General features: G+C 32.8%; 4 protein-coding genes and 1 pseudogene across 10 annotated transcripts in view; 3 read left to right on the forward strand and 2 right to left on the reverse strand.

Moving 5' to 3' along the window:
- LOC145292325 (kinase suppressor of Ras 2-like) overlaps positions 1-3,419 on the forward strand; it is a 169,159-nt gene extending 165,740 nt beyond the window's left edge. For all 5 annotated transcript variants that reach the window (XM_080138660.1, XM_080138671.1, XM_080138654.1 and 2 more), the window contains one exon: positions 2,734-3,419. In XM_080138660.1, the coding sequence (XP_079994786.1) occupies positions 2,734-2,892 (159 nt within the window). In that variant the 3' untranslated portion in view covers positions 2,893-3,419. The remainder of the gene's footprint in view (positions 1-2,733) is intronic.
- Positions 3,420-23,274: 19,855 nt separating this feature from the next.
- Positions 23,275-75,985, reverse strand: LOC145292360 (RUS family member 1-like). Its single transcript, XM_080138692.1, has 14 exons — positions 75,657-75,985; positions 58,446-58,523; positions 58,133-58,247; positions 51,749-51,794; positions 50,765-50,797; positions 48,995-49,100; positions 46,229-46,330; positions 44,266-44,336; positions 41,902-42,086; positions 39,786-39,843; positions 37,152-37,225; positions 33,401-33,516; positions 29,180-29,225; positions 23,275-23,430 (listed from the first exon to the last, which is right to left on the reverse strand). The coding sequence occupies exons 1-14, from the start codon at positions 75,789-75,791 to the stop codon at positions 23,279-23,281; spliced, it is 1,317 nt and encodes a 438-aa protein (XP_079994818.1). The 5' UTR covers positions 75,792-75,985; the 3' UTR covers positions 23,275-23,278.
- Positions 42,905-43,022, reverse strand: LOC145241816 (5S ribosomal RNA; annotated as a pseudogene).
- On the forward strand, positions 75,976-91,954 carry LOC145292306 (uncharacterized). 3 transcript variants are annotated; one of them, XM_080138636.1, is made up of 2 exons: positions 75,976-76,111; positions 88,141-91,954. In XM_080138636.1, the coding sequence occupies exon 2, from the start codon at positions 88,148-88,150 to the stop codon at positions 91,853-91,855; it is 3,708 nt and encodes a 1,235-aa protein (XP_079994762.1). In that variant the 5' UTR covers positions 75,976-76,111; positions 88,141-88,147; the 3' UTR covers positions 91,856-91,954. The 3 variants fall into 3 exon arrangements, with proteins under 3 accessions (XP_079994762.1, XP_079994765.1, XP_079994772.1); XM_080138639.1 differs by lacking the exon at positions 75,976-76,111 and adding an exon at positions 76,121-76,253; XM_080138646.1 differs by lacking the exon at positions 75,976-76,111 and adding an exon at positions 86,931-87,062.
- A 26,719-nt stretch (positions 91,955-118,673) lies between these two features.
- LOC145292378 (DNA oxidative demethylase ALKBH2-like) overlaps positions 118,674-144,179 on the forward strand; it is a 130,885-nt gene continuing 105,379 nt past the window's right edge. The window contains exons 1-4 of the mRNA XM_080138709.1: positions 118,674-118,842; positions 124,198-124,376; positions 128,173-128,315; positions 130,764-131,070. Of these exons, the coding sequence (XP_079994835.1) occupies positions 118,710-118,842; positions 124,198-124,376; positions 128,173-128,315; positions 130,764-131,070 (762 nt within the window). The 5' untranslated portion in view covers positions 118,674-118,709. The remainder of the gene's footprint in view (positions 118,843-124,197; positions 124,377-128,172; positions 128,316-130,763; positions 131,071-144,179) is intronic.

The following is a 144,179-nucleotide window of genomic DNA, read 5'->3' on the forward strand; positions in this document are numbered from 1 at the left end:
TTTGGATCCATATCGTATGGAAATCATATTTGACATTAATATTTTTTTCTACGCTCACCTAAATATTAAACTCAAAATAAATAAGGTTATTATCTCTTTCTCTTCCCTTTTCATGACAGGTGAAAAGTATCGTAATTAAGGTCATGACATACGTCATTTCAAAGTCAAAATATAGAGGTGGGATGTTCACAAAACATTGCATGTGTTATTTTCCTCATAGACTAAAGATTAAAAAAGAGGAAAAAAATAAAATATGACAAAACAATCTCAGCTCATTTGGGATATATTTAATAAAAGTATTCAGTTTATAAAATCCTTTTTACTGACTTGTTCTGTGTGACTGTGTGTATGTATATATATATATATATATATATATATGTAATCCAGTACATGGTTGGGTCACCGGCGACTAAACTGGTTTCCCCACCAGACTTGTTTGGTGAGGAGGGCGGCTAGTCTCCCTGAAGGATTAAAAACAAGACCTTCCAAAGGGCAAATGAACCCTTTTTCGGGATCAACGGCCAACTAGCACCATGTATGTTTGTATGAAGTAGCTCCCGTAAGCCGTGGTGAAGGCAACCTTTCTAGGAGAAGCAAATCTCTGCTTTAAAAAACCATAAAGCAGGAGACTAGTATCCGCATTAAGCTGGTCTGCAGTTTAACTTGTTGCTGGCTATCTTGCTCTTGCTTGTTGCTGGATCTCAACATTTTGAACCGAGAGAGAGACTTAGCTGTCGTACAAAGCTAAAACTCTGTAACATCATCTTTGTATAGATACTCCCTCAGGCATTTGGGCTCATGGACTTTAAGTGCCTGAGGGAGTGGCACTCGTCTGACAAGACGTTGCAATCATCATATATATATATATATATATATATTGATAGTGAACATTCCAAAGCTACAGATGTATTTATTTCATGTTCATATTTTTTATTGATATATTGCATCTTACATGTGTTTCATTGAATGGTAGAAATCTTCAGAGACATACATAAGATCCTCGGAAAAAATAGACGCCCCCCCCCCTCCCTGGATATATATATGCTCTGAAAATGAAAATCCATTTTTATCGAGCTTATTCAATTATAGCAGTTTAGAAAAACAATATTGAATATATACATTACAAGTGTATATTTTTACTAACATACACATATGTATCTTTACATATATGTGTGTGTGTGTGTGTGTGTGTGTGTGTGTTTCCAACGTTTTTTATCAGTATGGCTGTTAAGAATGAGATTACTTCAACTTTTTAATATTTCAATAAGGTTATGAAAGAGCTTCTGACAACTAAATCCATCTTGTCTTATACTAACAATTTTATTTTGCTAAGTGAATAAACTGAATTAAAGACATCTTTTTTATTGCAGTATTATTTGTTTCAGTATTGTTACTATTTGATCTCATAACAAACATTTAGGAGCCCCCTGTAGTTATTTCCCCATTAGAACTCTTTAGGGTCAATTTATTGAAACTGCATTTTTTAACGTTTCTTTAAAATGGCAAATAGTTTCAATGAATCAAAATTAAATCATTTTTGTCCCTTTTTTTTTTCTTAAAATATTAATCTAAATGTTTAAACCTTTTTTGAGTACATTTTTTGCTGAGATATTTTTTGTTTAATTTTTTTTTATGAAAAGAAAATCTATTAAAAAAATTAATTTTGTTTCTTTATGTTCTAATTATATTTTAGTGATTTTACGGACCTAACCAATAATTCTCCCCAGCAATCCCAAATGAAATCAAAGGAGAATTTCAATGATGTCTTTAAATTCCTTGAAAAATTTAACCCTTATTAAAACTCATTTGGATTTTGTAACTGAACATATTGATTTCTATAACACACGAACAAACATTGAATTTATAAATAAACTAGACTACCCGTGACCCGTTGGGTCAGTATGTTATATTAGCTATGGAATTCATGTATGAGCGTGACACTTGTGACATAAAGAAAATTTTTTTTTTTTTTTTTTTTTTTTTTTTTGACATAATAGAAACATTTCTATGAAAGTATATAAAAATGAAAAAAGAATATAGATAGATTTCTATGAGGCGTTCTGTTTATTATAATCGACTATTTTTGAAAAAAAAAATTACAGTTACTGAATTATAAGTGGTTGGCCGTACTTATAGGTAAATGTGCACTGAACAGATACCATAATACTTATAGTTAAATTCAAATTTTGATATATCTGCTTTTTTTTTTTTTTTTTTTTTTTTTTTACATCGTTCATTTCTGTATTAATTACGTTTAAGTTATTTTAAACTCCACTCTTCCCATGTTAAATCATAATTTCGAAATAATAACGTTAATATTTCAGCGTCCCAATTGTTCTTTTGTTTTTGTTTTTTCGCGTTTAAATTATCCAAATAAACAATTGTTAATACTGTCTGCTTTTTTTTTTTTTTTTTTTTTTTACATCGTTCATTTCTGTATTACGTTTTTATTTTAAACCTTACTCTTCCCATGTTAAATAATAATTTCGAAATAATAACGTTAATATTTCAGTGTGCAGGTTATGCGCGCATGCACAACCGGATATTATAAACCGGAAAATGGGTTACATACATTGTTACAAGGTCATTTGAGTTTTATAATTATATAGATAAAATATTAAAATTCATTTTTTTGTGTAGTTTTAAACTTTTAATGTTTTTGCATTTTTACTTTTAAGTCTTCATTTATCATTTCGTTTATTTGTTCCAACTTTTTTTTTTTTCTTCTTTCAGGATATCTTAATGGATTGTTGGGCTTTCAAACCTGACGACCGACCTGAATTTAGCCAAATTCTAAAGGCATTGATGCGATTACCAAGGAAACCCTTGATACGGAGTCCCTCCCACCCTGTCCATCTTTCAAGGAGTGTAGACTCTGTATATGTCGCTTAGAATATCTGTGAATGAAATGGTCCTCCATTCTCTTTCCCCCCTCTCTCTCTCCCTCTCTTTCTCTCTCTTTGTTCTGACTGAAGGAATGAATAAATGGAAAACTTGCTGAACACCTCTTTTTCCCTTCGGTGTGTGATTGAACCATCAGATGAATGCATGTATACAGAGTTTTACTGACTTTCAGCATGCGATCATGCACTCCCCCCTCCCCGTCCATTTGTCCAACTGGTATAGGAGCTGACGTTGTCCATCCTAACACTCTTTCTCTCTCTCTCTCTCTCTCTCTCATCTACTTTGCATCTTGGCACCATTACTTTAGTTTTAATTATTTTTGTTTTCTCCCCCACCCCCACCCTTGCTTAAATCATCACTTCAACTCTCATCACTCCATTCCTTGATTTGTTGCCTTCTTTGCACATGTTGGCTTCATACTTTATATTGCTTTTTCCTGATTCCTAAGAAACTCTATTTTGCAACTTGTCCCTGTAATTTTAATGCAATTAAAGTTAATGTTATCACATTTTCCATTTAGATTCGATCTTTGTTTTCTCTTGACATTAGCAATCCAACAATTGTTTAGGAACTTCTTTAAAAATAAACAAAAAATGGTTTCACCCACACAACTACAATTCTCCGTCCGACACTGATGTGTTTAACACAATCTATGATTACCTACATCAACACCTTGATATCTATCAGCTTCTTAATTACTGAAATAGCTTAATTATTATTATACCAGCATGAATTCATTATTTTTTTTTTTTATCTAGTTGCCTATAATAATAAAAAACACCATTTACAATTAGATTTTATTTATTCTCTTTTACAGTAGAATGTTTGGTTCTTGTCTGGAATTCACCCTATATTAAAAAAACAAAAATAAAGAAAAATCTGTGATGTACATAGCCATGATGAAACGAAAAAAAATCATATTCCAAAAATCACCTGAATTGATTAAGTAGTTTCATTTTTAACTAATGAAATCAAATTCTATGAGTAAAGAAAACAACAATTGTCTTTTGTTGCTAACTGGAAAATAATTTTAAAAAACAAGGGAGACAACTCGGAAATAATTCCAAATTGGGAGATTTTTGTTGTAATTTCTACAAATTTCCATTAATTGCTTAACAATGATTTTCTTTATAAAATTAAAACTACTTGATCAATTCACATAATTTTTGGAATATGATATTTTTGTTTCATTTTGGGTACATACATCATCTGAATTTTTCTTTATTTTTGTTTTTTAATATAGGGAGATTCTGACAAAAAAAAAACCGAATGTTTTTAGGAAGGAGGGCGTAACTGTTAACTAACTTTTGTATAAATTATATTTATGCAAAGAATACCAATATTTAATGCCAAATTCGTTTTTGAATCCGTGAATATTTTTAATTTGGAAAGGGATGGACACCGCCAGGTTGAGATTTTCTCTACTGCCACCAGGAATGGTGGTATAATGAATGGAGATCCATTGGTCAAAACATCTATTTGAGATCCTTGTGTCTCTGTAAATATGTTTTAGTTTCATACACATGAAGCAAGAAGACCTTAACGCACAATGTCCAGTCGGACCCTTCTCCTGTGGAATGAGAGTAGAAGTTATCAACAAACCTAACCTGGCATATGTTCTCCCAGTCCTAACATCTTTTGTTTTCAAAAAAAAGGGCAACAGTTTGAAAAATTGATGTTTCTAATCATGAGGTAAATCACGGAGCAGCTGATCATTGGTAGAACTGTTTAAACTCCGCAATTTCATCTTCAATTATTAGCAAAAAGTGACATTAAATAATCAGATATGTGCATTCACACAAAAACATATCCTTCATTCTTTTATTTCCTAATAATGTCTTTACTATCAGTGGATTCTTTTTGTGTATGATTTTATTTTGTGTGGTCATTGGTCAACTTTGAGCTTTGATTCTTAACTTCAGAGAAAGTGTTAAATTTTAGAAAAAGATCAGAAAATTGCTTCATTTTTTTTTTTCTGTGCTTCTGAATTCACAATGGTACAAGCATCCTTGGCATTTTCACATTCCTGCCTGGTAATTGCTTCAGTTGCTCCTGCAAATTTTTCAGTATTAGACTTTTTTTTTTTTCATTTTCTCTTTAGTGAGATTCTTCCTTTTTACAGCACTATAATTTATGGGAAATTATGGAATTCTGATTCTTGGCTTTTCTCTATGTTTGTGTGTTATGTATGTATGTATGTAGGTAGGTATAATATATATATATATATATATATATATATATTATATAGATATTTTGTTTTTATACATTTAAATGTTTTATATATATTATGTGTTATATATTACATATATAAGAAATATATATAGACATTTTGTTTTTATAAATTTAAGTGTTTTTTGTATATATATTATGTTATATTTTTTATATATGTAATATATATATATATGTTAGTCTTAGACTGTTTCACTGTATTACAGTTCTTCAGTGCAACAACACTAGCACTCCTCCCGAACCAGAGTTTGAACCTACAACCATCAAATTAATAGGTGGCAGTTCTGACCCATGGGATCGGTGACCACAAATGAACTGAAATGTCTATTTATATAAACGTTTGACCACTACTTTTTTTACAGTGTTCAAATTGTTTGTTTATTTACAAACTATATCATGTGTTATATACTAGGAAAAATGTGTCCTGTATGGTCACCAATTGAGCTTTGGTTGAATTGTTTAAATCAGGGAAAAGTGAGTTTTAAAAGCCAGTTAACTGTTTTAAATAAAGATAAATTAATTTTTCTGCTTTGTCTTCAGCTATGAGTTAAATAGTATTAGGAAGATGTTTGAAAGAAATGTGAGAAAAACATAGAATAGCAGTAAATGACACCATTGCTGGTCTCTCATCTGTTTACTGTCTCTATTCATCAATATAGAAAAAAGCTTGAGTGTTTTATTATTTTCATTAATAAATAGGTAGAGAGTGTGATAGACAGCATATAGAATAAGAAGGAAACATACAATAAAAGAGGATGAAAAATACGTGTTAAAATATCCCTCTGATCTGGAATTGGTTAATGTTTGAAAAAGATTCCATTTTAATCATTCTAATAAGTTGTAATTTGCGATTAACTTACCAAGTGATCTATCTCTAACTACATGTCTATCATTATAACAACCCCCTCTCACTGTATGTTGTTTGTCCACTCCTGGCAATTCTATATAGTGTTTATTACTGTCTCTCTCTCTCTCTCTCTCTCTCTCTTTATTACAAAAGGTAATTTAATGATTTGTATAGTTCATCATGAATAAAAGGAAATATCACTAAAAGCAGTAATACTATTTAACCTGTAGCTGGAGTGCAGAAGAGATAGATAGCAAACAGAAAGAGGCTATTTTTTTAATTTTTTTTTTTTTTTTTTTTTTTTTACTTCGCAAACTCCTATTTTTCTGATTCAAACAACGTAATCCAAGCTCAACCAGTGACCTAAAAGATCACATTTATTCTATTATTTTTTTATAATTTACATAAGTTCATTCAATAATTGTTAATACAGCAACCTTCATCAGATTACTCTGAATTCAGACTTGATTTCGAGCAAGGCATCATTACTACTAGCCAGAACGCCCCAGCAGTATCTCATAATACTATTAGACTTTGTTAGACTAAAGTCACTCTGTGGAATCACCATATCTATGCTGATGCGGTAAAAGCTTTATCTTGGATCTGTTTATGCATTTCCTTTTGTCTGGTGAAGAAACCATCAAGAATGTAGAGGTTGAGTTGGCAATGACACCTCAGCATCCGATCTTGATAGGAAATGCATTTTAATTTATTTCTGACACATTTTCAGAGATCTTCATAAATTTTCCAAGTTGCCCTGATGTGCTCAGTCAAAATTTTCCTCAAACAGTACCGTTAACTCAATAATGGAAACACACACATATATATAATTTTTCTATTGAAGGATGAACATATAAGTTCCTTTTTTTCCTTTTTATCCATAGATTTAGTCTTGAACCTAAATTCCCCTTAATGCTACATATTGATTGTTATTTTAGTGTTAGCCATTCTCTTGTGCTGATGAGAGTATATTTAAATAAACATTATATCATCTCTGAAATGACTGTACACTTTCTCTGGTTGATTTTTTTTTTTGTCTTTTTTTTTTTTTTTTGAACATGTAAATGAACTTATACTTATTCATCTACCTCTCATTTAATCTACTATAGCTCTAGATGACTAAATCCCCCTCTCCATTGAGCTGATTTTATATCTGCAGTATTCTTGACGACTTGTTTTAGATTTATGTGGGCTACTCTTCTTTATAAGTGCTAGCTATATAATTAATTACCCTTTGTTGTTCTCCGGCTCTGACTTCAGATCATCATAATATATAGTTTTTCGGTGGGAAGGTATCGAAAAATTTAAAATAATTGAATTTCAACAAGGGTTGTTGATAGTGCTCAATCGTAAGAGAGCAAGTTATATATTTTGTTATTTTTTTATGTAAATACAGTCATATCTTGCTACGATGTACAGACCGTTTCAATCATATTAGATATCATCAGGCAAGAAAAATTAAGGTACAAAAACTGAAAAGGTCTAACACCTTTTCAAATTTTGAAGAGAAAGAATTTGCCATGAACCGTGATGGATGAAATTTGAGTTCTTATGAGGATATGGCAAATTCTGAAGGATCTTACATAAAACATATATGTGTGTGTGTGTTTGTGTATAAGTTTCTCTTCATATATGTCTAAATATAGTTGTCTGTGTGTACATTTTTATCCTTATTTCTAAGCTGTGGATATACGTGAACCCATGACTTTGTAATTGTGTGTGTATTGATATACAAATAAGATTTCTTTGTCTACCTTAGAGAAAACAGAACTTAACGAATGCGTCAGAATTTCCCAAGCATTTAATGTTGCACTCTCCTTTTACTATTTCTTTCTGTTTTTTTTTTTTTTGTTTTTTGTTAGATATTTCATTCATTTTTTTCCCCCCTTTTATTATGAAAAAAAAATAAGATGGTTCTTTAGTAAGATCTTTTACCTTTGTGAACAAATGATATCTTCTATTTACAAAATATGAAAACAGTTGCATGTGTAGATCTTCAAAGCTGAATCTGCCATTTTTAGCTCTTTCTTAGCCACTGTCTTTTTCTTTTTCTTCCCTGCAGGCAACGTGACACCTGCTCTTTTGGACAAAATGGTTTTTTTTTTTTTTTTTTTTTGGTTTTTTTTCCAATTCGCATGATACAATAGTTGAAATGCATTACACATTCTTTTTTTTTTTTTAATGACCTTTCCTTTTTCTTTCTTTGTCCTCCTCCTTCTCCTCTTGGCTTTTTCTTTTTCTTCTTTCACTTGAATTTATTTTTAAAAAACTTTCAAACAAACTGAATTGTCATTTTGTAATAACCAATGCACTCTAGAAACTAATGTGGAAAAAAAAAAAAAAAAAAACTCTTTTCATCTGGTCATGTCACACATTGGATAGTCACCTCGTAACAGTTTTTAGATAAAAAGTCATCAAAGTACAAGAACAAGCAACAGACTCTACTGTTAGTTTTTACAACTTTTATCACCTGTGATTATTTTAATAAGTGCAACTACTATCACCACTACTACTACTGCTGCTGCTGCTACTACTACAACAAAACAACAGTGAGACAGTGTTGAGAAAAAAAAATTAATTTAGGGGAAAGATATTTTTAAAAAGACAAACAGCTTTTAGGGAGGGTTTGTACTTTATTTTATTGGTACTCATACAGTATAATCATCTGAGCAGTTTATGGAAAACGTCAGTTTTTTTTTTTTCTGTCCACAAACACTGGATAATTTTTTTCAATGAAAAATATATTTCTTTCAGTACAAAACTAATTTAATGAAAAAAAACAAAAAAACAATTTCAATGAAAAATTAATTGTAAAATGAAAACTATATTCTTGAATGGGACAATTTTTTATGAAACTTTTAGAAAATTTACATTCAAATCAAGAAAAAAAAAACTCATTGTAAAGTAATGAATAAATATTTATTTTTTTGAATAAGAAACAAATGATAGCAAACGAAAAATGCTTTCTTACATAATTTTTTTTTAATGATTTTTTAGTTCAAATCAAAATAAATATTTAGATTTTTTTTATATAATAGACTAACAAGAGCAAACAAATGTTTTTTTTTGTTTTTTGTATTAAGATTAAGATACTCAGCATTCCGGCGCCTTCCAGTGTTTTCCATAAACTGCCAGGACGATTCCGGACAGTTTTCATAAACTGCACAGTCCTTATACTGCATAAGTATTATTTTTTATATTTTTCAAATGCTTTTTCTTTTTCATTGACTTGAACCTCTCAAAATGAAAAAAAATTTTTATTAAATAATTTCCTCTTTTTTTTGTGGATCAGCTTACTATAAATTAGCAGGATTTTCTGTAAAATAGTTTTTGATACATATCGTTTATAAATTGTAATTTTTTTTTATATTACAGCCTCTCTGAACTTTTTTGTTACGCTGAATAGTTTTTTTTTTCCTTAAAAGTAATAAGCAGAATAGTTTGGGGATTTTGTCCAGAATTCCTCCAATATCAAAAACCAAAAATAGAGAAAAATCTGTATTATGTACAATACCTGTGACAATAAAAATATCATATTCCAAAACTCACATAAATTGGTCAAGTAGTTTTATTTTTATAAAGAAAATCATTTTTAAGTACTCAATGGGAATTTGTATGCATTATGATATAAATCTAGTAAGTGCGAATTATTGTTTAGTTATCTCTCTTGTTTTTTGTGATTTTTTTTTTTCTGGGGGGGGGGGCAAGTCACTTCTTGGATACTCATAAAATTTTCTCTTTTTAAAACTAAAACTACTTAATCAATTGATATGATTTTTTGAATATATTTTAATTTTGTCACATGTACAAACCTCATACTGATTTTTTTTTTTGTTTTTTTTTACATAGTTGGACAAGAACCTAGTTTTGTAAGTACATTTGATAAGACTCTTCGATTCTATGAATAATGATAACTATGAAATTTGAAGATATTTGGTTTTTGCATATAGTTTACAAATTCTTTAGAATTTTTCTTTTTAATTAAAATTGTGCAAGATAAAATAGAATTTTGAATATTTTTTTTTTTTTTTATCTACCAGATATTTCTCCTAAGGAAAATTCTTGCATAAGCCCCTGCTCTTTTCAAAGTAAGAACACAGAAAATATTTTCCAAACTGATTCTTGCCAATATAAAGAGCAAATTTAACCACCTCAAACCAACACTTTTAATTTCTATTAAAAAGGGGGGAAATTAATTTAATTTTGAAAGAATTAAAACAAAAACAAATCCGGTCAAATTACTTACATTTAATTTTTTTTTTTTATTGAAAAATTATATTTTTCATCTACTTTATTTAATGTTGAAATTTTAAAAAATATTTTTTTACATGTACATAAATAGAATTCAATGTAGTAATTCAATAATTCAGGGCAAATATTAGTTTTTACCTTTGTTCTTTTAAAAATTTAATCTATTTTTAATTTATTTTTTCTATTCTTTTCAAAAGCTTTAAAATATTTTAAGCAGTGATTTATTTTAAACTTATTTTTTAAAAAAATTATACTGAAGTGAAAATAAAAATTATTTTATTTTGTATCTTAAAAATGTCTTTTTTTACTTAGTCATACTTACTGAAAAGTCACCTTTTGTGATAATTTTAAACACATTTATTATATAAAGGGCAAATGTCTGTATGATCTGCTATACTTGAAAAATACACAACAAATATCCACAAAGTTGCTACTTTTTTTTTTTTTAATTGGTGTAACACCTAATGTATTATATCTAAAATTAAAACAAAAAAAATTCATTATTTGGGGGGGTCAAGTGGCATTTGTATCATTTAATATTTTCAAAAAGTACATGCATCTTTTAATATAAAGGGAAGAAACTCTGATGTTTTTTTCCCCACAGAGTTGTTTCCCTCATGCCTACTTGAACTGTGTGTATGTCCAAAGAGAGAAATAGGCTGGGTGAAAAATAAAGAGAGGGCGAGAAGTTATGTTACACTTTTGTTCCAGGCAATGTCGAGTTGCCTCACTAATTTATAATCTAAATATCAAATTTTAAGTTATTCACAAATGAAAACTGCCAAATTAATCATAATACTTATTGTTTTAGTTTTTTTTTTTTTTCAACAGAAGTGGGTTAAAACTGGCATCCAGCGAGTTACAGTGCATCTCTAATGGCTGCACTCCAATGTCTCTCATCTGTGGATGCATTGGTGAAAATATGGAGCCAATCCCCTGTCCAACATTGGAGACCGTAGATGTGACAGCCAGTCATATTTCTGTTTGATTTGACCATCATTGACCAGGTTTTCAGCTAACCACCCCCTATGCTTTCGCCATCTTGACATTGGGAAATGTGACCTAGCTAATTAAGATGCCTAGTTGCTAGCAATTGGGAAGCAGGATAGGATGTTTATGGCAACAATGCTGGACTTTTACATCGTCGCTTGATGTGGACCAGTCAATGTAAATGGTTGTGATCGAAGACTTGTAGTCTATGTAGATCCTCCTGTTGCAGTAGCCAAGTATTATCTCTTTAATAAAGTTTGTAGTAATAGGAATTGATAAACTCTGTTAAAATCTCTTAATTCATTTTATTTTGACATGGCTAATCAATTAAAAAAGTATGTATTATAATCTTTACCAATAACTTTTATTTATTGGTGTTGGAAAAACAAAACCAATATATGTATATATATTAAGACACGTTTACAAGAAATAGTTTCTCTGTAGAACATTAATTTGTACATTTTGTAAGCCACAAATCAATGTTGGAACTTACACAAGTTAAATTTAAAATCTTGTCAGCAAAAATGTAAATACGTAATTTCAATATCCTAAAAGCTGTTTCTCATAAGTTTTGAATTGGATTAGTTACAAACCTTCAATGTGTCTTTTCATTAACATTTTTTTAAGGCTTGAATTGCAGATCTCCATAGCCGCAGTCCAAGTTCAAATAAATTATTTTTTTCACTATCATTTTGCATAAATTCCCAACATAAAATCTTTTTGTTTTCGTAAACCTTCTTCCTAAGAAAGAATCTTTTGACTTTTTTTTTAATAGTTTTTTTTATCAACTGAAATTGCTTTGATTCTTATTTTTTCCAGGAATTGCATTGTGCAATACAAATCCTTACTTTTTTTTTTTTTAAGCTGAAAATTATCTTTCCTCAAGCATTCATTTCTTTAAACACCTGATCAAATAATTCATCTTCCTTATGCTATTCTGCTTATAGGCAATGATATTTAAATTATTTGCTTTAGATATGTTTGTGTGTGTAGATGTGTCATCCTCTATTTCATGGTATTACAACTCTTCAGTGTGGCTAGACAGGCGGCTGTTTTAAACTGGGTTCACACCTCAGCTGTTTAGATGGCAGTTGGCGATTGTAACTATTTGACCATCAAGCAGCACCATCAGTAAGTGAAATCTTAATGCTTATATAAACACTGTCAACTACTGAAGCGTGCTTCATTTGTGTTTACCAAGAGCTTTAGCATGTGTGTGCAAAAGTTGCCTGTACTAATTTCTTTTTTTTTCTCAGCAGTATGAATGCAATGATTTTGCTTTTAAGAAAAAATACTAGAAATTGTTGCCAATATTTTATGCACTTTTGTGTTTCGTGTTAGTTTTCTATAAAATAGTTTGTTGGATTGAAATGCATAGAAAAATCTGATTTTATTATTACCTTTTTGTTAACAAATGTCTTTAAAAAATTTTTTAACTTCCCATTCAGAGAGATATTCTCGCATCTCAAACTACTAAAAAGATTATCCCAATGAAAATGAGAAACCTTTCTGGTGCTAGATCATGATCATGGTGGTGGTGGTAGTAGTTGTGGTAAGCTTAACAGTGGAAGTAGGAGAGTTCAATAAAATTGAAAAAAAAAAAAAAACCCTTTATGAGGGTTGTCAGGGCAGAATGTGGCTAAATGTTGTTTGTGAATCGGAAGGGTTTATTGCCTTACCCTCACTCTCATCAGCCACACACACATTGAAACCATTTTTTTTTATGTCATTGCACAAAATAATACAATGATGACTAAAAGAAGACCATGAAAATCTGAATTTAACTTTTTTTTTTTTAATTCCAAGCTCTTTGATTTATTTTATTCTTCTTAGATCTGTCTCTTCTCCACAATCCATTGGTGACATTGACCAGCGATTTTTTTTTTCTTTCCCTCCCCCATGAAAAAATAATGCATTGTTTTTATTTGACATGAGGAAGAATACCAAGTGTTGAAAATAAGCAGCCAAAAAACATTTTCAAACGAATTGGTTTAAAAAAAAAAAAAAATGGTTTAAACCCCCATCTGTGACATACAACACTTGGTTAGCAATTTCTCAGTGAAATTCGATTTGATTACGATAACCGACATGACTACTATGACTTTATTGACAACAACAACATTGACATTTGATCCTGATCCGTATTTTGATCTTGATCCATGAAAACACACACATACGCACACCATGCAAAAAAAAAACTAATCTCTAACTGGCTGGCTGTGAGATCCGGATCAATGCTTGAGTTAGATGCTTGGATCAACATGGACAGTGATTAATCCAACTAAGATGATCCAGAACAATTTAATATCAATTTTCACAAAAAAAAAAAATTAGAAAGAAAATACAAATGATGAAAAAAAAAAAAAACTGTTCAACTACCCCTCCCCCCATCTCTGAACTTTAGACAGCCCATATAAAAACTGCATTTGGTTTGCTGCAAAGATGCTACAAAATGATGGAAGAGTTCATTTAAAAAAAAAAGGGAGAAAAAAAAAAAAAAAACTACTTTCGTTTCTCAATTTGCCTCTGGTTTGACCGCACCCTTCCATCGCTGGGCAGGTGGGGATCAACAATTGTCGGTTGGTTAATTGAGAATGAATGTGTCCAATCAGAAGTCACTCTTAAATTGGCTTTTGGTCTAATGTTATGTATAATTTATGCAAATTTAAAAATAAATATATTTATTTCTAACTGTTGTGCTTGTGTTGAACTTGAATTTCAGTTTTCATTTTCCAAAGTATCTTTTCTACGTGTACAATCTGATTGAAATTAAGGAGAAATAAAAAAGGTAAGGTTCAACTTCCAAAGTGCATTTCCTACACATCTAAACAATTTTTTTTTTTTTTTTTTTATAAATAATGTTATATATATATTCTTATTAAGAGAAAATTTGAGGAAAGAGTTGAGGACATGTGTTGCATGAAGAGAAATGACATAAGCACGATACAGTGGTTGTGTAATTTGGGTGTTCAAATGAAGCTTAGATCTGATGATCTCAGATTAGTTTGGAAGTTAATTTTTATTGCTGGACAGGTCTTTAAGTGCATGTGCGTTATAATTGAATATAAAACATGCATTTTAAGTAAAAAAAAAAGACACTTGTGTAATTATGTGTTGAAATTAGTAGAAATTATGAAAAATGATAGAGTAGATTTGCTAGAACTATTGTTTTTGTTTTTTTTTATTAAAAAAAAACATTGTCTATTCTCAGTCTGCCATTTTCTAATTTAAAATAGTGAAACTGAAAACAAGGGAGATAAATCAGTTTGTCATAACGAATTGTATGCAATTAAATAAATAAAAAATAAAATTCATAAAATAATGCAGTTGATAAAACTGCATTATTTGATGAATTTTATTTTTCTACCCTAACTCTCACTTACCAATTTTCACTTCCACTTCATACACGTGTCTGGTAGAATCTTCCCTTGAAGATTGAGGTGGAAATAGAAGGCAATAAAATCAAAGACTATTCATAAAAATGAGTCTTGGTTATTCATATTATTAAAACTGTTGACAAGACACAAATACACTCTTATACCCAGTGGACAAGTGAACATTTACCAGCATAAAAATGTGAGTGTACATATTTTTTTTTTTAATTATTTTAAATAAATTTAAAATGTGTTTTATGAATTAAAAATACTAACATGTTTTTCAATTTTTTTTTTCATTTTTAAGCTTATACTAATATAGTTTGAATTGTTTTCTTTATAGAAGTTAAATATATTATATAGTAAAATAATAAGGAAGTAAAAAGTTTTTTTGTTTTTTTTACATAGGCATCACTTATCAAGGCCCAGAGGTCGCTCGAGGATAAGGGTTAAAGAGTGTACAGTAGTCAATTGGACAATATAGTAATCATTATTAATGGAAATTAGGTAAATTTGTCAACTTGTTTACGTTAGATTTGAAGACAACCATATTGTAGTCAGCTGGAAAGCAGGCAAATGGAAGAAAGTTCCACAGGCATGCAGTTCTAAGAAAGAAACTTTGTTCATGGAATGTACGTTTAAGTTTAGGTACAGATGAAGAGTGGGGGAAATTATTAATAGTGTTTTCAGCTTGACAAGTGTTTTTCGTGAAAGTTTGGCGAGGTGGGGCCATAGATTGGAGTTCAGACGAGCACTTGCCATGAAAATAACGATAAAGTAATAAATAAAAATCGTTTATTATTATTATCAAACCATCATTATCATTATCTAGATCATATTGATAATGCAAACTAAAATGTATTCAAAAAATAAACATACTGTAAAGAAATCGATTGAAGTTTATGAATCTGGGAAAGTTTCCAATCAACTGGCCATACTTCCTACACTTGAAATGTCTTATGACTTTATAAGTTTATAGGGAATGAACTCCTACACAAGGTTCTTTTTATGTGGTAACTGTATCTAAAAAAAAAAAAAAATTTTTTTAAATGTGACAGACCTAAACTGGGTTTGAATGTTTTACTAATTTCACAGTTTCCACTGCTAATAATACTTCCTCAAAGACTAGTTTTTTAAAAACCTAATTCTGGCCTAAATTGTTTTTCAGTCAATTCCTCACTGTTGGATATCTTGATATAGATTGTAGTGATGTAAAATCAATATGGCATGAAAGATAGAATTTGACATCATCTGTCATCACTGTCAATGTATTATAAGTTCCAGAAGACAACATTAAAAAGTCGACCTGTTTTCTCTTGATAAATAAATAAATAAAACATAACCAATCCAGTTGACCATTGTTTCTCTCTCTCACCCTAATACTCGAAATTTGATGACTCCTAACATCTGCCTTCTAAGAAAAGGAATGCTTGAATTAATCTCTACTACCTAGCAGCCATATCCAAACATGTAAAAAAAAAAAAAAAAAAAAAAAAAAAAACCTTATGGAAATAAACGTAGCTAGAAAAATCTAGAGGGAAATTGCACAGTAATTCATGTTCAAAATTGATCACTTTTCAGCAGTTCTTGCAGCTGCAGCAACCAAATACATTTTGGGGGCTTGTTGAATGTAAGCAGAAAAATTTATGACAGCTAGATTATTCAAAGACCATGTAAAAGGTACTCTTCAAAAACGAAGTATAAAACTCGCTTTTAAACAATTAAAAACTACTTTAAATTCAAATTATAAAATTATATTCAATCATATTGAGAAAGCAAAAGGAAATCAAATATAGTAATTACAATGAATTTTGTGCTCATAAATAGTAATCATTTATGAAATTATATATATATATAAAGGGTGTTCTTTTACAAGCAGTGAACGTTAAAATAAATCACAGAAAGACATTATTATACAAATGTCGTCTATTCCAAAGATTAATTTTTGGCCTTTATAATTTAAATACAATTTCAAACATGTGACCACCGCGGATCACATATATACAGCGTAATTTAGAGGTCCAATTTTCAAAAACTTTATGCATTAAATTAAGATTTATTTCAGAAATAATGTATCAATTGTTGTATTTCGATTGGTCTATTGTGTCTGGTTTATCTGTGTTAATATGGGGCTTTACATATTTCCAAAGAAAATCTATATATCTATAAAAGTGAAATTGTCTGTGTGTGTGTGTGTGTGTACATTTCTCTACCAAACTACTCTGTCAATTTTCAGTCTACAGACTCGAGATTTGACATAAGGGTCGTGAGATTTGGGAAAATCTTTTTAATCAGTTTTCAGCCAGAAATCCGGCTGTCAAAGGGTCAAAGTTCAACGATTTGACCTTTGAAAGCTCTACCAAACTCCTCCGCCAATTTCGAGTGTAAACACTTGAAATTTTAGATGTAGGTTACTTGGACATGGATCAAACTTTTTAATTTGATTTGAGCCTAAAATAATAAATATTAAGAGGTCAAAATTGGGGCCAAAGTTTTTTAAAAATTGACCTCTGCAGTCTCTAAAAAATTACAATCAGCCAATTTTTGGTCTAAACATTTGAAATTTTACGTAAAGTGTATTCAGACATAGGGTAAGCTTTTTAATCGGTTTTTGACTGAAAAATTGGCTGTCAAGGGATCAAAGTTCAAAAGATTTGACCTTCGTGGTCTCTAGTAAACTATTCAACCAATTTTGGGTCTAAACATTTGAAATTTTACATAAAGGGTATTCAGACATGCAGCAAGCTTTGTAATCAGTTTTGGAGAGAAAATCTGGCTGCCAAGAGGTCAAAGTTGAAAGAGTTGACCTTTGCAGACTACCATATTCCTCCGCCAATTTTGGGTCTAAACACTTGAAATTTTAGATGTAGATTACCTGGATAGAAGTCAAACTTTTTAATATATATACATATGCACACGAAGTTATGAACAGTACATAGTGCCTGAGAAAAGCCGGGCTGAACTGCTAGTAATCTAATAGAGTTAAATCGTCCATTTTGTGAAATTATTCATTAAATGTTTCAGTAAATTGGCTGTGTCATTTACAATTTGTAAACTTTGCTCGGGTGTCAGTCTCGTCATGAATTGCCAAATCAAGCTGAACTCAAATAACCAATAGTTGCCAAATCTTCAATTAAAGATAGTTATGAATTTAAAGTTTGCCAGCTCTAAAATTTTTTCCAGTATTTTTGCAGATTAACACCTAAACAAAAATGTTATGTTTTAGGTGATTATATGTGAACATTCTGAAATACTTGTCAGGAAAAAAAAAACAAACAAAAAATCAATTATTTTAGAATTTAGATTGGGGGATCAGTTTCTCATGTAAATTTAATGTAAAATGAGCCCTACTTCCTCACTAAACTAGCATTTTGGGGCAGCTAACAAAAGAATTCCTCTGGGAGATCAACTCTGTGTTTTATTTTGGAAGGAGTACTTTTTTAAGTGATTACATTTGGTTTTATAATTTTACTAATCAGAGTTATTGGTACAAAATTTAATGAACAAAACTAAAAATTTAGAATGGCCTGAAAATGAGAATCATTTTATGCTAAATTTTTATACAAAACTTATTCTCTGCTTTAAATTTCTAAAATGATTGTTTTTGATTTTTCTGCCAAGTTTTTTCAGAGTTTCAAAGAGGCAATCTGGATGGAGACAAATAAGTTTCCTCAGTCTAGAAGGTTTTCCCTTCACTGGCAGAGGACAGAAAAAATAAAGTGTAGCATTGTCGAATTAGGCACAAGGATGTTATTTTTGTTAAAATTTGGTGTAGAAAAGAAATTCTGAGTAAAAACAAAAATGAAAGCAAAGATTCTCTTATTTAATTGATAACATGCTTTCTTCATTTTTAAATTATAATTAATTTTAATTATAATCCCCCCCCCTTCCAACAAAAGAAGGGTGGATCTGTAAATTCATCCTTATCTGTTCGTTTGGCCACACTTTTCTCAATAACTATGCTTTGGAATTTTTTTTAAATTTTGCACAGACATTAAACCTGATATGAGTAAAAAAAAAAAAAAAAAAAAGTAACTGAATAGATTGTTCAGGAAAACTCCGGTTGCCCTCCTAGGAGTGCCTTTCGGGTTAAAATGGCTAAAATTGACACTTTTGTGCTTATTAAAAAGAATTGATGCCTTGAATTTTTATAAAACTTTCTGAAAAGTTGTAACTAACTGATTTCTATATAATTTTGTTTGTCTATACTTCATGATAACTCTTGGGTGCACCCCAGGGGTTTTTAAAGGCTAATAAAAACACTCCATTTTTTTTTTTAACTATTTTACCATATTTGTCCAAAATTTTCTGTGTATGTCTAGCAGTTTTGCATGGTGCTGAACTCAAATTTAAATATGTTAAGACCTTGGGGACTTTTGGGGCTAAATGGGAGAAATGATGGACTTTTTTTGACCTGAATTATGATGTAGATGATTAAAAAATATTAATTTTAGATGGCAGCATACTGAATCTAAACAATGGGCAGTTGCAATTTATGTATTACATACAAGGTGGCAAGGTGTGTTTGAATCAATTCCCATTTGATTTATGCCGTTATATTCATTTACTTACAACTGAACAAATTAGTTCAACCACATGATAAAGGGTTAGAAACAAAATACTTGTTTTTATTATTAATAAATTTAATTTCTTTACCTTTATGATTTGGTATTTTCTCTTCATACATAATTTACATTTTTTACTATTTATGTTGTGATTGAATATAAAATTTCTCGATATGTAGAGCTATTATTTTTATGTTTTGTTTCCACATATATTTAGACAATCGGGCTCTTTTTGTATTTGTCATTCTTGATTATGATACCTGCACTTAAAATTATTTTCTGTGTATATTTTTTTTTTCATTGTTGATATTATTCAATATTGTTTTGCATACAACATTAGCGTTTAATTCATTCATGGACAAAAACTTTTGTAATTGTACAGAGTGTTTTTGGCTTTATTATTTTTTAGACAGCAAACATTAAATTGAGAACTCTATTTTCTTTAATTCCAGATTTGATAGTTATTTTGAGTTCAGCTTGGTTTGCCAATTCTTCATGAAGAGGCTGACACCTGAGCACCGTTTGCAAATGATATGTAGTAGGGTCAATATATGGAAAATACCCCTCAACCCCCCAAAAATTGTAACAAAAGGTTTCTCAACTGATTCTGGTAGGTTTGAACATATTAAAAGTTTACCAAAATATATACCCCCCCCCCCTCCCCGGAAAAGTGTTTTTCTTTTTTTGTTTTTTTTTCCAAGATGGTATCCAAGATGGCCGCCAAAATCTTTGAATGATCATAACTCTATAACTATCAACTCAAAAATCGGGATAATACAAAGCTCAACAAAATTGCATAGCACCCATCATTTGACATTTAACCCCCCCCCATTTACTTATTAACTTCTCTTTAAATACAATGAAAAATATCACTAATAAATCCCCAGATCACCCCTGAAAACATATCCCTCCTCCCGTATCCATTTGAACCTATCCAGCAACCAATTTATCCTCAAACTAATGTAGTTATGCACCACTAACGTAACATCTTTATATATCTGCTCTATATTCTCAGCCATACATTAAATCTCTCACTAATATGGACAACTTCTACTCATAACTATTTACTCTTCTCAAAAAGCCAAAAGTTAAATGTACAAGTAACCACCGTCCCTCTAAGTCCAACCCCAATACCTAAAAATATCATACTGATACCCTCCTATAAAAATCAACCACTCTCCACAATTAGAAGCCTATAATACCTATCTCCTTTAAACTTAAACACTTAGAAATATAAACATTAATTATTATTAGATTTGGCCAACTCTAACTTGAAATATTATTAATGAACTTTAAGGTAACATTCCATGTCTACCAAAGAAGTTTAGCCCTCTCACTAATGCTATTTCTGATAAAAAGAAATAAAACAAAATCTTAAGAACCATCCCCCCTCCAACAAAAACATACCTCAAACTTAAGTCACATCGCCTCCCCCTTCCACTGACCTCTAATGCACATTCTTCACCGATCCCCTAACACTGCTCCAGACCCTACTCTCACCAGATCTTGATCTCATTCGCTCTTTCTGGGACCACAAAACATCTTGCCTTACACCGACCCAACTTTTGTCTGGGGTTTTGTTCCCATTTTCATTTCTCATTGATGACAATATATTTACATTAAAAAATTACTCCTACAAAGAACTACATCTTCTATCGGATCGTTAAATATATTTTGGAGTCAAACTCCATTCTCAGTATTTTGTTTGTTTGTTTTTTTTGTTTTTTTTACTCCAAAATATATTTCAATTACAAATTCGAAATAAGTAAAATATTTGTTTATTTTCATAATATTACGTTGTAATTTGGCTTTTAAGTGCACTTGATGCATATTTTATTCAAATTAAATCAACACTTCTATAATAGAACTCACACCTCTGACATACATATATATATATATATATATATATATATATTCTTTTTTACTGTTATTCATCCCATACAAGACACATTGAAACTTAAGTTTACTATGAAGTTAGTCCCATACCTGCAGCAAGATATTTGTTCACATTACATTAATATGTAGATACAGTCAGGGAAGTGGAAAGAAGGGATAGAATTCCAAAGGCTAGCAGTTGGCGGAAAGAAGCTATTAGACCAGAAGCCTTTTGGCATCTGGTGAGCTTTATGCTAAAGGGGTGGGATTGTTGGGTGTATTTACATCAAGGGAGCACCAGCACATCAAGTTTATTGTCTCACATTTAATCAAAGCACTTGTAAAATGAGCACAATAATGTGGCCAAGGGTTGGAGCTTAGTTTGATTAGAGGGAGAGGCCAGTGGTTGGATCACTAGCCCAGATGTGACAATACTCCATGCATTGGTGAATAGTGGCTTTGTAGATACATAGGATATTGACAGGTATGTAAGAAGTTTTCTAGCATGGTAGGAGCGGACCTTCCTCATCGCATCGTTGGTAATGTCTTCTATGTATTTTATTCCAATTCATGTTGCTTGTGAGTGTTAAGCTGAGGAGTTTAAATGATCGATTCTCTGGTTAAGTGCTAATCGGTTGTTGCAAATGTTCCTTGTTTAACAATTTAAAGGAAAGGAGCTTTAACTTAGTAGCATTATACCCACATCTAACACAATTGTATCGAGTAGCTTGTTTATGAAAATCAGGAACAATAAAGGTTTAAGAATAGACTCCTGGAACACACCCACATTAATGCTATGTTGTTTAGATGTATGGTCATCGAGGACAACTTGAATCTTTGTTTGGTTAAGAAATAAATATTCTGTCCAGTAACACTGTACAAATTTTCCTGAGAAGACCATCATGCCAGACTTCATCAAAAACTTTGGATATATTAAGTATACCACCCTAGCTTCACCAGCCTTGTCCAGTGCATGTTACATACACATTCACAAATGCCTGCTAGAATATCCGCAGTAGAACAGGCTTGTTTAAATCCATACTATTTGTTGCAAATAAATTTAGCATTTTCAGTGTAGTGGAATATCACTAGATTGCTGATTCAAAAACTTTAGCAAAAAGTAGGAGATTGATGAGCAATTATTTTGTGGATCAGTTCTTTCATCAGAATTCTTGAACATAAGTGGAAAATTGCTTTCGTGTTACTAATCATGAAAGCAATATTCAGCAATGCATTTGTTGTAGAGAACTGGAGCCAGCTCAGCAGAGCATTTCTGCATCACTAAAGTAGGGATAATATATATATAATACAGTAAAACCCCGGGATATGTCATTAATCTGTCCGGGTTGGGATTGTAAGGTGAATGGCAGGACCTAAGCAAAATTTTATACAGTACATATTAAAAATTAGTAACAAAATACAGTACAGTATATAATACACATCTATATAATCAAATAACATTGTAAATAACACTGTAAGGCAGGGCAAATACCATAACCAGGGTCAGGAAAAACATTGTATTCCACATCATAGCCTGAAAAATATGTATCCCAGGGTTCTACTGTGTGTGTGTGTGTGTGTGTGTGTGTGTGTATATATATTCTAAACATTGGTAACATCATGAAACTACGATAAAGTTGAATTAAGTATAATATATTATTTACTAGTACTTAATCTGAACATGAAGCCACTTGTTTTAAGATGCTAATTCTAATATAAAGGGTGGTTACTAGAAAAGCAGGAAAATTGTCAAACAGTAATTTATTTTTACAAAGAATAACTTATAAAATTTTTCAAAAACTAATACATTCACTGACATTAAAAATGTCATTTATATAACTCTAAGAAATAAATAAGCCAGATGTAATAAAATTTACAACCTCAAATTTCCTGCTTTTCCAGCAACCATCCTGTCGAAAGGGAGTGAAAGATAGAATCATTTCAAGACGAACTAAGTCTGAAAGAAACCCCACCACTAGTTTAATCCACTAGACACCAAACAGGCTAACCACGAAGTAAACTTTTCAAGAGACTAATAGAGAACGAAAGGATTATAAGGCTAGTTGATAAAACGGTATATCCTTAGACTGGCTAAATGGCTGACCAAAAGCTCATGTTTTTTCTATCATGGTTTGATCACATCTCATGATGCTGATCAACAGATCTCACGGAGACCAATGCTTTTATTTGCGTTTATTTAGTTGTCTCCATGGAAAATAAAGAAAAAAAAGACATAAAATCTGTTATGAATCTTTTTTAATATCTAGTCTCCATTCATCTGCTCCAAGTAGGGCTCGATCTGTGGTCCAACCTTTTGCTTTCAATTTCTTTTTGAAAGTTGGAAATATTTCCCTTGTATACTCAAATGAGATCTGCATCACATTTTCAGCATCGCCTGTCGGAGGAAAACAAAAAGAAATTTATATGTTCCTTTTATTCTCTTCATACAACAAAACATTTAACATTTGAACATAACAGAAATTATTAAAAAACAATTTGATTATTGAATCCATTGTCTCCCCCAAAAAGATTTTTTTTAAATATCATTCAAGTTTATAATAAAATAACCCCATAATGGAACCGGTTCTAATCTTTAGGAATTTAAAAATTTATTTAATTTGTGCAAAATTTCACAATGTAGTCGTAAATCACATTCTCTCATAATATGCCATGTTTCTGAATTTTTTAAATGAGGATTGAGAATTCATATTATTTGAATTATTTGGACTATTGTTCTCAACTTGAATGTTATTTTTATGACAGTGGATAAAGTATTTGGTAAAATTCAGTTGTAAGTTTCACTCTTCTGTAGGTTGAAGGTTAGTGAGAGTGACGCTCAAAATACAGTTGTAAATTAATTAGGACTTCTACCTGGTCATGGCTGATGGAATGAAACCCCTGTGAATTAAATAAAGAATTTTGTTCAAAATTCTGTGTTGATTTCCAAGTTTGACAAGACACACCTGAAGAAGATTGGAGGTGACATTGATTGAAATGTTGTGAAAATAAAATGCAAGATTAGAACCTGAGTGCAAATAAACATAATATGCTGTTTTAAAAACATAAATAGAATGAAATAAAACTTGCATGGCCACAGGTTTGGAAAATTAAATTTAGTGCATCAAATATTTTAGTTGTATAAATAATTCACATATTAGATTAACAAATGTTGGACTTTTTTTTTTCTTTTTTTTTTTAGGCATATGAATTTTATCAAATGATTAGAATTTAATGAACAGTTTTCATATTTTACCAGTGTTATGTTTGATGATTCATTTGGAAGAAATCTCAGTTAACTCCTGAATCTTGACTGGTTTATATAATAGGACTCAATAGCAAATAGAGCTATATATTTAGCATAATTTTTTAAAATTTATATTGGCTACATATGTGCAGACATGTTTCAGCTATAGTCTAATCTAACTTGCCTTTGTTGCACCCAATTTACATGAAAAAAAATGATTTTGTGAGGCTTTTAGGAAAGCTGATGAGCAAGTGACTGTGTGACTACAATTATTTTTGGATTTAAAACCTAGGATTGTGTTAGCTTTTCGTACATGTGAACACGTGTGGGTGTATGCATATTAGTGATGGCACAATTCTAATATTTTTACAGATTCTCTTCTAAATTACCAATTTTAATTCTTTTGAAATCTTTAAATAGAAGCTATAAATAAAGCTATTTTTTTTAATCACACAACCCATGTAATGTGCATATATTTTCGTCAATGTAAAAATACTCTTGTAGGAGTTGATCTATAGATGTTAATTTTACGGGTAGTTTAAAATTAAGTTTATTATTAATGGTACTAATGATGAATAAGTTATAAACAAAAAAATCGTTTTTAGTATTGGAAAATAAGCACAAATTATTCTGATCTTGATACACCAAGAAGTTCTGATTTCTTTGATTCCTGATTAATTATCCCAACGTGTGTGTGTGCGAAAAATATGTATGTGAGCACTCACTAAGGATATTTTTGTGGCTTGACATGTGGGCATATATACAAATATTTTGAAGTAGGCCTGTACTTGTGCATCCTTGTTTTTTTTTTTGTTTTTTTGTCTCTCTTGTAAAAAAAAAAAATCACAAGTCTTAATTGAACTCAACAAGCATTTAATTTTATCACAAGATGGGTCCTAGTCTAGTCTCAAGACATTGCCAGCAGATAAGTTAACTCCCTATAAAAGTTCAAAGCAAATTTAAGGAAAAAGTTAATATGAAAAAGTAAAATTTAAAAAAACTAATAATGCTAGACTCTTAAAAATAATTCTAGTTATATGGTCACTTGTTGCTGTGTTTCTTAAATATCCGTCAAAATCATTTCATCCTAACAATCTGACCTGGTGAAACTTAACTGAAACATATCTGCACATATGAAGCTAAAATGTTTGCATATATACTAATATATTAGACTACACTATAATCCATTCACACTTGGGTTCCACATTTTTCTTTGGATTTCACAGATTACTATTTCATTAATTGATTGATTAACTGATTTTTGATTTGTTATTCTATTGAAACATGACATTAGAAAAGACATAGCAGTCAACACCTCTGCTACAGAAGTATCCCACAGGTGTCTAACATGTAGGAAATACTTCTGAGCTCAAATCGGTCTAACAAGCCATCTCCGAACATACAGAACCATTGCATGGTTAAGTGATGGACAAACATCATCATATTCCTCCCCCCCCATTCCATCTCACCTACTCTTTCTTTATACGTATATATTTTTCTATTTAACAATTGTAGTTAAGGTTTGCTTTTTTCTTTTTTCATTCATATATAGTTGAATTCTGAATTTGGTTTTGTAATTGTAGATTTTTTAGAAGTCGGCTTATGCAAGAGCTAAATCTGCGATAGGTTAAGTTTTTTTTTTCTTCCCAGGAATTTAAACTGCATTCTTTATTTTTACACAAAGCTTCTTTAGACTAATATATATATATATATATATATATATATATATATATATACGGGATGGCATTTGCTTCTTTGTGGACCTCATTGAACTTCATTAATTACTTGAATAATTCACACTTGCATTCTATTTGACAAATTACTATTTCATTCATTGATTAGTTGAATTTTTGATTTGTTATTCTATTGACAAAGCATTTTAGTTCAAAAAAAGTTTTATATATTTTCACTTTTATGCTAACCAGTGGTTCATTTTTAGTAATGTATATCCTCTGATGAAAAGTGTGTATCTTTGAAAATCCATGGGTTAAGGAACTTTTTTTTTATCATTTCTTGTTTGAATTTTTGATTTTAGCTATTTTAACTGAAAATAGTGGTTTGTACAGGTTTCTTGCATCAGTACTCAACACGTTGAAATATTACTGTTTAGAAGGATCTTTTAGGCCTCATGTAATCTACCACCTATCTTATGTGGAACATTTGTAAGAAATGGTAAAACGATTTCTGCTGATCGAAATCTAACTTCTTGTCGCTTTCGAAACACCTAGGTACGGACAAAATGAATGCTGATGCTCAAAATGTATGAACATTTTGACCCCTCCCTTTACTTAAAAATTCACCAAAAATTAAACCAATTTTAATGAACTTTTCAGTATTTATCAAATAATGATCGCGGAATATAATGAATTAATTATTTTTATTTAAATCTGAGTGGAAATGTATTATTTTGTTTAAACAAAAAATATCTTTACTAAACTTATAATTTTCAGTAGTAAATAAAAAACGCAAAAATTTATTTTTGCTTTTTTTATATAAATAAAGCATCGTAATTTTAACAATTAAAAAAAAAAAAATTTTTACAGGAACATTATGAAAAAAACCCTAAAGTCCGTATTAATGAATTCAATATAACTCGAAAAAAAATGAATTTCTCAAACTACCGATATTACCATTGAATTAAGCATTATTTATTTAATATTTTCACACAAAAAAAAATTATAATAGCAAAAATATTTCTACTTTTTTTTTAAATTACAGATTTTGCATAATTTTTATATGCAAGATTTTAATAATTTCCTTGCTCGCAAGAACGTGAGACTTTCGGCGTAACATAATTTTATATAATCTCGAACCAATAATTTAAAAAAAAATAATTTAAAAACAGGAACATAAAAAATAATTGAATTAAAAAATGATAAGAATTGATACAAACGTTCAAAATAGGAATGTATGAATGCACAACTTGGGGAAAAAAAAGAAATTTGACACCCATACCTCCTTTTACTATCATGACTTCATTTTGAAACAGCGTTTTGATTGGCTGAAATTTTGGGCTTCCGTATATCCGTGTTTACATACATTTATCGGTTGCATTTTGCCGAACAGCATAATTACTTGCTTTTTGAGGGCTAATTAAGCTGTATTTTGTATAAACAAGGGTTTTTTTTTTTTATTTAATTCAACATTTTAGGACTTTACTTTACTAATTATCTTTGAAAGAGACCCAGAAAACTAGTATTTATCTTTTAAAGGATTTCTACAATGAATTTATTTAACTTCAGAATTTAGCTGAATTAGTTAGCTCGCCGTGAAAACATTTTCATAACTTTTTTTTCAGTGTACAAATATTTTTTTCCTTTATGAAATTAACTTTAGTCTCTAATCTTTCACATGCAATCAAAAAGTAGTCGGAAACCTACAAAAAAATTATGATAAATCGACTTTCAAAACTAGGTCCACCTTTTGCCCGCCCATTTTTGCCCGTATCTAGAAACACCACTATAGATTAAAAAAAATGAGTTCTGTTAGAAATTTAGAGTTCTACAGGATACACCTGAAGAAGATTGGAGGTTAAATCAACCAAAATGTTGTGAAGAAAACACTAAAGATGAAGAATCCAAATAATGACTCTGAATATCACATTCAGTTGCTCCAGCCGATGAACTGATTCAGATTGCATTGAATTACATGGTATCCTTATGTATTTATACAGTTCAAAACTTGGAAAAAAAAGAGGAATGTACCAAGAATATTTTCAGAAGTATCAACAGAAGTGAAATCATTGTGTGTCCTGTTTTTTGTTTTTTTAAGAACTACACTTTGATCCGTCATTGGCCAATCCTGAAGACAGATCTTACTTCTACGAACAAAATGTGATTTGTTTTCAACTGCAGTTTAAAAACTGCTAACTCAGTCTGAATATGACTCGACTGTTTATTTAGGAATTATAGATGACCTGTTAAACTTGCTGAGGACTCTTTCAGAATTGGTAGATATGAAAAAATACATTTCTGATGGTTTGCTTTGAATCAAAAGTCAAAAAGAACCAATTCTACTTCTTTCTTAGACAGGATACCAACTGCGCGATTTTCAATATTCCATAATTATTTTTAGGTTTACCTCCAGTCTCTTTATTTTGAGTTGCATATTGATATATCATGTGGCCCAATTTCCATTTCACACATGTCAAAAAAATCTATTTTTTTTTTCAACTTGATAATAAAAGAGATGACTCTAGCAAGATTTATAAAGTTATATTCTCTTTCCATGGAATAACTGCATAGGAATGAGTTTCAGATATAGTCTTGTAATTCTAATGGTCTGTCCTTTCTTTAGAGATAGTATGTTAACTTGAGTACTCATGGTAAAGATTAATAGGTATTGGTTTACTGGTATCGTTCTTTCTTGGAGAAAAGTTGTGTTGTCTCCATTGGATGTAATCTCTATACTTTGAGCAAGAAACAAATCGTTTCTGAAGTGACCAAATTGATCAACCCCTTATCTTTTTGCCTTCCAGTAACATTGTGCAGTTGAGCCTTTATTAAGAGAAGCGAGTTGAATGGGTATGTGGGTTCCAGATGAGTTCCAGTCACAATGAAGCATGAAGGATATCTCCAATCTAATCATCATTCAGAAGCAGATTAGAAACTCGTTCCTTTTTTGGGATGCGTCAATAGAAGAAGAGAATGCTTCCTACTCTCGAGCTGTTACTAGTGTGTCTGACTTTTGAGTTAAATACTGAACAGGTACATCCTATAGTATATAATTTAGTTGAGAATAACAGGAAATGGATTAGCAGAGGTCAACTCATTAGACATTGATTAAAAATTACTCAAGCTGTCAGAATGTATTGGACAACTAAAAGGGCCCATTTGATTGGATCAGGAATTTTGAAACTGCACAATCAAGAACTTTTCAAAACAGAAAATATTTTACTCACATTTGTTTGCAGCTTTAGCCAATTTCTGAAGAAGAATATTTTTTTCCTTAAAAATAAAATCAAAGAAAACAAAATTTAGCATATCAAATGATGAAATTTATCGATGTTATTTTTTTTCTTTTTAAATAAAAATAATCCATAGCTCATCTGCCTGAAATGTAAAGAAAACAAAAATTTCAGTCCCCTTTGATATAATACATTGATATATAATATAATACATAGTGTGTGTATACGTGGATGAACTTCACTATGGCAAAATGCTGCATTATCTATATTCAATGTAGAGGTGCCCTATAAACAAGCCAAAATTTTTACCTTCAATTTCAAAAAGAAAAAATATTTTTTTTTAATTAAAAAAAACAAAAAAGTAAATGAGAAAATTAAATGCTTTCAGTATTGCCAAAAAACTTGAAATTTGAAATCATAAGGTATCAAAACCTGAAAATATATAAGGGACGTTCCAAAAGTAATGCCTCCTATTTTTTATTCAGTCCAAATGGATCAGAAGAGATTGCAAATTGCTTTATGATGACTAACCTGAAATTTTCATCTCTCTGTTGCAGATATTGATAGATTCTAAGAAAGCAACCACTGTCATGGGCGTGTGTCAAAAGCAGAGCTGCGTCATTGAATTCTCCCATGCAGAAAAACTGAACCAATCAACATTCATCAGTGCCTGTTGAACATATATGAAGCTGATGCAGTTCATATCAGCTCAGTTAGGGGATGGGTTCATCGATTTCACAGTGATGACAGAGATGTGAGTGACAAAGCATATTCTGGACTTTTATGACCGAGGCATTGTTCATTGCTGGCAAAAGTGCATTGGGAATGGTGGTGACTATGTAGAAAAATAAATTCTTAAGCACAAAAGGTCGCTTGTTTTAATCGTTCCATTCCTGTCTTCATAGCTCTTCAACATTTTAGTTTTTGAGTTAAAAAGTAGGAGGCCTTGCTTTTGGAATGACCCTTGTATTTTGCTGTATTCACAAGAGGGCTTCCTTCATGGTTAATTCTAGTAGATTAAAAAGAAAAAAAAAATGAAATGTATTGTCTCAAAAAAAAAAAATTGTAAATGATTTTATTTATTTAATAAACAAAAAAATTATTTTGCATTATTTGATGTTCTAATTTTTTCAATGATGTGATCAATTTCTTCTATTGAAAATATATTTGTTCTGTACATGCTGGTTTTGTTTTCAACCAAAGAAAGATATCTAATTTCTGAAATGATACATCATGCCAAAACACAAGAGAAAACTTGTTGAAAGAGATTAAAAATGCAAGAATTTCATAGGGTTTTTTTTTTTTTTTTAAACAAAATGTTCTACTTTTTGACAACTTCTCAAACTTTTTGTTTGGCCAATTTTATACGATCTTTGCAAAAAAAAAAAGAATCTCAAATCTATTGGCAAAACTCTGTCCTATCATCGCATCCTTGCGCCTGTTTAACAAATATTTTGATGGAATGTGCGCTGGTGAACTTATAACACCTGTGCCCCCTCCCTTGACGTACATACTCCTGATTAACCTGATGAGGTCCCTACATTCCAGAAAGACTTCTATTCTAATAGTTTCTTTGCTCAGCTTTCAAGACTTTGGAATTCCCTCCCTATTTCTTGCTTCCCTGACAGTACTAACCTGCAAAAGTTTAATGTGATGTGAACAGTCATTTCACTACTCAACTCCCCACAGTCCCTTATTAGACATGATCTCAAATAGTAGACACTTACATTCCAAATAGCAATATGCCTGCTTCAGGGTGAAAAAGAGTAGGGGAAAAAACAAATCTGAAACAGAATCTGAATACCCCTAACCCACAAAACAAATTTTTATACACTTAACTGCTTCAGTTATTTATTTTTGTTGATGTGTCACCACTTATCAAGACTTGGCAGCTACTCAAGGATGAGGGTTAAAAAATTGTCAGTTGGATGACGAATGCCACCATAAGAGGATTAGTGGGCTGGACAGAAGATTATTTTAGAGGAATTTATTATTCAAGAGAATAGGCTCAACAAGTATTTGTTTACATTAGATTTGAAGACAACCATGTTAGTTCGGAAGTAGCCTTGTTGTTCCACAGATGGGATGTTCTGAGAAAGAAACTTTGTTCATGGAAGTTCCATTTAGTTTTTGGTACAAAGAGGAGGAAAGGAAAGTTTTTTATATGATGGTAACTAGAAGAGTTCTTACTGTGAATGTTTTTTTTTTTTTCTAGGAGAGACCAGAGAGAGGAGTTAGCAACATCTCTTCTGTGTGAAAGGAGTTGCAAGGAAGAGAATATATCATTCCCCACTAGATATTTGAATTTAGTTTTATACTCTGTCAAGGCAAGACAGAGCGTTTTGAGCAGTACCTCCCCATAGATGACAGTAGTACTTTGTCTTGGGACATAATTGTCTCTAATCTATAGAGGATTGTATCAGGTACCTTCTGGAGTGGTAGAATGATCCAACAATTTTTCCAGTGACCTTAGCTACAGATTTGATGCAAGTCTTCTATTTCAGGTCTGGAGTGAATGTTTTTTTCAATTCTGAAAAATTGTCTGAATAGATTTTAATCCTCATCAGCAAAAATTAGATACAGTTGGCAAATCGATTTGTTTAAATATATCGTTTTAAGCAAAAAACAATATTACATACTTAATTGTCATGTTAAAAATAGTAATATATCCAAAAATTAGAAAAATTCATCAAATAGAACAATTGCTATTATGTATTATATTATTATTATAGTAAACAAAAAAACATCTATCACTATAGAGAACAAAATATTGCAGCCATGACACATAATCTAAAATATTCCTTTCAGAGTTATGTCCCCTGTTTAGACTCCTACTGTCTACTTTATAACATCTAAGAAAAATGCGATTTTACCCAATTTTCTGTAAAAATGACTTAACTATAACTAACTTTCTCCTCAATGATTTTTCATAAATTTTAGATATATAACTATTTCTGGCATGACATGTAATATTGTTTTTGCTTAAAACGACATATTTAAAAGAACGATCTGTCGACTGTATCTTAACAAACACCAAAATTAATTATGAACATTTTTTTTTTATAAGAAATGACTAATATTTATGTCGGAAAGCAAAGGATCGTTTTGACATTTACTCTATATATTCTGATGTAAACAAGTCTAAATGCACAGAAAAATAATTTGTTCTTGTCCAAAATTTCTCCTATTTTAAAAACAAAAAAACGTTTATTATATACATATTTGTGACAAAACAAAAATATCAAATTCCAAAAATCACGTAAATTAATCGAGTAGTTTTATTTTTATAAAGAAAATCATTTTTTAAGCAAATAATGGAAATTTGTAGGCATTACAATACGAATCTTTTGAACTGAAATTATTGAGTTATCCCCCTTGTTTATTTTTTAGATTATTGGACAACGGACGCTCTTCTGTTCCTCATAAAATTTGATTTTCTTATTTAAAAATAAAACTAATTGAGCAATTGGCATAATTTTCAGAATATGATATTTTCATTTCATCAGAGGTACTTTCATCATACAGATTTTTCTTTATTTTTGTTTTTTAATATAGGGGAAATTCTGAACAAGAACTAAATTTTTTTTTTAATATTTCTATTTAACATTTACTGAAGTCAACGGAAACTGTAGATTTAATTTATTCAGAAGTTCAACTTAAAAAAAGAGCATTATTTTCAAAATATTTTGCCAGTAGATAAGATTCTTAAACTACTTTTATCATATTTATCCACAGATCAACTCAAAGCATCTGCTGAACTAGAGTGGTCAAACCCTCTAAGATTTAACCTATTTTTTTTTTAACTTTTGAAATCATTACTATATATATATATATATATATATATATATATATATATATATATATATATATATACTCAGAGAATTGGCTGTAATAATAAATACGAAATCTGCATGAACTAAAATATGTTTAAGTATATTTTACTACCAAGCAAGCATCCCATCAATTAATCAATACAAGATTGTAAGCATTGTATGAAGCATCTTCTAGCCAAACAAAAGAATCTGAATGATTACACTAAATGAAATTGAAATTTGGTTGCTGGAATTATAAAGATTCTTCCCATTATTCTGTTTATGGTTAGAATGATTGTCTCACATTTGTTTGTTTTCCTTTCTGATGTCATGTGTTGATCGCTTCCCCCAAAATACCAGAAGAAAATTTTATGTAATAACAGTCAAAACATGGCCAACTTACAAGACATTCCTGAGAGATGATGCCATCCACTGCAGCATTAATGACTTCAGCTTGAAAGCAGGCTTCCAACTCATCCTCAACAGTGCTACCAGTGCAGAGAACAATGTTGATGCTACCTAAAAAGAGAAAACAATTAATAAAATTATCACTTTTAATTATTTATTAATTATTGCATTCTATATAAATGCACACACATTCCCTCGGTATGGTTACCCTTACACTGGCCTATATGAGGAATGGTGAACCTATTCCATGTGATGTTTCCTATAGTTGCAACACTAAGCTAGGTACTCTACCATACTAGATAAATTCTTGTTGTGGAATCCGTTAAGAGCAAGAGATCACAAGAAAGATATACTATAACACAGTTGATTGGTCAATTTGGGATAGGAAAGTTAATGTTCTTCACTAACTTAAGATTTGAGAGGTAAAGGGGAATTTAATGAAATACATGAATATATCTCATATAAAGATGAAGTGTTCGCCCCAGGAATTGGGTCCCGTGATTTCTGCGAACTCTGATTGAAGTAAAATGAAACAAAAAACATGATACATATATCAGGTGTATAAATTAAGTAAAAATTTATATAATTTATTTAAAACTCATTTTGGAAAATTTCACTTGGAATTATTTATATGAATTTATCCAACTTGCAAAGAAAAGGAAACGCTCAATAATTTTTTTGGTGAGTGTAATAAAAGATAGTTTATAAGTTTAAAATGGAATTCAAAAAAAGTTTCAGAAGTAAAAATTTAGAAAAAATTGTTTTCTACGCATGCTTTGAAACATTATTGTCAATCTGTATAATAAACAATGTTTCGAAACATGCGTAAAAAACAATTTTTTATAAAGTTTTATTTCTGAAATCCAGTTCCAGAAGTAAAACTTCATAAAAATTGTTTTTGTCATTCGAAATTTTTTAATTCTTTCTCTCTCTCTTATATATATATATATACACTAGCATTTCGGGCTGGCGTTGCCCAGGTGTTTGGAGGTGTATGCTGAGCAAAAAAAACAAACAAACAAAAAATGGTCAATTTTTTTTGTTTGACCCCTATTATGACCCCTTAACATTTATTGTTTTGGGCTCAAATAAAGTTATTAAGTTAGATCCATGTCCAAGAAACCTATATCTAAAATTTCAAGTGTTTAGACCAAAAATTGTCGAAGGAGTTTGGTAGAGTTCTCAAAAGTCAAATCGTTGAACTTTGACCTCTTAATCACCAAATTTCTAGCCGAAATCTGGTCACATCGATTTTCCCAAATCTCAGTACCCTGTATATCAAATTTCGAGTCTGTAAACTTAAAATTTACAGAGTTATTGCATATGGAAATGTACACAGACACACACACACAGACAGACTCTTTAACTTTTATAGAAATAATAAATATACAGGGTGTCCGTAAAGTTACTATACAGTCTTATTGTTTTATTGTATTATATTTGTATTAATAGTTAAGATCTTCGACAATTTGTTATTGATGCATTTGCCAACCTTGATTGTGACTTGTGCACCAAAGTTTGTCAGAGTGTGGTGTCACGTTGTCGAGAATGTATTGGAGCTGAAGGCCTCCAATTTGAATATTTGTCATAGAAATTGTTTGCCTTGATTGTTACAGTCTTTTCGGATGTAACACGTGTATTTTCTGAGATTTTTATAAACATAAAGGTGTTATTTCTTTTTATTTCTTTTGTTACAAATAAATATTTTAATACAATATCTTACTGTACTGTTAATATATTACAGGGTGTCTGTATAGTAACTTGTAAGACTGTATAGTAACTTTACGGACACCCTGTGTATATATATATATATATATATATATATAAATAAAAAAAAAATGGAGATTTGGTGTGTGTCTGAAAACAAAATACAATAATAAATTTCAATGTTCAATTCAGAGCTAGGGGTGGGAGTTAGTGTAGTTTCTACTCTGTTGCCATGATACACTCCCAAGCATTACCTCCTACTTTGGGAGGGAGTAGTATCTGTTCTGGTGTCATGAGACCACCTTCCCATGCATTATCTCCTCTTTTGGATTAGGAGGTAATACAGTATATTTCACTTATCATATATACTAAAAAATATATGACCAGAGGGAACATAGTTTTGCTAGTATATATAAGGTTCATACAGGGTAAACAATTAAATTGGTTATTATTAATTTGGGAAGAGCACCGCTAGGCATTAAGTTGGGTAATGTGGGTTATATTTATTTTTTATTTTGGGGTATTGGATGTCATTCATGAGATTTCAATTTCTGATTTTGATGAAATTTTGACCATAAGTATTAAACATCGATTAATAAATATTCCCCCCAATTGTATTTGGTAGGTGGGTGGTGGGGATGAAATGGACACAAGCTTCCATTTGAAAATTGAAGATTTTCTGATTTGCATGAAATCTACTCCATAATTATGAGATACCTATAAAGCAAGATTTCATGAATTTTAAATTTTGAGACCATAATTTCAAAAAAAATTTTTCTAGAATTAAAATCATTTCATTTAATGGATTTTAATCAAAATTAGAATAAGGATTCTACATAAAAGGTTTAGTATCATTTATACATCCAAATATTTAGCTGGTAATTTTTTCACATTAGGTTGTAGTAGGTTTTTTTTTTTTTTTTCATTTCACCAGATTGTTTTAGTTTGCAGTTTTTATTTTTGCAGGGCGACAATATTGGGTCAAATAATAAATAAATAGAACCCCAAGAATATATCCTATATATTCTCTTTTTCAACATGTATTTCATCCAATTTACAGAAATAAAATAATTATACATGCAGTGATTTTTGTATTGCCAAAGTTTTAACCATTATAGACAGGAAGAGAGTCGAAAATAATTTTTTTTACTCTTTTTCACCACAAACAAGGCATATTGCCATTTTGACATAAGGAGCTATTATTTGGGATTGTGTTTAATGGAACTGTGATGAGTTGAGCAACAAGATGTCTGTTTACATTACATTTAAACTTCTGCAAGTCAGGAAATCAGGAAACAGGGAGGGAATTCCAAAGTCTAGCAGTTCAAGGGAAGAAAATAGTAGAGTAGAAGTATTTCCAACATCTAGAGACCTCAATAGTGATGGGATGGGATTTTGCTGCTTGTCAGGTTAGTGGGAAGTGTGTATGTCCGGTGGGGAGGAGGCAAAAGTGCAACAAACACATTTCATTAAAGTACTTGCAAAACAGGCACAGGGATGCGACATTGCAGTGATGAGACAGAAATTGGAGCTTAACCGACAATGTTGGACCTATTAGATATTGAGACATTATTTTGAAGAGTGAAAGACTAGTGGTAGATACACCAGCCGAGAAGTGACAATGATACTTCATGTTTGGGCAAATTGTGGCTTTGTAAATATATAGGTTGCTTTCTAGTATGAGTAATTTTCTAGTACAGTAGAGGGAGCCCACTTTATTTGCAGCAGCCTTGGCAATGTCCTCTAATTCATGTTGCCTGTGAATGTTAAGCTGAGGAGTTTGAAGAGTTTTCAGGTAGGGTGTTATTTGTTCGGATATAAATGTCATTTTGTGATGACAACAGAAATAATTGAAGTGAAATTCAAACTTGGAAGTACATAAACCGTGTGCTCTTTTGATACTTTTTAAAAATTGAACAGAATAAATTGATTTGTGTATTTAAGTATGACTTCATTATTGTGAAATAAGTTTGGTTAATTATTTTTCTAAATGATAAAATATATAAAATGAAAAGATATAAAAAAAACATGTTTCATACCTTTATTAAGGTCAGCAGATGTTAAAAACTTTGATGAAGCATAGACTTTTCTCAATGTGCTAAAATCTTCTTCACTAAAATAGAAACAAAAATAATTAAAATTTGCACATAAAAAGAGCAATTATATTTTTGATATAAATTAAGATTACAATATTTTTCCTGATTCCAATACAATTATTATTCTAAGTTTGCAATTCTGATTCTTTTGAAATTTCTAAAAAAATTTGTTATAGGAGTTGCTGTTTATTTAATTTTCAGATTACTGTAAAAACCAGTATTATGTTTGCATATATTTTTGCATAAATACACTTGAGGAGGTTGGGGGATTGCATACATTACATGTCTTTCTAATTAGTTTCTAATTTTTTTTCATAAAAATTTAATGAAAATATTGATTTCATAAACTCGTCTATAGTTTTCATTTCCACCAATTTTTTTTTTTCTTCCTATTTATCAACTGTGCCATTTTTACTGCAACATTTCTTTCGGTGCCATTTTTACCTAAATTCTTTATGATACATACATTTTACTTTTACTGCTAGTTTAAAAACCATGAACATTTATCATTTTCATCACTAGTACTAGCAAATCAAAAAGAAAAAGAAAATTAAAAGAATCGTTTTTGGAATCAAATTTTTCCAATTCCGATACATCAAAAAGTTGTGACTTTTACGATTCTTGATTCATTATCCCAACACTAATATAAATCTCTTTTTTTTTTCTGTCATACGTTGGTTTCAGTTTGTTTTTGTCTTTTTTTAATTTAATACTTTTTCTTTCTAAATCATTCCTTCTCTTGCATAATAATTATTACTGTACAACTTATTGAATTATTGTACAGATTTCCACAAAGAGATGACAGTTATTCTGTTCACTACTGAAATCAAGCGCCTTGGTCTATTATCCCATTTATAACATTTAAAGTCTTTAAAGTTTTGGTGCTATTTTCACAATGTTTTAGCAGATGTAATCTTTGACCTTCTTTGAGAGTATCTTGTCCAACATGGGAATCTATACAGAATTGCAAATGGAATCTTTTATTTAATCTGCAAGTATAGCATGCTCTCGTACCGTCACCCATGACATAATTCGCAGTTGTATTCTGAGTATACTAATTCAAATAATCCAATTTATAAATCTTCAACTCAAAAATTAAGAAATATAAAAATGTTCATGGTTTTATCTTTTCATGCAAAAATGTAATGAAATTTTATCAATTTAATCCTAACTATCGAATAGAAAATGTAATTACAAAAAATAAATACAAAAAGACAAGCAAAATCTTGTTTGCACGTGAATGTTTTGATCAATAAAAATGAAGCCAAGATTTGAAAGTAATCAAAGATTGGAAGAAAGCAAATGGAAAACTTAAATTGAAACGTATAATTAACAGTAACTGAAGAAATAATTGTAAAAATCATTTTATAAAATCATCATGAACATTGTATGTGTGTAAACATGCACAAAGATGCATGTTTTAGTTGTGCATATGAATGGCATTGCAGGTGATAGATGCTCGGCCAAAGGGAAACTGGAGGGGGGGGGGCATAGCGCACAGAAAATTGAAAATATCTCGGTTGATGTCTGATCAGCCTCAAGATGTTTTTTTGTTTGAAATAAAATAAGTACTTCATTAAACAGGGAATCACACTTTAACCAACCTACTTGAGAAAAGTAATGTCCCTAGATGGGCTCCAAATAAACCCTCTTGAATGAACACTGTCTAGCTGCTATCTCTAGAGGATATCTGGCTAGGGGTTTTTATCCTCAGCCTCTAAAATCAACAGAGATTAGACCATTCCTGTAATGATCTGGTTCTTGTTGACTGCAGTGTAATGCTGGTTCTGTGCAGTTCTAGGAGGTTCACTCTCCCAGGCTTTGCCTTCTCTCTTTGAAAAAGGGGTTAGTTTATAGCTAATCACCTGAGGCGCCCTTACTGGATAATGCTGACGGGACTGCCCAGGCACTTTTTGCGGATCAAAGTATGCTTTTTCAGGGCGCTGACTTCTGAATCCTATTTTCCGATCTTGGTGTTACAGTTCTTGCAATGAAAGAAAACAAAAAAAAACCTGGTGGATATTCCGTGTAGTCAACTTTGGAGTTGTCGAATTGTGACCACTGACAAAGGCCAACATCTAAGATTTTCGCTCAGAGGTGAAAAATTTTCTAGGAGATGGGAAAGGTGGGGGGGGGGGTAGTCAGAGCTGGCCCTCTGAGGTTAATTGGGATTGGACATTCAAGGAAGTAGTTAGTTTTTCTGAGGGTAGGCAAGTAGTTGGGCTGATATGCCTTTCGGGGTAAGGTGGGTCCATGAGGCTCTTAGCTTAAGGATTGTGTTGATGGAACTTCTTTTTCAGTTTGGTCAGGTAAAAATTTCAATTTGCTAGTCTGCTATTCAACCTAGGAAAACAAGTACAATTTTAACTTCCAATGAAAAATAAACCTTGTTAATTGTTTTTAAACTGAAATTATGGTTTTTTGTTTGGAAGAAAAGTTCCATTGTTTCATTGATTGAAATTAACAACAAATTTTGACCATCACAATGATTGGGATAAATGCACACATACATATTCATATGTAAATTTCATCTTACGTATATGGTTTGTGGGCTGACTTCAAACTGGTTATACTTACTCATAGCAAGCATTCTTTATGGAACTACCAAGATGAATGGACATTTTTCTGGATGTTTCTGAAAAGGAACCATAGTTAAACTGAAATTGTTTCCAATTTAAGCCGGTGCTATTTTCTAGATTAAATAGAAAAATTAAATGTGGCTAAAAGCAGAAAAGAAGCCAGAAATTTGTAGAAACAAATAACATGAATCAAAAAATAAAAAAAAGATACAAGTTTAGTTTTGATAAAAGCAAAACACATTAAAGAGGAATTAAAAAACAATTCCTGGTTTCAGTTTATCAACAAAAAAAAATTATTAGCATTATGATTTAATTCTTTATTTAAAATTAAAAAAAAAAAACAGAGCAGAAAATAGACGTTGGGTTTACTTTCAACAGTTTTGTAACTCTCATTGCCTCTTAAAATTCCATGAATGATGTTTCTGATAAAGAGGGAAAAATTTGATATGTGGGGATTTTAAATTCTCTCATAATATTCATCATCATTCATCTGTCAATCTATCAATCATTAATTCTTATCTTGCAAAAGTTTTTTTAGACTGTTAAGTGGTGAATCATAAGTAAAAAATTTAAAAAAAAAATAAAGGATTACCCCCTCCTCATATTCACCCCACAATTTATCATCCAACATAAAAATGTTTTAGCAGTAATAAAACTTAAGTTATTGATCTCGCATTTATACTGCCCATGCTAACATATAAAACGAATGTTAAACTGCTGTTGCTGCTGCTGCTGCTGCTGCTGCTGATGATGATGATGATGATGATGATGATGATCTACTATATAATAAAATGATCTGGGGTTTTTTGAATTGGACTTTTCTTTCCTTTTGTTTGTAATATTGTGACAGTAATTAAGAAAAGATTGTCAAAATTGATAAAACTTAAAAATAACATTTTCAAAATGAAAAATTTAAAAATGAAGGAATAAACAGCAAAAAAGTTTTTTAAAAAAATGTTAGACAAGTTTTTTTTAATGTAAGGAAAATCTAGTTCTGCCAAAAAGCGGCACTCTAAGACAAAAATCAAACATTGCTTTGGTCTAAAAGGACAACAGATGAAGTGTAGTATAAGAACAGATACTACACTTTGAAATAGTTATTTGAACAAAATATAAAAATATTACATAATGAACAAATTAGACACAAGTGTGGGGATAATAGGTGTTGTTGGTCATCCTTAAAATTGTTTATCTGACTCTTAACTATAAATATCTCAGTCATCACAATACCACATTTACTCCAGGGCCTGCCCTACTTAAGATAAACACAAATTTGAAAAAGTTGTATTAAAATATTCACAGTAATTGGTCAGTAAGGCCCTTCCAACCTTTTCTAAATAATAGACTGCCCACTGTTTTTCAGTTTTCCAAAAACATACAGGTCAATCTCTAAATGGGTGTGGGATCTAAGTGTGGGAGAAAATAAAAAAAGGGGAGGTCAGTTGAGGAGTGGGTGGGATCCTTTGAAGAAGAGTGCAAATTGGGGATAAAGGCCAGGGATCGAAAATAAATAAAAATGGGGATTGGGAATCTTGGAGGCCAAAGAAGAGGGAATTCATTCACTCTACTAGCTAAGAGTCTAGAAACTTGAAAAACTTACCCAAAGGACTGGTGTCCGACAGAACCAGGAAGCGCATGAGCCATGTTCAGGCAAGGAACATGTACTTGACCTCTATTTTCACACACAAACTTATACTAGACTTTGATCCAAGTCAAAAAGTCAAGAAAATAGTCCATTAAATTAGCTAGGGCAAAAAAGAAATAAAACTTTTTTTTTTCTAATTTATTCCTTACACATAAACTATGTAAAAAAGATCAAAATAATAACTGAACCTGAATTGGATCTGTCATTGCCAGCCAGTGTCTGGTTGGTGCAGATCGGAACAAATAGCTTATAACTGTTGTTTTCATTGTATTTGTAGATTGATAACTGGATGTTGACTTGCAAGACCATAAGAACATAGTTTTATTTACAACACCTGGCAGTTTCAAATGGTCACTCATCTAAATATAGACCTGGATTAGTACTGCTTAACTTTGTTGATGTTGGAGGAATGTGTGTATCAACGTAATTATAGCTATATTCAAAATAATAATTGAAGAAAAAAACTTACTGAAAATGACAGGTTCTTGATGGTTGGTATCTTGAACAGATAAAACATCTGATGTTTTTAGGAATTCTTGCACAAGAATACAAAGGCGGGCTTGGTTGAGGACTTCCATGATAACAGATGTGACGGCCAAATAATTAGTTGTTATATGAAGAAATGTAAAGGCAGCGAATAAGGTAAAGATGAGCCTGCAAAGAGAAAACAAAAGAAACTCCATAAAGTCAGAACAAGTTGCACAACGTTTGTTGTTACTTTTTTGATTAGAAAACAAGAATATAAGTCAGTTGGCATGGACAACACTATAGCAGAATTAAAAAATGTGTCAAACGTCTTTCTGTATTTTCTCTGTAATATTCTACAGCTTTTCTAATGGTTCCAAATAACCTTCCGTAGTAGTTACTTTTCCTATGTACCTGACGTTGCGTTTAGAAAAAGTCACAAAAGGAAATTGATAGCTTCGACACAACTTTTCTTGGTAAAGGAAAAGGTATTTATTTTGTCATTTCATATAACCCAAATAACTACTCACTGTCAATACAATGTACCAGTTTTAAAAAGTTTTATTTCTAGGAGTAGGAAAGAGAGCAAACTCGAGCGTTCGCCAAATGTCATTGACCAACTGCCAGTAGTGGTTTCTTTTCTTTCTCTTTCTTCTCATCTTTGCTTTCCCTTGTTCCTTTTAACTTCCTATATATGCATGTGAGTCCCAAATGCTAATGTGATTATGTTACATCTTCCCTATATCCTTCTCTTCCTTTCTCTGGGAGCTGGAAAAAATTGTTGATAAATTATTATATAGCAATACTACTACTACTAATATTACTACTTTGCAATGCCTGTTTAGTCTCAAGAGACAATGGATACCTCCTGTAAGGGTAGCTACACATGTAATTATGAGGCAAGAGTTGCATAATCTCCAACCACACCTCTCCTGAATCGATACTGATTTGGGTCCAGTGGCAAGGAGAGGCCCAAGACTGGAAACAATGCCGAGATAAGCGGATAGCACATACACCACCTGGAATTCTCAAATAGTCACCCATTTTAGTACTGACCAGGCTCAAACTTGCTTAACTTCGGTGATCTGACAGGAACCAGTGTGTCAATATGATTATGACATATATAATACTACTACTAATAATAATGGAATATTTTGGAGTATATCAAAAGTGAATAAAATTCTTTTCTTTCCTTTTTATTATTATCAGTTATTTTTAAGATTAAGCTTACACTTCTTTTCTCATAAAAATGAAATTTTCATATATATTCCTTTTTACTCTAATTCACACAAAGCAAGGTATATTGCCACTTGAACGTAAGGAGCTATTATTTGGGACCATGTCTGCAGGGAACCATGTAAAAAATTGAGCAGTGAGCTGTCTGTTCATATTATATTTAAACTTCTGCATGCTAGTACAGCTAGGGAAGCAGGAAACAGAGAGGGAATTCGAAAGTCTAGCAGCAAGAGAAGAAACTATTAGAGTATAAGGCTTTCCAGCATCTAGGGACCTCAACATTGAAGGGGTGAGATTTTGTTGCTTGTCAGGTTAGTCAAGAGTATGTACATCGAGGAGGCACCAGTTTTAGGAGTTCATCAGAGCACATTCCATCAAGTTACTTGTAAAACAGGCACACAGATGCAATATTTTGCCGATGGGACACGGGTTGGAGCTCGGTTGATAATTCAGACCAATTAGATTGGAATATTTTTTGGACCCTGTCTAAGAGGGAGAGACTAGTGGTAGGTGTACTAGCCCATTGTTCTTTCCTTTCTTTTTTATCATTAGCAGTTATTGATTAAACCTTTCCTTTTTTTGTTAAAAGTAAAATCTTTCACTGCTGGTAGTAGTAATAATAATAAATATTTATTGATTTTAAACTAATAGTAAAACTAAAATCGATAAATCATCCCCTCACAAGTGTATGTTTGAGAAAATATGTTCATACTTAACATGTGTTTTAACATTAATCAAGAATAAATAACAACTCTATTATAAAGAATCAGAATCGAGAATTTAGTACATAATCAGGAAAAATATTGGAATCATCCCATCACTAATAAGCTTGCATCATCACAGCAAATGCTGCAATTTGCAAACTGACTAATTTAAGATGCAGAAATCCATTGTCTCCTGAGACAGATGTCAACAACTTGACCTTGTGAAACTACCTGAATGTATAAGAGGATGTGTCCGCAAGTAGGTGATTATCACCCTACACACTTTATTACAAGATGGGAGGTGCCACTTTGGAGGACCTAGGTTTAGTTTCATATTACTTTGAGGCCAATGCAGCGATTGGTAATCAATGATTGAGGTTGATTCTTTACTGATGCTATTTATATAAGAAAGTTCTTGAATAACTTACGGTTGATTGCCAGTGATGAATGAAGTTATTGCCAAACTAAACAATAAGGCAGTCACATTGACAAGCGTTTCCTGTAATGAGAAAACACACACACACACAAAAAAAAAAGAGATTATAAAATGTAATGGACACACAAGAAATTGTTATTTTTTTTATTATTATTTTAGTATTTTTTACTTCAGTTTTTATTCCAAACAAGATGCACTGGCACTGAAACACAAGAGGCTACTGTAAATTAGGAGCCAGATTTATAGAGACATTCTAAGTGGGGAGTTCAAGTGAGATGCTTGTTCATATTACATTTACATCTCTGCATGTTAGTCGGTTGTTTTTGTTTTACAGCATATCAACCCTTTTCAGGTTATTTAATGCCAAATCCACTGATTTTGAAGAAAGATTTTTTAATAGAAAATTTGTTTTTTTCCAATCGGTTTTTATTTAACCCATAGTTGGGATCCTAACAGGTACTACCACTCCAGGTCAGAGTGGACCTGGGAGCAATGGCAATTAAAGGCTGGCTCCACAGTCCCCAAAGCCCACAGGCTGGGGCCTCACCATCGGATATAGTTTAAGGTCATATCCAAGACCTCTGCATGTTGGAAAAGTCAGGTAAATAGGGAGCAAGGAGGAAATTCCACAGCAAACTATTCAAGGAAAAAAACGGATCTACAGTGAAGGGTGGAATTTTGCTGCTTGTTGAGTTTGTTGGGTGTATTTACATCTTTGTAGGGGCATAGGTGCAGCAAATTCATTGGAACATATTCCAATAAGTTCCAAGTTCTTCCAAGTAAGCAACATAGAAAATCTTTTCAGCATTGTACAAATAAAAGATATATTAAATTTCCTAAAAACAATTGGACTGTACTGGAAAATCTAAAAATAGAGCAATAACCACCTCTATTCTATAAGACAAAAGGATTTCACAACCCACAAACGAATCTACAATTTTTTCATCTTGTATTTGTCTCAGAATAAATACCTCCAGAGATCCTTAACTCTGGCATGAAACCAAACTGCTTTTCATATATGCTGATTTAAAAAAAAATGTTTGGCCTTAAAATGACCCTGGTTGATGAGGCTGTTAAACACCAAACAAACAAACAAAAAAAAAAAATAAATAAATAAATAAATAAACAAACCATTTAAATACTTGTAAAACAAACACAGGGATGCAACATTACATGGATGGGACAGGGGCTGGAGCTGGGTAGACAGTGTAAGCTTACAGACTCTTCTTTTGGATGCACACACTAAAGACTCAACCTACAACCTCCAGAAGAGTGTAACTTACAACTGAATATAACCAAGTACTTTATCCACTGTGCCACAGGTATTTGCAAGAAAGATTCCCAAGTTTGACAGAAACATTCCAGAGTTTTACAAGATACACCTGGAGAAGGTCGAAAGTCACATCAACTGAAACGTTGTGAAAATAAATTCAAGATGAGAAGAATAGTTGGAAGAATCCAAATAATACAAATTAGAATGAGTCTTCTTTATTTATCTTTCTCTCAAATCCATCCTTATCACTTCCTTCCATGGTTTCCTGCAAACTGACCCTACTACCTCAACTGTTCAACATCTAACTAAATAACTCTCATACATTCTTTCAACACGACCATACCAACAAAGTCCCTTTTATTCTGTCCATACCCCCTAGTCCGTACAGATTTAATTTTCTTTTGAAGACATCAGATCTAAGACATCTGTCGAATCATCTGCATATTATTTCTCTTCATGCAACGCGTGTCTTCAACTCTGGTCAGGTTTCACTTTCATACATCATCACACTGCATGCCTGAACTTACTGCATCCACTTCTAAGTCTTACAATCACACCAGCACTTGCTCCACCCTGTGCTCCAACGATGATAAACGCACAATTTAATCTTTATATTCATGATTCATGATTAAAGTTGTAATGAATATTTTGCAAATTTTGACAAAATATTTTTATCTCTTACCTGACTGCTATCTTTCACTGCAATGTCAGCCATATTGTTCTTTCTTGCTTGATGTTGTGAAAGAGCAGCTCGTGTTGAAGCACCGGCTACGCCAACAATGGACTAAAATGATGGATAAAAAGAAAACCAGGTTTTTCGTTTGTCATCTGGTCCTTACTTCTGTTTTTGATAAGTATACATTGTTTTTGGTATAACAAATAGGTTGATGGGTTGTTTTTGTTTTATGGCATATCAACTGTTTTCATTTATTTAATGCCAAATTCTTTTTTTTTTTTTTTTCAAATTAAGTTATGCAATTTAGGTATTTTACTTCATTTGTTGAATTAAGTTATTTCTTTTTTTTTTCAAATTAAGTTATGCAAGTCAGGTATTTTAATTCATTTATTGAATTAAGTTATTATTTTTTTTTTTTTCAAATTAAGTTATGCAAGTTAGGTATTTTAATTCATTTGTTGAATTAAGTTATTATTTTTTTTTTTCAAATTAAGTTATGCAAGTCAGGTATTTTAATTCATTTGTTGAATTAAGTTATTTTTTTTTTTTTTGTTAGAAAATGTAGGACTTTTTTAAAAGACAGAGTTAAGTTAGATTGGATTAAAGTTATATTTTCTTTTTAAAAAATGTTACTATTGTGTTAGGATTTATTTTTTCAAATAGTTCTTTTATGTTGTTGACATTGTAAAAATTTGGAGGGATATGTGTGAGACTGTCACAATCTAGAAGAAAGTGCTTTACTGTAAAGTGTTCTTGGCACGCCATACATTCCGGAGTATCTTCATTTGTCAAAAAGAAGGAGTGGGTTATGTGTGTGTGTCTAAGAAATAGTATAACATTTTTTTTTAAAATATTGTTATAAATTTGAATATTAAAATTTGAAATTTAAGAAAACCAATAACGACATGTGCTTTTTTTTCTTTAAAATATATGATATTAAATATATGAGGTAAGCTTTCGACTCTGTCTCAAGTCTTTTTCAAGCGACTTCTTTTTGTTAATAATTTTTAATAATCTCTGGGTATTAGTTCATTGAAATAATAAAATGAACAGTTTTTAAGTCTCTTCAACTACAAGCACACAGTTCCGGACAATGTTATAAGAAATAGGATGGCACTTTTTTAAAAATATCATCATGAAATGAATATTAAAATGTGAAATTTAAGAAAGCCAAATACGATATGTGCTTTTTTTTTTTTGAAAGAAATAGTTATTTACCTTAAAAAGATTACAAAAAGAAATCACTTAAAAAGTCTTCAGACAGAGTCAAAAGCTTGCTTCATATTTTAAAAGGTAAATAAATGTTTCTTTTAAAGAGAAAAAAAAAGCACATATCATTATCGGCTTTCTTAAATTTCAAATTTTAATATTGTTTTTTTTTTCTTTTAATACTCTGTCCAATGGCAAAAGATGCTCCTAACATCATAAGTGATAGTATTGTCTTAGCTACCAAAACTATTACCATTTTAATTACCAACTGACAAGAGTATTGCATGTGCTATTACAGATAAATAAAAAAGAAAAGTTTTTAAATAAAATAAAAAGCGTAGAAATTTCCACTAATACAAAAATATACCTTTGTCTATATATAAAAGTAAAAAGGTAATCTAGAAAATTTACAAAATTGCATTTAACATGTTTAAATTTTCAAGCTACATCATGTGAACATGCTACTTATGACCTCTCCATATTAGGAATTTGGCCTAAGGATGTTCGAATGATTTCCAGCTGGAGTTGAAATATGTCTGCAAATGTGTAGCCAAAATGTTTGTGCAAATAAAAATTTATTTTTAATAAATATATAGCTCTATTTGGTATTGAGCACTATTATATAAATTATAATTAATAAAAAAAAAAGAATATGGCAAGAAAATAGTGTGAATAAATTCCATTTTAGGCAATCATGCTAACATCTGAGAAATCGAAAGCAAACAAAATAACAAATAACTTTTACCAAATGCATCAATATTTAATTTTCTACCAACCAGTATAGGTTTAAAGCTCTGAAACTATTTAATTTTTTATTTCAATATAAGATTTTGACAATACCTATCAGAATCAAATATGGCCAATCAATCTGCTGTTGTTAGTGTTTCATTCCTTAAAACAGTCTTAAAAAAATAACTTACATCATCACTAACCCCAAGTCGGACTGGAAAATCCACACACCCTCACAAACTTAGGGTTGGTGGTAAGTTAAATCCTTTTATATTTTACTATCTGCAAATAAAATCGACCCATGTCTTTGTCTGGTGCTACCAGATCTGTCTGTCTGTCTGTCTACCTGAAGATACTGGCTTCCTGACCTAAAATGCACCAAACATTGATGTCATTGTTTTTTTATTTTTTGCAAAAATCAGTCATGTTCTGCAAAGTCAAAAACAATAAGTTTGTTCTACAAAACAACCAAACCAAACACCATGAGTAAATACTTGAGGATATAAACAACTTGAAGAATAAATAGCTAGAAAAAGGGTTGATATATCACAAAACAAAACAATCAAATCATTTTTGATTGATTCAGATTCGGCTAAATCAAAATAACCATAACATATCCAGAGATAATAAATTTTGCAATTAGCTTTTACACTTTAAAATTGTACATGTTGGTAGAAAATTAAATTTTAATGGGTTTAGTAAAAATTATCTGTTGTAAATTTTGCTTGTTTTCTATTTCTTAGATGTTAACTATACTGCACAATTGCTTCTTTTTATCACAAAACTAACGTTGACTCCATCTTAAATTTCTTTAACCCTAATTCACAATCTCACCTTACATAAACCAGCAAAGCAAACAATGATGGTGAAAAGTCCTGGAATTATGGGAGCCACAATCTCAAGGAAAATTGCAAAGTCATTCATAATGTCTGCCATCAATCTACAAATATTGGCAACAGAAAAGAGGAAAGCAATCAGGTGAGATGACCAAACAAAATGAATTTGTGTTAATTGTTTTTTAAATAGATTAATTTTGAAAAAATGAAATAAAACATCATAAAATAAAACAAAATATTGTGTTATATTGTTGGTCTCCCAGAAAATGCTGGATACCTAATCACTAATCATGGGCAATTGTGAATGTTTGTCAATAGAAAAATATTTGGATGGCAAAAAGAATGTTACTGAAATGAATTAGGTATTTTTTGTTGTTTTGTCCACATGGAACCTGACAGCCACTAACATTTGATAATTGTGAATATCCCAATGACTGATCCTCATTTTTTTTTTTTTTTTTTTTTTTTGCTTAAACATAACGCATTCTTCTATGGAACCTTTTAACTTTCCCATTACTTTGAGGGTAGTTACATGATGTATACTGAAGACCTCTAATGCTTTTCTTTTTTTTTTTTTACATAGGAGTCACCACTTATCAAGACCTGGAGGTCACTCGAGGATAAAGGTTAATGAGTGTACAATAGTCAATGGGATGATATCGTAGTGATTGTTAGTAGTGGAAATTTGGTAAATTGGATTACTTAAGGGATGGGAGGGCTGACATTCCCAGTGAAGGCGCCTCAGGCGATTAGCAATAAACTAACCCCCTCCTCAAAGAGAGAAGGCAAAGCTTGGGAGGGTCGACCTCTTAGAACTGCACAGAACTCAACATCAACCACAAAATCAACAGTGATTAGGTCATTATAGGAATGGTCTAATCTTTGTTGATTTTGGGAGCCCCGGGATGTGTATATGTAACGTGTTGTGATCGATAAGTGTTCATAACATACAACAAACAGTTCAATAAACCAGACAATAAGGCAAAAGGACAGTTCTTATTAAACAAGGAACAGATAACATCTTTCTAGAGGGGGTAACATCAGGCCAAAAAGGAAACATACTTTCATCGATTTGTTGGTCTTCATTGACAGGTTTGTAAAAGCTGCAATGAAGATTTATCCCAAGGAACGACAATCGACACTCGGTTTATATTTTCATGCAACTTTTATTTTCTGATGTTCCCCATCTTTAGAGTTGCATACCTTGCTATATTATTGCTATTTCCTGTGCCCAATAGCTTCCCAGCATACACAGACCATTATTACTGGCCCCTATCTAACCTGGTCTCTGGCTTCCCTCTCTGTTCGTTATTTGACGCCACTACTAAATCATTTTTGTTTTGATCTATTATCCTAACTTTTTGTTCACGTTAAAAATTTCAAAGTGATTATATCAATTTTTAACATAAATATTTTATCTCTCTAAAATACCTAATTCATTTTAGTAACATTATTTTTGCCATCCAAACATTTTTCTATCTACAAACATTCATAATCGTTCATGATTAGGTAACCAGCGTTTTCTAGAAGACCAACAATATAACATTACTAAAATTAAATAAAATATTGTAAAATAGGATATTATAAAATTGTAAAATGAAATAAAATCCCGTAAAATGAAATGAAATATTGTAAAATTAAATAAAATATCGTAAAATTAAATAAAATATCATAAAATAGAAAATTATAAAATTGTAAAATGAAATAAAATATTGTAAAATTAAAGAAAATATCATAAAATTAAATAAAATATTCAAAGAATATTTACCGACAACGCTTTGCATTACAATCGAGATTAGTCCTAAAAAGAAAAAAGAAAAGAAAAAAATCAACACTAATAAAAATCAGTTTAAATAGAGAAATCAATAAAAATAGTAAAAAATAAGCAATAGTATAAATCATTTTTTGGTACTTATGCAGAATAGGGACAGCGTTATCGTCAACATATATAATTTCTCTCAAAATTTTAGTATTTAATTTATGTGCTAACTAGCAAAATTTATAGACTACATATGAATATCATTTTGCTAACTACGTTTTCTCTGAGGGTATGAGCCATTCATTGAAACTCGATGGAATAAGGAAAAATCTTTAATTTCTTTGTACTCCTTGTCAAAAAAATAAACTGCTGTAAACTTTAATTTACAGAATTCAAATCCAATTATTCTTATATAAGTGACCTTGTTTGTTTCTACCAAACTACTCTGTCAATTTTGGGTCTAAATACTTGAAACCTGATATATACGGGATTAAGACCTGTGGAACAAATTTGATTTGGTTTTCAGCTGGTAAAAATATCTGCTAAAAGGTCAAAATTGAAAAATATTTGGAACTTGGTAGACATAAGTCGGCTAAACGTATATCTTCTATACATGTGCAAATATACATTTAACTATGTTAATTTTTAAAGTTTTGATATGCATATAGACTTAGCTCAGATGTTAATGAATAATGCTAGAGATCTATGTTTTGGTTTCGATTCAAGTCATTTTTCTTTTTAAATCACTATGTATTGAGTACAGTATTAATAGAGAATTAGCTCTATAATAATAAATACAAAATGTACATGAATTAAAATATCATATTTAAGCATATCTTATGACTGGGCAATGTCAGGCAGTGTGCTAATTTATAGTATTGTAAAATAAATAAAAAATAAGTAAATAAAATCAAACAAAAACTTAAATGCTAACATATTGTTTATAAGCATGTATGTGTGTTAGCTGTAAAATAGAGATTATGTGTTATTTACCCTTGAAGCCAAGCAAACATTATTCGTCCCAGCATACCAGTGCCATCTGCAAATAAACATTTCTTTTTTTTAATCATCACATTGAGAAGGAGAAAGATAATTTGTTAGAAATCAACCTATATGAAAATGATACATTTTGTTTGACAACCTATCAATCTTTTTGAATTATTTAACAGTGAATCCAAAATTTAATCATTTTTGTAAAAATGATTATGGTTCAAGTTTTTAATATCTTTTATATGCTTGCATCAATTAGTTGCAAAACAATTATAAATAAAGGTATAGGTGATTTGGTTACACATTGACCAATCAGCTTGCAGGACGCATTGATTTTATCTATTCCCTATAGAACTTCTTTAACCTCTTTAGACTAAAGCTTCTGAGCCACTGAGATCCAATATGTGACTTATTGTATATTAGTCATAAATAAAGACTTATTTTCTCTTGAGGAGAAATGTCTCTGCTAGGTGATTTGGTCACACACTGACCTATCAGCTTACATGATGCATTGATTTCATATGTCCTCTTGAAGAACTACTTCAGCCAATTTGGGAATCATGGTTGGTCAGCAGAGAGAACTTTGAAAGCAACGAGGAAAGATGTTCCTTCTCTCCTGTCTCTGTCCACTCGACACTCAAGCATTGACTCTCTTCACTTGAAGATAACTGTTAACAGACATTCAACAACCCAAAGAACTTTCTACTTTTTCTTTCCTTGCTCTGACATTGTCCAACTTTCTTCCTCCAATACCAAATGGTGTAACTTTATTGAATAAACTTTTTCATTTTTGTTATAAAAAAAAAAGGTTTTATTTTTCCTTTCATGCAATGGTTTTCATTACATACTACGAATAGATAGCAGTGCATTTCTTTTCTATAGTTGCTCATTATAAAAATGTGTATAAAACAAGATGCAATTTCATTCCGTGAATAGGACAGATGATATATAATATATAGAGGGACTCCTGACTAGGAAGCAGAGTGGAGTTGGGAGTAATATCAACTAAAGGCTGTCTGTACACTACCCAAAGCTCCCAAATTCGTTTGATTGTTTATGGTATATATCAGTAAATGATGAGTTTGAAATGGTAAACTTTTTTTTTTTATTTAAATTTGAATAAAATTACTGTACAGTAGAATCCTGGGATATGGTGGCCCTAAGATACATTTTTTATAAGTTATGATATGGAATACAATGTTTTTCTGGCCCCTAGTTACAGTACTTGCCCCGCCTTACGGTGTTATTTATAATGTTATTTTATCATATACATGTGTTTTATATACTATACTGTATTTTGTTACTAATTTTTAATGCTGTATCCTGGGGTTCTACTGCATAGGTGATAATATATGCATATTTTTTTTTAAGATTCTGATAATGATATATATATTTTTTAAGATTATATTAATAATATATACATATATATTTTTTTTAAGATTATGATATTAAGAATGTTTTGGAATTTTGTATAATATAGTGATTGGGTAGAAAAAGGTCGTTTTAATATTCTTTTCATCTTAAGTGGTTAAAAAAAAAAAAAAATAAAAAAGAAAAGGTTCCATGAGCAATACAACATTTCCGGTTTCGTAAGGCTCCATTTTGTTAAACTATTGATTATTCTAGCATATTCACACATCTTAAATAGATTACACACAGTGAATTAAACAGATTTTAAGTCGAAATGGTTCCTAATCTATAAATATAAAAGTGAAAATGTTTGTGTGTGTGTGTGTGTGTGTTTTCATGCATGTCCAAGAAAGGCTTCTTTCCGAGAACCGATCGGTCGCCTCACAACTTCTTAAAACTTTTATATCACGCCTAAATGATAATATCTATGAGTTAACAACCGAGGTCGCCTGTCTACTTAATTTGCCCAACTTTGAAAAGATAAATATTCAACAATTTTTGATCGCCGCATGTGCAATCAGCTTTGATCAATGTGGAGTTTCTCCTTATATCAGACAATTGCTATCAATTTGGCCAATCCCCTTGTTATGGGGAACTGGTTTCCCCCCCCCCCAACATCTTGGGGAAACAAAAAAATAAAAAATAAAAAAAGCTTTCCCACAGTAAATAAAATACTACCCCCGCAGTCAAAGTTGACCTCATTAAATCATTAAAACGGGCACCTGCCAATTCTAAATACTTAAATAAATTCAAACGTGTTTCCGTTAGTATTTCATTATGTGTTTAACGTCGCACATTTTTTTCACACTTTAATTTCCAACTTTGCCTCAAGGGTTCGGGTTCGATCCTTCATACTTACCTACCAAAACTTTTTATTTTAACCCCCCCCCCCCGCCCTGACACAAACACCCGGGTGACCACACACACCTCCAAACACCCGGGCAATGCCAGGTACCCCCCACTAGTTAAATATTAAAAAAAAACCATAGAACCATTTTTATCAACTATACACAATTGCATTATGTTTACCCCTTCAAATTCATCGTTTACCGGTATATCAACTCATTGGGTGGGGTGTGGAAATATTTAATACTGAATTCAGTCATTTAGTGTAAGTTTTCTGGGAAGGTACCTTGTCTGAGAATTTCTAGAAAATTTATATCTCTACTTATATATAAAAGACATTTTGTGTCTGTGTGTGCGAGTTCATTCCCCATGGACTCCAGAACGGTTGGGTTTATTCATTATTTTTTTTGGAAATTTCACACAAATGTACTTTATGTGTCTAGGAGTGTTCTTAGGGCTTTTTTATCAGAATGCCTCTGATAAGTATCAAAACTTGATAATAGAAAAGATCCGATTAAAGAAGGAACAATCTGATTTTGACCAAACTTAACACCTTCATACAGCTTAGCATCACAAGTAAATTTGAAGAAGTTTTATCACCACACAAGCAGAAGGGTCTGGTGTATAAAATCAACAGTAGGTTCTTTAATAAAACAGGGGTGCATTCAAAATGAATGTTTCTGTTTAGAGCATAATTGAACCATGATACTTGACTTTTTCATTTCAAACTTTAATTAAAGCCATTATATACAAATAATTTTATAAAATCAATTGTAGGTTCTCTATCGTGCAATGTAAATTACAATGTATTGTGCACCATGTCACTGCAAGGAGATATGTGAAGTTTCCTCCCAGTGCACCGTGGTGGGTGCCTAATTAGAGCTGGCAAACAATCAATTTGGTTGAAAAATGGTCGATTTCACAAATTTTGATGACAATAAAAGTATTGGAAATGTGGAACATTCTTTGATCCTCATTCAATCCTGGGCAACGTCAGGTCTTCCTGCTAGTGAAGAAATATTTTTTTTAATTCAGATAAATAAAATTGACAATTGTGTATAAAAACAAATGAACCTATAGAAATATAAAATAAATGACATAAAATTTTAATTTCATAAAAATCATTTATTGTTAATCCATTTTATTCTTTAAAAAAAGTTTTGTTACTTTTTTTTTTACTTTTGTTACTTTTGTATGATTTTGAATGAAATTAAACAGAATGAGATAAAATTAAAGAAATACAAGATGTGGATTAAAAAAAAAAAAGAATTTATGAAGAAAAAATAGAAAACATCAAAAACCCATTAGTAGACATATTTTGTTTCTTTTTAATAACAGAAAAAAGAGATAGCAATCGGGATATCTTGCAGCACTTATATAATTAAGAAAAATTTTACTTTGGTATTTACATGCAATCACTCACATAGTGATTGGTATGTGATTTGGTTAGATAACACAGGCATGTTCAGACTCATATAGTAATATATTGAGCAAACACTCACCTAGCTACAACCATTGTCAACAATTTCCTCCCACTGTGCTTAAATCTAAACACAAATACCATGAACAAAGTTTCTTTTCTAGAACTGCCCACCTGTGGAACTCTGTATCACTGGCCTGCTTTCCAGCTGATTACAGCATGGTGGGTTTCAAGTCCAATGTAAACAAGTTCTTGTTAAGCTGTCCCCTTAAATAATCAATTTCTACCCAATTTTCAACATTACTGATCACTTTGTTATTGTTTCACTGACCACCTGACATTCAGTAATCCTTATCCTCGAGTGGCCTTCAGTCCTTGATAAGTTGGTAAATCAGTTGTAAAAAAAACAAAATTAGAATACTTTATGCATGTATACCTTTCTACTGTGACAGAACTATGTGGAAGGTAACTTGTTTGAGAAGAGTTCAGCATATCATGGTTTCTGCTTCTCAAGTATATTCAATTGTCTGGGCTTAAAAGTCATGTTGAGTTTCTATCTTCCAAACTGATTGACCCTTAGCCACTGCTTTCCATCATATATTTGCGAATCTGTGTTGATTCTATTAGTGATGGGCTGTGAGACCACATGCTCCTTTTCACTTGACAACAATCGCCAACTCCACATTGTCTCGCATTGGTGGCTGCCCAGGGGACATGCAGTGGCTCACAAATATATAAAAAAAGAAAAATAAAACAACCCAAAACATAGAAAACACAAACTCCAGCACATTTCATAGATATCAGTTGGGCTCTGGATGCGTGTGTGACACCATCGCAGAAAACGACCCTCTAACTGCTAATATGTACATCTTAATTGTCTGTCGAGGTGTCTTTGTTGTCTGTTAATGTCAGCTCATCTTGGGCTCTTAAAGCTCTCTCAATCTGGTCCAAGCTGCAACCTGTCTTCAACAAACTGATAATTGTCCTCAACTGTTGCAAACACAAAACTGTCTGTAAATCATCTCTAACTGCGCCAAAATTTACTCCAACTCCTAAAACTGTCTGTAAACTAACTCTAAATATATTGACCTCTATGTCCAGTCTTTTATCATAGTAACTGCCACACTTTGATTAACAATCCTATTTCAGCTACCTTTGAGTGTATTTGTGAACCATTTCCTCCATTGTCTTTCTATTAATTTTACTTTTTATACTTTTGTTCTGCTGATCAACTTATTTCCTCTTTTTTTTTTTATTACTTTTTTCTTGGAGGAGGAGTCCATAGTATCACAGGTTTGAGAAAGATATAAACTATTGGTTATAGGTTATATGACAAGGTTTGGCATGACCAGCTAATTGATCTGATCAAGCCTCTCCAACCTCTCATCTAGTCCAACTAAGGACTAAAGCGGAATATTGCAATTTATGGTTTTTTAATTCCATGGTTATTAGCTGCTCAGCTAACAGGATCCTCTTCCTTTGGCATTATGCATTGCCGATCATGGCCAACAAGTAGCCTCATTGAGATAGGGAGGGATTGCAGAGATACAGTTGATGTATTTTACAAACCTGGCTAAGAGGGCAATAAATATGAGGTGGGTAAAGGGTTAAGATAGAATATGGAAAGATAATAGTTTGGTGAAAACCACAAACTTGTTGCTTGAACTTGAGAATTTCAATAATGTGTTAACAGTGTAGACAAACATAGCAATAAATGCCCACGGTTGGCATGTGCCTGCTGTAAGGAAGCAATGGCATATGAACTTAGGACCCTTCCAGTGCAAGAATGCAATTATGCAAATTTAGGCGCTGTAGGATGTCCGAGGTGGCAGCATAAAAAGACAGTTTTTTCTTTTTTTGCTCAACAGGAATCTTTTTTATTATTGGATGCTACCTTGTTAGCATGTGATTTTATTGTTAGTAAGAGAGAACATAAAAAAGGGGGACTGCTGCTGCTTAGGTGAAAAAGTGAATGTTTATTGTGGGGGAAAAAAGAAGAACACAAAATAATTGACTTGAGTGTGCATTTCAATATGACTCCTATCTGGATATTTGAATCATGGAGAAAGTGGGAGAGAGAAAGAAAAACTGAAATTCTTGTCAAGTTGATGGTAAATGTGAGAAGTATGTGAAGGAAAGTCGGATACATCAAACAACGTCCAACATGATGCCATTTTCTCTGGTGATTCTTTTTGTTAAGATTAGTGTAATCTGAAAAATATTCTATTTGTTGTCTGATTGAAATTAGTGATAATAGCTATTTCAATGACTCTCTTGCTGTATAAGTTGTGCATACTTTTGATTTATCGCAACACAGGAAAAGTCAAATTCCTGATTAAAATCAGTCATATGTGTAGCAAGAGCATTTTTATCATTATTATCTATTGTGTTTGTGTTGCATATCTTTTGATACTTCAAATGATTTTCTACATTTCTCTTCTCCTTTCATGGATGTGATACTATCCAAGTTCTCAAGTTCAATCAACCAACTTAGTGTTTTCACCAAATTACTATCTCTTTACATCTAATCCCTTATTATATCTTTTCCTTCCTTTTCATAATTTGTCTCCTGTAGAAAATGTATAAAAAATATCGTCTGTTTCACTCAAACAAACAACAAGAAAGAAAATACCAGTCTACTGATAGTGTTTTTTTTTTTAATTTTTTGTGGTTTGACCAGAAATATATGTAAAAAGATGTTTATTTGGCACCTTTTAGCAACCATGTGAGAGTGGCACCAAGTAGGGATGCTTGCTCATTACCAACACCAATTCCTCTTAAAACAGATTGGGCAGCTAAAGTCCCTGTGATGCTGCTAGCAAACGCCTAGAATAAAAAAGAGAGAAAGAAAAGCTTAATCAAAAATCATTTTCTACAGTCGCCTCGGATAAACGCAAAAAAAAAAAATGATAATCAATATTAATTTCTTGATTGCTAAATTAAGCTAAACTCAATGCTAGTACCAAAATTTTAATTGGATTCTGATATTTAATTTGACTCAAGGTTTAAAAACGGTTGACTCACCTGGATACTGTCCCAAATTTGATACGAAAGATAGTCCTCACTGACACTTTCTGGATATCCTTGAGGTAAAAATACATTCTGCAATAAAATAAAAATTGAAAAAATTAAAAATCAATAAATATCATTTCTCTCCATGTAACACATGTCCTCAACTTTCACTGGTCATGTTTCACTTTCATACATCATCACACTTTGTACATGTCTGGTAGACTTTTTCCTTTGGTCAACAGTGATAACACTCTGCTGATTAGTAATTGCAGAAGTCATCTATATATATAAAAGCCAAACGTCTGTGTGTATGTATGTTTGTTTGTAACGCTAAAACTTTTGAAAAACGGAACCAAACTTGACAAATTTGGTATCATATCGAAGCCCCATCACCCGGATGACAAATATCGAAATTTCACGTCAAACGGACCACTAGAAGTTGGTCAACTGATCAGTTATCTTCGAGGGGGGCCCCCAAAAAAACCTGTCATTATCTATATATATAAAAGACAAATGTTTGTTTGTAACGCTAAAACTTGAGATGAAAGATTCCGCTCCCCTAAGAATAAACCATATGTTCAATATCTGCTTTTGTTTTTTCATTGTTTATATGGTCCCGAGCAATGCCGGGTAGCCCTGCTAGTCAATTATATAAATCTCACCTGTCTGTTTAAATGTATATATGTATGTATGTTTGCCTAAAACTTTTGACAGAGGTGACAGATTTTCACGAGATTGGTATAATTTTGAAGTTCGATCCTTCGGACGACAAATATCGAAAAATTGGCTAAAAACATTAATTCCTTCACCCTCAACTGGACAGTTTTCTACAAGGAGGATCGTTTTTTTTTTGTGTCGTCATTTTTGCAAGCCATTATATCGGTTAGAACGACTTTACTAATTTCAACGTTCCGAACATCTGGTCGCGTCATGGAGTAGAGGTAAGATGTCAAGTTTTCTTTCACTTTCTTTTCTGCCTTCGCGTCATGGGTTTGAGTGTGTCTGCCTACTACCACTTTTTTTTGCTCAACACATGCCTCCAAACACCCAGACTAGTTAATAATAAATGCAATAATGTATTAACAGTATTTACTCATAATACTTTCATTTATTTTTGAGTACAAAGAAGGCAGAAGCTAAATTTGCTGCTGATAAAGATGGTATTTATTTGAAAAATACGAGGGGCGTGCAATAAGTAATGGCTCTGACCCACTTCGAGTTGTCTGATCTAGCTGAAATTTTGCATGTGCAATGATTTATATCTCTACGGGTTATCTGGCAAATTACAGTTCTGAACTAATCGTGGTTTCTGTTTTACAGGTGTTTGAACTGAGTCAGATGTGAAATGGAGCCTGTTGAATGTTGAGCAGTGATCTGGGTTTTGTATTTGAAAGGACGCACACCACAGGAGACTTTTGATGAAATGAAAGAAACTTATGGTGATAATGCCCCATCATATGACCTTGTAAAACACTGGCATCGTGAATTCAAACATGGCCGGAAGTCTGTGGAAACAGCACCCAGACCTGGTTGCGCCCCGCTTCTACCAGTAATGAGGCATCTGTCTGTCAAGTTGAGGCTGCCATTTTGGAAGATTGGCGCATTACTATTCGCCAAATAGCCCAAGATGTCAAGATTAGTACAGGGTATGTGGAAACTATCATTCATGACGATTTGCATATGCATAAGGTGTCTGCTGGATGGATTCCCAGGTTGCTCACACCATTCCAGAAGAGAGAACACAGTGAGTGCTCAAGGATGAATTTGGAGATGTGCCAAGAAGATGAGTCAAAGTTTTTCAAAAGACTGATTACACAGGATGAAACCTGGGTCCATCACTATGATCCAGAGACCAAAGCCCAGTCAATGCAGTGGAAGCACTTGGACTCACCACCTCCAAAGAAGGCAAGGGTGCAGTCCTCCCACTGCCAAGGTCATACTCACAGTCTTCTGGGACCAGGACAGAGTAGTGATGACAGATTTCCTGGCAAAGGATACCACAATTACAGGAGCCTATTATGCTTCACTTTTGAGGAAATTAGGGAAGCTATCAAAATCAAGAGGCGGGGCAAAATCAGCAAAGGTACCCTCCTCCTGCAGGACAATGCTCCGGTCCACAACTCGCATGTCGCCAGATCAGAAGCGCGGGTGTGTAGTTATGAAATCCTTTACCATCCTCCCTACTCTCCTGACCTTGCACCCTCTGACTTTCACCTCTTCCCAGCCATGAAGTTGTTTTTGAAAAGAAAGCGTTTCCCAGATGATGCAGCCTTGATTTCTGAAGTCACGTCGTGGTTGGAGGACCAACCTGGGGTGTTCTACAAAAACGGTCTCCAGAGTTGCATCAAACAATGGGAGAAATGCATAACTTTGGGTGGTTCCTATGTAGAGAAAGACTAATAACTGTGCCAAGTTTCGTTGCTCTACTGCTATGGGAAGTGGGTCAGGGGCATTACTTATTGCACACCCTTCGTATTCCTAGTGTTGCATTCTGAGAATTTTATAGAAACAGGACTCCTTTTGGTTAACTCTTACAATTGAACTTTTCATTTAAGAAATAGATAATTTCCATTCTTAACACGATATCAAATTACCTCAAAGATATCTCCCTCCCAACGCAATCCTCTACTTGCATAATAGCTAAATACATCCTAAAATGGAGTACTGTTGCCATATCTGGGGAGGAGCTACTCAGATCATCCTTTTTCTGCTTTGACAGGGTTCAAAACCCACTTTGAAATCTAGTGGATGATGCCCTTTTCTCCATCCTACTTCATCTTTCTCGGCTCTGTCATTACTTTTATGACAAGTTGTTCATCTGAGATTCAATTTATAGTCACATCCTGCAAAATGTTCAAAACAAACACTTGTCTAGCTGTCAACAATTTTCCACACTATCTGTGCCTAAATCTAAATGCAAATTCCATGAGTAATGTTTCTTTTCTAGAACTGCTAGCTTGTAAAACTCTCTATGGGTCTGCCTTCCAACTGACTACAACAAAGTCATCTTGAAGTCCAATGTAAACAAATTCTTGTTTAGTTGTTCCCTTAAATAACCAAATTTTACCAAATTTCCACCACTACTGATTGTTGTCTCACTGACCACTTTACACACATTAACTCTTATCCTTGAGTGCCCTTCAAGCCTTGATAAGTGGTGACTCTCTTGTAAAATAAAAAAAAAATAGTACCAATTCTTTGTTAGCAAGGTATCAAATTACCCCAAAATATCAACCCTTCTGTTTGTGAAAGAAAGAAGATTAACAATCTTTGCGCATTCAAGATATTGGTTGCTGTTTTGAAATTTGGAAAGAAAAATTTCAACACTTTCATGTGAAAAGAACTTGACCCGGTGTAAATGAAGCAGTGTCTCCAACTTCAAAGTATACTTTATGCATGGCTGATTCCTAAAATGGAATCATTTAGACCTTCCCCACTGACACCAAAACTCATCACCAGAAAACGCATACCCATGGTATGCCAGGTGTCACATGACCAGCATGTAATAAGAAATCAGCAAGCCCCCCACCTAATGTTGCCAATATATTTAGATGTTGGAAAATGAACTGACAATGTTTTTTTTTGTGTGTGTAGCCGACCAGATTTTCTTGCTAAGAATTATCTTTTCAAAACCAAAAACATGTTCCACCAATTCCTCAGACAAAATGCATATCTTTCAACGAAAGACGGAATCCAGCATTTAAAAAATATTTGTGCCGAGATTATCATTCCCTAACAGACACATCTACAAAAATCATATTATGCCTCCTCGATCAAAGGAGCATCGATTTCCGAATTAACCACTAACAGATTTTCCTTAAAGTAATCTTAGAGGCTGTTACAATTCCAGCAACATTTTCATTGACTTCAAGACATTTTTATTTCCCATTAAACATACTATGTTCATGAACTTACTCTGCTCCCCCAAACAACTTTTTCTACAAAATGAGAAACATTGTCTCCATCAGAAATATCATCATTATGATATTTCTGCATCTTTATCATTTCCAAAATGCTATACTTATCCCAAACCAATTTTTTATTTTAACCCTCCCCCCCCGACACAAATATACGGGTGTTTTAATTTACCCAAAGCCGCACACACTTACAAACACCCAGGCAACGCCGGGTACCCCCCGCTAATGTTTAAGAAAAGGAACTGGATAATTAGAATGAAATATTGATTTAGTAGGAATATATCAATGTTTAGATCTCAGTATTTGTGTCAGGAAGTATTTTAAATGCCTGAAATTATTATATTAATAAGCTGTGCACTGATTAAGTTCAAGGTTTTTTCGTAGCAGCTGTAAAGAAATGTCCAGATTTTGTTGAAATACAGGCATCGACCGTAAAAATTGCTTATTCTTAATATAACAAGCATCAGCTAATTTAATTTGAAATAAGCTTAGACAGCTGTTACTAGCTCCCTATTCTATTCGCTATCAAACATGTTTGCCATAAAAATTTACCATCTACAGATTAAAAAAAAGAAAAAAAAAAACTTTTCTTATCATATACTAGCAGGCCGCCTGGCGTTGCCCGGTTGTAAAATATGCATAAATATTTATATTTTAATTCATACAGATTTCTTATTTATTTTTATAGTAACAATTCTCTATGATTTCCAAAGTTATAAAAAAAATATTTATTTCTCTAGCATTCTTACTTTGTGAGCTGCTGATAAATGTATACAAAAGGTTAAAAATTAAGCGACTTTGAGGTATAAATGTTTAATTTTGAGCATGCGCAAGAGAAGCAGCAGGTGTAATGTTTTATTTGACTTATCCTGACATGGTCAACTATTTTGTTTTTAATTTTGATCCCTTAGCAGCAATTTTTGCTGATTAAAAACCAAATTGAAAGTATGCTACAGGTCCAAATAACCTATATATACAAATTTCAACTCTGTAGACCAAATATTCAGAGAGAAGTTTAGTAGAAACTTTTCGCACACACACTGACAAGGTAACATAAAAAATATTTCCATGTCTAAGAACACTTTCATCTTAAATTCTATGCAATTATGCAGAATGTATAAATTGTGCATAAATAGAATTCAGCCTAATAGTGAAATAGAACTGACCAACTTATAAGAAACCATAAAAAATAAATAAGTAATTAACACTCGTTTTTCAAAGCAATATGCAAATTAGTTAACCTTCATGTAGTTGCTCACATATTCATGACTGAGTATATTAAAAAGTTTGTTTTAATAATTTGTAAATAGAAAAAATAGGCTTTTAATATCAATGTCAGAATAAGAAAAAAAAACTCAACTTTATAGGCATATAGATAATATATGTACTTGTTTCAGATTTCACCTGGAGCAATTGGCTGACGGAGAATTTATTAGGTGAATGTTGACCAAGCATGACGGGCCACCACAACAGCAGATACAAGTGTTAGCCAATCATAGTTCAGCAGCGAACCCAGTAGAGGCAAGCGACCAGGATCAGCTCAGTATCCTGTTTCACTATTTTCAGCTGGCCTCCGTGTTGTTTTTTTCCAACCCTGAGAGGGAGCTGGTTTAACAGCTCTGCGATGAAACCATTTGACGACGAAGCGCGTGCCCGAATCAGCAAAAACATCTTGAGAGGAAAGATTGTTGCAGAAAGAATATGTTGCAATGAGAACAAATATTTAAGATGAATTGTTGCCAATAAATCCGAAGAATGAGACATAAACAGTAGTGATCAAATGTAATTTCAGAAATGTTTTCTATTTTAGATAGAAAAAATGAAATCATAAGTCGTGCGTAACACACAAAACCAGTTATATTTTAAAATGTTTAATGCAAATTTATGCTTAGCAAATTCTTGAATCAAATTGTTTGATTCTGAGCTTGAGATAGGTCCTGGTCTAGCCACACTGGAGAGCTGCGATACAGCAAAACAGTGTCTGTGGATGATTATTAAAAAAAATCCTCATTCTCGAGTAGAGTAATGCTAAGCTCTTTGTAAATAAAAACAAATAGAGCACTGTGGGAGTGGTGGTCAATGTTTTTATGAAGCATTGTTGGATATCATTGCCGACAGTGTCAATCCCTATCTATTGGATAGAGCTACTGACTATTGACTTGATGGTGGTTGGTTCAATCCCACACTTGGGATAGGTGCTGGTCTAGATATGCAAAAACAGTTTGTGTGTGGATATATATATATATATATATAGGTTCCAGATGCCATATCATGCCCTATGTTCATGCATGTGAGTTCATAGTCTTCATCTCCATTGTTTTAGACACTGACAAGAACGACATTCTTCGAGTGTAACGGATGCAGCCTGTAAGTCTGGTTCCAGCGAGCCTAATCTCAAGACAAGTCACCATCCATCTTCACAGTCATCAGCTGCATCATAGAAGGAAGGTGAACGACATATCATCTAATATATATATATATATATATATATATATATATATATATATATAATTTTGATTTATGCAATCATGCCCATTTCTTTTTGGTCCCCCAACAAAAGAAGGGGGAACCTGTAACTTCATCCTTGTCTGTTTGTCTATCCACACTTTACTCAATAACTTTGTCTTGGAATTTTTTTAAATTCTGCACAAACATTAAACATGATATGAGTAAAAAAGTAACAGAATGGATTTTCCACGAAAACTCTGGTTGACCCCCTAGGAGTGCCTTTCGGGTTAAAATGGTTAAAATTGAAACTTTTGTATTTATTAAAAAAAAAACTGATCCCTTGGATTTTTATAAAACTTTCTGAAAAGTTGTAACTAACTGATTTTATTTTTCCATACTTCGCGATAACTCTTGAGTGTGCCCCAGGGGCTCTTTTAGGACTAATAAAAACACACCATTTTTGGGACTATTTTACCATATTTGTCCAAAATTTTCTGTGTATGTATTTAGCAATTTTGCATGGTGCTGAACTCAAATTTAAATATTTTAAAGTCTTGGGGACTTCTGGGGCTAAATGGGAGGTGCAAATGATAGACTTAGTCATTTCTTTTTTTTGCATGGTGCAGAACTCAAATTTACATATGTTAAGGCCTAAAACTGCACTGTTTGTTGATTTTTACCAGGATTTGATGCCCCCTGGAAACTTTTGGGGCTAAATGTGGGGTGGGTGGGGGCAAATGCTAAACTTAGTCATTTTTTTATGCTTCGTTCACTGTGCAATCACAGGGGACCATGATTGCTTCATTTGGTTTCTTCCCTTTTTTAAGTTAAAAGGTTCCTATTTTTCTGATGAGTCAGTGCAGAAAATGTTCAAAATTGACACAATAATTATGATTGTTTCTGTGTTACGAAACAGAGGCTGTCAAAAAAGTGGACGTTTTCCTGGTTTGTTATCTATTTATATATGCTCTATAGTTAAAGTTAACATATATGGTTAACATTCATAAATAAAAGGATTGGTATGAATAAAAGGTGAAATATAAAAAAAAGTATTTTTTCCTATAAACTTAAAGTGTTTTACGGTACAAAACTTATAAAGCACTTTAAATAAGAGAACAAATGTCACGCAAGAGCGAAGACTTAAGTCTTCGCTCTTGCGTGACATTTCTCTTTATAGAAATTCAATGATTGACTCCTGATGAGATTGTTGATGAAAAGGGCCCTAGAGTCTTCCTGACCTTATTTAAAGCGCTTTATAAGTTTTGTACCATAAAACACTTATATATATATATATATATAAGTTTATAGGAAAAAATACTTTTTTTTATATTTCATCTTTTATTATATATATATATATATATATATATATATATATATATATATATATGAAATTAAATGAAGAGCAAATGGGATTACGAGCAAAAAAAATAAAAATTAAAATTACGAGTGAATTATACGTTGTAGAATATATACAATTGTATAAAATATGTGTACAAAAACACTTGGTTTATCATGTTAAGTCTGCATTTCCCTCAGTTATGAAGGATGGTTTGCCCTACATCACAAATAGTAATGTGATTTATCAATTCAATTGTCAGTGTGCTGCTGTCTATGTAGGTCGAATCCGTTTAAATTTGCAGACAAGAATAAACCACCATGTTCCAGCAAGCATCAGACTAGGTAAGCCTCATCACCTCTTGTTCACCTTGGAATCTGCTATTGGTCAGCACCTCGCTGAAAATCGAGCATGTGCCAATGCATATAAAATGGACTAGTTTAGGATTTTACACCGGGCTGGCTCTTCGAATCACCTGAAGATTCTGGAGTCAGTCTCTATCCTCTCACGCAGACCCTTTCTCTGTCGACAGAAGTAATTTGTGAAATCTTTGGACTTATTTGGGGATATATTTTAAATTTTAACTTCCCCACACATCCCATTTTGTACATATATTTTATACAATTGTATATATTCTACAACGTATAATTCACTTGTAATTTTTATTTTTGCTCGTAATCCCATTTGCCCTTCATTTAATTTTTATATATATATATATATAATTTTTTTTTCTCATCCATTCGTTATAATTTTATAAGTAATCCCCACTTAAGTCTTCGCTCTTGCATGACATTTGTTCTCTTTATAGAAATTTAACGATTGACTCCTGATGAGTTTGTTGATGAAAGGGGCCCCTAGAGTCTTCCCAACCTTATTTAAAGTGCTATATATATATATAATGGGAAAAAAATACTTTTTTTTTTATACAGGGTGACCAAAAAAAAAAAAACAAAGCTAAATGTAGTCCATCTAGAACATATGCTGTAGAACGAAGAAAAAAAGGCCAAAGACCCTAGTGTTTTGATGTGATGTTTTGAATATAATGAACTAGTTATGACCAAAGCTTCAATTCATTCGGACAAAACACTAAGAAACAGGGCCTAATTAGACTTTGGGCCCGTTTTTTTTGGGTCACCCTGTATTTCACCCTTTATTTATATATCTTCATGAATATAATTACACTTAATAGTTAACTAAAGATGATCATCTCATAAGAAAACTGAAAAACTAATAGGGAATTAAAATGAATTATTAAAATTAAAAGAATATGCAAAGTAGCTAGATCTTTTGCAGATGAATGCAATTCCACGATCCATATATTAGAAAGTTGTATTTTCTTTTTAAATAAATAGAAAAAAGGATTTTTATATGAATATCAATACACAAACAAAATACAACAAATTTATTGGAGTATATATATATATATATATATATATATATATATATATATAGAGAGAGAGAGAGAGAGAGATTTATATATTGTTCCGTCCTGGCATTGAGTGTATGTGCATGCGCTATTATTTTACAAAATATTATTAAATTTCTCAAACGTCAATGCAAAATTATTCTAAGTTATAAATAATAAAAGGCTACTGTCTAATTTTGCAGTCTTGTTAAAAAAAAGAATTTATTAGCTTTGTTAAAAGAAGTATGGAGTAAAATTTTAATGATCTCCATAGTTAATTTTAGTCACTAAAATCAAGCAAGAAAACAAAGAAAAGACTTGCAATTTGGTAGATCCAATAGAATCAACTTTAACAAAAGAATCTAAATGTGCAATAATTTTTGCTGACTCAGATAATTTTATTTAAAATAAATCTCAACCACAAATGCCATGGAGAAATTTCGGACATTTTCAATGTAAATTTTAGAATAAAAGCGAGAAAGCACAAATTAACAAAGACATTATATTTATATATCAACAATTTTACAGAAATGTAAAATATACTTTGAAGTTGGTTGGTTGTTTTTGTTTTACGGCATATCAACCCTTTTCAGGTTATTTAATGTCGAATTCAAAGATTTTGGAGAAAAATTTTTTAATAGAATATATTTGTTGTTTTCAAGTCAGTTACTACTTAACCCATAGTTGGGACCCTAACAGGTACTATCACTCCGGGTCGGAGTGGACCTGAGAGCAATTTCAATTAAAGTGTGGCTCCACATTCCCCAAAGCCCACAAGCTAGGGCCTCACCACTGGATATAGTTTAAGGTCATATCCAGGACCTATACTTTGAAAAATAAAGTTTGTTGAGTAGTTTTAAAGATTTTGATTAAGAAATAGATAAAAGCATCAGAAAGTTCCAGTGTGTGTGTGTGTGTGTGTGTGTGTGTGTGTGTGTGTGTGTTTTTTTTTGTTTTTTTTTACCTTCTCGGTAGCTGTATTCACTGGACAGAGAGAGCAGGTTTAAATGAATTTCAATGCCATACTTTCCAGTCTTCTAAGATGGGTGTTGATGTTGAGAGTTAAGGCTGGCATATTGTGTCACAGGTGGCCTCAGAAGAATTACAAATTACTGTTCAGCAGGTCACTGTTTTATAGACTTATTGAATTTTATATAGGATTGTTAGTTTGAAACAATTTTTATTGGTTGGAAAATATTTTCAGTTTATACATTCCAGTGATAACTGACTTGCTTTTGAAATGATGAATATGTTTTTAATTATTTTATTGGCTATTGTAAAAAATGCCTGTAATTTTTATTATCTTTGGTACAGTTACTTGTTGACTATTTGCATTGACAATTGCCACAAAATAATCAGCAAATGTTTTTTTCATTTTCTGTTTGTGTGATAGCTTTTTACGAACCAATATGGGCAGCGAGGTGTGTATGTATGTATGTATGTATGTATGTGTATGTGTGTGTAAGGGAAGGCAGCTAAAAACAAAAAACGTAATCAACAATTAAAAAAGCAAAAACAATATGTAACATCTTCTGTTAAAAAAACGAAATTAACAATTAAAAAAACAAAAACAATATGTAACATCTTCTGTTAAAAAAACGAAATTAACAATTAAAAAAACAAAAACAATATGTAACATCTTCTGTTAAAAAAACGAAATTAACAATTAAAAAAACAAAAACAATATGTAACATCTTCTGTTAAAAAGACGAAATTAACAATTAAAAAAGCAAAAACAATATGTAACATCTTCTGTTAAAAAAACGAAATTAACAATTAAAAAAACAAAAACAATATGTAACATCTTCTGTTAAAAAGACGAAATTAACAATTAAAAAAGCAAAAACAATATGTAACATCTTCTGTTAAAAAAACGAAATTAACAATTAAAAAAACAAAAACAATATGTAACATCTTCTGTTAAAAAAACGAAATTAACAATTAAAAAAACAAAAACAATATGTAACATCTTCTGTTAAAAAGACGAAATTAACAATTAAAAAAGCAAAAACAATATGTAACATCTTCTGTTAAAAAAACGAAATTAACAATTAAAAAAACAAAAACAATATGTAACATCTTCTGTTAAAAAAACGAAATTAACAATTAAAAAAACAAAAACAATATGTAACATCTTCTGTTAAAAAGACGAAATTAACAATTAAAAAAGCAAAAACAATATGTAACATCTTCTGTTAAAAAAACGAAATTAACAATTAAAAAAACAAAAACAATATGTAACATCTTCTGTTAAAAAAACGAAATTAACAATTAAAAAAACAAAAACAATATGTAACATCTTCTGTTAAAAAGACGAAATTAACAATTAAAAAAGCAAAAACAATATGTAACATCTTCTGTTAAAAAAACGAAATTAACAATTAAAAAAACAAAAACAATATGTAACATCTTCTGTTAAAAAAACGAAATTAACAATTAAAAAAACAAAAACAATATGTAACATCTTCTGTTAAAAAGACGAAATTAACAATTAAAAAAGCAAAAACAATATGTAACATCTTCTGTTAAAAAAACGAAATTAACAATTAAAAAAACAAAAACAATATGTAACATCTTCTGTTAAAAAGACGAAATTAACAATTAAAAAAGCAAAAACAATATGTAACATCTTCTGTTAAAAAAACGAAATTAACAATTAAAAAAACAAAAACAATATGTAACATCTTCTGTTAAAAAGACGAAATTAACAATTAAAAAAGCAAAAACAATATGTAACATCTTCTGTTAAAAAAACGAAATTAACAATTAAAAAAACAAAAACAATATGTAACATCTTATGTTAAAAGACGAATACTTCTATGGTAAAAAAAAACATTGACCTGAATATTTCTGATTATGATTAATGAAACACCAGAACAGACTAGAAATGTCATTGCTGAATAGTCAATTAGTATCGATATTAAATGGGTTTAATAATTTTCACTGTTTATGTAGATTAGTGGTCTTTTAAACCAAGCATTTCAGCTGAAAACATAACATACTTACGTGTCATGTTGAAATTAGTATAAATTAAAAAAATTATGAAAAATGATCCAGTAGAAATAGTCTTAACAAAAAAAAAAAATCATCCACAATTACACTTTTGAGATTTTATGTTTAAAAATGGTGGATCCTTAATTTAAGTCAAGGGAGATAAGTTTGTCATACAGCATTGGTTGCACAACTCTTCCACATTAAAAAAATATATAAAAGTCGATAAATTCTTTTTTTTATTTGCAATTATTTTTCTACTGCATCATTTTTCATAATTGTTTGAATTTATACCAATTTTGACATGACATGTAAGTATGTAATAATGTTTTCACCTGTAATGAGTTGGTTGAACGTGTCACCAATCTACACAAGCTTCCATTTTTTTTTTATCAGTAAATGAATCAACTTTAGGTGCAAACTAAGTAAGTAGGTCCAGCAGACGAGCCTTGTTCTGAAAAATCTAAAAAGTTGTGACATGTGACCCCGGTGCTCCTACCATTATTGACCCTTTGAATGATGGATATAGAAAGCATGAGCCAATTTTGGAGACGTTATGAGAAGGTGAAAGCGTTTTTTAAGAGAAAGGAATATTTTACAAGTGGAAGGTCTCGTATGTCTCATTTGTCAAAGACAAATGACAGAAGTAAAACAAAAGAAAGACAATTTTTGTTGGAGATTCCCTATACAAACATTTTTCATTATGTTTATAGTAATAAATGTTTGAAATTTCTTTGAACTTTTTCTTTCTTTATCTTTTTGATTTTTTTTTTTTTTTGCTTTTAGTTTAACTTGCGTTTATATTGTATATTTCACCATTTCATTTTTTTAGTAATAAATGTTCGTGTTGTTCAGTTTGGCGAGGAGCAAAGTGTTCTTATGCTACACTTCACCTTTTCTGTCCTCAGTCAGTGGAAGAGAAATTCTTCTAAACTAAGGAAATTTTTATTTTTGCTCCCATCCAGAGTTCCCCGTTTTGGGGAGCTGGATTTCTCCACATTAAAAACCGACCCTGTGTCTAACTCTGCCCTCATGGGAAGGCAAGTAAATAGGAAGAAATATGGCAGCTTAAAAACGTTTTTCGACCCCAATAAAAGCATTACAATACATTTAAACCCTGAAGAATTTCCTCCAATGCACCCTTGTTGTTCTAAGTTAACAACTAGGCACTACTCATGTTTCAAACTTTTAAAAAAAGCGCTTTAAAATAGTAAAAACACTAAAGCCTTTTTCAGTTTGCTGTCTTTTTTGAGGAGCGCTAGCTGGAGGCGCCCCTATTATCCCAAAGAACCAGGTATGTAAACACTTTGCAATATTTTTTTCAATAATTATTTACAAAAATTTTTCTTCATTTTTAATTAAATTTTTAATTAAAATTAAGAAATTATTTTCTAAAATATATAGTTCATATATGCTTACATTTTGTTTGGAAGTAAAATAAACAAATTAATTTTAAAAATATCGTTTATATCCATCTCCATTCAAAAGGGTTACTTTTCGGGAGCCTCACCGAAGTTCGTCTGCTGAACCTACTTCCTTAAGTTGCACTCAACTTAATTTTATTTTGTTCAGGAGGTTTCTTTAACTTTATTTCTTTTGGTAAATCGGTAGAATAACACCCTTAGATACCTTGCCTCATGATATTCTTAAACTTTGAGGAAAGAAGGGAAAAAAGAAAATTATTTTAGAATTTAGAAATGAGAGGGGATAAATTTTATATGTATATATTTAAGTAAAATGATGGCCCATTTCTGGGCTTTTCTAACTTTTAAGGAAAGTTTGCTAAAACATTTAATGCTTCTTTGTTGAGCGAAATCCAAAAATCAAAATATTGAATTTCAAGTAAAACCATGGCATTGGCTTAATTGTCTGTCACAGTAATGAACATATCCAAAAATTACGAAAAATGATAAGATAGAAAATTCATTATTGATAAAAATACTTTTTAAAGACAGCGAAAATTGAGTTTTGCTAAAAAACAAAACTGGAGAAGTTGAAGGGGGGGGGGGGATATTCTTTTGAAATCTTATCAAATAAAACTCAATTTTTGCTAATTGTCTTCGAAAACCGTTTTCATTAATAATTAATGTTCTACCTCATCGTTTTTCATAATTTTTGGATATTTTCATTACTGTGACATAACAATTAAGTGGATATTGATTTTACTTGAAATTTAATATTTCGATTTTTCCTCTAATAATGAAGGAGCGCTTTTAACCACTAACCCTAAGTCCAAGTGGCAAAGTTGTAAAAACCACAGCTAAAAACGTAGCCCCCCCCCCCCAAAAAAAAAAAATCCACTAAATTTGTTACTTGTACATTTTAGTTATTGGAGACATTTTTTTTCATTTTTGGAGAATATAAACATTCGTTAAAATTTATGGTACTTTTACAGTTTATCGCCAAAAATGGAGACACTATTTTTTTTGGGGGGGAGGCACCGGTCGTTAAAATCGGAGGGAGAAAATCAGTATTTTAAACTATGACCAAAAGGGGAAATAAATAACAAAAAAATTACTGGATAATGTGAACAGGTAGGGTCTGAGGACTCAGCCTCGTTCCGAGTTCGGGGTAAAGGTGTGTTACGTCATACTCTGTGACCGGTGTCGAGGCAAAAAATTGACCCTTTCAACATTATATGAAAAGTAACTAACCTCGTGGAACTGTTTAATTTTTTGGTAAATATAGGGATACGCTACAACAGAACACTGACCACTCTAATTTGTTTTTTTGGGGGGAGGGGGGGGGGTAATCGAGGCTGCAACAAATCTAATAATCAAACCCGGCGCAAATTTACCGTTTGTATGGTATTAACCCCTGAACCTACAAACTACTTTCCGCTATTTTATAGCTTCCGTTTACGCTACGCGCGAGCATGCAGTAGCATAAACGACGGTTGTTGAATGTGCCTTCACGTAGCAAACTACCTTTTCACATGGCGTACAAATCTTTTGTGGAACATTCAAAATTATACGAAAAAGAAGAAAAGCACTCGAAGTGGAGGTCGCAAAGACATTTTTTTTTTTTTTCAGAACAGAATTTAAAAAAAATCTTTTTTTTTTTCATTGGAGGACAATTTAAAATTCGAAGAAAAAATTGTCTAAAACAAAATTTAAAAAAATACATTACAGTACTTTTGGGGGGGGATTTTTTTTTTGTCTTACGTAGTTTTTAATGCGGTTTACAAAAACATAAGCACCAAACATTTTTATGTTTTCCGTTCCTTTCGGGGATTCAATTATAGAACTTGTGTGGCTTAACAGGTGCTTCTGCAGTTTAATTAACCGTTTTTCTCTAAGTAACGCACCAACATTTACCGATTAGAACACCATTTACCATTTTTTTGAGATTTTACTGTTTACATTGGGGGAGGATGCGGGGGGGGGGGGCGCCCCCCGCCGCCTTGGTGGTTGGTAAGGTTTCATGTAATTATTAAAGGAAACTAGCTTTGTCTTGGCAGCATTGAACGTTACCAATCATTTATGACCCCATTCCACTACAGACTGAAGATCTTCCTCTAGGGTTTCGGCCATTACCTTAGATATGTGCTCATTAGTTTTCCCCACGTGCCTGCTATAGAGCATGGTGTCATCAGCAAATATACCCATCTCAGAGACAATTTTATCAGGTAAGTAATTTTTGAATATCAGAAATAATAAAGTCCAAGGATCGATCCTGGAGGTATACCTGCATATATATAAAATTTTTTGGATATACACACATCGAGGACAACCTGAATTCTCTCATTTAAGAAGGATCTAATTATGCTAAGCATTCGTCCAGTAATACTATAAGATTTTATTTTCATGAGAAGACTATCGTGCCATACCTTGTCAAAAGCCTTAGATATATCTAGTGCTACTGCCTTCCCCTCCCCTACCTTATCCAGTGCTTGGTATAAACGTTCAGAGATTACAGTTAGAATATCTACAGTAGAACAGGCTTGCCTAAATCCATATTGATGGTCAGACAGAAGTTTAGCAACTGTAAGGTGGTGAACTAGAGCTTGATTAATTAAGGACTCAAATATTTTGGTGAAAAGAGGAAGGAGGCTAATTGGGTGATAATTTAATGGGTCAGTTCTTTCACCAGAGTTTTTGTAAACTGGTACCACAGAAGCAGTTTTCCAGCAGCCAGGAAAGCAAGATTCGTTAAAAAGTTTAGAGAGAACAGGAGTGACCTCAGCAGAGCGTTTTTTTAATAGCACAGCTGGGATGAGTTCAGGGCCACATGCTTTTGCGGTGTCTAGGTTTTTTATAATATCATGTACTTGAGAGGGCGTGACTTTAGATCATCTAGCATGGTTTCTGTCTGCAGAGGAAAATCAGGGAGGGAATGGCTTGCAGAGTTCAAGGTAGAGTTTGAGGCAAACTGACGGGCAAGCATGTTAGCTTTCTCAGTTGCTGTGCAAACAACCTTATGATTGTTCGATAGTGGGGGTATTGTTGATTGCCCATTTATATTTATTTCCTACTTCGACCATAATTTAAAATACTGATTTCTCCCTCCGATTCTAATGACAGGTGCTCGGAAAAAAATGGCGTCTCCATTTTCGGCGATAAACTGTTAAAGTACCAAATTTATAGTTTGGAAACTTTCAGATCTTCTTGAATTGTCTCTCCTTGTCCAAATCGAATTCTTCAGACATGGGAAAGAAAACTGTCAGTTTTGACTCGGTTCGTTCCGTTTCAATCGATCTTGATTTTTGGGCGCAAGGTCAAGGCTGTTAATTGCGCTACGAAATTGCGGGTGACAGCCATCTTGAATTTTATTCATTCAATGTTTACACATTTGAATCGTGCATTTCACGAGTTTAGATGGGTAAACTAAATGAACGTTATTATTTTGAAAATCATTCTTAACATGAGGATGGGAGGGTGTTTTGTAACTATTAATTTACGACCTAACTCAGCATAGTATAAACACCCCCAACCTCCCTATGTTAAGAACAGCTTCCGAGGTTGGGGGTATTCCGAAAGCCGTTATTAACATGGGGAGGTTGGCTGTTTATATTACGCTGGGTTGTAAAAAAAAAAAAAAAAAAATACCGAACTTTTTTTTTTTTTTTTTTTTTTTTTTTAATATAAATGAATTTTTAAAAATCCTGTAAGCAAATAAAAACTTACACGAAAGAAATGGCTAATAGGTGCACTAAATCCGCTAGAAGACGAGATATTTTCACGTTTTAGGCGATTCGATTTTTTCGTGCAAACATATCTAATTTGCCATGAAGAGCCATAATTTTCACGGCAAATTTCCATTTTAAACACACGGCAAAAAGAATGTGTTTATTTCGTAGCTGTAAGTCTGTTTTTACGTGGCTACCTCTCGGTGGCGGTGGTTTTTATCGATCGAAGGAAGCAGTCCGCGTCACACGTTACAAAAAGGAAAGCAAATTCTTTTCAAAAACAAAATAATTTAAGGGTGGCAATAAGGCGCAGATAACTCTTACTTCATATATAGAAAATACTTTATTTTTAAGAGTTATCTTCCTTTACTTGACACCCTTTTTAATAAGAACTTGATGTTGATTGGCTGATTTTAAAATCATCACCAAATTTAAATTTCAAACATCCCCCACGTAAGTTTATATTCTCCATTATTTGTTTCTTGTAAGTTTTTAATTTTATAGAATTTGTAGTCGCTTGCTAAAGTTTTTAACGTAACATAATAGTTATAAAATAAATATGGTTGGTTTAAAAAATTGATTTCTTTTAATATTGGTAAGTTTAACGAGACGATATTTACTTCGTTTTTTTTTTTTTGTTTTAATAGTATTACCAGGCATTTTTTTTTATCTGAACTCTTTTAAAGAATCTGGAAGTTTTTGAACCCTCCTCCATCACGAAACGCTAATATTGCATACAACGAATGTACTTTATGTTATAGGAAATTCATTGCCTAATATTGTGCATGAAATAGACAATATGTAGTTTGTGTACGTTTTCAGCGTCCCAAATTCGATTTTGCTAGGACTTCTCATTTAAGATTTAGTATAGATTCGCTTTTCCTTTTTCTGAAAAAAAAGAAAAGAAAAACAGTCTTAGTACTTTTTGCATTAATTTTTGTTCAAGTTTAAAATGTAGATCTATCGTCCTTTGTACGTGTGAATTTTGAATTTTTACCGCATCAAGCCATCGCAAGAATAAACGCAGTTGAATCCCTATTTAGCAGTACTTTTTTCATGACCGCTAGTGTCCACCACCAATCACAATCGACGTAAAAACAAGTATTGTGTTTTTGTAGCTTTGTTCAAGTTTCACATGTCTGTGTTTACTTCCATTTTTGCTTCACGATAAATGCCACCCTCTAAAAATACGTGATTTTTTAAAAACTTTTTTCCCGATGATTATCATAGATTACAGGGTAAATGTGTAGTTTAGCAGCGTAAGTTATTTGATAGACAAAATATTATAAAAACTATTCATTTTTTTTATATATATATAAAACATAGGGTTTGTATTACTGTACACATAGATTCGAAAAAGTTGTCAAAAAACAAATATAGAACAAATAAATGTTATCAAAGGCAAGATAAGTTACTTTTCTACCTAACTGGATATAATTCACGTGTTTTTATTCAGTGTAACATGTTTATTCAGCTCGAAAAACATGCAATGTTTACCGATGTATTGGAAAATTCAAAATGGCAGCCGACTGTCTCTCGGAGAGGGTACGTTTGGGAAAAGGTATTATAAATAATAAACTAGACAAAATACTGTTAGAAAACAACCGAATACATGTCAACTTATGTCACGGTAACATATATTGAGCGAATTTCTAACAGTATTTTGTCTAGTTTATTATTTATAATACCTTTTCCCAAATGTACCCTCTCCGAGAGACAGTCGGCTGCCATTTTGAATTTTCCAATACATTACATCGGTAAACATTGCATGTTTTTCGAGCTGAATAAACATGTTACACTGAATAAAAACACAAAAAATATATCCAGTTAGGTAGAAAAGTAACTTATCTTGCCTTTGATAACATTTATTTGTTCTATATTTGTTTTTTGACAACTTTTTCGAATCTATGTGTACAGTAATACAAACCCAAAACATATTATTAGACCCAAAGGCTGAAATAAAACCAGAAAAAAAAATTTCATTTTTATTATTTTTTTCATCATTTTTTTATTAGACTAAATGTTGTCGAAAATTTAATTCCAACCAGAGTTGGGCTGGATCGTCCGAAATGGGGCCGGTATAAAGGTTGCGAAATGATCGTTATTTCGTAACCCCACCACGGGAATTAGTTAACTTAACAGCTCGATAAAGAAATACGATGCATTGACTCTGTGTTGAATGGTTGGACAAACTCCGAAAGGAACCAACTACACTCGCATCTCACAGAGGTCCCCGTCCACAGCATACCTCAAGACTTGGAATGGATTGGTGCATGTATGTCGGCAACCAACTAGTAACAGAAGTAACAGAGAAAGTGCTCACCGAGGTACCGTTAGCAACCTACTGTGTCACGTAACCAGAATAGATGCAATATAAAAAAACTATTGGGCAGACAGGGAACACTGTACTGTGCACAACATGGACGACGTCTGCATCCCTCAGAACTTTTTTTTTTTAAATTTTTTTACATAGGCGTCACCACTTATCAAGGCCGATAGACCACTCAAGGATAAGGGTTAAAGAGTAGAGTAGTCAAAAGGACAATATAGTAATCGATAGTAATGGAAGTTCAGTAAATTTGTTAACTTAAGTGTAACGGCTCATCAGAAACTTGTTCTCGTTGGACTTGAAGACAACCATATTATAGACAGCTGGAAATCAGGAAAACGGAAGACAATTCCACAGGCGTGCCGCGTGCACTCGTGCAGTTCTAAGAAAGAAGCTTTGATCATGGAATCTATGTTTAGGTTTAGGCACAGATAAAGAGTGGGGAAAATTATTGATAATGTTTTCAGCTAGTCTAGTGTTTCTTGTGAAAGTTTGGCGAGAGGGGACCATAGATTGAAGCTCAGTCGAACATTTTCCATGAAAATAACGATAAAGCAGAGACAAACTCGCAACATCTCTTCTGTGAGATAGAGGTTGCAGCGAAGAGAAAAGGACATCTCCCACCAGGCCACGAAGTCTATTTTGAACTCTATCAAGGCAGGACAAGTCTTTTCTAGCAGCTCCTGCCTATATGTGGCAACAGTATTCCATCCTTGGACATATCTGGCTCTTATATAGATAGAGAATTGCATCAGCAGTGAGATATCTACTGGATCGATAGAAGGATCCGACCATTTTTCCAGCGGCCTTGGCAACAGATTTGATGTACGTATTCCATTTAAGATCAGGAGTAAAGGTCAAGCCTAGAAGCCTGTCAAAACTTAAGGCCTCCCCAAGATGAGAGCCATTCATTTTAATTGATGCCAGATGGGGATCTATCCATGAAGTGGCGTGCACCCACTAATGACCCACCTCCCCTGGCCCAAGGCATGTTCAACATATGTCCAAGGGTCAGTGCCTCCCAGTAACAGCGTAAAATGGCAGAGTCAGTTAAAGACGCCTTAGGGTAGAACCGACTTTCTCGAACCTCCACCCCCTCCTTGGTCCTTCCTTTATTTTTTCCATAATGTACATTTGAGACCGCCATATTGTTTTTAAAATTTGGCCTTTCTAAGGTTTGACAGATTGGCCTTTTTTATGCTCTTTCATTACAAAAAATATGCCGGCTAAAATCATGATTCCATGAAAGAGCAAAAAAAGTTTGAACAAAATATATTTAAATTGATCTAGCTTGCCTCTTTTTACCAAATAAAGCATGGAAAGCAATAATTAACCAAATCGTATTTCATATTTAATATACAAATTTTTATAATATTATTAATCATTAAACTGTGTAAATCTTAAAACCTAACAACATAACAAAGATTAATTAATAATTGCAGTTTGGAAAAGATAAACAAAGGTTTTAAAAAATCATTAAGTCGCTTTTGCTGCGCCATACTTCATAAGTCTGACGTCACGAGATTATGTGCTCTGTTCTTCACAATCGTTTGGCAGTGCCTATTGTTTTCTGAGTGGTTTTCGGGTGTGCTGAAAACGAATATCGCATTTAAAATTACTGCAAATAAGTAGTTTTCCGGATATTAAGCAATGTAATTATTTATGTCATAAGTAGTGGTCTTTGTTGTCGCACAAGTGTGTGGCAAAAATATGCGTGCGCCTGCACATGCAACAATGGACACCAGTTATAACATAAATAATTACATCAAAAGGCCGTAAATGACAAGGTCCTCTCTAATTCTCTCTCTTCTGATCTTGAGCGCGTGGTACAGTGGGGGAAGAGGTGGCTGGTTACTTTTAATGCATCCAAAACCAAGCTTCTATCTTTACATCATCAATGCTCTGATCCCCATCTGGCATTAATTGAAATGGATGGCTCTCATCTTGGGGAGGTTCCATGTTTTGACAAGCTTTTGGGTTTGACCTTTACTCCTGATTTGAAATGGAACATGTACATCAGGTCTGTTGCCAAGGATGCTGGGAAAATGGTGGAATCCTTCTACCGCTCCAGAAGATATTTCACTACTGATGCAATTCTCTATCTATATAAAAGCCAAGTACGTCCAAGGATGAAATACTGTTGCCACATCTGGGCAGGAGCTGCTAAAAACAGCTTATCCTGCCTTGACAGAGTACAAAATAGACTTCGTAGCTTAGTGGGGGATGCCCTTTTTTCTTTCCTGCAGCCTCTCTCCCACAGGAGAGACATTGCGAGCCTGTCTCTGTTTTATCGTTATTTCCGTGGCAAGTGCTCGTCTGAGCTCCAATCTATCGTCTCCCCTCGCCAATCTTTCATGAGAAACACCCGTTTGGCTGAAACTACTGTCAATAATTTTCCCCACTCTTTATCTGTGCCTAAATCCAAACGTAGATTCCATGAGCAGAGCTTCTTTCTCAGAAGTGCACGACTGTGGAACTCTCTTCCGTTTGCTCTGTTTCCCACTAGACTACAACTTGGATGTCTTCAAGTTCAACATAAACAAATTCCTGACAAACCGCCCTCTTAAGTAAGACACTCTATCAAATCTCCAATACTAATGATTACTACAATACTATCTCATTAATCACTGTACATGCAATAACCCTTATCCTTGAGTGGCCTCCAGGCCTTGATAAGTGGTGACCTCTATGTAAAAAAAAAAAATACATTGCTTAATATCTGGAAAACTACTTATTTGTGGGAAATTTAAATGCAATATTTTATGTTACAAGTGCAAGCGCATGCAATGCAATGTAATATAAATCTAAAATGTCTAGTGTGTGTATGTTTGTATGTCTCACTAATACTTTTGACACAAGCGACCAACACTGATCAAATTGGTATTGTTTGAAAACTTGGTCTCTCAGATGACAAATATCCAAAAATTTGCCAAAAACATTCATTCTTTCACCATCAACTAGGCTGTATTTCATAAGGAGGGGTCACTTTTTTTCATCAACATTTTTGCAAAGTCATCATATGCCTTGCAATGACTAAGCTTAATTTGAACGGTGATGACGTCGTTTGTCACGGTGGACACGGTGACAAAGCTGTTCGCTTTTTTTCACTTCTTTTTCCTCTTAGCGTTCCAGGTTTGAGCCTGCTTATTACTTTTTTTTTTTTGCGATTGCACGGGTATTCACTGCTATTCTCGTTTATTTTAGAGGGTTGGTTAATTAAAAAAAAAAAAATTTTTTTATGGCGCTGTTGCTCAATACCCTTACTATTAAATCTCTCCACACCCAGGCAACACCTGGTACCCCCACTATTTTTTTTTTTTTTTTTTTTAAATAAACTCTTCATTATTTAAAAAATTCATTATGTCGTTTCTGTTTTGAATAAATATGGCCGCCAAGTTAATGAAGACATTAAAAAAATGAAAATATTGAAAAATATATTGTATGTACTCGTTATGGAACAAAGTTTTCATTAAAAAAAAATCACGGTACTTGTGCACTTTTGCCACTATGCTGAAATAATAATGTTATTATTTTGTAAGTCATTCTTAACATGGGGAGGGGAGGGTGTTTTGTAACTGTTCTATGTTTCCACCTAACAATTCAATAAAAAAAAAAAAAAAAAGAATTTAACCTGAAAAAAACTATTTAAAAATAGTGCGGTGGCAAAAGTGCACAAGCACCAAAATCATTTAATTTGATTAAGTAGTTTTTGATTTTTTTTATGGAGGCAAATCAAATTTCAATGGGATCGATCATGTCACGACCATCTTTCCTATTTCGCACACGAGGAGAGGGTGTCATTCAGCGAAAACGTGATTAACAAAGGACAAAATGAAAAAGGGATTAAAAAAGGACAAAGAAATTCTGTAAAATAAGTGAACAAAACTTAAATATTTATCTAGGTATTTTTTCTGCTCATGTTTCATAATAAACTCGTCAAATTTTGACAAACTTTAAGCAGTGATTGGAGTTATCTTCCTTGGCATCCTCTCCTCATCCACAAAATAGGCAAGATGGCCACAATCGATCTCATTAACATTTGATTTTCCTTTGTAAAAAAAAAAAACTACTTGATCAAATTAAGCGATATCTTTTATGAAAACTTTATTCCATAATGAGTATGTACAATATAATTTTTTTCAATGTTTTCATTTTTAATGTCTTGATAAAACTAAACAAGTATTCTATTTTTAACTGGTAAACATTGATCAGAAACATGAAGCGGAGTGGTCAGCACAAAATGGAAGTAAACGCAGACATGCAGAACTTAAACACATCCTTTTCGGTTCTCATGAACCTTTTGTGTTCCTGTTTATACCATCGTTTTCATGTTGATGGTGTAAGACAAGAAAATAAAAGCATCAAAAACGAGAACTGGAACTGACAAATGAAATGAAATAAAATAGTAAATAAAATGAAAGAAATTAAGTTATTCTCAATTTTTAATACAAATATTTCTTATTGCTTCAGTTTTTAATAAATTCACAATGATTTAAATTTAGTGTCGTGTAATTATTTTAAAAAAATTTGTTTTATTTTCTTTCAGTTGCAGTTGAATTTTTTTTTATTTTGAATAATTTCATGCGTAATTATTAAAAAAATCAACAAAAAAACATTTATGAATTCATGTGTAATTACTTAAAAAATGCTATGCTTTATTTCTTTAACTTGACTAATTTCACAATTTTGAATGAAAAGTAATTTTTATATCATAAACTGCCTCAGCAATTTCTGGAACGGACTCTATATACACCCCTCGCTCATTCAATTTTTGCACACGTGGGTGTATATGGGGTCAGCTCCAGAAATTGCTGAAGCAGTTTACGATATGAAAATCTCTTCTCTACATCTACTTTCTCTATCTATTTCTTCTTCTTTCTTTATATATATATATATATATATATATATATATATATATATATATAACTTTTGCTACCAGTTGTTATGTTTGTGTTATAAGGTATTTTATCTCAATATCCGATATCAACCGTCACAATAACAAAAACAGCATATGGTCGCAAGAAAGAGTAATGTCGCTAAATAGGGTTTGTGGGTGATATGAGAAAAATAAGGTATTCAAAATGTTTTTTAAATCAGCAGCTGACGTATTAAGTTGTCGGAAACTATGTTTATTGTACCCATCCTTCCACTACGATATCCAGTTCATTGTAACGAATCGATTGAATGTCGACGTGAATCACAAGTTTGCACTATTTTTACTTGTGCGTCACCGTTGTTGGTATCATTGGCTGCTCCTGGTGTTTGGGTGTCTTCGCTCTTGCTGATGCAAATTGTGCTTTGTTTACGTTCTTATTATAAGCTCGATGGAGATCTTGTATTTTATAATATAACATTATATACATACATACACATATATATGATAAAATAGGAACAAATATTCATCTACGAAAAATAAAACATTATAGCTTGGCAAACACAGACGCCATACATAAATTCATTATGATCAGACTACTAGCCAATACATTATGTAGGTTTTACACATATTTGCAGCTGCATTCATCCGTTTTAATAAAATCTTATATTCCTAGGAGCATCACAATCCAAACTATATTTTAGTTACCAGAGTTTGCACGATTTTTTTCACCCTAGTTATTTTCTCATCTAATTCTCGCATTCATAACCAGGAATGAAGTTCTTTACATTACTCACGTTTTACTACATCACCATCCATATTTGCTTCCTCAATAGATACATTTGACATTAGCTTTTCCGTTTTCAATTCATAAAATAGTAAACGCTCCCAGTGAAAAGTCTGGTGTATTCCATTGGCTGTCTGCTTGCATTTCTTGGAATAAGTGAATATTGTTTTTTAGTATTTTTTGAATGGTTAAACACAAAACAAGATGGCGTCAATCAAATAGCAATGCAACATAGCTTATCAGAATGTTTACCTCTAACAATACTCACAGAATTTCTTCTGGAATGTTTACCAGACACACTATTGGTCATCTTCTTCCTTTTTGTCTTTTTTGTCTTCTTCTATGCAAAATTATTGATTCTTTTTCAACTTTGTATTCTTCTTCTTCATCTTTTTCATATTCTTCATCGTCTTTTTCATCATTCAGTCATTCATCATTATTTTAATATCCGGCAGACCTGTGGTTTCTTTTTCTTTTCCTACCATTTCTTTCTTTCATTTGATGACTGTGACAAAGACTTTAGGCAGCCAGTGCCCACAAGTAACCACCTCAATACAGCAATAGTTAACAATGTCTGCTCATGCCATCATCTGACAGTAACCGCCTAAAAAGATCACTATCCCTGCAGTTACCGCCAAAGGACAACAGTGATCAATACTGACTGCCATGCACCAACAGTGACAGTTGTAAAGGTAATTACCTGCCCTAAAACAACACTAATCACTAACAGTGACAGTTGTAAAGGCAATTACCTGCCCTAAAACAACACTAATCACCAATAATGACAGTCAGTGGATTCTGCTAGCTGCCACTGCCAGACAATGGAAGACAGTAGAAGCCAGATGCTTTCATTTTGGCCACTGCTATCAGTGCCCACAATTTTCTTGATCAAGAATAGCTATCACTAGCAACCGACGCCATCTATCTGTGTTGATATTTGTTTAGCTGTTTATCATCCGTAGTCAGTAATTTATGTGACTCGCATACAATAATGCACTAGATAATCAAAGGTTATGTCGTTTTGGGAGGGGGACAACCACAGCTGTTTTGGCTTTGGGTCATATTTCAACATAGGTCCTGCTAGTTTTATGTTTTTTTTTTGTTAAGGTCACCTACTGCATCCCTGTGTTTATAAAGCCATTTGGTGGAAGTGATGTTCGACAAATTTTTAGCTGTATAGAATGTACCTTTATTTTTTTTATTTTTTTAGAAGTTTTATTCAAACAGTCTTTGTTTGAACTTAATAGACTGTTTTTTTAATATTTATGAAGTTTTTTTCGTAATTTTCATCAATAATAAAGTATAAAAATACAACTTTTATAATAAAAGTTAGGTAAACGTTGATATTGAAATTTTAAAATTAAAGTTAGTTTTATTTAAAAAAGGTGGTTTTATTTTTTTTCAATTACATTACAAACTTTATTTTAACTTTTTAACAAACTTTTACATCAATAAAATAATAGATTTTATTACTGTTTTATAATTTTTTAAAAAATTTATTTAACGAAAAGTTTTTTTTTGACATTTCTCATGTATTTAATCAAACATCAAAATTTATCCAATACATGATATTCCCCAAATAATTGTCTTTGTTTATTTAAACTTTTTAACAATCTTTTGCATACAAAAGATAGACTTTATTGATCTTTTCTAACATAAAATTTATATAAAAATTATTATAAAAGATCAATAAAATCTATTATTTTATTGATGCAAAAGATTGTAAAAAAGTTCAAATAAAGTTTGTAATGTAATTGAAAAAAAAACACCTTTTTTTTTTTTTTAAATAAAACTAACTTCAATTTTAAAATTTCGATATCAACATTTACCTAACTTTTATTATAAAAGTTGTATTTTTATACTTTATTATTGATGAAAATTACGAAAAAACAGTTCATAAATAAAACAACAGTTCATTAAGTTCAAATAAAGACTGTTTGAATAAAAATTCTAAAAAAAAAAAAAAAGTACATTCTATACAGTTTTGGTCATCCGTAGCTAAAAATTTGTCAGACTCCGCCAGATGGCTTTGTAAACACATGGATGCGAAAGGTGACCATAACAGTTTTTTTTGTTTTGTTTTATTTTCTTTAGGAGGAGCGGTATATAGAGTGAATCCTGGAAATTTACGATATTAAAAATCACTTTATTTTATATATATATTTTCATTAGAAATTGTGAAATTAGTTAAAATTAAAAAAATAAAGCACAAGTGGAAATAAAACAAAATAGTAATTTTTTTTAAGTAATTACACAAGAATTCATAGATGATTTTTTTTCTTTCTTTTTGTAATAATTACACGTGAAATTATTACAAAATTGAAAAAATAAATGCGCAACTGGAAGAAAATAAAACAAAAATTGTTTTTAATTATCATTACACAACACTTTAAATTTAAATCATTTTTAATTTATTAAAATTGGAGCAATAAGAAATATTTGTATTCAAAATTGAGAATAACTGAATTTCTTTTATTTTATTTACTATTTTATTTTGCTTCATTTGTCAGTTCTGATTTGTGTTTTTGATGTGTTAATTTTTATAGTCTTACACCATCAATATGAAAACGAGGCTATAAACAGGGAGACAAAAGGTCTGTGAAAACTGCTTTTTTTATATTGAAGGCAGTGACTTTCCATATCTAATAAAGCAAAAAAAAAAAAGGGGTGAAAAAATAAATACACAACAAATAAATATTACCAAAGGCAACCTGAATTACTCTTCTATCTACCTGAATAAGTATTTTTTTGTTTTTTAACTTATTTTAAAGTGTTTGCTTTTCTTTTACTTAAAAAAATAAAAGTAGTATAGAATTTGTTGAGTTAGAACGAAAAACAAAACGTTGGTTGTATTGAATCCTCAATAATTGCTCAAAAATCGAAAATAAACAAAATACTGATAGAAATATATAAAATAAATGTCACAAATTGTGCAAAAATGTAATATTCTACTAGTATTTTGTTTAATTTTCGATTTTTGAGCGATTATCAAGGTTTGACTGTGTTAATATATGGGTTTACTATTTGTTGCAATTTTTTGCCGCTTTTTACATTGTTAAATATAGAAGTAACATGGAGCATTAGGCACCGGCAACAAGATGTTCTTCACAAATTTCCCTACAGTATTACTATTGCATTTATGGAGTACTATTGTACTTATGGAGCAGTAAACATCAAACTTGTCTGATCATTGACAAATCAGACGCTTTGTTTCTCCAGATTAACATTTACTAAAACAACTGAATGTAGTCATTTTGTGCCAAGCTAAGAAGCTGTTCTCTTTCCAGATCTGCCGCCATTTTGAAACTGATTTCAAAACTTTTTACTTCAGAAAAACAACTGCACAAAACATTCTCTGTTAAATCAATCAGCCTTTAACTGTTCCTATGCATCTAAAGCACTTAAATATATGAGAGTTAAGTATCATTTTTTTAAACACTTGTTTTAATTCAGGTTTTCATTTTTCAGAGCTTTAAAGTATGTCAAGTTGGTTTTCATCCACAGCTCATCAAATGATTTCCACACACATTTTAAAATCTGCTGCAAAATTCAGCTTACCATGTTTTTGTATGCATTTAGTGTATTGCTTTGTACTGATACTCATTTAAGCATAATACATGTAATAGTGCGTAATTTATTCGTTCCAAAAATATTTTGATGTTTGAAAAAACATGCTGCTTAATACCCTCTCTCTATTTTTTTGAAGGAAAAGAGTTGAAAATCCCTTACAGTGATATAAACGAAAAAAATGATTATTAAGTTTAACTTATTTTTTATTATTGATGAAGTTATATAAAACCAAAACTTTGTAACAAGTCAGCATTTACTGATAATAATACTTGAGCACACGGGTGTTTAGTGCCCCATTAAAAAAGCGTTTGAGTGTTTAAGGGTAGAAGTTAGAGAATATGAGCTTTCCATGAAAAAGCAGATGCATGTCAATCAAAACGATCAAACCAAGTATTTTAAAATCATCAAAAAGTTATTGTTCAGGATAACATATAAGGAAATCATGTCAAAATTAAACATTCATAGTTCAAAGTCACTTAATTTTTAACCTTTTGAATCACCTGTCTGTAGCTCAGACGATAATGATACTGGAGAGATAAATAACGACTAAGGCTGGAGCGCTAAATGTTTTGGATTCAAACGCATGTCATTTTTTTTTTTTATAACTTTTGAAATCATTACTATGTATCGGATAATAATCAATAGAGAATTGGCTCTATAATAAGAAATCTGCATGAATTAAAATATATTTATGCAAACTTTATGACCAGGCAATACCGGGGTCTATTAGTCTTATGTATTATATTAAATTTTAAAAAGAAATTACTTGGTGTCCTATTTATAAAATAGTGGGATCTAATGTATTAAGATAGATTAATGCCATAGACAACAACTTGGATTAAGGAATGATTCATGACAAAATTAAATGTTCTTTGTTACTTTTCAAAGAATTTAATATATTTTTCTTCTTTTTTTTTATATAGAATTAAAATGGATGCCTCACCGAGAAGGAAGAGGAAAAGCGTAAAAGGTCGCCGTCGATCATTGCGTAATCTTCAGCCTGCTGACCTGGTCGAAAGTCATAATGATCTCCCTGCAAAAAATCAGCAACTGTATGGATCCATATGGCTTGATCAGGCAGAAACTCCACCAATATCTGTTACAAAGCCTCGTAGGCGTAGTAGTGTTTCTAATGCTCAACTCTCTCATCACTTAAACAAAGAGAATGTTTTTAAACCCTTAGAAAAAGGAACTTTTACCCCAAAATCTACTCTGCCCAAAAGTGTAGAGATTGCACCGGAAAGGACACCAGTGTTGTGCCCAGTCAAAAGTTCAGATTATTTCATAAAAAATGCCTGGAATAATGAAAATGATCCTGAAGAAATTAGAGTGGCACATTTTTGGCAGAGAGATCAAGATGCATCGCTGTCTACTGAATCGTTTAAGAAGACTGTAGATATTTTGGCAACTGATGAAAAGCATACCAAGCATCAAAATGAAATAATTAACCATTCTATTAAAGATGAGTTGCAACTCTCTGTTGATTTTTCAAAAAAGGAACAAAATGAAACGAATCTATCAAAAAGATCTTTGTCTCCTGACCAACTGACGGCAGAACCTTTCATTGAACTTGTCACTTCATTTATGGAACCAGTGGCTTCACTTTCTAAGGATTATTTTTCTGAATCTTTGCACAGTTGTTCAGGATCAACCAATAACCTTGATGATAATTTCCCCTCTTTAGCTTCCCCATCAGAAACATCGATCCATCATAGTTGTTTTCCCATTTTCTCTGGAAAGCAAATTTCCAGTATTCCTCAGAAAGATCCTTCACGATTTTCTCCAGACTTATGTCAAGATTTCCAACAATTGGATATTTCCAAAAACATATGCACAGAGAATGACTTGCAAGGAAATATTTTAAATGAAGGATTTCGTGCCATTAACCAAAATTCACATGAATCCTTACCAGCATCTGATTCTAGTCTTCTAGATAATGACTTTTCTTTAAATAAGGCTTTTTCACAAACATTGAATTCTTCTTATTCTAATGATATGTCTAGCCTGAATGAAAGCACTTTATCAGAGAGTTTGGACCTTTGGGAAACTGACCTTTCTTCTGCTGGTTCTGAGCTTTCTGACTCCTGGTGCTTCAGCAGACATTTCAATTCTGCTAATGACTTTGATTCAACTCCTTGTAAAGTTGACAATTCAAAAATGACTCCTAAAATAGACAAAGATTATTTTGTAGAATCTGAAAAAAATCTAATCTTTTCCCCTGAAGATAAAATTAAAAAAATATATCCTGAAACAGTTGCTAGCAGTTCTGTTTGTACACCAACGAAAGAGGAGGAAAACATGCCAGCAATTGAACATTTAAGCCTGGACGATCATTTTCCTTCTGATTTAAATAGAGAACCTCAAACCCTTATGCATGAAAAATCCAGAATTGAAGGAACTGAATTTTGTGTAACCCCAAATGATGAATCCATAAAGATACTCCCCTCAGAAAACTTTCAGAAAAATCTAACTCGGAAGATACCTGACTCAAAGATCCCAAAACTGAAACTGTCTGGAAAGGGTGTTTTTCTGTCGACGCTGACAAAAAAAACGATTAGCGATTCTAATAAGTCTTCATCTAATTGTTCAAGTTTGAATTCCGTCGACAATAACAGTTTTAAGCGTGTAACAAAATTAAGTTCGACTAAGACCATAAAGCAAACAGCCACCGTGAATATAAAGAAATCTGATAAATATTCAAATGACGCTAATAAATTAAAATCAACTCGCCTAAATAAAAATCTAAATGGTGAAAAGAGTTTAACTTTAGGCGAACAAGATTCGTATGAACAGTCAGAGAACAAATCCAGAAATGCTATCCAAGTAGAAAAGACAAAATCTAAGTTTCAACAAAAAGCTGTATCACCTGACGTGTTAATATTTGATTCTTTAAAGAGATCACCACAGATCAATATAACACAAACCATGAAGTCAAAAACTGAAACTGCTAAGAATGCAAACCAATTAAGTAATAGATCCTCATCTGTAAAGAAGCAATGTCCATTAAAGAAAACCAGCAAATCATTGCCCACAGTGAAAATGCCCCATGAAGATAGAAATCTCAATCAGTCACCTCAACATACAACCTACCAACAAGAGGATAATCAGCCAGTAATTGTTTCTACTACTGATGAAGTTCCAATCAAAGCATATTTTATTAAAACTCTTTCCGAAGAGAAATGGTTGAAAGGGAGCAATGCTTCTGCTGCGCTCGACCAGACTTCAGGTGTCACTACCACAGTTGCGGAAACTAGCAAATTATTGCCCACAGTGAAAACTCCTTGTGAAGATAGAAATCTCAATCAATCACCTCGGCATATGACATACCAGCAAGAGGATAGTCAACCAGCAATCATTTCTACTGATGTAGTCCCAGGCAAAGCATATTTCGTTGAAACTCTTTCTGAAGAGAAATGGTTAAAAGGGAGCAATGCTTCTGCCGAGCAGATTTCAGGTGTTGCTACCACAGCTGCGGAAACCAACAGGTGCTCACAGAATAGTTACTCCACAAGCAACGTTACACTCAAAAGACGAAATACTAAAGTCAAGAAAAAATCTATAAATACAACTTGTGATGCAGAAGCTCAACCTGATTTTGGTTCTGAGAAAAATATAATTGTGAGTCAGACATCCAGCCAGTGCACAAAGCTGAAGCTGAAGTCTCTGCCCATATTAGAGACAGCTGATGTCGCAGTTGTTGACCTCAAGTCTTCAGTAAGTTCTGATGGTGATGATATCTTTAATAGGCCAGTAGCCAAAACAGTAAAAAGGAGATGTCAATCGATTGGTTCAGTTTATTTTTCTATTGATCAATCATTATTTAATGATGATGAGGAGGCCATGTTTCCGTCTACAAATGTTGCAGTTAGCCATGAAGACAATAAAGAAAGCACAATTAAAGATAGAGAGGCTGACTCTGTTGGTCTGAGAGAAAAGTCTCTTGAAATGCTTATTGATAGTGCCACAGAATCTCCGCATTTAACTTTAGTCAATGATGTAACTCCGAAGAAACCTAAGAAACCAGCCAGAACTAAAAGAAAATCTACAGGATCCATTCCTGCAAAAAAATCTCAGAACAAAGAGGCAACAGGTGTAATAAAATCAGATTCAACTTCATTGGAACCCGTGATGCTTTTAGAGGAAAGTTTTCATGTCGCACATTCTCAAAAGCAGACTGCTCTTCGTAGATCAACCCGACGGAGCTCTATTGAACTTTCTTTATCTTCAAATGTTAAACATTCTGCTGTTGCCCCGAAAGGTAAAAAACAAATCTCCACATGTGCAGAATCGACAGAGAAAAAGTTTAGCTTTTCCAAAGGAGATGATGATGATGATGATGATGATGATGACAATGAAAATGAACGCTTGAAAGAAATCTATGCAAAGAAACCATATGTTCCTGTCTCTCCAACACGACTTGAAACTATTTATAGTCCAAACAAAAAACGAAATGATAAGAATGTGTTCAGTAAACGGAAAATAAGCCGTATGCTTACTTTTAAACCATCAGAAACACAGCTTAAAAATCGACAGAAGAAAGCCATGCGAAATTGGCCGTTTCTCTTTATGGTTCCGAACGCAGATGAGAAATTAAATAAATTGTTGAATATCACAGAAGTAAAAACAAAAAGAAAATGAAAACAAATTGTTTTGAACATTAAAAAAAAATCAGTAAAACCATTAAACAAAAAAAAAGACAATTTTTCTTTTCTAAATAAATTTTTTTTACAAACATTTTCTCCAAAAGTTGTTAATAATTATTAGCTTATATGTGTTCTTTGTACGATACTTTGTACCTGGGTATGTTAATGCCCATCTTTTATCTAGCTTCTATTACTTTATAGTTAGTGCAAAGAAAAATATTTGAAATTTTATGAAAAAAAGGTATTACTTAGTATTTACATGAGAGTAACTACAATGAATATATTTATGATTGTTATTGATAAAAAAAACATTAAAACCTATGATTTTTAAGCAAAAATAATTGGCTTTTAAGTAATGTTGAATACCTTTTATGCCTACTTTTTTTGCTGATTATCAAAAACAGAGGTCACTTAGTGTAAATAAAATATATTTTGTCATATTAATTTTTTTTAATACTTAAAACATCAATTTAATAAAATTCTTTAGACTTATATTAGGTTTGAACTTGGGTATTGGTATTAGTATTACAAAAGCTACATCGTTAGTAATGTGTATTCTGCCTATTCTTTTCTTTTTTTGTCGACTAATCACGTCTCAACTTTCTAATTGTGTATAGTTTTACATATATTGATGAATAGAATTTGATGATACTTAAAAGAATAAAGAGCAGTTGTTTGTGTATGTTTGTATGTCCAACTAAAAGTTTAAAAAATTACAAAACAGAGACCCACAAAGTTCTTATATTCTTGATCAGTGCTGTCCTGGATGAATAATATCTTAAAATATAGAATTAAATATCCATTCCCTGAGGGTCTACTGGGTCAGGTTTTGTCACCAGGGAAGGAAGAGGGCAGTTTTTCAGTGTTATTATGTACTAATCTGGAAAAAAAATGTTGATTCATTCCTTGAGAAATCTCTTATATAAAGGAGAGTTGTATGTGTGTATGTTCAACTAGAGAGGAATGAGCTGGGTAGAGGAGAAAGAAGGATATGGGGAGAGAAAGATAGAAATTAAAATAGAAGTATGTTACACTTTTACCCTGGAGAAACACTTTTTTTTGTCTTTTTTTAACCAGAAAAAGTGGATTTCTATTTAAATCACTTATTACCTCTCATGGATGGAAGTTTTTTTGTTTTTGTATTTTTTAAAGGGTTTATTTCTGCCAAATCGCTAGAGCTTTACCTCCTTTTTTTTCCTGTCACTATTTAATTGGATTTTATTTCTCTTTCTTTTCCTCTCTCTTGCGTCATCTTTCTTTCTCTTTTCCTTCTTATGACAGTTCTCTCTGAAAACTGAAAATGGTCACTTTTCAGTGAAGTATTAGACTTCAAATGTTTCATGAAGGAGGTAGGTGAGTTGGATGATTTTCACGTCATCAAAATATTATTATTTCTCTCACATGCACAATCAGTGTACTTCTCTTAATTTGTTTACCAAGATTTTAATTTTACTAATTAAACTTGACTAATCTGACAAGCAGCAAAATCCCACTGCTTTACTGTTGAGGTTCCTAGGTTCTGGAAAGCCTTCTACTCTAATAGTTTCTTGCTTCCCAAATTGTACTAACTTGCAGAAGCTTAAATGTAATGTGAACAGACATCTCGCCGCTCAACTCCACACGGATCCCCTGTTAGACATGATCCGAAATAGTAACCCCCTTACAACTTAAGTGACAATATGCCTTGTTTGGAGTCTAAAAGAGTTAATAATGTTGAAAAATAAAAAATTATTTCAAATGTGTTTTTACTATTTATCCCTAGCACATCATCCACATTGTTTTTAGCTTTTAGTGCTGACATTTGGAAATAAGACATACACCATTCACTATGGCCATGCAATTCTTACAGCTACATACCTAGAAAATGGGGCTGTTAAACCCGACCTATTGATTTTTATAGGCGACCTGCCTGGTGTCCAAGATAGGTAGATTTGCTGATGACACCATGCTCTATTCTCAACATGTGGGCAAGACAACCTCCAGTTTTTAGTGTAATAAGACAAAAATGAATGGTAACATTTAATGCAAATAAGACAAAGCCTCTTTCCTTTAACCTTTTTTGTACCAATGTTCCTTAAATGGAACATAGTTTTCAACATACTATAGAAATTGTAATTTTGCTTTAAATATAACTATAAGAATAATTTATAAAAGTTTTCATAAATCTGGAGTAAAATGAAGCTACTTTAATAGAAATAACTTATAAAAATTGAATTTAAAGCAAAATTACAATTTCTATAGTATGTTGAAAACTATGTTCCATTTAAGGAACATTGGTAAAAAAGGTTAACAATTACAAGAAACCTTTTTAACCACTGATTGCCGTGACGAACAGCACCCTTTCTGAGAGTCCATCATTTAATCTTCTCAGTTTTAACATTCACAGGTAACATGAATACAAACAAATACATAGAAGACCTTGTTAAGGTTACTGTAAGGCAGATGGGCTCCCTCTTCTGTGCTAGAAAACTTCAAGAAAGAGTCTCTAATCTAATAAGTCTCACACTATCTACCAGGCCCCAACCTTTGCCCATCGCCGCAGGTTTGCATCCCTGTGTTTGTTACAAATACTTCAATGGAATGTGCTTTAACAAACTTGCTGGATAGGTGCCCTCTCAGCATAAATATTTCCAACCAGTTCGACAATCAGCAAAATCCCACCTCTTCGCTGTAGAGGTCCACAGAAGGCTGCCTACTTTAATAGCTTCTTTCCTCATACTACTAGTCTTTGGAATTTTTTTTCTGTTTCCCTGAGTGTACTAACATGCAGAAATTTAAATGTAACAAGTAGCCCCGTTGCAGCCAGATGGCTGCATATTGTGAAAGAAAAGCGAGTAAATACAGTGTATTTACACAACCAATATTTACGAAACTAAAGTTAGCAATTACTTATTTTTTCGTTGGTTCTCCTGTAGGAGATGTCTCCTTGAATTACTTTAACAAAAAAAATATTGTATTTTCAACCAATATTAACAAAAAATAAAAATGAGATACATGGGTAAAAGTATTTTTTTTTTAATGACCGTTGGTCTAAACTGACTACCCTGGTCAAATCAGAGAAAGTCCACTTTTTTTGTTTTTAATCAGACAGAGAAAATGAAAGTGATTAGTTTTAAAAAGAAAAAAAAAATTTTTTTTTCAACCAATATTAATGAAAAAAAAGTATGAGATACATGGGTAAAAGTATTATTTTATTTAATGATCGATGGTCTAAACTGTCCATCTTGGGCAAATCAGAGAAAGTCCACTTTTTTTTTTGTAATCAGACAGAGAAAATGGAAGTATTTATTTTTTAAAAGTAAACAAAAAAAATCTTATTTTTTCAACCAATATTAACGAGAAAAAATATGAGATACATGGGTAAAAGTATTATTTTATTTAATGACCGGTGGTCTAAACTGACCACCCTGGTCAAATCAGAAACAATCCCTTTTTTTTTTTTTTTTTTTTTTTTAATCAGACGGAGAAAATGGAAGTAATTTTTTTTAAAAGGTAAACAGAAAAAATCTTGTATTTTTCAACCAATATTAATCGAAACCTTTTTACTTACTTTTTTTGTTTCTTTTTTTTTTTTTTTTTGGTTGCAAATCAGAGAAAGTCCTTTTTTTGTTTTGTTAATCAGACAGAGAAAATGGAAGTAATTTAAAAAAAAAAAACTTGTATTTTTCAACCAATATTAATCATTGACTGCTGCTGCTGCTACTCCCACCGATTTAATGCCTCTCACCACCACTTTGCCTAACGGCTGCTGATACTACTCCCACTAATTTAACTCCTATCACCACTACTATTTTTGTCTCTGCTGCTACTCCCACCGATTTAACTCCTATCACTACTACTACTTTGCATTTATTTTGCATTTCCATACACCAAACATGGATATAAATACCACTAAAACATCCGCTGGGTCATAAGCTTCATTTTGGTACCTAAATTGCCTGCGTGGGTTGCCTGTAGGCTGATTTAAACCGCATCACACACACACACACACACACACCCACAGACAGACAGTACAGAAATTTATAATAGGATGTGAATAAACATCTTGCTGTATAACTCTCCACTTAGGAGTTCTCTGTAGATATGGCTCTTAATTTACAATAAACCCTCCTAGTGACAATGTGCCATGTTTGGGGTGAATTAAATTATGTATAAAAGGGAAAGATAGTTTGCTTGAAGCATTGCTGGTAAGTAAATATGGAAGAGTATAAGAAGGCTATAGCAATGCAGGAAACCAGGTGTTGAAGTTATGTGACATATGAACAAAATTAGCCCACAGTACCTGCAACTCAAACACACCTTTTATTAAATATATTGACAAAATCCTCATTATCACTAGGGCTAGGACAAAAGCATATTCTTTTCATTGTTTTAACTCTTGAGTGTGTATCCGTTGATATACAGTTTTATATAGAGTGATGTGATTTTCAGTTGATTAACTGTGTCGGATATATACTCGAGAGTCAAAACAATGACAAGAATATGCTGTTCTCATAGCCCTAATTATCTCCCACTTCCACAGAGAGACCATAGGACCTCATCTATGGTTTACCATAGAACCCCCTGACACTTCATTTCTTGATTTTTAACCTCGGGATCAGTGTAAATGGCTCCATGCATACTGAATTCTATAGGAAACTTGCTTGTAAAAACCTTTTTATCAACTTCAGGTCTGGCCTGCCACTTAAAGTCAAGTCCAGTTATGCACATGCAGAAATTACTCCCACACAGAACAAGTGCTTCACCACTACTGATAAAAATCAAATACATCAACTTTCAGCAGATCCTTTCTATCAATGGTTACCCTACTTTAACCATATCCAGCCTCAACAATAAAAAAAAGACAGACACTACACCCTCTCTAACACCTGCTTCTCAAATTAATTTTCTTCAATGACAGAATACCCACCACAATCCGCAAGGTCATTCATAGTGAAAAACTAGACTTCCTTACAACAATACTTCTCAAAAAAAAAAACACACTACCAACACACCTAAAACCTGCTCCATGACCAATTGTCCAATTTCTAACCCTGGGTTATGCCTATACACTAATGTTGTCTATAACCAACAATGTGCTAAGTGTATTAACTCTTACATACGTAGTGCCACTAGACATTTACATCTATGCATGAATGAACATTTGAACACGCGTATCTCCTACAAACACATCACCTCATGCAATAATACCCATCAGAATATCCAGATCAGCATCTTTTGCTTAACCTTGGTAACCTAAAGATTTTGGAAGCACTTCTCATCAAAACACAAATTTTCCATCAACAACAGATTTGAACTTAACTTCCCCTTCATTATATAACTACTTTCCCTCATGACCTTCCTAAATTGTTATTGTTTTTGTTATATATATATATATATATATATATATATATATATATTATACATTTTTACAAATGTATAATAAATTATTTTTATTGATTTTTAAATCAAGAGAAAATATATTTGCCCTATCTTTTATTTTTTGTGTTCAAAATGCCATTCCATTATGTAAACAATGCAGGAGGAGAAGGGAGAAAGAGGGATCCTATGAATGAAGGGCGAGAGAGAAAAGCAAGCTTATAGATGAGAGAATCTATAAACCGGAGAAAGAAAATAGACCGTATAGAGAGAGAGGGTACTGACAAGAGTCGTCAACAGTCAGTCAGAGCTTTGCGCTGAGAAGTGGAAGTAGGAAGTGGCGAAGACAGCGAAAGATGACAACGTTGTGAAACCGACTATAAGAGAAGACAGTAGTGACGGCAAAAGCTACAATAGTTAATGTGGGATGACCAACTCTCGTGCATGTGTGCCTAATGAAAACATGAGTGAGGAGGAGTGGAGATGATAGGCAAAGCGATAGGAATCACTATGTACATGCGTGTGTAATTGATGATGACATTGAATGGTGGCAAATACACGCATTGAGCTATTAAGTAAAATGAATAAACCCAACGACGATATAGCTGGGCGAAAAATCGAAAGAATGGTGAAATACCAACGACAGACCAGTGACTTCATATGAGCTTCAGAAACGAGGACATGCGCACATAAATGTAAACAACAAGGAAAGGCGATTGAAAACCGTTGTGTTGTCTTCGAGATGAATTTCCCTTTCCCATATCAATGCATTGCTACGGAACTTGGGAAATTTCTTTTTTTTTATATCTTGTTACATCACTCATCTCTACCATTCCCCCACTCCCCATTTACACCGCTGTTTGATCGTTCACAAGGAACAGTACAAAGAAACACCGGTGGGTTAAAAAAACTGGAATGTTATTACAACGTTCCTTTACATTCTATATTTTCTGCTGGGTGAAACGAACCATTAGACTTAACCCATTCAAAGGTTTATTTATGCCATTTTTGTTCTTTCACCTTTTTTCGTTTTGTCGTGGACTAAAAAAAAAAAACAATGGCATTTTAACGTTCATTTTCTAATCTGTGAAACGGACCATTGCTTTATTTATGCCATTTTTTTTTTTTTCCGCTTTTCGCTGTGTTTTCTTTTTCTTTCACTTTAGTTTGTTTGGAAGTTGACACAAAAAACAGGATTGGCATTATCACCTTCATTTTCTACTGTTTATTTATGCCATTTTTCGTTTTGTTCTTTTTTCGTTTCACTTTCTTTCGTTTGGAAGTTGACTACAAAAACCAGAATGGCATTGTAACATTCATTTTCTACTGTTTATTTATGCCCTTTTTTCCCCTCTGTTTTCGTTTTACAAAACGTGTACATTTTTTCCCTGATTTTCGCTTTTTATTTTTCCGATTTATTTATTTATTTTTTTATTTATTTTTTTTTTAATTACATTTTCACCCCAAACAAGGCACATTGCCACTTTGGTGTAGGGAGCTACTATCAGGGGAAACATCTACTGGGGTACTATGTAGGGATTAGGGCAGCGAGATGTTGGTTCACGTTGCACTTGAACTTATGCATGTCAGTACAGTTGGGGAAGCAGTGACCTGGAATGGAATTCCAAAGTCTAGCAGTTCTGGGGAAGAAACTACTGGAGTAGAAAGATCTTTTACATCTAGGGATCTCTACAGTGTGGGGGTGGGACTTTGCAGCTTGTCGGGTCTGTCGAGGGTGTTCACGTCGTGGGGGCACAAGTGCTTGCAGTTCTTCAGAGCATTCACCATTATAATACTTGTAGAACAGGCAGAGGGATGCAACGTTTCGACGATGGGACAGAGGCTGAAGTTTAGATGCCAGTTTAGGGCCTATCAGATTTGTGACTCTCTTTTGAACCCTGTCAAGGAGCGAGAGACTAGTAGCCGATGCACCGGCCCAAATATGACAGCAATACTCCATACATGGGCGAATAGTGGCCTTATAGAGGTACAGGATACTTTCGGGTGTTAGAAGTTTTCTTGCACGGTAGAGAGAGCCCACCTTCCTTGCAGCGGCCCTGGCAATGCCCTCGATGTAATTGTTCCAACTCATGTTTCCTGTGAACGTTAGGCCAAGGAGCTTGAGAGACGTACTCTCAGATAAAGAGTCGTTGGCCATTGCTATAGGTGGTAGAGAAGGTTTCTTGTAATTATTGAATGAAACTTGAATGAAATTATTTATCTATTTATTTATTTATTTATTTACTAAATAACTTACACGTTTGTTCCAAACAACTAGGCAACGCCAGGTAACCCTGCTAGTATATAAAATAATGTATACATACACAAGTAGCAACTTATGTATGATTGCCACCATCACAATTTTTATTAGATTACATCAGGGGCAATCCAATATAGGAAGAAAAGAAAAAAATGAAAGTAAATAACTAAAATTCAAATTCAAAAGATTAACATATCAATAAACTATACAAAACAAATAAATTTAATATAATTAAAAAAAAAAAAAAAAAAAAAGTCAAAACAAAATAATGTATAAACTAAAACCAATAATAACATATGGTAGTATTAAAGATGATTAATGCTAAAAATACTAACGCTTTTAGTAATATATAAAATACATCCGATAAAATAAATGAATATAATAAAATAAAGATAAAAACAAGAATTAAAAGAGAAAGAATAATATATAAACAATACCCAAATAAAAAATATAACAAATCATTTTATATAAATAAATTATATAAATAAATGCAATTTATTTAAATTATATGGCAACGTTCCTGTGACAATTCCTGTGCTGATTAAACGTTCTGCATGGTGACCAGTAAGATTAAAAAAATAAAAATGAATAGAAAATGGAGCTGTTAAACTAAACCTGGTGATTTTCATAAACAACCTGCCTGTGTTTAAGATGGGTATATTTACTGATGACACCATGCTCTATCTTCAACAGGGAGGCAAACTGGCTTCCAGTTTATAGTGAAATAAGGACACAAATGGATGGTAACATTGAATGCTAATAAGACAAAACTCATAGGAGCCAAATCTCTGTTCTTCTAATTTGAACTTGATGGAATGAGCATATATGACTTTCTCACATTTTTTATCATTCTTTTGCAGTGATTTTTTCAAAGCATCTATTGCGTTTAAACCAATTGAAGTAGTGTCCTGATAAGCAATGGCGGCAGCATATTCAGGGATTTAGTAAGGTTGGCTGTTTACTTTGGTTGGAATTTCTTAGAGGGTGTATAGTTTTCTATGCTGATAGTTAACCAATCGGTTCGGTTAGATGCTATTTGCATATTAGGATGACTAAATTTCAACAAAGGGATTAGCAGAAGGATGAAGTATGGAGGATAACTAAGAAGATGGGAAAGACGAATGGATTTTGTTAGACTGAAGTGTAATTTTGCGCCTGCAACAAATGAGCATGATAAGGATTTGTAGAAATACTTATGAGAGATTGTTGAATACTGAGTTTACATGGATCCGAGAAAATCTAGAAGCTGCAGAAGCAGTGTCTGGTCCAGCTATAGAAATTGAGAAAGAAATGGTATGGGAAGCTATGAGTAAAATGAGCAAGGATAAGACCGCAAGATCTTCAGGTTTTGTTGCAGAAATATTGAAGGCCATAAGTGTAAAATCACACACTTGACAAATTAGATCATAAAAGAAGAGGCTGTTTCCAAAGATTTGGATCTGTGTACACTTGTGAACTGTTATAAAAGCAAAGGATAGAAGTAATTACAGAGGCTTAGAGTTGATGAATCAGGTTCTGAAAAAAATAATTGAGCAGCAAATAAGAAGTCAAATAAGCATATCTGGCTTTCAGGCTGAGATCCGAGTGTAGTATCTGTTCTGATGCTACACTGAAGCTAATTTGTCTTTAGTCAATGTCAAGGAAACCTTTTTATACTAAGGCAGATTTTATCTTTGTCTACTCTCAGAGTGCCTCTTTTTGGGGAGCTGATTTTCACCCACATTAAAAAAAGACCTTGTGTCACATATTGCTCTCATGGAGAAGCAATTAAATACCAGTAAGCATAGATGAAATGCAGTTTGGTTTTATCCTAGGATAAACTACCAGTGATGCTATATTCATCCTTATACAAATACAAGAGAAGTACCTCAGTAAGACGAACTTGTACTTTGTTAATTCGAAGAAAGCTTTTGACAGAATACCAAAAGATATTTTCTGGTGGGCTTTGCATAGATTGGGATTAAATGAATGGTTTGTGAACATTATTCACATCATGTATAGAAATGCTCAAAGTTGTGTTAGAATTAACAGTACATTTAGTGACAGGTTTAGTGTTAATGTGGCAGTACGTGATGGATCAGTACTGAGTTTGTTGCTTTTCATTTATATCTTAGAAGTATTGTCCAGAGTGTTCCGTGCTGGGTATTCTAAAGCAGGATTATCGGATTGGCCTTTTTAAGGCCAAATTTAATGAATTTGCCATTTTTTAGAACAGTTTGGCTGCCAAAAATTGTATTTTTTTTTTTAATTTGTCTTCAATTTTAGTTTTTCTGATTATTTTAACAAAAATATTTTTGATAGTAATTATTATTGATGTTTTTTAAGCAGTTTGTTCTTCAAATATTGTGTAAGCCTTGTTTTTTTTTTTATTTTTGCCTTTTCTTTACTATTTTAAAAATCTATTTGAAAGCAATTATTAGTGAAAACCTTACAAATAAATATTCTTGAAGTAGTTCCAAAATTTTATTGCCTTTTTTAAGTTTTTTTTTTTTTTTTTTTTTTTTTTCAACGATTTCACATAAATTTTTATTTTGTAGTAACTATTAAAGAAAAAATTATTACTTTAAAGCTGTTGAATAACAAATCTTCATTGGACAAAATCTCCAGTTTCTTTCAGCTAATCAGAGAAAGCCACACAGACGTAGCTGGTAGCGCCACATATAGCTTCTCTATATCTCATTCCCTATCTCAAATGGTTACATTTCCGACACGTTTCCCAGACCAGCACGATCAACATGCCTCACTTCTAGATCTCTTTCTGACAACAGTTCCCAATGACTGTACAACAAATGCCCATAGCCCACTCGGGAATGCTGATCACGCTGTGATAATGGTAGAAATCAGCCTAAATTCTCGCCCTAAAACTGAAGACCCACTACTCAAAACAACGAGGTATTACAAAAAGGCTGATTGGGAAGCCATCAGGGAGCTCATCAGAGATGCCCCATGGCAAAATATCTTTACTCTTCCAGCGGAACAGTGTGCAAATGAGACAATTGAATGGTTCAAAACTGCTATTGAAGCACATGTTCCCGCACGGAAATACTATAGCAAGCCCCACTCCCCCCAATGGTTTACTTCTGCTTGTGCAGCTGCCATTTGTCAAAGGCAGCATGCGTTCCGCAGATTCAACCGACATAAGTCCAGCTCAAATAAACAGAAGTTTATAGAAGCTAGAAATAATTGTAAGAGAGTGATAGACACAGCTAAGTCAGATTACTCTGAAACCACCAGAAAGCGCATCGAAGCACAGAAATTAGGAACCCGGGATTTTTGGAAAATCTACAACAGCGTAGTTAATAATGGACAGTCAATTATTCCCCCACTAACAAACAATCATGAGGTTGCTTGCACGGCAACTGACAAGGCTAATCTGCTTGCCAGTCGGTTTGCCTCAAACTCCACACTGAACTCGGTACACCACTCACTCCCTGATTTTCCTCTGCGAACAGACGCCACATTTGACGACTTGAAAATCACCCCTTCTCAGGTACATGCTATTATAAAAAACCTAGACACCTCTAAAGCATGTGGACCAGATCTCATCCCGGCTGTGCTATTAAAAAAATGCTCTGCCGAGGTTGCTCCAGTTCTGTCCAAACTTTACAATAAATGCCTTAACAAATCTTGTTTTCCCGACTGCTGGAAAACCGCCTCTGTGGTACTAGTCTTCAAGAATTCTGGTGAAAGAACTGACCCACTAAATTATCGCCCCATTAGCCTCCTCCCGCTTTTCACCAAAATATTTGAGTCCTTAGTTAATAAAGCCCTAGTCCAGCACCTAACAGCTGCTAAACTCTTGACTGACAAACAATATGGATTCAGGCAAGCCCGTTCAACAGCAGATATCTTAACTGTAGTTTCTGAACGTATATACTGTTCATTGGATAAAACAGGGGAGGGTAGAGTGGTGGCCCTTGATATATCTAAGGCTTTTGACAGGGTATGGCACGATGGTCTTCTAAGGAAAATTAGATCATATGGAATCACTGGAAGAATTCATAACGTAATTAAATCCTTCTTAAGTAATAGAAAAATCAAAGTTGTCCTCGACGGACGTACATCCAAACAATATGACATAAGTGCGGGAGTGCCTCAGGGGTCTATCCTTGGACCTCTATTGTTCCTGATATTCATAAACGACCTCCCTGATAATATTGTTTCGGAGATGGGTATATTTGCCGATGACACCACTCTCTATAACAGATATGAGGGGAAAACAAATGAACACATATCCAAGAAAATGGCAGAAACACTAGAGGATGACCTCCAATCCGTAGTGGAATGGGGACAAAAATGGTTGGTCTCATTCAATGCTGCTAAGACTAAGCTTGTTTCCTTCAATAACTACAAGAAACCTTCTCTACCACCAATAGCAATGGCCAAGAACACATTGCCTGAAAGTACTTCTTTTAAACTCCTCGGCCTAACGTTTACAGGGAATATGAACTGGAATAGATACATTGAGAGCATTGCCAAGGCTGCTGCAAGGAAGGTTGGCTCCCTCTACCGTGCTAGAAAACTACTTACGCCTGCCAGTATCCTATACCTCTATAAGGCAACCATTCGCCCATGTATGGAGTACTGTTGTCACATCTGGGCTGGTGCATCTGCTGCTTGTCTCTCGCTCCTGGACAGGGTTCAAAAAAGAGTCGCAAACCTGATAGGTCCTGAACTGTCATCTGGGCTTCAACCTCTGTCCCATCGACGAGATGTTGCATCCCTCTGCCTGTTCTACAAATACTTTAATGGTGAATGCTCTGACGAACTGCAAACACTTGTACCTCCCCGACGTAACTACCCCCGACAAACCCGACAAGCTACTAAGTCTCATCCCTTTACAGTGGAGATCCCTAGGTGCAAGAAAGCCTTTTACTCCAATAGTTTCTTCCCCAGAACTGCGGGTCTTTGGAACTCCCTTCCGGGATTCTGCTTTCCCAACTGCAATGATATGCAGAAGTTCAAGTGTAATGTTAACAAACATCTTTCTACTCTTCTCCCTTCATAATGACCCCGCTAATTAATTCCCTAATAGTAGCCCCCTGCTTCAAAGTGGCACTGTGCCTTGTTTGGGGTGAAAATTGAATAATAAAAAAAAAAAAAAAAAAAAAAAAAAAAAAAAAGCCAGCATGTAATTAATTATCATTATTAAAAGCTAAACATAACATCTTTCTACATCTTTCCTGTTCTCCTCTCAAAGAGAACACACATGCTTGCCTTACAATGTACACTTTAGATCCTGAAAGATTTTCAGGAATATTAAAATCGGTAACCAAACTCTCTTTGTTCCATTATTTTTCATCTCTAGTTAACGCATATAGGTATGTCCTTGAAAACTAATGCTAACTCCTGATGAAAAAGGTCTCAACAGACGAATAAGAGACGCTTATGGACTTCTTGATAGAGTGTCCAGCAAAGAATATACACGTCATTCAACAAATATGCAAGTGCACTTCATAAACGCATACATTTAAAACTTCTGTCTTTAAAATGTTTTTAATGCTTACCTATATTTTAAAGTTAAAAGCTGAAATGGTTGATACCTGTATGCAAACCTGCAACATTATCTCCATTGCCCAATAACATTGTAGAAGATAGAACTTTATCAAATGAAAGGAAGAATGTCAAATTCTATGCTTAAAAAATAAATAATTTTTATTGACAACTTTGTCGAGACAATGCAAAATAAAGTGTTCTTAAAGAATGAGAGTTCAAAGAATCTGAGAATGTTCTATTGAAAGAAAGTTTTCTTTGTAAAGACTGAAGATGTTGGCTTCCTGAAACGAAATGCACCTAACATTGATGCTTTTTTTGTTTTTCTACTTCCTTTTACAAAACTTAATTATGTTCTGCAAAACCAAAAACAACAACCCACCATTTCCCTCCCTTTTTTTTCTTCTCATTCCCTCTTTCTCTATCTCCCCCACTTCCTGATTGGTTTCCTAATTTAAAATGTACCAAACATTAATACTGTAACCATTTTCCCTCTCCCATTGAAAAACTTATTCATGTTCTGCAAAGCAGGGAACAAAAACAATAAAATCCACTATAAAACAACCAAACCAAACACTGCAAACTAGCGATTAAAGATACAAAGAGCTTGAAGAATAAAAACCTTCTACAAAATAACTGGATGCAACATGAATACTATTTCCAAAATAACTTGATTCAGCATTAAATAACCTGTAAAGAGAAATTGAGTACTCATGTTTACTTTGACCGTATGTTGTTTTAAAGAAACAGGTTAAAGCGAAAGAAAAAGGTTGTTTGTGTGAAAAGTTGGTATTGTGTTTGCTTACAATCGATAAAAACGATGATTCAAAGCATTGTTTGCAATTGTTTCAATACAACAAAAATGAGATTTTGTGTCAATATATGACAAGTATAAAACATGAATACACCAGTCAGCAGGTGAAAGCTGGCACAAACATCAGCAAGCAATGTATTGGCCTCCATATTTTAGGATTTGCAAGATATTTTGCTTATTGATTAGCTTACAAAAAGATGAATCAACGATTGCGAATATTATATAACATTACTGGTACGTTTGAAAGAAATAATTGCCAAAAATTGCCACAAATGAAAAAGTGCTTTTTACCAAGTGAAGAAGTGATATTTGAAACAGAGGTGCATTTTGAGATCAAAGACAGATTGTTCTACAGAAAAAAAAAAAGTCAATTGGAAAAACATTTGAATCCTTGATAAATTGATATATCAAGTAAATTTTTTTCTAAAATCTGTTGTTCTGTAGCAGACACAAATGGACCCCTTTTCTTCTCGCGCATTCGCTTCCTCTGAGTGAGTGATGAGGCGCTAGACTGTCCAATCTGAGGACTTGCGCACGAATACAAATTGACCCCTAGGGACCAGACAGCTTCCGGTCCCAGAAGAAAACTCTCTCTTACGCTACCAGCCTTCGTCGGGGCTAGACGCCTGTTCTCTTCGCTGCTCCTACTAAAGGTATTGACGACAGCCGCAGGTTGTAACTACCTCGTAAGGCAGTGGAGACCCGACTCTACTTTCTTCCTTCAGTACGCTTTGCAAATAAACCTTTCCCTTGTTAAGTTGAAGAAGTTGTTTGTCATTGTTCATAGAATTGTGTTATTTTATTTTATTAGGGAAATTCCCTAAAATGGTGACTCCGTCGTGATAACACATTTCCGAACAGACACTTCTTTCGCTTTTTAACAGGGTAAGGCGCGCATTTTAAAAACCAGCACATGGTTTCCAACCACACACATAAACAGACAACGGATTCGGGAGAGCACATTTAAAACTTAAAAAAAAAAAAAAAAAAAAAAAACAACAACAAAAAAAGACGTTATTTCCCTCTCTTCCTTATCGTTTTTTTTCCCGTTATATATATATATATATATATATATTATAAACTAAGGAGCATACAAAAAAAAAAACAAAAAAAAAAACAAACAAAACAAAGAAAAAACACCCTTTTCTTTCACAACGGCGGGCTACACATAATAAAAAAGAACGCCAACCTACAAAAAGAGGTGACACTTTCTTGGTGTACGAAAATTCTTATACCAAACTTGAACTTCTAATGCTATCTTTTTTCTACCTTGAACATTTCTGCCGTGTTAACGCGCACCGCGCATAAGAAAAAACTCAACAAAAAAAAAAAAAAAAAAAAAAAAAGAACTTTCACGAAGTTTTTCTGCATTAGCACTCTTCGGCCAAAATGTAAGTACTTAAAGAGTTCATTTATCTTCAGGTTCACACACATTTATAAAAAAAAAAAAAAAAAAAAAAAAACCCATATTGTCCACATTTTTTTTTGCTTCACGGCTCTTCCTGATATAATTTTGTTTTAGCTTTATTTCATGGTAATTTTGTTTCTTTCTTCTCCTCCCCCATTAGCCTGTTAAATTTTTTTTTTGTATTGTCTCTGTTTAAAGATTTTCTCCATATTTCTCCTTTCTTCTCCACGTGCTCCATATTCGGCGTCCTTTCAGATTTCGGATACATTATATATATATATTTTTTTTTAAATATTTGGTATCTACTTTCGGTAGTGACGATGACAACGTTGCCTGCCTTCGCTGGGGACGTCCGGGTTTGGTTTGCTCAACTCGAGTCTTATTTTGCGGCGAACAACGTGTCAGAGCAAACGAAGCTGCACATTTTATTCAGTGCCTTCCCCGCGTCATTGACTCCTGCGGTCAAGGACTTAATAACGGACACCCCGTTAAACTCCACTTACGATAGCATAAAACGGGAGGTGCTACTACGGACGTCCGTGTCGGCGGAAAAGCGTTTTCAAACGCTGGTCCATGACGAGCACTTAGGTGACCGCAGGCCGACGGAACTACTCCGTAGAATGAGGGAACTGGCAGAGGACGTCCCTCCTGACAGTGCCTTAATCAAGCAGCTCTTTTTCTCAAGGCTGCCGGCGCAGGTAAAGGCCATACTTGCGCCAATGTTTGAAAAACACACCGTCGATGTAGTAGCAGCATCGGCGGACAAGGTCATGGACTTTGTGAGGGGGCCTACCACCGCGGCGATTCCACAACAGCCTGCTGAGGTACCCGCAGGCACCGCAAATGTAAGACAGGATGCTACATCGGTGGCTATACTAACGGCCATCGAACGCCTCACTAGAGAGGTGAGCAAGCTCAATATGGGCAGGTCGCACTCACCCAGACGCCGCTACAAAAGCCGCTCATCTTCCCCGCACCACCGTCGCCGTGCAAACATGCCGGGACTATGTTTTTATCATAGTCGCTATGGCACTGAAGCACGGAACTGTAAAATGCCCTGCACTTTTAACAACCAGGGAAACTAAATTGTGGAAAGACGAGCACGGCAAACTTTCCACAAAATGCAAATAACCGTGCCTATTTCGTCACTGACGTAAAATCTCAAGCACGTTGCTTGGTAGACACTGGCGCTGCTTGTAGTATATGGCCACTTAGGCTACTTAAAGAAAGGCCACCAGTGTCATTGATAACACTGCAAGCGGTGAACCATTCACCTATCCCCACGTACGGTCAAATTTCACGTTCTCTGGACTTGAATTTACGGAGAGACTTTACGTGGGTTTTCACTGTAGCAGATCTACCGTACCCCATACTAGGCGCGGATTTCTTGCATAATTTTAATTTAATGGTCGACATGCGCAGACGCCGGCTGATAGACGCTAGCACGGAACTTTCCGTCCCTGGCTCGTTATCTAATGCCCCATCTATCAGCCCGGTATTTTTCATTGCCGCTGCAAATGACCCATACCATGAGGTGCTACACTCCTACCCGGAGTTAACCAATTTAAATTTTGTGGTGAGCAAACCCACGCACACCACAAAACATCATATTGAGACCACAGGTGCTCCTGTGTTCTCACGCCCTCGTCACCTTCCTGTGGATAAACTTAAAGCAGCGAAGGCAGAATTTAATCATATGCTACAGTTGGGAATTATACGCCCCTCGTCCAGTCCTTGGGCTTCCCCTCTGCATATGGTTCCAAAACGAGACGGAGATTGGCGTCCAACTGGGGACTATAGACGACTCAATGCCATGACGGTACCTGATCGTTACCCAATCCCGCATATTCAGGACTTTGCTTCCTCTCTGCATGGCTGTAAGACTTTCTCTAAGCTAGATCTGGTTAAGGCTTACCATCAGATCCCGGTGAATCCGGCCGACATACCCAAGACTGCGGTTACAACCCCATTTGGAGCGTTTGAATTTCTTACTATGCCTTTCGGCCTACGTAACGCTGCCAGTACTTTTCAGCGCTTTATGGATGAAGTAGTGCGTGATTTAGATTTCGTCTATAACTATATAGATGACATTCTCGTGGCTAGTGCCTCACCTGAGGAACACGTCACTCACCTCCGCCTACTTTTTGAACGGTTTCAGCAATACCAAGTGAGGATTAACCCTGGTAAATGCGTTTTCGGTGTTACGTCACTAGTTTTCCTGGGCCACATTATCAGCCCAGACGGTATATCTCCGTTGCCGGAAAAGGTGAAGGCTCTACAAGACCTTCAACCGCCCACTTCACTTCGCCAACTTAGGCACTTCCTTGGTCTGTTGAATTACTACAGACGCTTTATCCCACACTGTGCGGATCTCTTAGCTCCTCTTTCCGACCTGTTACGTAACAGGAAGAAGAAAGACGAGCAGATCTCACTTAATGAGATCCAACTTAGAGCATTTGCTGAAGTGAAAAATAAACTAGCGACGACATCTTTGCTGGCACATCCTGTACCCGATGCCCAGTTTTCACTGGTCGTTGATGCATCGGGCACAGCTGTAGGTGCAGTGCTGCAACAGCAGCACCAACAACAGTTACAACCTCTAGCATACTTTTCGCGACAGCTGAAACCGGCCGAACAACGTTACAGCACGTTTGGCCGCGAACTACTGGCAATGTACCTCGCAGTGAAACACTTCCAACATTCACTCGAGGGCCGACAATTTGTGATCTACACCGATCACCGTCCGCTTACATATGCACTGCGTGCTAAGCCGGACAAATATTCTCCCCGCGAAACACGTCATTTGGACTTTGTTTCGCAGTTTACTAGTGATATCCGACATATCGCGGGTGAGCAGAACACAGCAGCAGACGCATTGTCTCGCCTGCCCATCAATTCTCTGTCCTCACCATCGGATATCGATTTGCAACAGATGGCCTTAGACCAGCCAAGTCTGGACACGTTGGATCCATCGTCACCTGAATTCGGGACTTGCAAATTCGCATATCTGCCCGTGCCTACTTCTGACACGCAGATCATCTGTGACACCTCAACGGATTCACCTCGACCATTCGTTCCAACGACCCACCGTAGAGTTGTTTTCGACACTCTACACAACCTGGCACACCCCGGACGCAAAGCCACAGTAAAGCTGATTACAGCTAGATTTTTCTGGCCTAACATGAGGCGTGACATCATTGCTTGGTCACGTTCCTGTGTATCCTGCCAAAAATCAAAGGTGCACGAGCATATCCGCGCACCCCTTGGAACATTCAGCACCCCAGACGCTCGGTTTAGCCATGTTCACATTGACTTGGTTGGACCATGGCCGGTCAGTCAGGGATTCACTTATCTCCTGACCTGCATAGACCGTTTCACACGGTGGCCAGAAGCCATCCCACTTAGTGACATTTCGGCTGAATCTGTAGCGCGAGCCCTTATATCAGGCTGGATATCGCGCTACGGAGTTCCCACTACAATCACCACTGATCGTGGTGCACAATTCGAATCCCACCTATTCCGGGAACTGTCCAAGATCCTCGGGATCACTCGCATTCGGACAACAAGCTATCACCCTGCTTCAAATGGGATGATAGAACGCTTCCATCGCCAATTGAAAGCTGCATTACGCGCTTACCCTGATCAACAGCGATGGAGCGAGTACATACCGGTCATCCTTCTTGGCTGTCGGGCATCAATCAAGGAGGACCTGGGATATTCCGCAGCCGAACTGGTCTATGGAGCACCTCTATCGTTGCCAGGTCAGATGCTGACCCCGATAGAGGATATATCAACTGACACAGCTCTATATGTCAACAGACTACGAGCTTATCTCAGTAAGCTACCGCCGATGCACCCTAGGGAACAGACCATTAAATCTTTGGTTCCGAAGGACATAGCGACATGGACTCACGTGTTCCTTAGAAAGGACGCAGTAAAAGCCCCCCTAACTCCACCTTACACTGGCCCTTATCGCGTGCTTTCACGCACTGATAAAACTTTTATCCTAGACATTAGTGGTAAAAAAGAGACAGTATCGGTAGATAGGGTAAAAAGAGCCTTTCTGGACACATTAACACCTGAGCCACACATTCCTCCAACATACACACAGCATAATCATACACCTGAGGTAAATGTTCCACGTGAGAACAATTATGTGACCACTACACGTAGTGGTCGACAGGTACATTGGCCGAAGAGACTTTGCAAAACAGTGTATTTCTGTTGAAAAAGAACATTTTTTCTTCTCTCCTTTTTAGAGCAGAACGTTTTCTGCAAATATTCCAACTTTTCACAGAAAAGTAAGAACATTTTTTTTCTGCAAGAAAATAACCTAAAGAGACGGACATTTCTTATTGTATTTTTCTTTCTGCTATTTGTTATGCTACCTTTCTCTCTGTCGGCTTTCAGCCTAAGCAGGGGGTTATGTAGCAGACACAAATGGACCCCTTTTCTTCTCGCGCATTCGCTTCCTCTGAGTGAGTGATGAGGCGCTAGACTGTCCAATCTGAGGACTTGCGCACGAATACAAATTGACCCCTAGGGACCAGACAGCTTCCGGTCCCAGAAGAAAACTCTCTCTTACGCTACCAGCCTTCGTCGGGGCTAGACGCCTGTTCTCTTCGCTGCTCCTACTAAAGGTATTGACGACAGCCGCGGGTTGTAACTACCTCGTAAGGCAGTGGAGACCCGACTCTACTTTCTTCCTTCCTTTCTTCCTTCAGTACGCTTTGCAAATAAACCTTTCCCTTGTTAAGTTGAAGAAGTTGTTTGTCATTGTTCATAGAATTGTGTTATTTTATTTTATTAGGGAAATTCCCTAAAGTTCTATTAATTAAATCCAGGACTAATTGAGTGATGCGTTAATTAGTATAAAGAAACTGCTGATTTGTAAAATCAAGAGTTGACACCTTAAACAACATTCACTGTTGCTGCTATTTCAAAAAATATAATTAGTGCGGTAAGAAATATATTGATATATTTCAGTGCTTTTTGTATCTAGTCGATACTATTTCTGATATGAATAAAACGTTCTTTTAATATGAGTTAATTTCAAATAATGAACTTTGAAACTTGCAAAAAATATTGTTTATTTTAACTGGTTCTTTTACTAACAAAAAGTTAAACAAATTTTTTAAATAAAAAAAGCATTATGTGAAAGTAATATTCTACCTTTTTAACTTTTAGAGATTTTTAAACATCTTTACAAAATCAAATTTGCATAAAATAATATCATAAAATGTAATGCGATTACAAATTTCCAAATCAACATATTAAATTTCGATGAGAATCTTTAACTAAATTACGCCCAACTCTTCAAAACATTAGATTATACTTTTTATGTATGAAAACTCTAAAGAACTTGGATAAAAAAGCAATTATTTTAGAATTTAGATTTAGGGATCGGTTTCGCATTGAAAGAGTAAATGTAAAATTGTAACATAGCATGGACATGCATATGCAAATGCATGCAAAATCATGTCACTAGTAGAGAAAAATAAAGACTTTAAAAAGGATAATCATGTTAGACGTGTGAGTGACGTTCAAGAAAATGATCACATGAGGTATGTCACAGCGGTAACAAGAGAATGAGGAAATAAATGTTGTTGTACAACAAAAAAAGTGAGTTGAAGTTCTTTCCTATTCTTTGTTTCCTTTGCGACTGAGATTACAATGTGTTGGTTCTCAGATAACGTTACAGAAGATAATATGGCGCTGTAAAGATTAGACCTTTTTTTTACAAAAAAGAGCAAAAATGAAGAAAAAATAAGAAAAAATAGGTTACTACGAAACCATGCAGCCACAAAGGAAAGTGACAAGAACAGACCAGGCAGAGATGGAAACTTTGAGAGGGCAAGAAGGAACTAACCAGACTGAGGGGAAACTTGAGAAAATAAAAAAGAACTTTAGGCTGTAAGCTGGGTTGTAAGTAATAGTGTTTATTTATTTATTTTTTTTTTATCTTTTTCTTTCTCTTTTGAATATTTTTCCTGTTCTGTCGATTCTATTTTTAGTTGCTAAGGTATGTTTTGTGGGGAACCTTGGATTAACAGAATATTATCTTTAATGTTAGACAAAAGTTCTAGCATTATGACTCGGTTATTTAATTTTATTTATATGGAACAAAGTTATTTAATGTTATTTATATGGAACAAAGTTATTTAATTTTATTTATATGGAACAAAGTTATTTAATTTTATTTATAGGGAACAAAGTTATTTAATTTTATTTATATGGAACAAAGTTATTTAATTTTATTTATATGGAACAAAGTTATTTAATTTTATTTATAGGGAACAAAGTTATTTAATTTTATTCATAGGGAACAAAGTTATTTAATTTTATTCATAGGGAACAAAGTTCCATGCTCAATTAACGAAGCAAATAGATTATTTGGTTTTAAGAAGCTAAAATTAAACATGTAGAAATGAACACATTTTATTCTTGTAAATTGGTATTCGAGCCGCTCAAGGATCGACTCTCGGCTGAGAAAACTAAATGTATCCAGTTTTTATTTTTAGGTTACTAAAGTTAAAAAAAAAGACTTGTTGAATTCTTAGCAAGAACTATGCTGAGTGACATATAAATAATTGTTTTTATTTGTAAAGTTTTGAACCGTGTCATTTTTTCGGTATTTTGTTTCTTGGATTTTTATCAATCACAGAACACAGAATAAGCATATTTAAAGTCATTTTTAATTTTAAAATTAACTAGCCTGGGTACCTGGCATTGCCCGAGTGTGTGGAGGTGTGTGTAAGGGGGTTGGTTGAGCAACCAAAGCCCTAAAATAAAACGAATTAAAATAACTCAATATATCAGCAAGTATCTGTGCGAGTGCAAAAAAAAAAAAAAAAAAAATAGGAGTAGTAGGCAGGCTTGAACCTGTAACGTGCAAGAGGAAAGTAGGTGAAAAAAAAGCAAACGGTCTTGTTGACGTGCCCACCACAGTTGTGATGTTACGTGCATTTGAAATAACCTGTTTCATGCGACATCGTTCATACAAGGCATGAATGACTTGCAAAAATGTAGACGAAAAAACTGACCCCCTCCTTGTAAAAAACAGCCCAGTTGATGATGAAAGAATGAACGTTTTTGGCCAATCTGTGTATATTATTCAGCCGAGTTTTCAACTGATATCAATTTTGTCAGTGTTGGTCGTGTGTGTCGAAAGTTTTAGCAAGTCATACAAACATACATACACATAAGCAGACGATTGAGATTTATATTATAGACTAGCCTGTGTGTTGAGTAAAAACCTAAAAAAAAAAGTATGTTACGTGGACGCAAAGTGAAACCTGAAGCTTACAATGCGGCTTCGATAACCACTGCTCCACGATGAAGTCAGCGAAGGAATGTCTTTTTCCTATTTAAATCCATTCAAGAAAGAACGTCATTCGCGCATGTGTGCTTGTCTAAAGCGTTATGAAGGAATGATTTTTTTGCTACCCTCCCTCATTGCAAACGTCCATTTCTATAGGAAATAATTGACCGTTTATTTTCTAACCCTCGCATATTATTTGACCAAGACATTTCAGATGGTACCGGTCTTAACCCGGTTCGATACCGCTGAGAAAAGTTTTAGCGAGACATACAAACATACATACACATAATCAGATGTTTGAAATTTATATAACTAGTTGACGCTGGGACTAAAACTCTTTATTAGAAAAAGGATGTAGTGATTGCATTGTCACTGTGCTAGAAAGATAAATGTCCACTAAGTATTAAAGGTACTGACAATCCCCTTATTCAGGAATGGAGGATGTAGATTACAAAGAATTTGTATGTGGAGACAGTCCGAAAGCTGTCAAAAGAATTCAGACAACAAATCAAATTTTCAGGGTATGGAACATAACTTAGCCATCAGAAGTTAGTGATTGGACTTTTGATGTTTTAGTTTATGAACAAAAGTATCTTAGAAACTAGCAGAAATTAGAAGTAATAAGTGAATAAAGAGTGCTCCTGTTAGATAGATGGACTGCCAAAGATAAAAAAAAATGATAAGGTCAAACCATACTGTGACAAAAGGGGGAAATTGTAATAATTGTTGCGTAAAATGTTGATATCCAATTAAGTCAGGGGTACAGATAATGTCTCTGACCATTTGGGTCAGGTGTTAACTGTAATTGTTTCAAATAATCTCACTAAAGCGGCTTGAGTAGTTAAGAGACAAAATGGGCTGTAATTGACTCTTAAGTAATTTTGTCAAATTTTAGGCAAAAAAGGGGCCATAGACTAAAACAAAAGATTACATAAGCTAGTGTTATCTCATGAATTAAAAGACGTGTTACAGGATTAGGCAAGAGGTTATACTAACTAGTTCAGTCAAAGAATTTCAGAGAGGAAGTTAGAAAAAACCCTATTTGGGCAGTCAGTATGAAAATCTATCAAGCACAAGGAAATATTAATATGACAGAGGTGATAGGTCGAGAAAATTTGAAGGTTGTTTAAGAAAATGAGAGAAAAAACTCGCACAATGAAAAAAAAGTAATAAACTAACCTGAGTATGCAATGAACAGTATAACACATTTGTCATTAAGACTCTATATTAATGAACTGACTTTATTGCTAAAATTAAAATATCCTGTTTCAATTGGGTAAATTTATGGATGTGATGCCAGCTGACATCGAGTCACTTGAATTTAGTCTTACTTTGATTTGCCTGGCTTTGTAACATATTGTTGATATTGAAAACTTTAATTTTGAACAATGAAGCATGTCAACACTTATTCAGTGAAATGTCTGGAAAAAAACTGCATTTTTGCAATTGAAACAATTAATTGAGTTTTCCCCCCCCCTTTTAATGTGTTCAAGCGTTGTCTTTAAATATTTAGAGAAATATGTTCGAATTACTTCTTCTTTTTCGTAAAATGGGAAAAAAAAACGAAAAGAAAGGAATTTCTGACGAAAAAAAAAAAGGTAAAATAAAGGGGATATTTTATTTGGATTAATTTGTTCATGCTTTTGTGAACTTGAGTTTTTTTCCTTGTTTTTTTTATTACACTTTGGAGCAGGTTCTAAATTCTTGTGAAGAATTATTTTTTCGCATTTGAAGGAGTGTAATATAGCATGTGAACACATCTGCAAATGCATGCAAAATGACGTCATCGGTAGAGAAAAATAAAGACTTTTAAAAGGACGATCACATTAGAGCTGTGAATGATGTTTGAGAAGATGATCTCGTGATCACAGCAGTAATGAGAGAATGAGGAAATAAATGTTGTTGTACAACAAAAAAAGTAAGTTGAAGTTCTTTCCTATTCTTTGTCTCCCTTGTGACTGAGACTACAACGTGTTGGTTCTCAGACAACGTTACGAAATGATTACTCATTTTCTGGCTAGATAAAGTTTGAATAACATCTAATCATTATAATTAAATTTTAAATGTAAAGTATTCTTTTTTTTTTTATTTATTTTTGGTAAAGGGGATATGTTACTGAACTTAAAATTAATAATAGGATTAAGGAAGAGATTTGTGGAGGAGACTGTTGCCACCTGGACTAAAGGTTTATGAACATTTTTAAGACCACTCCTCCTCCAAAAAAAGCATGCATTTCTGTTAGTTAAAAAAAAAAACTGGATATATATTTTAAAATCTATTTGGATAGATGATCTGTCCAAAATAGGTGATAAATTTACATTAAATTTATATGCAAAACTAATCCTCACTCTAAATTTTGATGTGATTAAGTTTTTTTTTTTTGTTTTGACTTCCCAAAATCGCCTAAAGAAATGAACAATTTTATATTTGGAAAAGTGGGATTTAACTTAGAGTAATCATCACAAAGTTATCAACAATTATTTGAATATAACATATTCAAATATTCTTTGACTGCTACATGTTATGATATATAAACTGTAGAATATATTATTAATGTTCCTTAGCACAAATTTGTTTATCTAGAAAATTAAAAAAATTTCCCCAAAAGCATATATATAAAAAAGCCCATGATTTCAATTTCATAGGGAACTGCTAAGAAAACAATACAAAAAGATGCAAATATTTGGGAGCTAGCATCTTCAATATAACTCTAAGTTAACATCTTCAATATAGCCATTTTTCGTCAATAAAGAAAATTTTCCATTTGTCTTTTGTCTTTTTTGTTTTTAAAAGTGTGACTTCAGTTTTCAATTTGCCCTTTTTCTGATAAATTTGGTCTCAAACATTTATTATGATCTAGCAACCCTGTTTCTGAGAGTATTTCGGGACCAAAGGAGTGTGGGCTGGATTGTAAGGCAAGCGTATGGGTATTCTCTCTGAAAGGAGAACAGGAATGATGTAGAAAGTTGTTGCATTTAGCTATATAATACTATACACTAGCTTTCTGTGATTAGATGAAAGAAACTGTTAAATGGAGATTTTGGATCAAATACCACATTTACTGCACTGTTACTCTCAACAGGTTTAAAATACTTAATTATAAGGTTTTATTTAATAGTTACGACCAAATCACTGGGAAAATGGTTGGATCATTCTACCACTCCAGAGAGTATTTCACTCGTAATGCAATTCTCTACCTGTATAAGAGTCCAAGATGGCCTAAGATAGAGAACTGTTGCCACATCTGGGGTAAAGCTCCAAAGAGTACCTTTTTCTGCCTTAAAAAGACACAGAACTGTCTTTGAAATTTAGTGAGTAGGGACCTTTTCACCTCCCTATTTCTTCTTTCTCACAGAAAAGACTGTCTCTGCTCTCTCATTACTTTTATAATAAGTGCTCGACTTAGCTCCAGTCCATGGCCCCTTCTTATAAAATGTTCACAACAACCACCAACATCTTTACTCACTCTCTATCTGTGCGTAAAATTAAACGGAAATTCCATGAGCGGAGTTTCTTTTCCTAGAACTGTCCGTCTAAGGAACTCAATAGTGTGTCTGCTTCCTGGCTAAATATAACATGGTTATTTCCATATTTAACGTGAATAAAATCCTATTAAGCCCCGCTCCTCAAAAATAATCTAGCCCTATCCAGGTTCTACCATAACCGATCAAATTGTCTCACCACCAACCTAACACTTAATCCTTATCCTAGAGTAGCTTCCAGGGCTTATAACAAATGGTGACTTCCAAGTAAAACAAAAAAAATTAAAGAAATTTTATGTGAAATTGTTGGAAAAACTAAAAATTAAAAAAAGGCAATAACATTTTCGAAGCTGCTTCAAGAATATTTATAATGATTGCTTTCAAATTTGTAAAATAGTAAAGAAAAATCCAAAATTAAAAAAAGGCTTAGATAATATTTGAAGACCAAACTGCTTAAAAAATTAATTATACCGCTTTCTTTAATAATTACTATCAAAAAATATTTTTTGTAAAAAAAATCAGAGGAAAAAGCCAAAATTGATGCCAAATTTTCTAAAATGGCCAAATACATTTTTTGAAGGTTAAACTGTTTTTTAAGGCCAAATTCGCAAGAAAAAAAGCCAATCTGGCTAAAACAAAAAAAAAAGAAAAGAAAAAAAAGAAAAGAGAGAGTTACTTCCCCTTATTTCAACATAACATTCCCATATTAACGCATGAAATCAACGATCACAATTAAAAACATGGAGAAATTTATTTGTAAAAAACGAAAATTATCAAGTGAAGAAAAGAAATTACCAATTGTTGACGAACAAAAGCGTAATCTTGAGAAAACTGAAAAATCACGAAGTATGTTTTACGAAATTAAAGTTGGCACTTATTTTATTTTATAAACAATTTTCGGATTATTATGTTTATTGTCCCAAATTGTCTTTTTAAAATACGGCACTCTGTTCGATATGAACATTTTTAAATTGCAATTTAAAATGTTGTAAAAAAGTAAAACATGATTATATTAGAGTTTTTAGCTCTATAATTGTTGCCAAGTTTTTGCGGTTAGTTTTGTCTAGCATTATAACCGGTGTATGAAGCAAATATTGCGTATTTCTTTTCTTTATTTGGTACTTGTACAGTTTAATCAAGACATCAAAAAATGAAAATATAAAAAAAGGTTTAATTTGATTCAGCATGTCCAAATCTTTTTTGTTTTGTTTTAATAGTTTATTTTAGCCACTACATATCATCTATTCAATAAAATTACATGTGTCAGAAAGCAACATGCTTATCTAATTTTTAATTTGCAAAAATAATGCGTTTTATTATTTGTTTTTTTATCCATTATTACACATGTTGCATGAGACTAAATCGTCATTTGTTAAAGTTTTCTTTTGGACATTTTTGTTTTCATTTTTGAAGAACTCTTTTAAGGAGGAGACAATTCGCGTAAATCTTTCTAAGTTAAAAACAAAGCAAACACTAAAACAATAACACAAAATAAAACATTAATTATCTGAACATTTTATTAAATTAAAATAACATTTAGAAAAAAAATCGGGTACTCCTTGGGCGTTGAGTTCCATGCCGACCAACATAAAAAAACAAGCGTCGCTCCCTTCCTGGCGCATGCGCACGTTACATATTTTTATTTACTGACGTTGTCGTAGTAACTAAACGATTATTTGTCACATTATTTATTTAAAAAAAAAAAGTTTTAAAAAAAGTTACTAAACATTTATTAATAATGTCTCACTTTTACAGACATTTGTTTTTTAATTTCTTTTTAAATGACGACTTTTATCAACTTTTTTTTAAATACCATTTGCGGATGGGTAAAAAACAAAAAATAACTAAACCATTTACTGATTATTTCTCACTTTTACAAATATTTTTAACAAATAAATGTTATCAAAGTCAAGATACTGAGAAATTGTCAGTAAATGGTTTAGTTTGTTTTTTTTTCGTTTTTTATCCATCCGCAAATGCTATTTAAAAAAAAAGTCGATAAAAGTCGTTCTTGCAAAAGAAGTTTAAAAACAAATGTCTGTAAAAGTGAGACATTATTAATAAATGTTTCTAGTGAAGAGAGTGATCCGCACTATTTTTGAAATCATATTTCCAAGTTTAATTAAAGTTTTATGATATGTTTTTTTTATTCAATTGTAAGGTTGAAGTATAGAATAGGTACAAAACACCCTCCCCTCCCCAATAAATAGAGAAGTAGTCAACCACCTCAGCATAAATAACCTTCTTAGCGACATGCAATATGGTTTCCGTTCTGCTAGATCTACAGCAAATGTGCTAACGGTTATATCTCATAAGATTAGCGAATCTTTCGACAAAGGCTTCATTTCTAGGGCAATTGCTCTTGACATATCAAAGGCCTTCGATAAGGTTTGGCATAAAGGCCTACTACACAAGATTTCCAGCTATGTTTTCTCGATCATTAAATCATTTCTCTCTGATAGGCTCATAAGAGTAGTGGTTGATGGGCAGAAATCAAAGGCCCATAGTATTAATGCTGGAGTCCCTCAGGGGTCCATACTGGGCCCAACTCTCTTCCTGATCTACATCAATGATCTCCCAAAACACATACTAAAATCTTTCGTTGAAATCTATGCTGATGACACGACTATCTATGGCAACACATCAAAGGCTGTAAATGATGATGTTCTCTCTGATTCTCTCTCCTCTGATCTTGAGCGCATGGTACAGTAGCGGAAGAGGTAGCTGGTTACCTTTAATGCATCCAAGACCAAGCTCCTATCTCTACATCATAAACGCTCTGGCATCAATTGAAATGGATGGCTCTCATCTAGGGAAGGCCCCGTGTTTTGATAAGCTTCTGGGTTTGACCTTTACTCCTGATCTGAAATGGAACACATACATCAAGTCTGTGGCCAAGGTCGCTGGGAAGATGGTGGGATCCTTCTACCGCTCCAGAAGATATCTCACTAATGATGCAATTCTCTATCTATATAAAAGCCAAGTACGTCCAAGGATGGAATCCACTGTCAAAAATTTTCCCCACTCTTTATCTGTGCCTAAATCAAAACGTAGATTCCATGAACAAAGCTTCTTTCTTAGAACTGCACGCATGTGGAACTCTGTTCCATCTGCCTGCTTCCCACCAGACTACAACCTGGATGTCTTCAAGTTCAACATAAACAAATTCCTAATGAACCGCCACCCCAAGTAAACACTTCAATGAATCTCCACACTAACATACTGTACTTGCAATAACTCTCATCTCTGAGTGGCTTCCGGGCCTTGATAAGTGGTGACTACCGTGTAAAAAAAAAAAAAGAAAAGAAAATGCTCTCAAAAGCTTTTGAAAAGTTTTGAAGAAGATTTTTAATCTTGGAAATTGGAAAAGATTTTTAATCCTTGGAAACTTGAAGGGTCCAGACGCAAAGTTATTGAATTTTATTTGACAAGTTTATTGAATTTTTAAAAATTTTATTTTTAAAAGTGTAGCCCTGAGCCATTGGGTTACCTTAAAGGGGCAGCCCAACTCCGCTCTTGGTGATGGACGACGCAGCTCATAGGGTTATAGAAAGAGGTGACTGATCACTTTTAATGCATCTAAAACAAAGCTTCTATCTTTACATCATCAATGCTCTGATCCCCGTCTGGCATCAATTGAAATGAGTAGCTCTCATCTTTGGGAGGCTCCATATTTTGACAAGCTTCCGGGTCTGACTATTACTCCTAATCTGAGATGGAACATGTACATCAAATCTATTACCAAGGCTGCTGGAAAAATGGTCGGATCGTTTTACCACTCCAGTAGATATCTCATTGCTGATGCAATTCTCTACCTATAAAGAGCCAAGTACATCCAAGAATGGAGTACTGTTGCCAAATCTGGGCAGGAGCTGCTAGAAGCAGTTTATCCTGCCTTGACAGAGTTCAAAATAGACTTCGTAGCCTAGTAGGGGATACCCTTTTCTCTTCCTTGCAACCTCTATCTCACAGAAGAGATGTTGCGAGCTTGTCTCTGCTTTATCATTATTTTCATGGCAAGTGCTCATCTGAGTTCCAATCTATGCCCCCCCCCATTGCCTGACTTTCAAAAAACGACTTATATAGGTGAAACCACTGTCAGTAATTTCCCCCATTCTTTATCTATGCCTAAACCTAAACGTAGATTCCATGAACAAAAGTCCAACGTGAACAAGTTTTTTATGAGCCATCTCCTTAAGTAATCCAATTTACCAAATGTTCACTACTAACGATTACTACGATATTTTCCCAGTGATTACTGTACACTCATTGACCCTTATACACAAGTGGTCTCTAGGCCTTGATAAATGGTGACTCCTTTGTAAAAACCAAAAAAAACTACTTTTAAAAAATATAAACATCTCTTACTTCACTGTATTTCCCCAGGAAGAAATTCTTTTAATTGCACATGTTCAAATTGAAAATAATTCTTTGTCTTTAGTTAAAAGAAAATACAGTCACTTTTGGATTATTTTCATAATTCGCTCTACAATTTGATACAACATAACAATTTCTGGTCGTATCTTAAGAATATATTCTGTTACCTCAGCCAGTCACGTGACTTTAGTGCAAAGGCCTTAAGTAACTTATTTATCTAGGCAATGGTACTATATGGGTTCAACAATGCTCAGATTCCGATCAATCCAATTCTTCTCAAAGTTGAAACGGTGAGGATTTGCGATAAATAAAAGTTTACCATGCTTAAATGTGATCTCATCCTCATCTCATGTAGATATACAGAACTTGAAGTATAAAAACGTTTTTTAAAAATTACATAATTTGGAATTAAATAACTTGAAAAGGGTTGATATGCCATAAAACAAAACAGCCAAACCGAACATCATAAATAAATATTTGGAGATATAAAGAACCTGAAGCATTTTCCAAATTGCTAGATTCGGCATTAAATAACCTAAAAAGGATTGATATGCCGTAAAACAAAACAACCAAAGCGAAAAGGCTTAGTATTTATTTGGAATTTATTCCTAATAGTTAAAACATGGTTTGCCAATGGATAGTATTCTGTAGTAACTGTTAATGAACAGAGCTTCAAATCTGTTGATTTTTATGTGTTCAATCAAAAAACTTGTGATAAGTATAACAAAACGGTCAGAACAATAATAAAAGTAGTAAACTTTATTGAACAAACAAAATTTATGCTAAAAAATGAGAGCAGTGAAAATTACAGTTTATAGGAAATGTGACTGAGTCTATCTTTTTTTTACATGAATGTAGTAGACTAACCATCCATATTAGTCTTTATTCACACCAAATGGACTGACATTTGGACGTAAGGGGCTACTATTTTGGACAAAATCTACAGGAACCCTATGTAGGGAGTTGAGCAGTGAGATACCTGTTTGTTACATTAAAATTTCTTGCATATTAGTATAATCAGGGATGTAGGGAGCAGGGAGGGAATTTCAAAGTCTAGCAGTTTGGGAGACAGCAACTATTAAAGTAGAAGGCTTTCCAGCATGTGGGGATCTCTACTTTGATGGGATCCTCTTGCTTGTTTGGTTAATCATTGAGGGTGCTAGAATTTTGCCAGAACACATTCCATTAAAGTACTTGCAAAACAGACACAAGGATGTAACATTGCGCTGATGAATCGGGGTTGGAACTTGGTTGATAGTGCCAGATATATTAGGTTTGAGACTTTTTTTTTGGACCCTGTCTAAAAAGGAGAGATTGGTGGTAGATGCACCAGTCTAGAAGTGGCAAGAATACTCCATGCATGGTTGAATGGTGGCTTTGTAGAGCTACAGTGAGTAGTTTTCTAGCACAGTAGAGGGAGCACAACATTTTTGCAGCAGCCTTGGCAATGTCTTCAATGTATTTGTTCCAATTTATGCTGTCTGTAAATGTTAAGCTGAGGAGTTTGAAAAATGACCTCTTGGGTAGAATGTTATCAGTCATGATAATTGGTGATTGCGAAGGTTTCTTGTAGTTGTTAAAGGAAAGAAGCTTAGTCTTAGTAGCATTAAATATTACCATCCATCCAGAGTGAAAATAATCGGTAATGCGACAGGCAGTTGCTTATTTTTACAAAAGAAACTTTCAACTGACACCAACAGCAGACATTGAAATTGTACCCTTTTCTTCCTGATCATTATAAATGTTTGATCTTGAAAAAAAATAATTTAAAATATTGAAATCGAAATTAAAATATTCTCTTCAATCTCCTTAACTGTGTTTCAGCACCTTTAATCTGGAAGAAGTTGACTTCAGAAAATTTGGACTGCGATTATACTCTGTTATATAAAGCCAAAGAAGCTGATGCTCTGTTGGAGGAATGTGAACGGACAATTTCGTATAACACAGGCCAATTAGCTAGAGTCCAAGTATTTGGTAAATGGTATGATATTCCTCGAAAACAGGTAACTGTCAATTAAATGTAGAGTTTCTTTTTTTTCTTTTTTTTTTTTCAAACTTCATAATTTGATACTTTTTTGAACCTACATGAATTGAGGATTCAGAATCAGAATTGGTAATTGTATCAAAATCAAGAACAATATTAGAATTCCTAGTTAATTCCCATGTATATGTCTTTCTTTTAATACAAAATATAGTATAGGAAGACATTTAAAAAAAGTAAAGAAATCCATGTTAATATTTGAAAGAAAAATTTACTCCAATCAAATTGTTGTTGAAATTATCAACGATCTTATGTGTGTAATTAATGAAAAATACTTCAGCTTCTCTTGTAGTTTGGAATTTCCTATATTGTCTGTTTTTCACAACACTGCAAGAAAATATGAACAGTCAACATAGTTTTGAACTGGGCAAACAGATGCCAGGAAAGGTTTAAAGACAATTTCGGAAGAGACCCCTAAAAATCTCTAAATCTGTTAGAATCCCTGTGGCCAGTTCCTTGACCACATGGATTCTAATATAAACAGTTTGCTTGACTGGAACTATTTCTTCTCTTTCACAGAACTTGGTATTCCTCCCATAGAGAACTCTACACCCCCCTTGTCTCATCTCTGTATTAATAACATTTTTTCCCTTCTACAAAAAAGACATTATAGCTTTGCAAATGCAGATGCAACATAAAAATTGAATGAATTTAAAAAAAAAAAAGTTCTTTATTCAATTCTTAACTTGAATCTTCAAGACAGATTTAGATCTGCTGACTTCAAAGGAAAATTAAATTAGGACAGTATAGGGAGACGTATGCAGAGCAAGAGATCTCATTTGTATAGTCACATAAAAACAGCTGATACAAATTCTTGGGTTTAGTAAGTGTAAATCAGTTGAGGTAGTAGGACCAGTTTACAGAGGAAACCTAAAGAAAACATGGGTGGAAGTGATAAGTGTAAGCTTGAGAGAAAGAGGTGAGGGGTAAATAACCTGTTTTCATTTTTTTTTTTTTTTTTACATAAGATTCAAAAGATTTCCAGAAGATTTCAAATGATTCTGAAAAATTTGGGATGATTCCGGAATAATGCTAGAATATCTTAACAATTATTAAAAGATTCTAAAAAAAAAAAAAAAAAAAATTGGGTCAAGCATATCTTCATCTTTTCTTTTAGAAGTATATTAAAATCTTTAGACTAAGTAACAAAGAGAAAAAGAAAAGGTAAATATAATTAGCTAATTAGAATAAAAGTCTTATATATCAGTTTAAATACTGTTTAGGTCCAATCTTGTTAGATTTTAAGAGCTTTTCACGAGGAGTAGATGTATGTTTCATCACATAAAATTTTGATTTATTACTTGCATATAAGATTTTTAATGCTACCAAATCAAATTATTTCTGTTTCCCCTTCTAATTTTTAAAGATGTCTTCCCTCATTTGCTTTGTACACATTTTCATGTTGTAGAGGCTAAAAAAATTATGCACATCAAAGAAAATATCAACAATAAATAAATGCTGTAGTTTTAAAAGAATGAAATAACTTTTGGAGGGAAAGAAATATTTACTTTAAACTTACGTTAAATAACAAAAAAATACATAGACACAGGTGATATCATAATTTTTATTACTATTTTTAAATAGAACCCCCCCCCCCCCCGTAGATATCTATTGTTTCAAATAATAATAACTCTTTATCTAGCTAGTCTCTCTAAGAAATTCAATTATTATTCTTATTTGCCACAAATGTAACAATATGATTAGCTAATGAACATAGATGATTATCCTTAAAAAATTAATAGTGTTGTACATGAACTTTTTCTCATAGAAAGACATATATGGCTGGATATAATATATAATCGATTAAATAGATTGGAATTCCTTTTTCGTTTATTTTTATAAAAGTAATACAGAATGAAAAATGTCATAATTCAGTAAGCAGGCTGAATCAAATATCAATTTGGCATTTAAATCTGATAGTGAGAATCTCTTCATATAAATAATTTATCCATTGTAGCATGTAATAGAAAAAAATCATGTAAGAGGAAATTAGATGAAAAAGTAAATTCCTTAATATTACGGCAAGAAAAAAATAGTTTAAGTTTTATTTTGAACATATATAATTGGTTATCAGATAGTTGAAGTATGGAAAGAAAGTGGCAAAACATTTATTTTTACTAGCAGGTGGGAGGCACCTGGCCTTGCCCAGTCATAAAATATGCTTAAATATATTTTAATTCATGTAGATTTTGTATTTATTATTACAGAGTTAATTTTCTATTGAATGTTATATATATATATATATATATACATATATATATATATATACATATATATATATAATATAAAACTGAATGTCTGTGTGTGTGTGTGTGTCTGGTCACGAATAGGCTCCTATATAGTTAACTATTTTAAAAAACTGATTACATATAATGATAGAAGATGTATCGAGACACAGGAATGGGTATGTTTGATCTGGCAGAATGGTGGTTCATTAAAATTGTGGGGTCTGTGTTCGCGCCTGGTCCATAAAGTATGGAAATAAAAAATTTAAAAATGAAAATAAAAACGTTTACAAGTGTTTTTGATATAGATGTACATAAGAATACTTTGATAAGTATGTTTTAACGTAAATAGGGATGATATAATAAAATTGTGGGGTCTGCGTTTGCACCTGGCCTCCATAGAATGGAAATAGGCACAAACTTTAATAAAGACTTTTCATATCTATCTGCGTAAGTATACTTTGATAATTATGTTTCAGTTTGAAGAAATATGGTATGATAAAATTATGGGGTGTTCATTCGCGCCTGACTTCCATAGAATGGAAATATGTCACAAAGTTTAACAAGGTTTTTTAATATAGATCCACAGAATATTGTGATAAGTGTGTCAGTGTGAACAGGTATGGTATAATAGATTATGTGGTTTATCTATTTTATTCTTACTTTCATCATATTTTGCTTTGGTTTTGATACCCCCAAATTCGAAGCTATCTCTTTACAACCCTTCCTTTTCATAACCTATCATACTTTTATAAATCAGAGTCCATTTTCTGTAGGCTTTTTTTGAACCCAGTCAACGACGGGTACTTTTGCTAGTATATATATATATATATATAGTACTGATTTCAAAAGTTTAAAAAAAAAAGAAACTTTGGTGCAGTCAGCTAGAATCAAAACCAAAACATTTAGCACTCCAGACACCATTTTGTACCATTTGAGCTGTCGACAGATAGATAAGAAAGATTTAAATTGAAACCACTTCAAGATATGAATGAATTTGTACATGCATAAAAATAATAGAAATATGTCAGCAAGTTAAAAATTAACATTTTGCATTTCAACTTGCCGACATATTTCTGTATACGTTATTCATCCGTCCAAACAAAGATTCAAAGATTTCACTCGTTATAAACCATCCTTGGTGTATAATTACTATTTCCTGTTAATTTCAGTGTTATATGACCTGTAGTTTAAAAGTTTATTGGTTAAATATTTTCACACAGGCACACATACTTACATCTATTGTTTTATCTATATAGATAAAGGGCTTAAACTCAAATTTCTGTTTAGATCAGTAAGGAAAAACGTATCTAATTTCACATTATTCCTATCTTATTATTAGAAAAAAGTCAATCGAAATAAAATATAATCATGCCAATAACATGGAAAAAAATGGAAAATAGGCTCATCCAAATCAAATATTAATGCTAGATGAGTTACTATTTGGGTGTGATTTTAAAACTCTTACAAGATTGAATAAATATATTGTATAATTGCTATTCAGTAAATCAAATCGGAATCTTTTTAATCCAGGTTGCCCATGGAGACCCTAATTTATCTTACACTTTTTCTGGTAATACTGTCCCAGCACGTCCATGGACACCATTTCTCAATAAAATCCGTGACTGGATCACAGAGATGACTGGATACACCTTTAATTTTGTTCTCATCAACAGGTAAGTTGAGACATTTTTCTTTGATCAGTTAGGTTTCAAGTATCCCAGAAAATAAGCAAAAGGGAAGACTTCTGGTCTACACTGGTTGATTTTGCGACACACATGGTATTTTGCGACACACATGGATAATAAATTTGAGTTGCTTGTTTTTTTTTTCATCACAAAGTCGATTTTTAATATAGAGAAAAACTTATTTTAAAAAAAAATGGTGAATAGGTAGGTAGTATATATTTACTTTTTGGTATATTTTTTTTTTAAATTTACAGAATATTTTAATAAACAAATGAAACATTATGTCCCTATTTGTCAAACCAGAGGATTCTCTTGTTCGGGTTGTGTATGCTTTCAGTATCCTAAATTCTCATTTTTAAATTACTTCATTTTTTTTTTTTTTTTTTTTTTTACACAGTGATCACCACTTATCAAGGCCCGGAAGCCACTCAGGGATAAGGGTTATTGCAAGTACATTACGTTAGTGTGGAGATTTGATGAAGTGTTTACTTAAGGGGGCGGTTCATTAGGAATTTGTTAACATTGGACTTGAAGACATCCAAGTTGTAGTCAGGTGGGAAGCAGGTAGACGGAACAGAGTTCCACAGGTGTGCAGTTCTAAGAAAGAAGCTTTGTTCATGGAATCCGCGTTTTGATTTAGGCACAGATATAGAGTGGGGGAAATTTTTCACAGTGGATTCAGCTAGACGGGTGTTTTCCGTGAAAGATTGGCGAGGGGGGACCAGAGATTGGAGTTCAGACAAGCACCTGCCATGGAAATAACGATAAAATAAGGATAGGCTCGCAACGTCTCTTCTGTGGGAGAGAGGTTGTAGGGTAGAGAAAAGGGCATCCCCCACTAAGCCACAAATTTTGTGATTATTTGATTTCTGTTTAAATTGTTAAATTGGTAAATATGTATATTTAAATTTAAATGAATACATACAGTTTTTCTACTACCTTTCTTGTTTTTAAAATGAATCTTTCCTTGCATTAAAAATCAAAACCCTAATGTTTATTATCCATTTATTTACAGTGTGTGCAGGTTAACTGGAAAAAACCAGTATAGCTCGGAATTTGTCGCTTTAATATTGGATTATTTCTGAGACCCTTGAAACCTAATTGATCCCTTTTGTTATTGTCTATTTTGTTTGATTTTTTTTCTAATTGGGGAATGAATGACCTGATTCTTTAAAACCAGATACTTTGACATCTAGTTTTAATCACGCACAACTTGGGTAAAGAAAATATTTTAAGAAAAGCAATCAGCAACCCTTTACAATTTTTTCCTTTTCGTCTTTTTTCAACTATTTCTGCGGATTATTGGACACTTAAGCTACTAGATTATAAAAACAATTGAAAAAAAAATCGATATTTAAAAATTTGAAAGGGAGTTCAGTTTTATGTACAACGTTCTAGTAAATTGATTTACAGCCCCAATTCGACGTTGGTTCCTCCAGCCCCTTCGCCATCATTATTATTTTGTTTTCTATTTTATTTGTGCTACTAAAAGCAGTAAATATGGTTATAAATATGATTATAGTTATATATTGTATATTTATATTTAAAACGATTTTTTTAATTCATGGGGTTAAATTACATTTATTTGTAAGGAAAACACTTTTAAGATAAGTTAAAACAAAATATTGTTGCTCTTGTGTAAGCTTTGAATAGCAACAATGGCTTTTAATATCAGATTTAAGACAGGGCGTCCATGAAATAGGTAAGCACACAATTTTTTGAAACCAGAAGTCAGAAATCAGACAGGCAGTTTAAACACCCAAGCAAGAAAACTGATCTGAGTTTTATAATTATATACATATATACAGTGCCGGCAAAAAGAAAGTCCGCACTTGTAATTTTTTCAAAAACTTCAAATTTAAGCTAAATTTAATATAACTGTTTAAACAACTTATACCTCATTTTACCTGTTCATATTTGATCTGGCAAACGGTGGTACATTAAAATTGTGGGGTCTGCGTTCACGCCTGGTCCACAAAGTATGGAAATAAAAAATTAAAAAAAACGTTTACAAGTGTTTTTGATATAGATGTACATAATAATACTTTGATAAGTATGTTTTAACTTAAATAGGGATGATATAATAAAATTGTGGGGTCTGCGTTCGCACCTGGCCTCCATAGAAAAACATCCAAACACTATAACAGCTCCTACCTCCAAATGCCAAAAGAATAATAAATAAATAAAAATTTTATCAGACTCCAACTGCCAATTCCAGTATTCCTTAACCTTTACAAAAAAAAAAGGAAAAAGAAAAAAGAACAAGTAAAAACGAAGCATTCAGGTAGCTACATATGTCATGACTTGGGAATCTCTATAAGTAATGAAATTCCTAGATGTCTATTCTGCATAAGCACCAAATAATTATATGTAATTTATATATTTTTCACAAAAAAAAGATCTGTTTCATAATGGACATTCATCTGAATCTTTCAGATACCAAGATGGCAGGGATCATATGGGAGAACATAAAGATGACGAAAAGGATTTAGTGAGAAAGAGTCCAATTGCGTCTTTGTCCCTTGGTCAAGCTCGAGATTTTGTGTTCCGTCATGAGTGTGCCCGAGGCAGTCAAAGCAAGAAAACTGAACCGCGACGAGACATTGCACCAATCAAGATTGAGTTGCAACATGGCAGTCTCCTCATGATGAATTATCCAACAAACTGCCACTGGTATCATGCATTACCCCAGCGGAAAAAACTTCCTCCAGCCATCAGAATAAACATGACCTTTCGAAATATGGTAACTCAAAAATAAACTTCCTCAACATTTTTTGTTTTTACATGTTCTTAACCTTTGATCGACTTCTTCCCACTGTTTTTAATTTTGTCAGCATTAAATTAAGCAAACTTAAAGTCAGACTAAGAGAAATATAATATAGATTATATCCACAAATCAGATATAACACCGCAGGTAACATACACCAAGCTAGTCAAAAGTAAGACGTCCAAGACTTGAGTTTCATCCTCTTTAGAGTTCATCAGTAAAACCTTAAACTTGAAAACCAGAATCTCTTGCATACACGGTGCCAATTCTGTCACTGAGTCACAATGCCCCACATGCAAAAATCTTATAACACAGGACATACAAACTACAGTGCACAAACAACAAACAGAAAGACATGTCACACATACATATTTCTGCTTCTCGCAAATTTGGTTCTCTTTATTGTTCTAAACACTTTCTCACACCTGTGGCAATTCTCTATCTCTACAAATCTACTATCTAATAAATTGCAGAAACGTATCCGTAATTTGATTCGCCCTACTCTTTCTTCTTCTACAATCTCTTTCTCACAGATGTGATGTTGTTAGTCTCAGTTGTTGGATTGCCTATGTTATCTTCTGTTGCGGGAAAAGGGAGGTTTTTGGGGCGATTTGGCAATTGATCTACACACTTTTTAGACTCGGTGTCTACTTCTTCATGTACGTCTGCTAAAGGGTTTGGAAAATGTTTGTGCAATATTTCCACATCGATGCAGGCTGCTCTGCTGAGATAAAGCCGTTGTATGCCCTTGCATATGTAGAGGGCTTGTTTAGTTGTTTTCCCTCTGACCACAAACTCAACTGGTAGCCAACCCTGACACATGAGTGTGAAACCTCCAACTATTCGTATGATCTTTCTTGATTGGATAAGACTAATCTCTGTGAGGCCCATTTTGATTAAATGCTTTGGTCCCCTAAGACAAATGGCGGCACCACTGTCGGGAAAAACCTTTAGCGTTGTACTACAACTACTAGGGATATTGACAGCTCATCTGGGATCTGGTTTTGGTGAGAATGGGATTACTGATGCATTTATTTTAGTTAACAGATCACCTTCTGTAGTCATAATGGTGCCCTTCATTTGATCGAATGTGATATGGGCCATGAGTGTATTCATGGGAGCTTTTTGGTCTTCAAAACTCTTTATCACTGCTGGGCGATATTTCTTTGTCCGGCACACTGCTGAGAAATGGTTAAGTTTCCCACAAGTGTTGCACATTTGATTCCATGCCGGACATGTTAAATGGCGGGCACTTGTCCTTGGAGTACCGTGTTGGTGACTACCGCAACCTATGCAGGTTTGACAGGGTTCTTTATCAGCAATGTTATCGTTGTGAGTAGCAGTAGAGCTAGTGCGAATATTGCCTCTGCTAGTCCGTACAGCACTGTGTTTTTTTTTTTTGCGATACATTGACATCCGGACTGTAGCTATGTCTGAGGTATCAGTCATTGCGGTTTGGTCCTGTAGTGCAGACTCAAATGCCTCAGCATGACAAATATTTTGGTTGAGAGTTTTTAGCAACCCGGCTTTTGCCAGTAGATCGGTCTGAAGCGTATCATTCGATATCCCTTTGATAAATTGGTCCTTGATGTAAATGTCGGACAGGTCGTGATCGCAGTTGGGGCATGAAAAATTACAGTCTATGGCCGTGGACCTAAGACGAACAAGGTATTGTTGGATGGGTTCATCTTCATGCTGTGATATAGCTGCAAATGTCATCCGATGGACCATGGGATTTGATTTTTGAGTTACCAATGCTTCTGTCATCTCTAGCAGCTTGTCTGGGTTGGTGGTGAAGAACTTAGGGTACGTATTTATGATTGCGTTTTGAACGGATTCATCAGCGCAACTGTATAACTGGGTATTGGCCTGAGAAGTTGGCATGTCCGTTATTCTGGTGAATACTTCCCAGTCAATCCGAAATTTTCTGAATTGTTGAGCGGTCATTTCAAGATGAAGTTGGGGAGGCCTGGCAGCTGGTGCCTTAGCATAGGTGGTCTGGGTAGCGGGCTCCTTGGCTTGTCGAAGGATAGACAGAGCTTCTCCCATTGTTGTGATTCCCAATTCTCTTAGCATGGCTCGATCCATTACTTGAAGGTTTTCTTTCCTCAGTTTTTCCTTCACAAAAGTTGCAGCGTAGCTCTTGGCGGAATCGGCAGCAATGCCTGCTTTGAGGAAATAGTCTTCCCAATCTTCTGTCTCGAATCCTGTTCGTAGCGCCATGTTGGATTGTGTAGTGGACTTTCGGTCAGCGTTCAAGTTGTGGATAACTTGACAAAGACTAAAGTTACTTCTCATGAAAGAGGAGAACTATTTATGGCACAATGGGAGATTCCATTGTGCACACATGGGCCAGTCTATTCCTTGGATTGTGATTGGCTGAATCACCTGATTGGATATGCTTGTACATAAATACAAGCCCTCAGTCCAGCTCAATCTGATGTCTGTCTCGTGCATGAGCTGGACCCTTGGTAAGTGTTGCTGCTATTATTATTATTGTTGTTGTTGTTGAGTGTTATTGACTAACACAGTTCTTTTGATTATTCTACATCAGTCTTTTCTACAAATGCTATTATGGCATGTGTTCCTCAGAATTGTCTGATCTAATTTTTGCTTCATTTGTTTCAGCTTGTTTGACTCATTGGTCTAGAGGTCTCAATCAATTCTCCGCTTTAATACCTCATTGTAATACAGCTTTCTATTCCAGTGGTTTCTTCCCAAGGACTGCAAGGTTGTGGAACTCTCTTTCTATTCACTGTTTTCCTTCTACAAGCTTGGTTTTTTCAAGACTAAGGTCAATAGGCAGCTTCTGTTTTTGCAATAATCAGGTGTTGTTTTTGTTAGCTCTTTGCATCAAGTGGCTTCATGCCTTGTTTCAAGCAATTTCCATAAAAATAAAAAATATATATATGTATATATTTTAAACAAGCTGATGGTTAGAGCACTGTCGCGATTTAATACACACTCGAGGAGAAATATTTACGGCACTGATTCGTAGCCTGATAGTGAGAGCTGCCGATTGTCAATGCGATGGTTGTAGGTTCAATCCACGGCTGGGGAAAGGTGTCTAGCCTCACTGATGAGTTGTGATACAACGAAACAGTACTGTATGTGGATGACAATAAATATATATATATATAATTAATTACTTTTTTGCATACATAAAAGTATACCTATGGACACGCATGTTTCTGACTTTTTAGCCTTTGTCAGCACAGGTCAGGATCGATCCACATTCAGGTACTGAACCGATATATATATATATATATATGAAAAGAAAGAGAGTAATGCAGATAAGATTTGTATCCATAGTTTAAAATCTAGAAAATCTTTACTGTGTTTATATAATAATAGTGCTCAATAATAAATAAACAAAATCTCAGATGCCCTTCTCCATCGCACAATGTATCGCTAGTCGATAGCTGACACCTTCTGACCGTTCAGATAAGAAATACCCCTCTCCCCATGTTTGAAAAGGACGTGTCCTCCATAGCATCCGACTTAGCATATTGGCTGACTGTCGGTATAGACATAGCCTCCAAAAATTTATTTGGATTACAATCCCTTACAGACTCTATCGGTATCCTTGTTTTGTATGCCGGAGAGATTTTGGATGTATAGTATTACATTATTACTGTTTATTTTTTTTTTGCATTTGAATGTTCTCGTTCGTGGAGAATTATTATTTGGCCAGAACACCTTCATTTGGGATAACACTTCTGCCCAAACTTTTTCCCAGGATTTATATAAACAGTCAAACTTTGAGCATTGTGTTGACAAGATGTCATATCTTGGCATGATTTGGTCGAGAGGCAAGATAAAAGACTTAGCCTTAATCGAACTTCTGAAATACATGCATTTCTCTTGACTCAACATATTTAGTATTCCTCTTTTCGTAACTCTTTCTGGACCATTTGTTGCTGTTGCTGCTGTTGTTGTTGTGTATGTGTGTGTGTGTGTGTGTGTGTGTGTGTGTGTGTGTGTGTGTGTGTTTTATGGAAATTGTTTCAGACAAGGCATGAAACCACTTGATGTAACAAAATGTAAAAAAAAAATGCTTCAAGGTAAAACTAGCCAATGATAAGTATTAGATGAATAGATTCCAACCCAGTAAACAGCAATTATTCTCTCTTTGTCAGAAAAATCGCTCATGGACTGTGAAAACTAAAAGGGCAAAATAAGAGAAGCAAGAGTTATGAGGCTGCCGAAAGTAAATGTAGAAATAAGATTGATTTAAATCGTAGAAGAAATTTGTCCTTTTAACCAAACTATGGTGGTAACTGTCACACACAATAATCCACATGTTAAAATTTATATCTCTTTGATTTCTGCTATTGTCTATAGTCTAAGTCTTGGTTTTGTTTTTTTGTTTTTTTTCAAACGATGAATACAGTTAATATTGGCTTCACCTCGAATTTTTGTTCCTTAGAAGCGTTGGTAGAGTTTGAATAAAATAAAATATGTATTATTGTTGTTGTTGGAGCAGAGAATACATATTTTCTTTTATTCAAACTCAACCAGCTTTTCTAAGGAACAAAAATTTTAAGGTGAATCCCACATGATCAAACGCACTATTCCGATATTTAAAAAACTACCGTAAAAACAACAAACGGACTTCTACTTGCTGATTCCAGCAACAACATGGCAAAAAAAAGAAAGAAAGAAAGACATACTGATGATGAGGCTTTGCCTCGAAATATATTTATGAATTTCAATATAAATTTCAAACAAAATAAATGTCTGTTTATTTTGTAACTAGCGGGGGTACCCGGCGTTGCCCGAGTGTTTGTTTCCGGGACGGGGGGAGTTTTAAAAAATGTTATGGTAGGTAAGTAGGAAGGATCAAACCCGGAGTCATGAGTAAAAGTAGGAAAATAAAGTGTGAAAAAAAACAAAAAAACAAACATCTGCAACGTTAACAGTTCGGCCACCAAGAAAAGTCCATTCCAGTTGTTTAGGAAAAAAAAAAAAAAACGACTACGGTAGGTCGGCGCGAACGTGAAAATATAATGTGAATTGTCCAGCACGCTAACCACTATGCCACAGAGCACTGCAGCTTAGTTTAGTGATTTTAAATAACTTCACATGAAAGAACTACGAAGCCAAACCGGTGTTCTCTTCTCAACTGTTCCTTGTGAACGATCCCCAAACGGTGTTAAGTGGTGGCAGGGGGAGGAGGAATTTATAAGAGAGAAAATATTTTACCACTTCCATTGATCTTAACCGATTTTGGCCGTGACTTCTCAGCAGAAAAAGTATAGAAATCTAAGATTATCGAGGAATTTGAGAAATAATAAGCCTATAACACACCTCAGATATTGTTCTGCCGTTTGTGCATATTATATTTGCATGAAATATCTTGATTTTTAATCCTATTAAGGTCAAAATCAGACGGGGAAAAAATGAGTTCATTTTATTTATATAGAGATAATGCGTTGTTTTGGCTTCAAACGTACATAATACATATTTTATTTTATATATATATATATATATATATATATATATATATATATATATATATATATCTACTAGCATGGGTACCTAGCATTGCCTGGGTTGACATGAAATTCCATTTGGAACACGCCTGCTATACTAATCATTTTCATCATGGGCAACGTGGATACCCCCACAACAATTTCAAAAATAAAAGAATGGATGAAAACATGTAAATGTAATCGCCCCAAAAAAGAAGTATGTGATACCCTTTTCACCAGATATTTCGGCAGAAGGGATACAAAGAGAAGAAACTATTCTCTAGATATTGAGCACTGGAAAGAAAATCCCCGCCCCCCCCCCAAATAATTAAAAATAAATCATTACAACTTTTGTTTCAATAAAAATAGCAGCAAATGCCCGTTTGATCGCAAAAAAAAAAAAAAAAAAAGAATTAGCCAAGTAGGCAAAACCCTAAAAAAATGAAGATCTACCAAAAATTAATTCCAAAAACAATTAAATGAAATTTTTTGTTATTTCATGTTTCTAATGTAATCCTCCCCCTCCAAAAAAAAGAATTTGTCATATTTTGGGGTTCGTTTTGTTTATGAAATTGTTAGGTGAAAATACAGAATGGTCTCATAAAAATTAATTAAATTTATCGTTATTTTATGTTTTAAATGTAGTCCCCCCCAAAAAAAACAAATTGTATTTGTCATGTTCTGCCCCCCCCTCACGCCGATCGCCAAACTTGAAAAAATGCTAGAGATGACATGTCTCGTTGAACGCTTTGTGGCCAAAAACTGGGTGCTAATTTTATGTTAAATTCATATAGAAAAGTGATTCCCCACTATAAAATGTTAATTTTCTTTTCTTTTTTTTTTTTTTCCAAATTTCTGCTTTAATATTATTTATAAAGGGTGTTTAAACATATTAGGCCCCAAACAAGTAGGTCTTATTTTTTTTTTAGGGGTTCAGTGATGGTGGGTCACGTCATAAAAATTTACCTTTTTTTTAATTTGAAAGTTAAGTTTGTAATCGATGAGATTAATGTGAAAAGAGAAAGAAAAGTGTAAATTGTGGTATTTAGAGGGGGAGGCAGTAGATCTTTATTTTTTTTTAGGTTTTAAAATATGCTTGGTCACATCGTAAAAATTTATCGATTTCTGTATAGCTGTTTACAGAATAATAAAAACAAATAAATGTTCGGAAGTTTCCAGGGGCAAATAACTCTAAAAAACGTTTTTTTAAAAAATCGATGTTGGAATAATAATTCCAAACAAATTTAATTAAATATGTTATCAATATAATTATTGTTTAAAATTTATTAAATAACAATTTTAAATAGAATACTTGAAACAATTCTCTCACTAGAAACATTAACTAAGATACTGCTATTTAATAAAATCGATTTTTTTAATGTAATATGCAAATGACATGATCTCTTAATTATATATTTTGCAAAAATCACACTATATATAGAAATAAATGAGAGAGTAAAGTAAGGAAACTTCTATATAATCATCAAATTGTGAACAAACAAACAGGAATATGAATTTATATATCTATATATATAAATTTGTATTCCTTTCTGTTTGTTTGTTTGTTCACAATTTGACTAATATATACAAAAGTTTCCTTACTTTACTCTTTCATTTATTTCTATATATAGTGTGATTCTTGCAAACTATATACAATTAAGAGATCATCTCATTTGTATATTACATTAAAATAAAATCGATTTTATTAAATAGCGGTATCTTAGGTAATATTTCTAGCAAGAGAATTGTTATAAGTGTTCTATTTAAAATCGTTATTTAATAAATTTTAAACAATAATTATATTGATAATATATTTAATTAAATTTATTTGGAATTATTATTCCAACATCGATTTTTAAAAAATCTTTTTTAGAGTTATTTGCCCTTCGGAACATAAACAAAAAAACTATCACCAAATAAAATTTGGTAATCTCAATAAATTTCTAGCTTGAAAAAATAATTCTGTGTAGATAGAAAAATGCTTGGCCTTTATTGTTTTTTTAAATATTCAAACAAACAAAAAAAAACACTTATGAAAAACTGAAAAGATTTCATTTGTTTATTTTTATTATTCTTTAAATGGCTATACAGAAATCGGTCAATTTTTATGATGTGACCAAGAGTCATATAACAAAAAAAAAATAAAGATCTAATGCTCCCCTCTAAATTCCACAATTTACACTTTTTTTTCTTTTTCCACGTTAATCTCATCAATTACAAACTTAACTTTCTAATTTAAAAAAAGGTAAATTTTTACGTGACCCAGCGTCGTTTAATCTCCTAAAAAAAAAAAAAAATGAAGACCTACTTTTTTTTGGCCGAATACGTTTAAACAGCCTTTATAAATAATATGAAAGAAGAAATTTAAAAAAAAAAAGAAAACTAACATTTTAGAGTGGGGGATCACTTTTCTATATATATTTAACGTAAAATGAGCACCCACGTTTTGGTGACCAAGCATTCAACGAGACATGTCACCTGTAGCATTTTTTCAAGTTTGGCAAACGAGGTGGGTGGGGGGGGGTGACAATTGAAACATAAAATAACGATAAATTTAATTAATTTTTATGAGACCACTCTGTACTTTCACCTAACAATTTCATAAACAAAACGAAATATAACAAATTATATTGGGGGGGATTACATTAGAAACATAATATGACAAAAAATGTTTATTTAATTGTTTTTGGAAATAATTTTTGGTAGATCTTCATTTTTTTTAGGGGTTAATATTTTTTTTTGTGATCGCATGGGCATTCACTGCCATTTTATTGAAACAAACGGTATAATGATTTATTTTTAATTATTTATTTTTTTTTGGGGGGGGGGGGGCGGAGAGTTTTCTTTCCAGCGCTCAATATCCGGAGAATAGTTTCTTCTGCCGTAATATCTGGTGGAAAGAGTATCACATACTTCTGCTTTTTTTGTGTCGATTACATTTACATGTTTTCATCATCCGTTCTTTTATTTTTGGAATTGTTATGGGGGTATCCACGCTGCCCATGATAAAAATGATTAGTATAGCAGGTGTGTTCTAAACGGATCTTCATGTCAACCCAGGCAATGCCGGGTATCCATGCTAGTATATATATATATATATATATATATATATATATGTTGTTGTTTTTGTTTTTTTTTCAAACGATGAATACGGTTAATATTGGCTTCGCCTCGAGGCTCGTATGTATTTAGAAAGTCGCCCATAATTTGTTTGGACATATATATAAGATTTTTATTTATTTATTATTTTTAAAACAGTAATCTACGTACACACGTGTTTCGAGTTATCTAACTCTCATCAGCGTAGCTTGACAGTTTCTAGGGATCGAACTCCAGACTATGTTTACCACAGTCCGGCGTATATATACATCCAAACAAATTATGGGCGACTTTCTAAATAAATACAAGCTTCGAGGTGAAGCCAATATTAACCGTATTTATCGTTTGAAAAAAAAAAACAACAACAAATGTAAATTTATAAGCAATAAAAATAAAACAGTAAAGTCATCTAGGGTTCGTGGCCTAATGGTTAAGGCGCCGGGCTGTGGTAAACATAGTCTGGAGTTTGATCCCTAGAAACAGTCAAACTACGCTGATGAGAGTTAGATAACTCGAAACACGCGTGTACGTAGATTGCTGTTTTAAAAATAATAAATAAATATATATATATATAATACCAATACCAAGGTCTTATGTATTACATGAAAAGAAATTAGAATTTTAGGAAAAAGTTCTATCATTCAAATAATTATAGGAACAGCCAGGTTCATGAAAAAGAATTTTTAAAAACTACCTGGCAAATATACAATATACTTTACAACAGAAATATTCATGAATATGCATTATATTAATCATCCACAGGCAGGTGTTTTGACACCATATCACGACATCTCAGTGTGTTTAGACATTGTGAATGATTTAAGTTGAGATTAAAAAGCAAATCGTTTGTACGATATTTAGAAATATTACTTGTATGCCATCCCTGCTCACCATGGAAGTTAAGGAATCTATACATGCTAGCATGCCATCCGGTGTGGCCGGTCATAAAATACGCTTAAATATATTTTAATTTATGTAGATTTCATATTTATTATTACAGAGCCAATTCTCTACTGATTATTATATTGTACCCAATATATAGTACTGTATTATATTGTATTATTATATTGTACCCAATATATAGTACTGCATTATATTGTATTATTATATTGTACCCAATATATAGTACTGTATTATATTGTATTGTTATATTGTACCCAATATATAGTACTGCATTATATTGTATTATTATATTGTACCCAATATATAGTACTGCATTATATTGTATTATTATATTGTACCCAATATATAGTACTGCATTATATTGTATTATTATATTGTACCCAATATATAGTACTGTATTATATTGTATTATTATATTGTACCCAATATATAGTACTGTATTATATTGTATTGTTATATTGTACCCAATATATAGTACTGTATTATATTGTATTATTATATTGTACCCAATATATAGTACTGTATTATATTGTATTATTATATTGTACCCAATATATAGTACTGCATTATATTGTATTATTATATTGTACCCAATATATAATACTGTATTATATTGTATTATTATATTGTACCCAATATATAGTACTGTATTATATTGTATTATTATATTGTACCCAATATATAGTACTGCATTATATTGTATTATTATATTGTACCCAATATATAGTACTGTATTATATTGTATTATTATATTGTACCCAATATATAGTACTGTATTATATTGTATTATTATATTGTACCCAATATATAGTACTGTATTATATTGTATTATTATATTGTACCCAATATATAGTACTGCATTATATTGTATTATTATATTGTACCCAATATATAGTACTGCATTATATTGTACCCAATATATAGTACTGTATTATATTGTATTATTATATTGTACCCAATATATAGTACTGCATTATATTGTATTGTTATATTGTACCCAATATATAGTACTGCATTATATTGTATTATTATATTGTACCCAATATATAGTACTGTATTATATTGTATTATTATATTGTACCCAATATATAGTACTGTATTATATTGTATTATTATATTGTACCCAATATATAGTACTGCATTATATTGTATTGTTATATTGTACCCAATATATAGTACTGTATTATATTGTATTGTTATATTGTACCCAATATATAGTACTGTATTATATTGTATTATTATATTGTACCCAATATATAGTACTGTATTATATTGTATTGTTATATTGTACCCAATATATAGTACTGTATTATATTGTATTATTATATTGTACCCAATATATAGTACTGTATTATATTGTATTGTTATATTGTACCCAATATATAGTACTGTATTATATTGTATTATTATATTGTACCCAATATATAGTACTGCATTATATTGTATTATTATATTGTACCCAATATATAGTACTGCATTATATTGTATTATTATATTGTACCCAATATATAGTACTGCATTATATTGTATTATTATATTGTACCCAATATATAGTACTGCATTATATTGTACCCAATATATAGTACTGTATTATATTGTATTATTATATTGTACCCAATATATAGTACTGCATTATATTGTATTATTATATTGTACCCAATATATAGTACTGCATTATATTGTACCCAATATATAGTACTGTATTATATTGTATTATTATATTGTACCCAATATATAGTACTGCATTATATTGTATTATTATATTGTACCCAATATATAGTACTGCATTATATTGTACCCAATATATAGTACTGTATTATATTGTATTATTATATTGTACCCAATATATAGTACTGCATTATATTGTATTATTATATTGTACCCAATATATAGTACTGCATTATATTGTACCCAATATATAGTACTGTATTATATTGTATTATTATATTGTACCCAATATATAGTACTGCATTATATTGTATTATTATATTGTACCCAATATATAGTACTGCATTATATTGTATTATTATACTAGCGGGGGTACCCGGCGTTGCCCGAGTGTTTGTTTTCGGGACGGGGGTGGGGAGTTTTAAAAAATGTTATGGTAGGTAAGTAGGAAGGATCAAACCCGGAGTCATGAGTAAAAGTAGGAAAATAAAGTGTGAAAAAAAACAACAAAAAAAACCATCTGCAACGTTAACAGTTCGGCCACCAAGGAAAGTCCATTCCAGTTGTTTAGGAAAAAAAAAAAAAAAAAAAAAAAAAACGACTACGGTAGGTCGGCGCGAACGTGAAAATATAATGTGAATTGTCTAGCACACTAACCACTACGCCACAGAGCACTGCAGCTTAGTTTAGTGATTTTAAATAACTTCACATGAAAGAACTACGAAGCCAAACCGGTGTTCTCTTCTCAACTGTTCCTTGTGAACGATCCCCAAATGGTGTTAAGTGGTGGCAGGGGGAGGAGAAATTTATAAGAGAGAAAATATTTTACCACTTCCATTGATCTTAACCGATTTTGGCCGTGACTTCTCAGCAGAAAAAGTATAGAAATCTAAGATTATCGAGGAATTTGAGAAATAATAAGCCTATAACACACCTCAGATATTGTTCTGCCGTTTGTGCATATTATATTTGCATGAAATATCTTGATTTTTAATCTTATTAATGTCAAAATCAGACGGGAAAAAATGATTTCATTTTATTTATATAGAGATTGTACCCAATATATAGTACTGTATTATATTGTATTATTATATTGTACCCAGTATATAGTACTGAAGTAAAAAAAAAAACACTGACTTGGGTGCCATCAGATAGAATTCAAACCAAAACATTCACTATTGTATAACCTAAGGACAGATATGAAAACTAAAAATTAACACAATTTAACATATAAATGTATATTTTCACATGTGTAGAGGAATACTTTAAGTCAATTTATGTCTGCCAAGTTCCAATCTTTAAATTTTGACCCTATTTTTACTGACTAAAAACCAAATTGAATTTTTTTCCACAGGTCCGAATCTCCTATATATGATGTTTAAAGTCTGCAAACCAAAATTTGATAGAGTAGTTTGGCAGAAACCATTCCACACATACACAGACATGATTACTTTTATATATACATATTTCTCTTAGTTTGTCTGTCTGTTACACTTTTTTTCCAAAAACTACTGGGCCAATCTGGCTGAAATTTTGTAGGGAGCTTTGTTATGATAAGGTGCAATGAATTAACTATTATGATATCTGTTATGGTTATTGAGTTAATAGGGTTTAGTGACCACATTTACTCTATACATTTTCTCGGAAATGATTGGGCTGATTGTGTATGTCACATTTAAGGATTAAGAGAGATTAATAGAGATTAGTATTTAATGCAAGTTTGAGTACAAATTTAAACATATTCAACCATCAATTTGGCATAAGGCATCTATTCTAAATCAACGGGCTATAACTTTTTCCAGTTTTTAATGGGCAAAAATTCTAGTGTCTTTATTAGTGATTGAACAATTCCCAGATTTGTCCCGATTTCGATACAATTACTGATTCTGTTCTAAATTTCCGATTCTTTATAAATCTCTAAATATTTAACTATAGCCATGT

The sequence above is a fragment of the Euprymna scolopes genome, chromosome 2 (genome assembly GCF_053919585.1).
Source record: "Euprymna scolopes isolate OS-2025 chromosome 2, ASM5391958v1, whole genome shotgun sequence".
Classification (NCBI taxonomy): Eukaryota; Metazoa; Mollusca; class Cephalopoda; order Sepiida; family Sepiolidae; genus Euprymna; species Euprymna scolopes.

Coding starts and splice junctions, on each gene's coding strand:
- LOC145292360 (XM_080138692.1), bottom strand. CDS start 75,791: ATGGAAATTTGCCGTGAAAATTATGGCTCTTCATGGCAAATTAGATAT. Junction 58,524..75,656: donor CTATTAGCCATTTCTTTCGT/GTAAGTTTTTAT, acceptor ATTTTATTGCAG/AATGTATTTTTACCTCAAGG. Junction 50,798..51,748: donor ATGTTTGCTTGGCTTCAAGG/GTAAATAACACA, acceptor TTTTCTTTTTAG/GACTAATCTCGATTGTAATG.
- LOC145292306 (XM_080138636.1), top strand. CDS start 88,148: ATGGATGCCTCACCGAGAAGGAAGAGGAAAAGCGTAAAAGGTCGCCGT.